General features: G+C 33.7%; 13 protein-coding genes and 1 pseudogene across 17 annotated transcripts; 12 read left to right on the forward strand and 2 right to left on the reverse strand.

Moving 5' to 3' along the window:
• The window catches only part of LOC126690966 (thaumatin-like protein 1b), a 4,744-nt pseudogene extending 1,018 nt beyond the window's left edge, over positions 1–3,726 (forward strand).
• Positions 3,727–7,539: 3,813 nt separating this feature from the next.
• Positions 7,540–13,758, forward strand: LOC126691974 (uncharacterized). 2 transcript variants are annotated; one of them, XM_050387308.1, is made up of 10 exons: positions 7,540–7,674; positions 7,759–7,994; positions 9,038–9,263; positions 9,347–9,494; positions 10,595–10,683; positions 10,796–10,847; positions 12,226–12,282; positions 12,372–12,465; positions 13,233–13,327; positions 13,563–13,758. In XM_050387308.1, the coding sequence occupies exons 2-10, from the start codon at positions 7,850–7,852 to the stop codon at positions 13,656–13,658; spliced, it is 1,002 nt and encodes a 333-aa protein (XP_050243265.1). In that variant the 5' UTR covers positions 7,540–7,674; positions 7,759–7,849; the 3' UTR covers positions 13,659–13,758. The 2 variants fall into 2 exon arrangements, with proteins under 2 accessions (XP_050243265.1, XP_050243266.1); XM_050387309.1 differs by having other exon boundaries at positions 7,560–7,994; positions 10,796–10,838.
• A 4,552-nt stretch (positions 13,759–18,310) lies between these two features.
• LOC126691975 (protein SHOOT GRAVITROPISM 6) lies at positions 18,311–49,373 on the forward strand. Of its 3 annotated transcripts, XM_050387310.1 has the most exons (51): positions 18,311–18,491; positions 18,606–18,696; positions 18,773–18,827; positions 18,939–19,070; positions 21,051–21,122; positions 22,631–22,721; positions 22,837–22,932; positions 23,894–23,972; positions 24,073–24,136; positions 24,759–24,862; positions 25,066–25,171; positions 26,587–26,676; positions 27,155–27,232; positions 27,459–27,526; positions 27,608–27,707; positions 27,812–27,988; positions 28,343–28,432; positions 28,569–28,634; positions 28,950–29,048; positions 29,147–29,221; positions 30,543–30,602; positions 31,315–31,404; positions 34,052–34,173; positions 34,457–34,586; positions 34,671–34,750; positions 36,636–36,771; positions 36,881–36,962; positions 37,471–37,625; positions 37,730–37,810; positions 37,912–38,012; positions 38,570–38,808; positions 38,897–39,006; positions 39,167–39,295; positions 39,421–39,495; positions 39,710–39,843; positions 40,033–40,105; positions 40,263–40,394; positions 40,706–40,887; positions 40,970–41,092; positions 41,371–41,431; positions 41,544–41,639; positions 42,666–42,766; positions 43,931–44,036; positions 44,751–44,864; positions 44,984–45,061; positions 46,652–46,750; positions 47,332–47,403; positions 47,501–47,586; positions 47,697–47,790; positions 48,595–48,702; positions 48,779–49,373. In XM_050387310.1, exons 1-51 carry the CDS (start codon positions 18,452–18,454, stop codon positions 48,941–48,943), a joined length of 5,187 nt encoding a protein of 1,728 aa, XP_050243267.1. In that variant the 5' UTR covers positions 18,311–18,451; the 3' UTR covers positions 48,944–49,373. The 3 variants fall into 3 exon arrangements, with proteins under 3 accessions (XP_050243267.1, XP_050243268.1, XP_050243269.1); XM_050387311.1 differs by lacking the exons at positions 18,311–18,491; positions 18,606–18,696; positions 18,773–18,827; positions 18,939–19,070 and having other exon boundaries at positions 21,108–21,122; positions 22,845–22,932; XM_050387312.1 differs by lacking the exons at positions 18,311–18,491; positions 18,606–18,696; positions 18,773–18,827; ... (2 more) ...; positions 22,631–22,721; positions 22,837–22,932 and having other exon boundaries at positions 24,068–24,136.
• A 2,018-nt stretch (positions 49,374–51,391) lies between these two features.
• On the forward strand, positions 51,392–52,637 carry LOC126691976 (uncharacterized). The gene is made up of 2 exons (XM_050387313.1): positions 51,392–51,853; positions 52,235–52,637. The coding sequence occupies exons 1-2, from the start codon at positions 51,437–51,439 to the stop codon at positions 52,403–52,405; spliced, it is 588 nt and encodes a 195-aa protein (XP_050243270.1). The 5' UTR covers positions 51,392–51,436; the 3' UTR covers positions 52,406–52,637.
• A 3,281-nt stretch (positions 52,638–55,918) lies between these two features.
• LOC126691977 (UDP-glycosyltransferase 73C25-like) lies at positions 55,919–58,242 on the forward strand. The gene has a single exon (XM_050387314.1). It carries the CDS (start codon positions 56,412–56,414, stop codon positions 57,888–57,890), a length of 1,479 nt encoding a protein of 492 aa, XP_050243271.1. The 5' UTR covers positions 55,919–56,411; the 3' UTR covers positions 57,891–58,242.
• Positions 58,243–60,366: 2,124 nt separating this feature from the next.
• On the forward strand, positions 60,367–62,091 carry LOC126691978 (UDP-glycosyltransferase 73C11-like). Its single transcript, XM_050387316.1, has one exon. The coding sequence runs from the start codon at positions 60,375–60,377 to the stop codon at positions 61,902–61,904; it is 1,530 nt and encodes a 509-aa protein (XP_050243273.1). The 5' UTR covers positions 60,367–60,374; the 3' UTR covers positions 61,905–62,091.
• LOC126690967 (anthocyanidin 3-O-glucosyltransferase 4-like) lies at positions 61,982–63,489 on the forward strand. The gene is made up of 2 exons (XM_050386060.1): positions 61,982–62,047; positions 62,419–63,489. Exons 1-2 carry the CDS (start codon positions 61,982–61,984, stop codon positions 63,322–63,324), a joined length of 972 nt encoding a protein of 323 aa, XP_050242017.1. The 3' UTR covers positions 63,325–63,489.
• Positions 63,490–66,398: 2,909 nt separating this feature from the next.
• LOC126691979 (UDP-glycosyltransferase 73C11-like) lies at positions 66,399–68,394 on the forward strand. The gene has a single exon (XM_050387317.1). It carries the CDS (start codon positions 66,731–66,733, stop codon positions 68,195–68,197), a length of 1,467 nt encoding a protein of 488 aa, XP_050243274.1. The 5' UTR covers positions 66,399–66,730; the 3' UTR covers positions 68,198–68,394.
• A 2,440-nt stretch (positions 68,395–70,834) lies between these two features.
• Positions 70,835–75,606, forward strand: LOC126691980 (UDP-glycosyltransferase 73C1-like). Of its 2 annotated transcripts, none has more exons than XM_050387318.1 (3): positions 70,835–71,050; positions 72,456–72,753; positions 73,854–75,606. In XM_050387318.1, exon 3 carries the CDS (start codon positions 73,929–73,931, stop codon positions 75,402–75,404), a length of 1,476 nt encoding a protein of 491 aa, XP_050243275.1. In that variant the 5' UTR covers positions 70,835–71,050; positions 72,456–72,753; positions 73,854–73,928; the 3' UTR covers positions 75,405–75,606. The 2 variants fall into 2 exon arrangements, with proteins under 2 accessions (XP_050243275.1, XP_050243276.1); XM_050387319.1 differs by lacking the exon at positions 70,835–71,050 and adding an exon at positions 71,829–72,136.
• Positions 75,607–85,194: 9,588 nt separating this feature from the next.
• Positions 85,195–86,905, reverse strand: LOC126691981 (UDP-glycosyltransferase 73C6-like). The gene has a single exon (XM_050387320.1). The coding sequence runs from the start codon at positions 86,841–86,843 to the stop codon at positions 85,356–85,358; it is 1,488 nt and encodes a 495-aa protein (XP_050243277.1). The 5' UTR covers positions 86,844–86,905; the 3' UTR covers positions 85,195–85,355.
• Positions 86,906–93,502: 6,597 nt separating this feature from the next.
• LOC126691982 (UDP-glycosyltransferase 73C6-like) lies at positions 93,503–95,309 on the forward strand. Its single transcript, XM_050387321.1, has one exon. It carries the CDS (start codon positions 93,604–93,606, stop codon positions 95,077–95,079), a length of 1,476 nt encoding a protein of 491 aa, XP_050243278.1. The 5' UTR covers positions 93,503–93,603; the 3' UTR covers positions 95,080–95,309.
• A 2,543-nt stretch (positions 95,310–97,852) lies between these two features.
• Positions 97,853–99,645, forward strand: LOC126691983 (UDP-glycosyltransferase 73E1-like). Its single transcript, XM_050387322.1, has one exon. It carries the CDS (start codon positions 98,059–98,061, stop codon positions 99,526–99,528), a length of 1,470 nt encoding a protein of 489 aa, XP_050243279.1. The 5' UTR covers positions 97,853–98,058; the 3' UTR covers positions 99,529–99,645.
• Positions 99,646–126,658: 27,013 nt separating this feature from the next.
• LOC126691984 (UDP-glycosyltransferase 73D1-like) lies at positions 126,659–128,469 on the forward strand. The gene has a single exon (XM_050387324.1). The coding sequence runs from the start codon at positions 126,820–126,822 to the stop codon at positions 128,278–128,280; it is 1,461 nt and encodes a 486-aa protein (XP_050243281.1). The 5' UTR covers positions 126,659–126,819; the 3' UTR covers positions 128,281–128,469.
• Positions 128,470–138,317: 9,848 nt separating this feature from the next.
• LOC126690968 (uncharacterized) lies at positions 138,318–139,032 on the reverse strand. The gene is made up of 2 exons (XM_050386061.1): positions 138,958–139,032; positions 138,318–138,851 (listed from the first exon to the last, which is right to left on the reverse strand). Exons 1-2 carry the CDS (start codon positions 139,030–139,032, stop codon positions 138,318–138,320), a joined length of 609 nt encoding a protein of 202 aa, XP_050242018.1.
• Positions 139,033–144,179: the final 5,147 nt, after the last annotated feature.

The following is a 144,179-nucleotide window of genomic DNA, read 5'->3' on the forward strand; positions in this document are numbered from 1 at the left end:
GCTAGCTATCCATCGAGCTTAAGAAGCTGTTCCAGCCCCGAGGCTCCATAGTTACTCGACAGCACCTCGACAAACAGCTATCTGTCGAGCTTTATGAAAAACAGAATTCCAGTTCTGTTTTGACTATAATCCGTGATTATGTGTTTGGGCCTTCTTTTCTTCTAACCCTAGACATATAAAATGATTATTTTAATGGCCGTCAAAGTGTACACAAGTTGCACAAGTGTTGATCAAAGTTTGTTCAAGCAATTTGTAATCGGAGACAAAATTTTGCCCTAGTTCATCATTCTTGTGAAGAAGTTGCTGTGTATGTGCACCGTAGGGTTTTGTAAGCATTTTCTTGATCTTCATCATTGGGATGAATTGAAGAGTTTTGCAGCCAACAACCTTCTTTAGTTGGTAATTGAAGTCATGTATTGGGATCCGCGCATTGGTTAGTCACGTACTTGAGAGCCATGCATCAAAAGAGGAAATTGTCACTAAAGAACAAGTCCAATTGGGTATTGGGGTAACGGTTCAACTGTAAATTGGTATAAAGTACTGGGATTCCTTTACTTGTAAATGCTTGTTTTGATAATAGTGGAATTTCGGTAGTGGTGACCTGAAAATCACCCGATAGGGTTTTTGCCGTTAGGTTTTCCCCATTTGTAAACAAATTACCGTGTTATTTTTTTTGCGTTGCATAATTAGTTTTTTTGGTGATTTGTTTGTGCTACCACGTGCTTTGCATGTTAATTTGATTAATTAATAAACTTGGTTAATTAACCAATTAATTTATCACAAGGGGTCAATTCGTTTTTGGCCTATCAGGGCATATGACTAAATAGTTTCAGACCATGGGTATTTTGCTACTTGTTTTGGGCGAAAGGGGTAAATTCCCATTTTGGCCACAGGAATTGATTTGTATCAAATCAAGGGTATATTTGGTATACTGAATGGGAATTATAATAGAAATTGTAATCTTTATTACTAAAAATAAATTATGTTGTAATGGAATAATTAAACATATTCATAAGTTTGGATGTGAGTTGTAACATTAGAATAAAACTTAAAATTTATTTTAAGAAATATCTTACTTATACTATAGGTACCCGAGGACCAAGGATGAAGTTGAAGAGTTGCAGTATTAGTGTGGGGATGCCACGGGCCCGAGGAGGGAGGCTACCTAAGGAAAGGAAGGGATGAGTCAAAAGGACTTTGAAGCGTTCCAAGTGGGAAGAGGGATCTGATGAGAGAGAATTAGTGATCATAGGGGAAGTTTCTAATTTGGAATAGCCTGTTGCCTCCGCATTAAATGGTGGGCAACAGCTTTATCAGCTGCATTGATAAAGAAGTCACTTGAATAGTGTAAATCACAACTAAGCAAACTCTTTCCACCACCTTCTTCAGATGTAAAAAGAGACAAGTGTCAGGAGAGGAGGTTTGTTAGGTAAATATGGAAGGTTGAGATGCGAGGGAGGAAAAGATATATAAGAGAAAGAGGGTTTATAGAGAAGGGGGATCTAGACACAAGTATGAAGATATAGAAAAGAAACAAGAAGAACACTGAGAGAAGAGAGTGAATAGTAACATTTCTTGTATAATTGTGGCATCCTCGGGCCAGCTTGTATTGAGAAATCAGCTCATCCATTTATTTATATTTTTTTTTCTTCCTTATTTTATCCTGGGGCAGAGCCTCCTTCTTGTTGTTTGTTTTCCTTTCTTACAAATTCATTGTTTTGGGCCGCAGTTGAACTGATCTAGCCACTATTATAAGTGGGCCTGGGCCTCGAGTTTTCCTGGTCCTTACACATACAATTATATTTCCTTAAAAATAATATTTTTAAATTTGAGAGAGAGGTGAGTTATTTTTTACGATTTTTTATTTTTATAATTGTTATGTATAAATGGAAAAATTGTTTATTTGGTATTAATTTTAGAAATTATTGCACCTATTAATGAATAGCTATAACAACCCTTTTAGAGATGAATAATTATTCCTCATTTTGAAGAATAACTATTCCCTGTGATAAAAATATGACCAAACTAAAGAATGACTAAACTATAAAAAATTAAGAATAACTATTACATTACATTGCCTTTTACAATCTACCAAGCATGCTCCAACCTTTTAAAAGAATCAATAAATTTTTAACTTGCCAAGCTTTCCTTCAAAATACAAACCCTACCTTTCATATAAATTCTCCCTTGCTTAACTTATTTGGTTAATCCAACTTATATTTTTAACTCAAAAGCAAAGGTTCAATGGCTGGCGAAGCTCTCAGCATCCTTCTTCTCTTGTTCATTAGAGGTAAATGATTGATAAGCCATTCTCTTTTCTTTCACAAAAATATCACAGATATGTGCAAATTTTGATGCACCTTAATATTGATATATATATATATATATATATATATATATATATATTTTGCTGAATTAATATTGATATTTATTAGGAGAAGCAAAGAAGCTATATGTATAAGTTAACATGTGAATTATTGTTCCCATCATGAAAAAAAGGTGAGAATGACGATATATTGACTTTTATTGAGATCTTCATGAACGTATCAAGTTCAATAATCCTTAAGTCTATGTCTTATATAATGAGAAATACAATGTTCATAATATTTTCATAACAAATTTTAAGTAACAGGTTGTTACTGGTGGGACAAAAAAGTAATTTAAATAGTAGGTTCAAATTAGAACTAATAACAACTGACCACTTATAATTTTTTGTAAAAATATTGTAGATGTAACACTTCTCTTTATTTGATAAACTATTAGTGTAGCAGTTAAAGTATGGGGTGAGGTTTTAATGCTTTAAAATATATATATATATATATATATATATATATATAAAAGTTTGGGGTGATCAAGTAGTAATTTTCATGCTCACAAAAATGTGGATATCACTAAAGGATGTGTACATCATACATGAAATTAAATTATGGTTGTTTTTGTTTCGTGTACAGAATGTATAACCACGAGTTTGAAGCAATATTTTTCAAAAGTAATATATCTAAGTATTTTTTGTTTATATATTTTTCAGGTGGACAGTCTATCAGTTTTCAACTACGAGAACCGATGCAATTGAGTCCATATGGCTTGGTTCTACCCCAGCAATCCGTGATGTTCTTGATCCTGAGTTCACTTCAAGAACTTCAAATACACTCCAAATGCCTGATCAATGGAATGGTTTCATTTGGGGGAGAACGAAGTGCAGCTTCAATGACTCAAATAATTTTTCATGTGAAGCTGGAGATTGTGGCAACGAAGTTTGCCAATGACCAGTAGCCAATTCCCCAGTGACCATACTCAATTTCACCGTTAACCAACAAGTACAAACCAATCCCCATATTGTCTCCTATGAACTGAACTTGAACCGCGGGCATAACGTGCCGGTCCAGATCCAACCGGTTGGTGGGTCTCTAGTTGGTGGTGGTACTGGACCATGCTATGTGGTAGATTGTGCTCAAGATTTTAGCAATGTGTGCCCACCTAACTTAGTGGTCAAGGGCAAGGATGGAAGCTATGTTGGTTGTCTTGGTGCTTGTGATGCTTTAAAGGATGCAAAACATTGTTGCTTTGGAGATTTTGCTAGTCCTCAGACTTGCCCAGCCTAATGGGTACTCAAGTATCTTCAAGAAAGTATGTGGTCTAGCCCACACTTATCCTGGTGATAATCAACCTCCAATTTATAGTTGCTGTGGCGCAACAAGTTTCAATATCACCTTTTGTCCCGCATAATTTTTGTCAGGCCTTTTACCCAAAAAAAAAAAAATGTCTCTTTTGATAGAATAATAAACACTCATACAAAAGATTATAAACAGTTCAAATTTCTAAATTGGAGAGAACTTGATGATGAATTGGCTTCAAGAATGGGTGCTACTCCACATGTGAGGATGCTGCTCCTACCCCTTGTCAATGCATTGATGTCTTTCGTACCCCACATATGATAATGCTCCCCCAACTATCAAATTATTAAAAAAAAATTGATAAATAATTAAAACGCTCAATTATCCACTTGATTCCTCCCATGCATTATCAAAAGGTAGAGCTAAGTATTCAAAACTCATAGATGTCATGACCATATGAGCAATGTTTACTTGTATTCCTTCATTAGTATGTGTCAAGCATAAGAGCTAGCTCATAGAGTCCAAGAGTTCAGGTATTTATAATAAGTGATAACTACAATACGAAATACAAACTCGACCAAATTTGTAGATTGTGATAAGATAAGAAGAGTAATTTGTATCTCAAACGCGTTTGTATTTCAAACTTATTATATCCCAAATACGTTGTATTTGACCATCTGTATATTTATATATAAATGAAGAGTCTTCACCGTATTATGGTTGGCTGAAAACACAAATCAATTCTTACTTTTTTTCTTTTCTTTTTTTTTTTTTTTTTTTTTATGGCTTCGTTGTCTCTCTCAGCCTCAACCACTAACACCACTATTGCTTCTCTCACCACTCTTACTACTATTCATCATCTAATTACAATCAAATTAACCCGTGACAATTATTTGCTATGGAAGGCTCAAATTGTTCCCTACTTGGAAGGGCAACATCTCTATGGCTTTCCTGATGGGACAACAGCTCCTCCATCACAAACTATCACCGTTGAATCCAATGGTGAAACTCAAGTTCTTCTAAATCTAGAGTTCCAGCACGGGCATCTCCAAAATCAGATGATCCTCAGTGCAATTATCTCATCTTTCTCTGAAAAGATTCTCACTCATGTGGTTAAGTGTACCACTTCCCGTAGTGTTTGGCAAGCTTTGGAGCGCATGTTCACCTCTCAGTCTTGGGCAAGAACAATGCAGATTCATTACCAGCTTGCCACATTATAAAAAGGCAACTCTTCCATTGCTGACTACTTTCATCAGTTTACCAGTTTAGCTGATACTCTTGCCGCCATTGACCAACCTCTCAATGATTTTAAGTTGGTCTCCTTCCTTTTGGTTGGCCTTGGCTCTAAGTTTGACTCCTTTGTTAAAACTGTCATTACTCGTATTGATCCCCTCTCTCTTGACTTATATGGACACCTATTGGCCCATGAGATTTTCCTTGAGCAACAATAGCCCACTGATGATCTTTCTCTTACTGGTGCCACTTTGCTAACAAAGGGAACTCTGCTCGTGGTGAATGAGAGGTGGTAGAGTGGCGACCATCACGTCCACCACGAGCGGAGTTCCCTCTGTTAGCAAAATTGGCACTAGCAAGAGAAAGATCAATAGTGGGCTGTTGTTGCTCAAGGCGAATCTCATGGGCCAACGGGTGTCCATATAAGTCCTCAAGAGAGAAGGGATCAACACAAGTAGTGACAGAAGAAACAAAGGAGTCAAACTCAGAGCCAAAGCCTTCCAAAAGGAAGGAGACCAACTCAAAACCACTGAGAGGTGGTCAATGGTGGCTAGAGTATCAACTAAACTAATAAACTGATGAAAGTAGTCAGCAATGGAAGAGTTGCCTTTTTTTAATGTGGCGAGCTGTTAATGAATCTGCATTGTTCATGCTAGAAACTGAGAGGTGAACATGCGCTCCAAAGCTTGCCAAACATCACGGGAAGTGGCACACTTAACCACATGGGTGATAATCTTATTTCATAGGGCTGTAAAAAGCAAGTTACTGTGGCTCGTTCAAGTATTGAAGCTGAGTACAAAGCTCTTGCCAATGCTGTCGTAGAGGTTAAGTGGTTACCAGCTCTTTTATCCGAACTTGGTGCTTCTGTGTCCAAATCACCCATTTTGTGGTGTGACAACATTGGGGCTACCTATCTCTCGATAAATCCAATTTTCCATGCTTGCACCAAGCAAGTGGAAATTGATTTTCACTTTGTTCGGGATATGGTTGTTGGTGGCTCACTTATAATCCACTTTCGGTCTAGCCGGGATCAAGTAGCTAATATCTTTACAAAGCCATAATCCTTATCTAGATTTGCTCTCCTTCGGTCCAACCTCAATGTAATTCCCATACAGTTGAGCTTACGGAACGTGTTAAGGATAAGAGTCAGCTCATAGAGTCCGAGAGTTCAAGTATTTGTGAGAAGTGATATCTACAATACGAAATACAAACTCAACCAAATCTGTAGATTGTGATAAGATAAGAAAAAAAGTTGTATTTCAAACTTCTTTGTATTTCAAACTCATTGCATCTCAAGTACTTGTATCTGACAATCTGTATATTCATATATAAATGAAGAGCCTTCACCGTGATATGGTCCGGCTGAAAACACAAATCAATTCTTATTTGTATCTTTACAGTATGAGAGCCATAGGACTCATACCCAAGATTTCCAAGCTTACGACTAGATAAAAATTTCCAAACTTCTGCCATTAATTGTAGCACTTCTGGGAGCTTCGCAATGGCAACTTTCTAGTGACTTTAAGGCAACACTACCACTATCAATAAACTCCCCTAATTAAATTCCAGGAATCCATAGGAACAAAAGGCATGTTATTTGGATATGCCTATCGAAATTCTTGCAATCAAACTTCTTGTAGTTTGAATATTGTCTCTTAGATCAACACAGTTTCAGTGTTTCTTGATTCTAAAATGTATTTCTCAGAATTAAGGTTTCCATCACTACGCCCAAGTGTTTGCTCGAGTGGTTGGACATTTGATAGCATTTAAAATTGAAGGCGAAAACCAAGTGTTCCCTAGCACTTTGGTAACAACTACCTGTTAAACTTTGGACCACGTTTGCCAAAGTTTCTTCTATCGTAGTCGATACGTTTGTACATTGGAGCTAGAAGTACGTATTACAACTCCTATTTATGAAATAGGATCTAATCCTATGTTTTTCCATCTAATTTATTATTTTAGCATACATTTACACCTAGAACATATTTATTATGGATTTTAACCAGTAAAATGTTTGAATCATGAGTTATTGAAGAAAACATTTCACATACATAAAGATTTTCCTATTTAAATAAACATTATATATATATATATTAATATATATAAAGATGACTTTTTTTTAGGAAATATATAAAAGATGACTTGAATATATAATGTCCACTACATATGATTGTTTTTATTTATTATATATATATATATATATATTTATAAATTTTATCATCAAGTGTCTATACCAATTAGTTTATTGGACCAGAAGTAATTTTATTAGTTGAACAAAAAAGGTCTAGAACATGGCAACTACATATCCTAACTCATAACCTTTGCATGAAAAAATTCATCCACCTTCAAAGCTAGCTCAACAATCTTTTCAACTTAAATTATCATATGAATTGTTAATCCAAATTCTACTAATTTTCTTCATAGTTCACATATGGCTCATGTTACATCATCCGTAATGAATCAACTACCAACTTATTAGACGGAAAGGTCCCTCCTCAAGTCTTAGATCTCCGGTTTAAACAAAGGTGGAGAACTGTTCAAGTACTCGTATAATTTCTAACCATTGTTTAAAAAAATTACACAATAAAAAACATGTAACATGCACCAACAAAATTACAAACTCTCTTTTTAAAATTAAAAAAAAAAAAAAAAAAAATTTGTAACTTTCTTGGCCTACTACATTTTATGACGAGATCACTTATTTTGTGCATTGGTGTGAATGTCCAACATCCGATAGTTCTGTTGAAACACACAGCCGTTAAGACTTTAGGATTGTCCAATAGCGTCGCAGAGTACAGAGAGAGAGAACAGAGAAAGAACATCAAAGGTGTCCATATTGTAATTTGCAAGGTCTCAAAAGTGTTTCTTTTCGTCAATGCCTGATTCCACTCTCTGTTTTCATCAATTTCAGAGACTTCCTCTTAGGGTTCCTATCATCTCCTTCTCTTCTTCTTCTTCTCTGAATTTCAATTCAACTCAGCCTCTGATTTCAATTACAAGCAATGGCGAAGAAGAAGAAGATAAAGAACTCAGAGAAAGCAGAGCAAGTTGACAACATATCGAAGTATTCTCAAAAGCCCAGAAGCTCAAAACCCAGACGCCGTTTTGATTTTTCTTTCTTCTATTCCTTTCCTATCTCCAATTCAGGTCCTTCTCTTTCTCTCTCTTATGGCATTAACGTTTTTTATATTAGAAACTAAAGTTGGTAGTTTGATTTTTTCTAAGATGGGAGTTATCGTAGTTTTTTTAGGAATTGATTAAGTTGTTAATGTTTCATTGCTTTTTATCACTTTGAGTTAAGCTGAATTATTAATTGAGTAAATCCCATTTCTCTGATATAACTTTTATTATGAATTTGAATTGAATTTTGTCAATTTCTGCTTTCTTAGTTGCAAAAATGGACTTAAATCTTCTGAGGGTATGTTTAGGATTTGTTGCAAACTAAGTAGCTTAGTGGGTTTTTCGTGGATTTCTATTTGTGGCATTGTTATAAGCTGTGTCCCCATGAAGAATTAGGAGTTGCCTTATATAGCTCTAAAGATGTCAACTTGGGAATTAATGAATTATCTGTTCCTTTTGAAGATACTTATAAGGCTGATTGAGGGGTTTATGTTATTTTTTTCCTCCCGAAAGATCGCTGATCCATAGTGTGATTTTGTAGATGTTTATGTACCTTATTCGATTACTTGCTGCCTATCAGAATTCAGAAGTATTATGAGTTATGACTGTGTATGGGTTTGGATATTGTAATTTATGATATTACCTATAATGAATCAAATATATTCTTCGTGGGTTCCAGTTAGCTCAACTGGTAAAGTTTTTGATTGTTGAATAAGAGATCCAGGGTTGATTTTGTCTTTCTTATAGGCATTAATGGTCCAGTGAAATTATGCTCTTTTTGCTAATTGGGTGGTAGAAGAAGGGGATTTCAAAAAAAGAAAAAGAAAGATCATCTCTGTTACTAGAGCACGTGAGAGGATGATCCTTAGGATAATGCTTTGAGTACTCAAAGGGCTATTTAAGTTTGGAAAAATACTTCTTAAGTTTTTTTTAACTGTGTGTGGGCAATGGTCATTATAGTCTCATCTGTTCAACTTTACTGTGTCTCAGGAATGAATTATTATGTAATGAGTTTTTCAAAAAGCTTATTCTTTTATCAACTTTTTCTTTCAAACAATATTTGTTCACAGGTTCCTCTCTGGGGTCATCCTGTGGTGAAGTTGGATTGTTCAATATCACCACAAATAGTTTGCATGACAGGAATGCTGAGGGAAGGAAATTGCCTGAGCATTCTCTGGTTTGGTGCAGCAAGTCCCAGAATAAGGGACCACAAATTGCTTCCAATTTCTCTGAAACTACAGTTGTAGAAGTTGAAACAATAGTCCAAAATGAAAATTTTGGCTCCTGCAGTGATAGGTTTGTTCAGCACATTTTCATACCATGCAAAATATTTGAATCCAGTTACATTGCAATGATTATCTTTTTCCTTTTTTATACAGAAATGTTGGTGAACAATCAAGTGATACTGCAAGGTCACTGGAATTTACCCCCAAAAAATCACAAGTTACAGAAAGCAACAGTTTTTGCATTACACCAGGGAGTGTTGTGTGGGCTAAAACTGCTTACAAGACATGGTGGCCTGCTGAGGTATGTTATGCTACCATCTTCTATCGCGCTTTCTTGTTATCATTTTTTCCCCTCTTAGATATAAGTTATATTTTCTTTCTGTAACTTGATTTAAGGAACCATGTACAGCCTTTTAATGTAACTTAGGTGATATTTATGAAGGAGATTACGGGCTATCTCATCTAATGTGACACATGAAACATCCTTTTTCCCCTGGTACTTTCTTGTACACATCCTGTTCACTAGATTGTCCCATATTAGTAATAAAAGTCACATGATTTCTGAAATCTTATATTACATGTTTCAAACTTCCAATTTTTGAATCCTTCATTTTCCTCAGATCTGGAAAACAAAGTGTTTATTTCCTCTTCTAGAAACTTTGGAGGTTGGAGGTTTGGCGACAACTTATTTATGGGCTGGAAGAAAACTTGTTATACAATTGGGTTATGCTGGATCTAAGCAGATGATAGCTTGAACTATATACATGATAACTATCACTTTTCTATTCTAAAGCAGAAGTCTTGTGTTAAATTCTGTTTGAGAGTCTGTTTAGGCTTCAATTTCATTCTATACTTCAAACTTTGTAGAGTTCCTGGATCATAGGAATTTTAGGTAATGTATATAGTTAAGTTGTAAAATATGAAAATTTAGAGTTGAGTGAGAATAATGAGGAAGAGAAGAGAAGAGAGATAAAGAGAAAAGAAAGAAAAGGTTGAGGGCATCAACCGATCAAGCCCACACCTTAGCATATATTTATATTAGGGTTCATAACATGATTACAAAAATACCCTTACTAATATTTTAGAATAAATGACAACTAGAAGTAACTCTAACATATATTATATTGTATCTTTCCCTTTTTCCAGCACTTCCTTTGTATCCTGTGTACTAGGGTTGCACCCCTTCTACGCAACCTCAATGAGTTTTTTACTTATCAAAACCAAGTGAAGATAAGAATTTTTTATTGGTAATTACATATGCACACAGTGGGTCTTGAACCCATGAACTCATCCTCGACCTTATACTTAAAAGGACACAAGTGAGGATACAAAATTTATATACTAGTTTCAATTAAAAAGTCAGTACTTCTGGATTGACAAAAAGTTAAGTGACATCTTCAGATCATGGATGAAAGATCCACTTCAGCTGACTCAAAGAACCAAGATACTGGCAGACATGTTTTAGTTGAGTTTTACGGTAGTCGTGACAAGTAATATTTCTAACCTTCTATGCTGATATTGATGTAGATCTTTTGACGGAAATTTTTTGGGACTCTGCATGGTCTTTGTCTTATGAGCTGACAATAAGCCTTTACTTTACAGTGCTTGGCTTGATCCTGCCAGAGATCTTTCCCTGCTTGAGGATGTGAGTAAGGTTACTCTAATAATTCATGTATAAGCTCAATAGTTCTGTGTTCATAAGTTTCTATGTTGATTTTGATTCTTGTAAACACCATTGCGCCACTATTAAATAGATTTGTTTGTCTGCCTTTCTTTTTCCTCTCTTATTCACCTTCCTGTGTTAATGATGGCAATTTCCAGTCTGTCCTTAGATATGTTGTTCACTGACCAAGCGGCTGTTATAATGCAACCTGAACAGAGGTTTTTTATTTGGGGGAAGGGTGGGGTGGGAGGGATGCTAGAAGTTTTTTTCCATGGTCTAGACTGTGATATGTAATGTGCAATTGATATATGCTATGCTTGCAACAAATTTTACATGAATTTATTGTAGTGGAGCAAAAATTTCAATTTGTAGAGCTGTGGAAAATCTCATCACATATAAACTCATTTTAGATTATTGAGGTCGGATCTTGGTGTGATGGCAAGTTCCTTCCACCAAAAGCAGCCAATCGCAAGTTTGAGTCGAGGAATTAGCCTCTCTAAAGAGAGGAAAAAAAAAATGGGGGGGGGGGGGGGGGGGGTGTGGTTAAGGCTACTTACCATGACCTCTCCCAGATCTTGCAAAAGTGAGAGTTTTGTGCACTGTATATGACCTTTATATAAACTTATTTTAGTTATGCTTATTCCTAGACCACCACTTGTCCCAAAAGTTCAAGTTAATGAGAAAGGGTGAATTTAATCACTTAATCATTATTCTTACACTTCCTTCATGTGTGGGATTATAGTCCCCCTTAATAAGATGAGCAAATTGAATATAGTATGTTCTTTATTTGGGGTTCATTGGGTCATGCCCCGTGGTGTTGTGGAGCTTCTAGCTAGTTGGTCAAGCAAGTCCAACAGACACAGAACTAAGGTGATTTGGAGTATGGTTCCTCATTGCCTAATGTGGGGTATTTGAAGGGAACAAAATGCGTGTACTTTTGATGGGAATGAAAGATTGATTCACAACTTGAAGCTCACAGCTTGAAGTTTTCTTTCTTTTAGACTCTGTTTGAGTGGGCAAATGCTACGGGTGTTTTAACCTTTAATTCTTTGCATAATTTAATTGATTTTTGTTCTTTCACTGCTAGTTAGTTTATATTTTTTACTGTTGCTATTGCACACTGCCTGTGTGCCTTGTATTCTTTCATCTATTTTTCAATGAAGTTAAGTACTTATCAAAAAAAAAAAAAAGTGGTGTACAACGTGTGGAATTTGTAACTTTCAAATGAGAGGTATGTGGAGACATGACCCAAACTTAAAACCACTTGCTCTAATAGCATAATAAACTACCACTTGCCTCAAAATTCTAAGTTGATAAGAACTGGTGAATTCAAATCTTTGCCTAATATCCTGCATGTTTATGGCTCCAGTGCTTCGAAGAAAGGAGCTGTAACCCTATGGAAGATTTTCAAGATGCTTTAAAACAAGTAAACTGATTCTAAGTCTGTAGTTATTGCATTCTCTGCCTAGTCAATGTTGTGTTCATATGTTCTCTCGTATTCTATCCTAATTGCAGGCCTTACAAAGGAAAGAATATCTAAGTTCATGTGGACAGTTGTTTAAGAGCCTTGATGGGCTGAATCACTCTGATCAGCAAGATCAGTCATCTGGTATGTACTTGTACTCTGCCTTAAGATTTCTTATTCTCTACTATATCTGTGAAATGCCACAAAAAGAGATACAGGGAAGTCACTCTTAAGGTTAATATGGAAATAGTATCACATTCTTTTTCCTAGTGAATGAAACATAATTACAGTTATACAAATAGCCAATAATATATGCTCTCCTTTGGGATCTTATATCTGCAATACTATCAGATAGAATTGGCAGAGGGGATAGCCAATTTGTCACCCTCTATCTTCATCCATCTGATGTGTGGTATAGTCATATAAACACCTTTTTAACTTTTCAATGTTGTCTCCTCAATCTTATTGTTAAACAGGGTATCAACATCTTTCCTTTTAGAATGATGGAAGATAGTTTTGGACAACTCAATAGTTGTAATTTTTCTTGAATGACAGATTCCCACAAGGTCTGATTTTTTAGTACAAAGATAAAACTAAAAAGGAGTTTCTAATTTACTTAGGGACCTGGATGATTGAAAGATGCATAAATGTATCTTAGAGTGGCTAATTGGCGGAAATTTGGCTTTTAGATGTGCATCCTTATAAGTTTAACATGTTTAATGACATTCTATTTGTTACAGTTCTGCATCCCTCTAAGATATAACACCATTGTACTGTAATGCTTCATAGACCAGATTTTGGGTCTATAAATCAGTTGCCTTTTCACCTTCTTAGTACGACATTGCTTGGTTAGCCGTGTGCTCTCTTTAATTTTTCCTTTCCAATCTAAATTTGGCTTCTGGTTCAAACAGATAAATGGACTTCATCAATTTCAAGCAGAGCAGAGCATGATTTCCTTGTAAAAGGGAGAGGCAAAAGGGAGCGAAAGCGTAAACTACAATTCGATGTGAGTTTCCATCACCATTTTTGATATTGGTGAGGGACTTATATTTCACAATTGTTGACATGATCTTATTATGATTGGAGCAACATCACTGTCACGGTTTCATCATTGACACCATTTTATTATGTTCCAATAGCAATATATCATGCCAGTGGTTATGAAAAAAAATGATGAAAAATGTTGATTGTTAGATTCATTGACGATGTATTGTTTGCAATCTAATGACATTCTTTTTCAGGAGGTGACATTTCCACTGACATCAACTAAGAGGGTTCGACGGTTTAGGATAATGCGGTACCTTGGCCTTAGTGCTCCTATTGGTTCTCCTTTTTGATCAATTCATCATTAGTAATTGTAGAACTCGCCCTCACTCCATCTGTAAACAAGACACTATCATTTGAATTAAATAATAAATATATCTAATTTTACTACAAGCATCTATAGCAATTTGGGTAATTACACAATACAACAATCAAGCATTGATTCTCAAAATAATAAATAAATAAATAATATAAAAAAATTCAAGCATTTTTCTCAAAACTGTTGGAGCCAACACCGAATCCTCACAAACTAATCAGGATTGATTATGTGTTAGTTTGGATACAAACGCGTTTGTGTTTGTGCTGGCGCTGCATTTTTTGTGTGGAGTCTCGTGCACTGTTCATGGGACCCGCAAGTACGGATTTCAGCAAATTTTTCTTTAAAACTAGATCTCACGGCACTATTTACACATTTAAAAATTTTTCTTGCTACAATGTTTTCAGTTTTCAATTTTCAACAATAAGTGGTATCCAAATAGACCATATATGTATTATTTTGCATTATTATTATTATTTTTTAAATTTGGTTTTAGCTTCAAATTGAGCCCTAAAGTTTCAATAGCATTAATTTTAATCCTGTAATTTCAAAAACGTCAAAGTCTAGAAATTTAGCAAAACATTTCTATACTGACGGTTTTTTTTTTTTTTTTTTTTTTTTGTGTGTGTGTGTTCAGTATATACTCATAAAATGTTAAAATTGTAATCATTTGAAGCTATACTATAACATTTATATATTTGAAACTTCTCAGTTTAGCTTCAAAAAAATATTAGACATTTGGAGTAGTATTTTTTATTCACAAATTTTTATGAAGGTGAAAAAATTATCACAACAAAAATTTTAGATCCTAATATCATTTTTTTTTTTTTATATATAACTTTTGAAAGCTAACAATGGCGTTCTTTCATATTTTTTTTCTCTCATTGTTTAGAACTCTTGTTTTTATTTTATTCTATTTTTTTTAATTAACCTAATATTGTTTTTCTTTAATATATTCTTAAATCTTAACCATAAGAGGCATTGATAAAATATATTTCTTTCTACTTTTTAAAATGAAATTTGACACATGATGGTGTATTAATCACATCAACAAGAAAATCTAAGGAATAAAAAAAAAATTATAGGTTCAGTGGGGGAGAGAGGGAGAAAAAGAGAAAGGGGGGGGGGGGGGGGGGGGTGTTTAATGGTAATTACCATTTAGCATATATATGCTTGTCCTCTTGTGTGCTTTTGTCCATTTCCTCACAACTTTTCCAATAATTAATTATATTTGGGGGACAGGGTTTCTGTAAGACAGCACATTGATTTAACAATCCTGAATATTTCTAATTGTTTCTTAGTGTGTTGTATTTTTTTCAATCAATTAAAATCAAATCAACCACCCTTTCTTGCCTATGGTCCTTGAGGATTTTCTGCTTGTGGGATCTGTACTTTTTAATTTTGGTTTGTTTATTTGGTTGTTTATTGGCTTTGCAATTCGTTACTGTTGCATTTGTGAGTTGTGAGTTGTGAGTTGTGAGTTATAGCAGTAAAGCCAGCTAGTAATGTAAAACCATTTTCTGTCTTTAACAATTTGTCTTTGTTGCAAACTTGCAATACTTGGCTCTGTTATTGTTGTTTCTTTATGGAATTTTCTTTTTAATTGTATGACACACATACCAGTAGGTTTTGAACGTAGGTGCATTTATGGCAAGCTCATTGGCATTGTTTCTTTCTACATTATTTGAATGTTCTGTGCATTGTCGGATTTCACATCATAATCCTTTCCCCTTGTTTGCTTTCATTTGGCAATTTATGAATTTCATTGATCAATATTATTGCTGTATGTGGTTTCAAATTTTCAATCAGTGGCAATCTCTTTGTCTGAATGAACAGTAGAAAAATGTAGATGTTGTTAATTAATGTAAAGCATTAAGGTATACTGGCCTCTTACTGGTTGGACCGGTAGGCTTTGTGCTTTAAACAAGCTTTAACTGAACAACCTAATCTCATACTTGTGCAAAGAGCCATCCATCCATAGTTTTAGTGTATTACCGATAAGCATGTTTCTATATGAAACGCACACATTTGTGTAATTCAATAATTCAAGAAGGTTTTTAAATTAGGATAAAACTTTAGATACAAAACCTATTATGTCTTAAGTTTTCTAATTGAATTCAATCACATGATTGTATTAACTAATACAATATATATATATATATATATATATATATATAGTATTATCTTTTGTAATGATAATTAAATTCAATTATGTAGCTCATTAGTCAATGCAACTATATTGTTTTTTTTTTTTTTTTTTGAAATGCAACCACATTGTTAATTTAATTGATAAAGTTAAGCTATAATACAAGCAGCACTATAAGTCTATAACTAAATTTTATTATTTAAACAAATGCGTGTGATTACAACTCACAACCAATGTTTTTACTCGATTTCCAAGCCAATTGATTCTGTTAAGTGTACTTGAAAATTTGTCAAGAATCTTGAAGCTCAACGATATTATTTGTGCCTTTTACAAGGAGGACCAAAATATTTCTCTTGATTATTGTAAACAGAATTACAGTGATGCAGAATCATATGAAGATTGATGCTGGTAATATTATTCATTTCTTCTAGGGTTTTGCTTCTGTGCCGTTTTACCAAGAATCTCCTATTGGGATATAATGGTTTTTCTCTTTTAAATGAGAATAATTGAGATAATATTCCTGCCAGAGAGATCAACAGAATTTCAGTCCGGAAATGTTATAGGTGCGTTTGTGATTATTGGACAAAGAAAAAAAATAATACACCATAGCACTTATCTATGTGAGTTTTGGATAACTTTTGAGTGTTTATATTCCAAGTGACGCAATGGACGTTTGGCACAGTCTATTTCATTTCATTTTCTTCGAATTTGAATGGTAGGTACATGTACAGTTAGACTAATAACATGATTGGTTTGTGCCAAACCATAATTTCTTTCTAAATTCTAATGTCTCTAAGACTGTGACCTTCTAGTTCTAGATTATTGTAAACGAAAAAATAAAAAATAAAATTGTGACCTTCTAATTGGAGCTGTCTTCAAAGAGTCTAATGAGGCCGGTCTAGGAGCTGTAATCAGAGATAGAAGGCCATATTATCGCTTCCTTATTGGAGAAAGTTGTTCTTCCCCAAACCGTGGGTGAAGTGGAGGCCTTGGCAGCAAGGAGAGCTATTATTTTTGCCAAGAAAATTGATCTTATGTCCATCATTCTTGAGGGAGATTGCAAGGTACTCGTTTCAGCCTTACAGAGTGAAGAACAACCATTTGCATCAGACGACCATCTCATTGCAGAAGCCAGAACTCATGCAGAATCCTTCCATAGTTTTAGAGTTTCCCATATCTTAATGATGTTTTGATAGCCGATTATGACTAAGTTTATTTTTCAATGAAAGTTCACAAGTTTTCTTCTCAAAAAAAAAAAAAAAAAAAAAACAGAGTTTCTTCTTCTATTTTGACATTGCCCAAAAACATTGTATTATATAAGAATAAGCAATAATCTTGTTACACATTCTTTAACACGCACACTATATGCATTGTCCATAAATTTGTGAGATAATATTAAATTTTAACTTGAGTTTTAAAAACACAATCTATTTTGAAAACATAATTTCAATGCACGCTGAAGTGTGCTTGTGTGTGTGTATATATATATATATATAGTTAGGTTTAAGTTACAGTTAGTGTAATTTTAAGCAATGTTTCATAATTCAATAACTTATTATTAAATTCATATTTTGATAATCCAACAGTTAAATTACATGTTTTATATGTTCTTAACATGCATGCCAATTTACCATTCGATCCATAAACTCATCTTTTATGTATTATTTTAAACTACAAAAACTTGAATTTAAAAAATTGAGTGATGACATGACTATTGATAAATCCAGTAATAAATTTATCAAAATTCACATTTAATTAAAAAATATTAAATAGTATAATATCAAAATCTAATAATTAAGTTCAAGTTACATCTAATATAAGTAATATTACAATAAGTGTAACTTCAACTCAATTCATTATTCTTTTCCCTCGTAATGATAATCCAACCGACAGCGACAGTACTCAAGCTGTGGCTATGTAGTGGGCCTCTATTAGTATTGGTGAGCTGGGGCTTAAGTTCCACAGACAAATAAATGAGCAATGAGTCAATGACTTGGGCCGACAAACTCGAAAAATAATTCACCTCTATATATTTCCAACCAAAAAAAAAAGAAAAAGAAAAGCAGAGAATTACAAGACCCACCACAGATCCCTTGACGCTGACGGAACAAGAGGAGGACCCACCACAAAACCTAAAAACCAAAAAAAAAAAAAAAAAGGAAAAAGAAGAAAATAGAAAAATACATACGTACTGGCAGAGAATTAAATTAAAATTCTCAAATTATTTTAAAAAGAATTCGGTTAATGTATACTCTGAAGCACACATTAAGTTATCTATCTTTAAAAATATTTTATTAAAAAATAAAAAAATTATCCATATTTTTTTAATTTTTAATATTTTTTAAAAATAATTAATTATTGCGTAACCTAAAACACAGGCTAACAAAATTCTTTAAAAAAAAAACGGTTACAAAATTAAAATTTTTTTTATTTTTAAATTCCGTTGAAACTTCGTTGAGGGCACACACCTGTCAAAAAAGACGACCTTCTCACACCTTCACTGCGTTGTTACTTGTTGTTGTCTCTCAAACCCAACCCGGCTTCGTCATCTTACTTCTTTCCTACATTTCATTTTATTCACTTCCTCTCTCTCTCTTTCTCACTCTCATTCTCAATTTTTCGTTATGGCTTCTTCAAGCTCTGGAATCGCAATCCCTGCACCAGGTAACCCTTCCATTTTCGCACACACTACTTCTCAATTCGCTTAATTTTTACTTCTTTTCACTCTCTTTAATTTCAAAATTTTGATTTCTCCGGTGCTTTTATATATACACTCAGAGGCCGTTCAGGTTCTCGTCTCGTTGCTAGCTGATGAATCCGCAATCGTCAGAGCCGCCGCCTCCGCTTCTCTCAAGGATATCGCCACCTTGTACCTCTCTCTCTCTCTCTCTCTCTGTGTAGTGAATTTGGTTGATAATTGAAGCTAATGCGGGTTGCAATTGTAGGAGTCCGCTACTAGTGCTTGACTGTTGCTGGGCTGTATCTCGAGGAGGAAGACGGGTACTGTTTCTGTTTGAATTTTACTTGAATTTAGGGCTTGATTCTGTGTTAAAATGTGGAGTGTGATTAGTGTTTTTATTTTGTGTGTGTGTGTGTGTGTGAGTGATTCAGCGTTTTGGGAACATGGCTGGGATTTTTCAAGTGATGGCATTCGGAGTCCGAGCTATTGATAGTAATGATGTGGATCCTCCATTCATGACGAAGCTCGCTAAGATTGCCACGGCGGAGATGATCTCCTCCAAGGTTCTTGTTTATTGCTCAATTCTCGTTTGTGTTGGTGAAAATGCCTTACTTTTCCTACTTTGGTTGGTTTTTGATTGTTAGCATTAGCTTTTTGAGTAGGTTAATTTAGTTCAAAAACCATAATTCTCGATTAGAATTATTGTTAAATGTGTAAATTTGCCATTTTCCAAATAGATTAAGCTTTTGGGACAATTGTTCTATGTTCAAGATATTAGTGCAACTGTCTCCACTCTACTTCCAATATAAAAAACTAAAATTTCACATGTTGGGCCTCTAAAATTAAAGGGGAGTACTTCTTTGTGCTCCTTTGCATAATGAAGCTTTATTTATACAGATTTTTCTTATTTGTAAAAAAAATAAAAATAAAAGGGGAGTCTGGGCCCACACTTAAGAGTGTTAGAATTCTGGTTAAATGATTAAATTTTCTATTTCTTAATAGTTTAAACTTTTGGGACAACTACTAATTTATCAAATTTGAAGTTTGGATTGATACTTGGGTTAATTGTTAAACCTTGAGTAGCTTGTTGATTAGAATTACTATGCGAAGAACTTCATCTTGTTCAAGCTAAGTAAATTTTTGCCTTTAGAATTGAAAAACTTGAAGCTTAATAGAAAGGTAGGAATGAGTCTGAATAATATTGATTTGTCCCAATTTCTGGATGGGTTTTACAAGCTTGTTGTGCAATTAGTACTATTTGACGGGGTTTCGTCTGTTGCTTCTATGCAAAAAAAAAAAAAAAAAAAAAAAAAAAAAAAGACAAAGAAGGGTGTCGAGTGCTCTAACTTGAAAGATTTGACTATAGTAATATGTTATGTTGAAGGCAAAACAAGTTAGTCCTCTTTCCCTTTTAGAACATAGTAGCTTGATATTCATGATTGAGATATCTTATGGTTTTTTAAGTTGGAAAAAATGAGCTGATGAGGGAAATCGGGTTCTTTTCACTGCTTCATGCTTGATAATGGGTCTTCTCAATATTTTTTTGGACTTTTTTTTTTTTTTTTTTTTTTTTTTTTTTTTTTTTTATGATTGATAAGTAAGATTGTGCTTAGACTTATGTCTGGGAAATTATATTATTATTATTTTTAAAATATGAGATTCTTATTTAATGTTGAGATTGCGTGTACCATTTATTTTCTTGCAATTTACACATTAAAAATTTTATGAAAAAGTTTGACATTGAACGAGAGAAATAGATTTTCAGGTTGAATTTTGCTTGACAGGTGCAGACAATATAACTATCTCAAACAGTTGGTAACTACTATTTGTGTTTAACATGGACATGAGCTTATATGCTTGAGGGTAAAGTAGTGCTATATGCCAAGAGCCTTGTAGCTTAATTGGTTGGCACTTCTTGGCGTTTCCAAGGCACATTTAAAAAAAAAAAAAAAAAAAAAAGCTCTTAGTGTTTCCAAGACATCTAGGATTCGAATCCCCCCTACCCAATTGTAACTAATGAATTATTTTTAAAAAAAATGTTATAGTTAAGGATTTCTTTTCTAGTACTTTTGCATACTACATGAGTATTGAGTTGAACTAGCTCTTTTGTTTCCTCATTATAAATTTAGAATTGTATTTTATAATCAGTTTTACTCAAATGGTACTGAGAAAATTTTTTTTTTTACAAAAATGGCACCTTTGCCATTATAAAAAAATGGGTAGAGGGTGAGGTTGTGGGTTCAAGATATATTAAGTGAGTGTGTAGCTTATCAATAAAAAAAGGGGGGAATGGCTTTTTGAAATCTGTAACTTTTGAGGATGTCATTCCTTCAAATTTGGTTTATAGTTATCTTATCTCACGTGCAACTATATGGCCCCCATAGCCAACATCCTATGCAATAATGCAAATACATAATTTTTGTCAAAGGTGTTACTTTTGGAGATTATGTTGCTTGGTGCTTCACAGGCTTCTTTTACATGCTCAAATGTTTTATTCCTGGAACAGCTTTTATAACTCTCTTTGGCCATTCTCTTTTATGTAGGAGATAAATGCAGACTGGCAAAGAGCTGCATCGGGCCTGCTTGTTTCAATAGGATCACATTTGCCTGACTTAGTAAGTCTCTTGACTTGTTGCTTATTCTGAACAATTTGAACAGTAGGTAATGTGAAGCCAACACGTTGAAATATATTTGGTAAAACTGATAATACATTTTTCTTTCTATATTATAGATAGAAAACTTGCCAATGCGCTTAGCTCAAATGGCACCTCCTCTCCTTGTAAGAGCAAGGTAGAGGGTGAGGTCAGGGGTTCAAGATCCACCTAGTGCATGTGTAACTTTCCTATAATAAAAAAATATAGGTTGAAAACTCTGTTGAATTAAAAATTCCTTGATACAAGCTAATGTCATATGGAATGGTCTTGCCCTTCTACATTATGTATAGAAAACATTGTTTAATTAGAAATTCCATTTACAAGATGAATGTGTTATGGAATCTTTATTACAAGAGAAGGAAGCTACACATGAGACATTAAAAGAAAAGGGACCAATTGGCATATCATAAGAAACTTGAGCAACATATTTTTCAAAAGTCGTGGATGAAATTACAGATGTGGCTGTTTTGGTGATGAGTGAGCTGGAAAACATTATAATGGATTCTGCAAGGTTTTAAGATTTCATCCAAGATGCTGATGGGTTTATTCAATTTGTTTTTACTTTGAAAAATGTTGCCAAATTTTTTTCATGGGTAACCATTTGGTATCATCTGTGATGATTTGCACTTGAGAGTTAGGCAGACAATTAAGGTGGTGGTGATAATTGTGAGTTTGGAAACCTACCAGATGATAATGATTAAATGCATTTAGGATCTTCTTTTTCTTCTTAAAAACCACATTTTCATAGGAGTACTACAAATCAGCAATTGCTCTTTGCAATCAAAATCTTTTACAATGTTGAAATCCTTCCTTTCTTGATTATCATTTATTTACTTTTTTTTTTTTTTTTTACCTGATGTCCTAGTATTTTCATTTTCTGCATTGTTATTTTGTATAGTTCCTCCTTATTTTTCTGTAAACTTTTATACATTTGGAATGAAGATTTGCTTGTATCAGAGTTAAGGGGCAGTAACTTGGAATAATTTAAAGGAAAATTTATTGAATTTCTTATAGTTAAACAATTGAAAATGTAAAATGATGCAAATTTTTTTTTTCAGTAATTATTTAAAATAGATGAAGCATCTCAGAGAGGGAACTGTTAGTCAACATTTTAGAAATGCCGGTAGTTTGATTAATAGAATGGTTTGGATCAGCATTCAGTAGTTTTAACATTGCATATGTGTACTAAGACTATTTACCAACTAACTTAGTGATACTTTGGTGGGGCTAACCCTACTTTACATTTATAGCTTCCACACACTGTGAATATTATCTCCTAATATGCAATCAACTTAGCTTTTCCAAACATTTCTTTTTCATTGTATATGGATGATTCATAAGATATTCCTGATGTACAAATTAATATGTCCTCATTTAGTCCCTGTCTCTCTTCCCTAGCTTTTCACAAGTTCTGTCATTGAGCTTTTTTATTTTCAATTATATGACTATTGATTTTATTGGTTTGGCAGATGATGGAAGAAATATTTCTTCATTTGTCCGGGCCAAGTCCAGCTCTACCAGTAATGGTTCAGATTCTTGCAGACTTTGCTTCTGCCGATGGTTAATTATCACACTTCTCTGTTCTTTGTGCTTTAGACCAGCTTTGGATGTTTCTCAGTTATTACAATTTCTGCTTAAACTAAAGTGTCTGTTATACTTTTTAATTCTATTGAAGCATTGCAGTTCACTCCACGACTGAAAGGTGTACTTTCACGGGTTCTGCCTATTCTTGGAAATGTGCGAGATGCCCACAGGCCAATTTTTGCAAATGGTGTGGTGAATTTCTCTGACCTCATGAGTGGGACAGTTGATATCTGATGCAAGTTCTTGATTTATTTTTTGTAATTTGTTGCTATATTTAGGGTCTGTGTCTTCTGTTGTATTTAATAAGGATTGGAGTGAATGGCTTGTGAGGCTTATCTTTGGCAAAATGCGTGATGTATTCTGTGTTCTGGAACTGGTCAAACTTACATAACATGTGCATCGTGCAGACTGCACTGGCTAGGTTCTCTGCATTATATAAAATGGTTATTTAACTTTGTATCAAGTGAAAAGGGAAAAAAGAAGAAGGTAGATTTCATATTGGCTTTCAGTGTTAGTCGCCAAAATAAACTTTCAAAAAAAATATTATATATTTTATTTAAATCTAAAAATAAGTTTGACCTTTATGTGATTGACTTAAATTGTCTTTTTCTATTTTGGAGAAGACTTACGCTACTTAAGGAAAAGATAATATATTAATAGGCTTGAATTTGTAGATATGTTTAGCATCAAACTAGACTTATAAAATACGTTGGAGGTTTTATCATAACCTGTGTTCGGTTTTCCCTATCCTAAACTTAAAACACTTTCATCTCCAAACCTATAAGTTAAAAATTAGTATTCATATCTAGTGATCTCATGGTTTTCTGGATCCACTACATTTCTTTTATTTCCAAAGTAAATCTAGGTCAAGTTTGAGCTTAAGTAATTCAGTGCAAGCAACAATTTCATATTCCTAGCAAGATTAAAATTCTGTACATACAGAAATTACAAACAGATTCATTGGATGAATGTCCAACATTTTTCCATTCATGATATGTTCTTTTGGTTGTGTTACAACTTACAATATGCGAGTAAAATATTCTGAATCCTTTTCTTTTTGTTGTCTGATTTTGCTTTATGTATTTCTTTTTTATCCTTTTTGACTCATATTAGCCTTGCAACTAGTAATATATGTTATTCTCTTTCAGCATTCAAGTGTTGGTGCCAGGCAGTATGGCAATATAGTGTGGACTTTCCATCGCATTCACCTCTTGATGGTGGCGTCATGTGAGATCAATTTGTAGTTTTACTAGTTTTTTTTCCCCTATTCCCCATATCATATTTTCAGGTTGTTCTGTCTGAAGTAAATATATGTGTTTTAGTGCAGGTCTTTTTTAAATTCTGTTTTTGAGCTTTTATTGAGAGTATGGGCAGTTTCACGGGATCTAAAGGTTTGCATTTTTATTTTTTTGGTTCTTTTGCTGGTATTCTCTCACTCTATACTCTTTTTGAACCTTCATTGTGTAATTACAACTATACCTTGGTATTAGTCATGTTTCCATTTGTATTCGTTACTATATCTTACCTTGACAAATTTTTTCTCCCTGCTTCAAAACTGGTCTGGTGCCAAATTATTCTTACTCTGTTGTATTTTTTTGGATGGATCATCTTTCTCTGCTTAATGTTGAGTCGTGCATCCACATTTGGTAGAGTTGAAATAATGTCTTCCTCTTTCCTATCGCGTCGTTTTAAAACTTTTCTTTTATTTAAATTTTTTGTTTTATTGATTTTGCAGTTTGATGTTGAAAGAATATTTGTCTGAAAAGTTGAATTGTCATAGAAAAAATGCCTTATGTACATGAAATTTTAGGTGTGTTTTATGCTTTTTCTTTTTTATTTTTTTATTTTTTATTTTTTTTTGCTTTAAATTTTCTAGCAATCTTTAGTGTTTTTGCCTGGTTGATTGGTTGAATTTTCTATACATGTCTTCCATTATTTTTATTTACTTGGATTTTTTAGCAATTTACAGAAGTGATTGGTTTTGTTATTTCACTTAATTTTTGTTTGAAATAGGTTCGCATATCTTCTGTGGAAGCCTTAGGTCAGATGGTTGGCCTTATCACCCGGACACAATTAAAGTCAGCTTTACCCAGACTTGTCCCTACAATTTTGGAATTGTAAGATTTGATATATTAATAATGCTTCAAGTTATATGTTTATGAGGCTGCACTGTGTATATGTTGTGTTCCTATCTTTGGTAGAATAGTTACCTGAATTGCAGTTGTACATAGACATTCTCAAAAACTTGTACATAGAAAACCCATTAATCATATGAAGTCAAAAGGGATGACATTAATATTTTCTGTTTTCTGTGCATCAGGTATAAAAAAGATCACGATATTGCCTTTGTGGCAACATGTAGTCTCCACAACCTCTTAAATGCCTCCTTGCTGTCAGAAAGTGGACCCCCTTTGCTTGATTTTGAGGTAATGGAATGCTCATTCTGCTTGTTTGTCCTCCCTAGTAATAGTTTTGTCGATGTTGGGCTTCTTTAACACCTTTCACATCCTGATGTAAGTGTACTGCATTCCTGTCCCTGCCTTGTACTATAGCAATATGAGTTTAAGCCTTTTAGGTAATTGGCCTTGTAACATAATTCCTTTTCAGGTGGGATTTATTTTGTCGGTTTAGTTTAATTTGGGAGAAGTGGAAGACTTTTGACAGAACTGTAGAGAATGTCCCTAGAAACATGATTCCTTGCAGCAAGTCCAATTATTACTTAAAATGTAATTGGATTGTTACTATCTCACTAAGATTTTCTGATCTTGTGACATTGTTTAGCAACCTTTCTCTTCACGTAGGAGCTTTTACTGTATTTGCCACCCCTTACCAAAAAAAAAAAAAAAGGAATAAAAATTTCTCATGAGCTCCTTTCATTCTTACTAATGGGTGCTACATAGGGCCTTATAATCTCGTTTATGATTTTATTTTATGATGAAATGATGGTCTTTTCTGTTTAAACTTTGTCATGTTGACACATCTGGAGGGAGAAAAACTTTGGATTACAGTAAATATAGGTAGGGGTAGTAAAATTGGACACGAACTCGACACGACACGACATGAAATTAACAGGTTATGCGTTGAGGCTTAATGAGTTCATGTCATATTCGGGTTGACACAACTAATCTGTTTAATAAACGGGTTGGGTTAGTGTTCAACCCATGGAACTCGTCTGACTCGTTTAATTAAATGACATTTTATTAATATAACCTTCAAACCCTAGGTATATAAACTTATTAGTTGTTGTGGTTTATTATTTTTGACATATTGTGATTGATTATTTGTGATATTGAGATATGCTTTAATTTTGAATGATTATTTATGATGTAATTACTTGTTAATTCTGAATTTTATATTAAAAATATTTATTTGTTTGTTTTTTCATAATTTTTTTTTTTCATTTTGATAAAATCTAATAAATGAGTCGTGTTAGGGTTAAAGAATCTTGACCCGTTTAATAAATATGTCGGGTTAATATTGACCCATATAGTCGGATATTCATGAGTTGACACGACACAAACCTGACATGCGGAGACGAATTGCCACCTCTATATAGGTGTTTTCTTAGGACTAGGGAGGATGTGGAATTCACATTGTGGGTTTTTGAGAATTTAGAGGATGCTCTATGTGCAAATACTTGATATAAGCTATTCTTCTATGTCTTTCTTGGCTTTAACTAGTTTCTGTAACAATTTTGTTTTTAAACAGAAACCGTTACTAGTTTGTAGACTTTGTAAATATTATATGACATTAAACAGCTATTCAGTCTCTGAACTCTCTGCAAATATTACATACTGAAATAATTGTTTTGGTACTGGTTTATTCTTCTGATGGGTTGCAGGAGCTCACGGTTATTCTATCAAGTCTTCTCCCAGTGGTTTGCATTAGTAGTGACAGCAAAGAGCATTCAGATTTCTCAGTGGCATTGAAGGTGTAATTACCAATTCTGTTTTGTGTAAATTCTTTCAATATAAGAACTTCCATTTCTTCTAGTTAGTGTTGAAGTCCACTACTTTTTCAAGCTTTCAAATTTGTTGAATTTATGAGGGTTTTTTTTTTTTTTTTCCTTTAAATTAGTTTTAGCCAGTGGTTTGACTTTGTTTCTTCTTCATAGGACTGGCAGCAAGTTATTATTCGGTTCATGTTCTGAAATTTTTGTTTCTGACATTTCCTTTTTTCAATTGGAAGGATTAACATCTCATTTTCTTCTCCTGGTTTCTGTGCTACCCCCCTTCTTGGCATTGTTATTACTAAGCAGTTGTAGCAATGCTGATGGATGTTATTTCTTGCCTTAAGCCGTGTTTATCATATCAGTATGCTGTGTCTCATATTTTGATGATGATAGCTATTCTAATTTGGCACTGGACATCTAGATTTTTATGTTTGAATGCATGTTTGCTTTGTGACAGACATATAATGAAGTTCAGCGCTGCTTTCTGACAGTTGGTTTAGTATACCCTGAGGATTTATTCATGTTCCTTCTGAATGTGAGTCCCATTTTCAGTTTTCTTTGTTTTATGCCTTTAATGTATTAACTTGTTCTGTAAAGATTATAATCTTATCAGTTACTTTTTTGGTGGATAGTGCAATTCTTTCTTTTTCTTTTTAAAATAAGACAAGTTTTAAGTTGGCATCTTTTCCTGTAGGAGTTCTAAGATATAAATAAAATTTTAATGTACTGCCTTTTCTATTTCTACATATTTCTGCTACCAGAAATGCAAGTTGAAGGAAGAACCTTTGACTTTTGGTGCACTTAGTGTTTTGAAGCATCTCCTACCCAGGTTTCTTCTCTTTCTGTTATTTGCGATGGTTATTCTTGATTCTCTTAAAGGATCTGTCTTTCTTATGACCTCTATTTTCAGGTTGTCTGAAGCATTGCACAATAAAAGGCCTTTGCTTGTCGAAGCAGTGAAGTTGTTGCTAGATGAGCAAGATTTGGGGGTGCGAAAGGCGCTCTCAGAGGTAGTTAGTTATGAGCTAATAGTCTTAAGAGTCTTTCTTTCATTTTCTAATACTGTAGTAAAATATTCCTGTTTCTTATTAGATTCTGATTTCTTTGGTGGTAGTTGATTGTGGTTATGGCCTCTCACTGTTACTTGGTTGGTCCATCTGGGGAGTCATTTGTTGAATATCTTGTACGGAATTGTGCTCTACCAGATCAGGACAGAAATGAGCTTGGGACCTCCAAGGAAGTCTTTGGGTCTAGCGGCACAAATGTTCCTTCCCAATACAAGAGATTGGAGGTTTACATCTGACTTCTATAGATATGAAACTTCAAATTCATTGATTGATTTGATTTATTTGTCAAAAAGAGAACTTCATATTCACAATTTCAGATGGCCCAAGTGATGGGATGGTATACTTAAAAAAATGGTAATTTTTTTTGTTGACAAAATTGGTAAATCCAACACTAGTTAGTGTCACATTGTTTCCAGTTTTCCAGTTATAGTACTGTGAGTCCTAGTGGATGGATAGCACTTTAAGGGTTAGGTTTGTGGGTTGGAAGCTAGATGTTACCTTACAATATCAAAATTTGGCATATATCTAGTCATTTCTGCCTGTTATGGCCATTTAGTACTAGCTTGTGTTCTTCTCAGGTCAAAATTGGGGCGGTTTGTCCAACAGAGTTGAGAGCAATCTGTGAAAAAGGACTCCTTTTGTTGACTATTACAATTCCTGAAATGGAGGTATGTCAGATAGCTAAATCTTTAGTGGTGACTTTACCTTTAGTGGGTTTTCTTGGTTTCTTCATGACTGGTAATTTTGAACCAACTATAACATCTTCCTTCTTCATCTTTTAATATATATCCAAAAATTTTGCAGCATATTCTTTGGCCTTTTCTGTTAAAGATGATCATTCCACGGGATTATATTGGTGCAGCTGCCACAGTAAGAATTTTTCTACAACTTGTTGCATATTCCTTGTATGTGGGGAAATATTTCTATTCCCAGGCTTTCACTGTTTCTTTAAGTGTATGCTTTTGGTGTTTATGTGGCTTGTTGCATATTCCTTCTTAAATAAGATTCTGCCTAATTGTTGTTGGAAGTACAAACTGTGAATGTCTGAATTTATGATGCAATTATTATAAGAGTTGGCTGAAAGTTTTATCATTGTGACTTTTTTTTTTTTTTTAATTTAAATTTTTAAATTTTAAAAAGAACAAAAACTCTTTGCACAAATTCACACACATGTTGCTTTTACAGGTTTGCAGATGTATTTCAGAATTGTGCAGGCATAGACCATCTCATAGTGATAATATGCTTAGTGAGTGTAAAGCTCGTTCTGATATACCAAATCCTGAGGTAGGATCTTTGCTGGCATCTATAAGGTATTTAGTTTCTGATTTCTTTGTCCACTATATGACAATAACATCAGCAAAATGGTTGGTGCACATGTTTAGGAGCTTTTAGCTCGCTTGGTGGTGCTTTTGCATGATCCTTTAGCGAGGGAGCAGTTGGCAACTCAGATTTTGACAGTAAGCATCACTTGGCCATAATTAGTGTAAATTATGTATAAGTTTCTATATGTCAAAACAAATATGTAAATTGAGGGGTCCGCTATTCTCTAGTCAAATTCATATAAAAATAATTGATAGGAATGGTCTATTTCCTTATACTTGCGTAGAATATATCAATGTACTCTACTTTCTCTTGAAAATTGAAGTGTTTCAAGTTTTCTTTCTGGTGCTATCTCCTGTCTTCATACTGCAAATGGGTTGTTTTTACTTTGTTTGGGGTCCAATGGATGATGTCTAAAAGAGTTGTAGTGACACAGGACAATCAGAACAAAACTGAAATAACGGAAAAATAAAAAATATGATCTAGGAGTCAGCACCTAGGCCTTGCTTGGAGTCAGCACCAAGCGGGGAAACCACTAGGAGTCAGCACCTAGGCCTTGCTTGGAGTCAGCACCAAGCGGGGAAACCACTAGGAGTCAGCATCTAGGGTAGACCTGGAGATAGCACCAGACTAAAGAAAGACCAAACGGCCATTGTTTTCATTCATCAAAATGTCAACTATCTCTTCAAAGAATACAATAGATTGCTTATAAAGGATTACTAAACCCTAGTTCTAATTGGCTAGGAAACCCTAATTGTCTTATTACAAAAATAACCTTGCTTCCCAAAGTAAAATACTAATAGCCCAATAAATTACTAGAACCTAAAACATAAAAATACAATTGACTTGTGAATATAAATAATATTAAATAATAATTTTCTTGCATCTCCCGCATCATGTAGACTTACTTTTTGGATGGAGGAAAGGGTTTGGTAACCATAGAGCTCCTTTTGCTAGGAATCTGGCTCCTTTATGTTTAATGCGGACACTTAGGAGACTTTATAGATTTTATTTTTTATTATAATTCTTTAGTAGGGTTTGCATCCACAACCTATGCATTCAAAGTCTTTTCTCTTTTCTCTTTTCTCTCTGATCAATAAAAAATATTGCAAGACAATAACACATACACTTTGTAATTCTGAATCAAACTTGAAAAGGGATGTGGGAGAAGAAGGGGATTGGGGGGGGGCGGGGGGATGTGTTTAAAACCTAAAGACAAAATTGGAGGTTTTTGTATTTAATGAGGGATGAGTCTTTGTCTCTGTATTATATGGTTAGTATTCAAAGACTTGAAATTTTGGTTAGAACTTTGACATTTTTCATGAAATTGTGTGCGTGCCTGTGATGTGATGTTTTTAAAAATTATTTCTATGATGCTCCTTACATTGATTTTATTTGGTTTCAATTACAATACTTGAGTGGAAAAATATGTGTTTATTTGTTTTCATTGACTTGCAGGTCCTTTGTTGTCTAGCACCTCTCTTTCCGAAAAATATCAACTTGTTTTGGCAAGATGAGGTATATCGCTATGTGCACAAAACTGATTTGGAGTCTGTTTGGGATCCACTATTTTTGCTAAAACTGAAAACTTTTTGCTGAAAGTACTGTAGATAAAGGTAAAAGTTAGCTAAAATAATACAGTGGAACTCATGAATAATACCAAAAAGCGCATTGAGACCCATGAATAGTAGCAAAAATAATCTGAATAGTAAAATAAGTTGGCAAAAATAATCTTTGCCAAATGGACACTTGGAATTGAAAGTTCATATTCAATTGAAGTTTTGAAGCTTTCTAATGAGTACACATTGTTGTGTGGGAGTGGAAAACAAATGAAATGGTTTGGCCAGTAAACTTAAATAGAAATCTATTCTTTTGTTTTTGGCTCAAAAAATGATAAGAATTAATATATATATATATATATATATTCTATAGATATATGAAAGTGGTAATTGTAAATTAAACATTGGCTGATCTCTTTACAATTATATTGGGTAAAAGTGGGTTAAGTTCAGTTCATTAGTTGACGAACATTGTGGGATCAGGTAGATCTTTGTCAATGTGAGAAGATTTTACATACATTTTAGATCTCTCATCCAGCCATTCATAAAAAAAGTTGGCAAAATTGTTTGGGGTTAAGTTTCTTCTTTTGTATAACTTATATCGTTTACAAAAGTATACAAAATGGTTTTTCATTAGAATCTAATTAATTGTAGTCTTTGCTAAGCTCTAGATTCCAAAAATGAAGGCATATGTTAGTGACACAGAAGACTTGAAGCAGGATCCATCCTATCAAGAGACTTGGGATGACATGATAATAGATGTAAGTCTCTTTGAGTTTATATTCATTCAGATGATATATGTTCCTCTTTCCATCGTTATATTTTGATTAAGTAGTTAAACACTAACAATAAACCCCATGTGTATATTTTTCTCCTTTTATAAGTCTGTTGTAGTTTTTTTTTTATATGCAATAAAGATTTATTTATATAAAAAAATTGTCACCCAAGTATATAGGAAGTGTACGATTAGAGACCATACAATTAATTGCACAAATTACATAAGTCTATTAAATCAATAATCAAACATAGAGAGTGACTACATAAAATAGATATCCAATCCAACAAAGTTTTAAAGAAAAAAAACTTTAGCTCAGGCATAGTTCTCTTTGTATCTTCAAAGCACCAGTTATTCCTCTCCCTCCAAAGACACCACATCAAGCAATGGGGGGTAGCCATCCATATAGAATCATGTCCTATGACGCCTAAAACAACCTTGCCAACAAGCCAATAAATCAACCATAGACTTTGGCATCACCCAGCAAACTCCAAACAAATCCAATACCATAGACCATAACTTCGAAGTAATAATGATCTACTGATTCCTCGTTACATTTGCACATATAACACCAATCCAGAGGCCACACGTCTTCTTCTAAGATTTTTGCTGGTCAAGATTTTCCCTAGGGCTGCAGTCCAAACAAAGAAAGCAACTCTAGAGGGGATCTTCGGTTTTCATATGCTTTTCCAAGGAAAAGATTGGATATTAGTATGTAGCAGGGCATGATAGAAACCACTAACCTGGAAACCTTCTTTCTTATCTAGTACCCAACACATCTTATCTTCCCTACTCCCCCTCACTAAGGCACCATAAATAGTAGCCATGAAGTTTGACAATGGCTCCAATTCCCAATCTTGCATTTCCCTTATAAAATTGACATCCTAGTGGAGAACCCCATAGGTAAACATTAATAAATTAGCTACACTCCCCTCCTTTGCATGACTAATTGTCAATAATTCTGGAATACATATTGCAAGAGAGTTCTCCCCACACCACTGATCATGCCATTTCACCTTAGTCCATCCCCAGTTTCAAATTGAATGTAACATGAGAAAGTGGACCAAAGAGGAGCCCAAACTTGATTTCAATTAACCAAACAAAATTTCAACTCATCCCCCAAACAACTCCATAAGAAATTTCATTGAAGTTGTTTAATTCGGTTAGTCACCTCAGCGAGAATGAGAAATAAAGATAGGAAATATGTTAGTTAGTTAGATAGAGTACTTTTAACTAAAGTGACTCTACCTCCTTGGATAAGTAAATTCATTTCCATCCTGCCAGTCTCCTTTCTATCTTCTCTAAAATAGGATTCCATAATGTCTTCTCCTTAAATTTGGCACCTAGAGGAAGTCCTAAATATTTCATTGGGAGCAAACCTTGCTTGCAACCTAGAACATCCACCAACATCTCAATTTTAGGAACTGCTCCCACAGGCACCAATTCCGACTTGCCCAAATTTATTTTTAGGCCCGATACTCCTGAAACCAGAGAAGAATCAGCCGGACAAACAAAAGCTGATTAAGATCAGCATCGCTGAATATCAGGGTATCATCGGCAAAGTGGAGATGAGATACCTTAATAATATTCCCACCGTATCTCCCACATTGAAACCAGATATGCAACCATCGTCTACTGCCTGATCCAGCATTCTACTTAGTGCATCCAAAACAATAGCAAATAACAAAGGAGATAGGATCTCCCTGTCTCAGACCCTAGAACTCCCAAAAAGTCCACAAGGGTTGATACTTAAAAAAAAAATAAAGGTTTACATGAGGAATGTTGAAAACATGGCATTCACATTCTTTGAGTTTGATTTGCCAATGAGCTTTAGTTCATTGGGCACCTCTTGCAAGAGCTAGGTGTAGGGTGAGATTGTGTGTTCAAGACCCACTGGGTGCATGTGTTACTTGCCAATAAAAGGAAAAACGTTCTTTGAGTTTGATTTACTTGGTATATGACTTGAAACTAATTTTTCTAAATAAGCAACAAAGAGGAACAACAAATTTATTTGTGAAAGTTGCACAATTTGTTTACTTGCATTAGGTGCATGAAAAAACAATATAACTATTGTTAAACTATCGATTCTCCCAAAAACTTAAGCTGTTAGGAAATGGTGAATTTAATCACTTAACCATAAATCTAACACTCCTCCTCACTTGTGGGCCTAAATTTCCCCTTAATAAGTGTGGACACAACAAGTGGGAATTTAATATTTTAAAAGGGAGGTAAAGTAAAGTCAGGGATTGAACTCTGATCTCCTGCTCTGATACCATGTTAAACTACTGATTCTCCCAAAAGGTTAAGCTGTTAGAAAATGGTGAATTTAATCACTTAACCATAAATCTAACAACTATAATTAAAAAAAAGTCTTTATCCTTACAAAAGAATTAGAGTAAACAAAAAATTGGTCTAAATTATTTCTAAAAGTTGCACAATTTGTTTACTTGTATTAGGTGCCTGAAAAACAATATAACTCTAATTAAAATTTTTTTTTTTTAAAATCTTTATCTTTACAAAATAATTAGAGGACATTTCTAAGTACCTTAAAAGTAGACAAGATGTGCTGGGAAACTATGGCATCCTGATTCTTACAATTATGTATAATATGTCTCTTTATTATTGGATGACAGTTTCTTGCGGAATCTTTGGATGTGATTCAAGACACCAATTGGGTGATATCTCTTGGAAATGCTTTCACCAAACAATATGAGCTTTATACTTCTATTGATGAACATTCTGCACTCCTTCACCGGTATTAAAAATTTTTAATTTAATATTGCTCCATTAGATTCAGGAAGCATTATTTAATCAATATTGCTTTCTTTTGCACTGGAAGTGGTTTGATTTCTTATTTTCTTCAAGTTGTGAGTGTTTTTGAATACATGATGTATATGTATCAGGGTATTTCCCTGCACATAGATCTTTGGTTCTAGATTTACTAGCACTTTTATGAAACTTGTTTTGGCCATTGTCAATGGAAAGTGAGGTTACACAACCTCTTAACTTTGGGAGGGTATATGTTTTTGTTTTTTCAGGTGCTTGGGTATTCTTCTTCAAAAGGTCAATGACAGGGTTTATGTTCGTGATAGGATAGATTGGATGTATAAACAAGCTGACATTTCAATTCCAACAAACAGGCTCGGATTGGCGAAAGCCATGGGACTGGTATCTTAAGAGTTTGGTGCGTGTTGTTTACTGTTTCCATTTGGTTATGTGTTTATAATATATATTGCTTTTGACTATTTTTAGGTTGCAGCATCCCACTTGGATACTGTATTGGACAAGCTGAAAGATATTCTGGATAATGTTGGGCAAAGCATGTTTCAAAGGTTTGTTACTATCTTGTAAGATAAATGTATTCTCTCTTTTTTCTTTTTGTATTTGCATATATACACACATGAGTATGTGCAAATGTACAAATATATAAATATACATGCAAGCTATATATATGTAAGATGGGTTCAAAGTGACACTCTCTTCTCTATGCCCTTGGTTAGTTGCTTTTTGTTATGGCTTTCTTGATAGCATGACATGCAATATAATTTTTGGCTTTTCCATTATTGTTAATATGATTGAACTTAGAGCATCCGCATCAATGCATGTGAAACTTTGCAAAATACAAAAAGCAACAAATTTTACACATTTTGCCCCAAAAATCTTCTACATCAGTCCTAAAATTGTGTATATTTACATATTTGCTACAGTAACCGTGCATATGCACGGTTACTGTAGCTATGTATCCTATTATTTTATTAATTTCACATTTCGCTCATTTTTTTCTCTCTCTTCTCCATCTGCAAAACCAACTCAGACTTCTTCTCTCCCTCATCATCTTCTTCTTCCTCTGATACACACAAACACACCCACACAGATGAACCAACACAGAGATGCACAAAAACACACGGACCGTTTGATGCTTGTGGATCGGTGCTGCAGCAAAGATCGATGCTTGCTAGTGGCAGGGATCCGTTAAACAAAACGTAGAATCCACCATCTCTCACTGTCTCACAGAACCTGCAAGAGCACCACCACCACCAAAACATAGATCCCACCATCCACCCAACACCATCCAACCATCACCACCCAACCACCACCACCATCACCCATTAAAAAACCACCACCACCAAAACCCGTTAAAACAACAGAAACCCAAAATACAACAAAAATCAAACCTGATCAACCCAAAATCCATAGAAAATCAACTCAAAATTAAACCATCAACTGAAAACCCATAAACCAAACCCAAAATCAAAATCAAAATCAAATACAAACCCAATGGTGGCACAACGCTTGAAATCAGATGAGAGAGATCCAACAATGCAAGCTTCGGTGACAGAGTGAGAGCAAGCTCAAAGAAAATCTGTGAGTGTGTGGGTATTGGATGAGAGAAAACTGAGAAAAGAAAGAGGTGAGAGAGTTAAGGGATCTGAGAAGGAGAGAGATGAGGGATTTGAGATGCAGAGACTTTGAGGGATGAGAGAGAGGCAGATATTGAGGGGTGAGTTTGTGGGTGAGGGAAAAGAGAGAGGCGGAGAGTTTGAGGCTTAGGGAAAAGTAGAATAAAAAAATATTATTTATATAAAATAGAGTGTATGATAGATAAACTGATGAGGGTGTTTTGTAAAAATAGGTGTGTAAAATAGAAAAAATATGTTTTTTTTTGTGTGCAAAATAGACAGAAATTATGCACCATCTGATGTGGTTGCTCTTAGTACCTAAGGAATTAATTGATAACAAACATTGCTAAAATGCCTTTTAGACACCGAGTTTATGTTTAATTTCAATACTTATGTTTGGTAGATTCTAACAGTTACTGCAGGTTTCTTATCAAAATTTGGGGCTGAAATTAGATTATATAGAAGTGCCTATGCTTTTGTTTCAAACAACTATGTTTTCCCTTTTTATTAATGCAGGCTGGATGCTTTAATTGTGCCTTAATTGATTCATTAGAAGGATCTAGAACTCCCCCTGCCCCAATAGAAAAGAAAAATATTGTCACATTTTTTTTTTTCTTTTATTTTTTAGTGGTAATTTTTATTGGGTATATAATATCTTCTAGGACAGTGTAATACTTTTTTGGTATTTTAATTTTTTTAACTAGGTCAGTGTTAGTCCCCACTGGCTCCCTTTTTCGTGTGTTTGTAATTTTATATGAGAAACGTGTATCAATTAAGGATATTCATGTGAACAAGCTTTTTATTTCATCTATTGCAGATTCCTATCCTTTTTCTCTGACAGTTTTAGAGCAGAAGAGTCTGATGATATACATGCTGCTTTGGCTCTAATGTATGGCTATGCTGCGAAATATGCTCCATCAACAGTTATTGAAGCCAGAATAGATGCACTTATTGTATGAGATGTTGTCTTTTCTCCTAATGCTTCTCCACGGAGATCTCAGTATATACTATAATTAATATATTCAGTTTCTGATGTCTTGTATTTGTTTATTCCTTTTGCAGGGGACTAATATGCTTTCACGGCTTCTTCATGTGCGCCACCCTACAGCAAAGCAGGCGGTTATCACTGCCATTGATTTACTAGGTCTGTATAATTATGTGAAATATGGTGTCTTAATTTCCTCCGCTGCAGTTTTACATTTTTTTTTTTTTTTTTGGAAGGATTTTGAGTCTAGGAGTTCAGAGTTTGAGTGAAATTGTTCACTAAAAGTGAATAAGGTCTAGAATCCTTGAGAACCAAAAAGAAATGGAAAGAGAACCTCCAGAGGCTTTTATTGTTCTTGCTTTGTCTTTGAAACCTATTGGATTTTCTTTTTGTGAATGTAAAAATTGTCCATTTCTTTACTTAACCAAAAAAAAAAAAATAAATAACAATTGTCCAAAAATTTCTTTAAAAAGCTGCCAAAGCTGTCAAATTACACTCCACATGACATTTACGTTATATATGCTATGCTGCACTCTTTGCAATTGAAATTTGTTCCTTAATAACTAATTGTAATTTGTCACATGTTTTATCAGAAGGGTTTGAACTTATTGAAAAGATAAACATATCTTTCTTTATGATTATCAGCCTTGTGATGGTGGTAATGCAGGTTGTGCTGTCATTAATGCTGCGGAGAATGGTGCATCATTTCCTTTGAAAAGAAGGGACATAATGCTTGACTATATTTTGACCTTAATGGGCCGAGAGGCCCGAGATGACAATGAAGACTTTGTTGATTCTAATCTTGAACTTCTCCATACTCAAGTATATTACTTATCAAATTATTATGTCTTGTTCTAAAGCTATCAGTTATGGTTTACTTTTGTTGGAACTGTTTTAACTTTTCCTCTTTATTGATGCTTTTGTAGGCCCTTGCTTTAAGTGCCTGTACTACCTTGGTTTCTGTGGAGCCAAAACTAACAGTTGAAACACGAAATCATGTGATGAAGGTACAAAATTTTGATAAATTGGATTATGTGTCATTAACAATGAGAATTTTACTCTATAATATTTGTTTCGAATTCATAATTTTTTTTGACAAATTCGGCAGGCAACGCTTGGGTTCTTTGCTTTGCCTAATGATCCGGTAGATGTTGTCAATCCCCTTATTGACAACCTTATCACTCTCTTATGTGCAATTCTTCTTACAAGGTATTCTAATCAAAAGGTTTTTGCCTTTCCTGACTTGCTTATTCCTTTGAAAACATTAATGTTTCTTTGTCTCTAGTAGTTTTGGTTAAATGTATTATATTAATTGATGACATAATTTGCTTTTGCTGTTACTTTTTTCTAATATCTGAATGGAGCATTTTCATAGAGATAATATTAGGTTCCATTTTTTGAATTCTATATTTTGAACTAGACTTTAAAAAATTAAGCGGAAGTATGTTATTGAATTTTTCATGGTTTCTTTTTCTTCAATAAGGAGTACTAATTCTATGGAAGCACTCCCAGTGGCTGAAGTTTCTAAACCATACCCGTGTAATATGTTACTTCTTGCATGCACTCCGTAGCTTTTATGTATGTATAAGTGATCCCTTAATACTGATCTATTTTTTTTACTGAGAGTGAAGAACAGTGGGGCTTATAATACAATCCATTTGCATAGAGCTGTATGTATAACTCTATCTGTATGTGTATGTGCTAATTGATCTGTCATGTAAGATTTTACATTTATCTCTTCTAATTTTCAAAATTATAAAACTCAGTGGAGAGGATGGGAGAAGTCGGGCAGAGCAGCTATTGCATATGTTGAGACAAATTGATCAGTATGTTTCTTCACACGTGGAGTATCAAAGGAGAAGAGGTTGTCGGGCAGTATATGAGATGCTTCTCAAGTTCAGGACGGTTTGCATCAGTGGATATTGTGCGCTGGGCTGCCAGGGAAGTTGCATACATAGCAAGCAAGTTGACCGTACTGTGCATGGGAATTTTTCCAACTTACCATGTAAAATTGTTTACCAAGACAGCTTCCTAATCACTTGTTTCTTTCACTGTCTTATGCCAGTTTTTTAAAAATTTTGTTCAACTTTCAGCGGCATTTGTACTACCAAATCGTGAAGCATTGTGTTTAGGAGATAGGGTTGTCATGTATCTCCCACGTTGTGCAGATACTAATTCTGAAGTTAGAAAAGTTTCTGCTCAGGTAAGTGATTGGCAGCAGCTTTAATAGTGTCAAATAAGTTGATTCTCTATGCTGCATTACGAACCATCATTTATAGGTTCAAGTGTGTAGGCTGTATAAGTATACTTTCCAATTTTCTCTTACATCTGGTAGAAAAATCTCATAACCTTTGTTTGGGTAGATCCTTGATCAACTCTTCAGCATCTCTCTTTCACTTCCAAGGCCTGCAGCTTCCAAGTTTTCTGTGGACATAGAATTGTCCTATGGTGCTTTGTCCTCCCTTGAGGATGTTATAGCCATCTTGAGGAGTGTAAGTTTGTCCAGAAACTCTTTCTATTATTTTCATTTTTTATTCATTTTATTCTCTTTTGAAGCTGTGGAAGGGGAATTGTGAAACTAGGATGACATTTTTGGTTTTTCTATATGTATAATCAGGATGCATCTATTGATCCTTCAGAAGTATTCAACAGAATTATTTCCTCTGTCTGTATTTTGTTGACAAAGGATGAGGTAATTTTTTATTGAGAAATTCAGTTGCTTGTGTTCCCAGATTATTGTACTTTTTAGTCGTTATATTTGCCTTTGAGTACATTACCCGTATACTTGCCTGTAGTCTTTGATTTATTACAAAAGAAATTTACTTATCAAAAACAAAAGAAGAAAATTGAAAATTCAGAATCAATGCTGCAATTGCTTCTTCTTACATATCAAGAGCTTCTTGCAGCTTGTTACTACCCTCCATGGTTGCTCATCAGCTATATGTGATAAAATCAAGCAGTCAGCTGAAGGGGCCATACAAGCTGTCGTTGAGTTTGTTACGAAGAGGGGGCATGAGCTGGTCGAAAATGATGTTTCAAGGTTTTCCTATTTAAAAATTTCTTTAGTATTAAAAAATTTCAGAATTTTGGAAGTGTGTATATCTTCTTCTTTTTCTTTTTCTTTTTTTTTTCTTTTCTTAATAAAAAAATTATGAATGAGTTGTGTGTATATCTTCTGATAAGTAGATTGCTGTATTTTTTAGTAAGACTGATGATTTATTGCCAACAGAACAACCCAAGCTTTGCTCTCTGCTACGGTTCATATAACTGAGAAGCATTTACGTTTGGAAACTCTTGGTGCCGTATCCTTCTTTCATTTGGATTCATTAACCTGCCTGATGCTATAGTTAGCACCTATTTTTTGCTTAACTGTCTGTGGCTTTGTTGGATCAACTATGCAGTAATCCTTTTTCTTTTTGGTGGTTCCTTTGTCTTAAGCGTATCCTTAACTTCCAAAAGATTTCTTCGTTAGCTGAGAACACGAGTTCAAAAATTGTTTTCAATGAAGTATTGGCTACTGCTGGAAGGGATGTAGTCACAAAAGATATATCTAGACTACGTGGTGGTTGGTCAATGCAGGATGCGTTTTATGTAAGTTATATTTGTTTAACAGTAAGAAAATTGTTGTTCTTAGACATTTATTTTATATTGTCTGTGACATTACCAGTAACCATAAGTGAGTGTTAAGTTCACTAATAAGCAGACAATATAAAATAAATGCTCAAGTGACTTGCCTCTAGCCAGAGTACACTTAGGATTATGAATTGTGTTTGTATGTCTTTTTTTTTTTCTTTATTATCATAATCTTTGTTTTCTGCCCCTCAATTAAATAATCCATTTTGGTGATTTATATACTAAATCAACTGTTTATTTAGTTATCTATTCTATACTTTTTGTAATAGGCATTTTCCCAGCATACGGTGCTTTCATCTTTGTTCCTGGAGCATGTGATATTTGTCTTTAGCCAGCCTCCAATTCTGAGAGGTGATTCCCGGAAAGGAGAGAACTCTAGTCATCTTGTTGACGGTCAGATGGAAGATGACGTTCTGCAAGCTGCTATTTTTGCTCTCACAGCATTTTTCAGGTCAGTACAATTGGATGCATTCATCAAGTCTCTACTGTATTATACAGTTGAAAAAATTTTGCAATGTTTTATGTTGTTGCAGAGGTGGTGGTAAAGTCGGAAAGAAATCCGTTGAACAAAGCTATGCTTCTGTTCTTGCAGAACTTACTCTCCAGTTGGGTAGTTGTCATGGTCTCGTGAGCACTGGTCAGTATGAACCACTACGGTGAGGACCTAGCTTATACTACCTGGTAGACCTATCATCATTTAATTTTCTGGTTATAAAGTTCACTGCTTTTCTTTCTTTCTCATTTTTTATTTATTTATTTATTTTATTTAAGAAAAAGAGTCTTGTAAACTGTAGCTCGGCAGCATTACTGGATCTCTTTTATTAAGAGAACCAGGGTTCAAATCCCCCCACCATCACTTGTAACAATGAATTTTCAAAAAGAAAAAGTTCTCAAAAAAAAAAAAATTCCCTTATTTGCTTTTCTTTTTTGGCAGGGCTCTTCTAATTGCATTTCAGGCATTCTGTGATTGCGTTGGAGATCTTGAAATGGGAAAGGTAAACAAGCGTATGGGCATCGTATTCTATTACAGTGAAGGGAATTTCTAGTATTGTGATTTGTAATATTTAGGGAAAGAAAGATAATATCAGCTCTTATTTTTGTTTATAGATTTTGGCCAGAGATGGAGAGCTAACTGACAATGAGAGGTGGATCAATCTTATTGGAGACATAGCCTCCTGCGTTTCAATAAAGAGACCGAAAGAGGTAATATTCCACTTGGGATATTATATAATAATGTTATATATATGTGTGTGTGTGTGTGTGTGTCTACATTTATTTTTAGTATGACAAATGAAAAATTCTAACAAGCGGTGGAAAATGAAGTATGAGAACAAGGACACTAGGTATAGGGAATAAAACAATTCAATCATGTTCTATTATACTCATGGTCAATTTCATGTGAAATTGGTGACTTGGCAATGAAAACAGATAGGACATATGATTTATTATCTTTCCATTACATCTATTAAAGCATCAATTTTCTTCTTTGGGGCTATAGAGAGTCAGGATTTTGCACTTATCGACTCCAGCCTAGAAGTGGTTTATATGATGGAGATGGGAACTAAAATTAGAAATGAAGTTGATACTCATGGTTAATTTCATGCGAAAATGGTGACTTGGCAATGAAAAATGATAGGAAAGATGACTCCTTCTCTTTCCTTTTCTTTGGTTATATAAAGAGTCAAGGTTTTGCACTTTTGATCACTCCAGCCTAGAAGTGATTTACATGATGGAGATGGGAATTGAAATATGAAATGAAGGGTTTGCAAGAAAGATGCTATAAATTCTAATTTCTTTACATCTTTGAGAATATGTTATTTTGCTTGAATTTACCTTCAAAATGATAGTAACTGCAGTTCAATTATTATTATTATTTAAAAATATATATTTATATTTATATTTAAAGTAACTTCAGTTCTTCTGTTTAAGCAGGCTAAGTTCGTAGTTAAAACCTTATATTCCTTTATTGAGTTCCATAACCTTTATTGAAAGGTTTTAAGTTAATGCCTGAAGCTTTAATGGGGTAACAGTATTCCCATTTTTAAATGATTGGACTTGAGCGGTGTAGCTCATTGGTGAATTTACATTTGAGATCTACACCAAATTTCAACTTAATATTGTTTTTTATAAAAAAAATTCTGTTGCCAGTTTGTAACAGCTAGTATTTTACTGATTTTGGATTTATCTGGAATATTATTGATGTTTGTTATCTTGTGGTAAATTTTATAGGTTCAAAGTATTTGTATAATTTTGAGCAAATCCCTAAGTCGACCGCAAAAATACCAAAGGGAAGCTGCAGCTGCTGCATTGTCAGAATTTGTTCGTTATAGGTATGTATAGAAGAGTTAACATTCACACTGGTGGGGGGGAAGACCCCTAATTCTGTCTAATTTTTGGTTAGGAGTGAGACATGTGGCATATATTTGATTTCATGCAGTTTACATGAAATTTCTAAGACCATTGGATTTTTTAAATGCCATGTATCTCACATCCAGCTAAAAATTGGAGCAAATTGGAGGATTTAAATTGGAGGGGGAGCCTCTCCCAAACCAGTGCTCTCTTTTTTGCACTGTTTTGTTTTGTTGTATTTTATGTAATTTTGTATGGAATGTTGCTGCTATTAGTATTTTAATTGTTCCATTGATGGTGTGATGGTTACTATTTACCTTGCAGTTGCAGCTGTCTTTTCCCTTGTTTTTATTTATTTATTTATTTATAAGTATGTAAAGAACCAATTGTGTGTAAAGAATATAAGGATGGAGATGATAACAGACACCGGACAGGGTTGGAATCATATTTGTCCCAATATGATGTGTAGTATAGCATCCCTTCCCTTTTTTTCTTTCCAAAAAAGGGTGGAAACAGTGGAGACCCTCTGTGTTTGAAATGGTCTAATTGATGAAGGTGAATAAATTTACTGCCTTAGGTAACTGAAGAAACAAAAAGGGAGAAGGGAGAGGGGATAAAAAGGGGGGGGAGGAGTTCCTTATGGTAAAGGGCTTCATTAATAAGTGAATCTCTTGTTGGCATGTTTCTGATTCAATTGTTTTGGGCCAGATAAGGATAATGTTCTCCAATGTTATTCATTTTTATATTGATAAATTGCGTTCCATGTAGATAGCTGTCTAGCCCCATGTGTTTGATTCAAGTATTTTGGCCCAACTATTATCTTGATTTTGTCAATGTACCATTTGGAATCCTTTCCTATAAAGTGGGGCCCCACTAAATGTTTGGAACCTGAAGAGCAAGTTTAAGTTATTGAGTACTTTCAATTACTTGTGATTTTTTTTTTTTTTTAGATTTATAAGAGAGGTTTGCTCTTTTTGTTTCTATCATTTTTTTTTTTTTTGAGAATCATTCTGTTTCTATCACTTAATTGTTGTTAGTTTAATGTCTTTTTTTTTTTTTTTTTTCCTTTCATTAATGTGTTTAATTGATTTTAGCTTATCGATGATTTCAAGTTCTTATAAACCTTAATGTTCTCAATAATGCAGTGGTGGGCTTGGTTCCCTATTAGAGCAAATGGTAGAGGTGTTGTGTCAGCACGTATCAGATGAGTCTCCAACTGTTAGACGGCTATGTTTGAGAGGACTAGTACAGGTTTTATATTTTATACAAACTTTAAAATTGTCATGTGGCATTGATTTTCTCACAAGTAGATAACTGTCAAACTATTTGTATTGTTCTTTTCCTTTTTTTTTTTTTAAAAAAAAAAAAAATTAAAATTGGTTCCTATCAATTTTTTTTTTTTTTTTTTTAGTGTTGAAAACTTTTCATGCATTGTTGTCTGATCCCAGTTCTGAAATAGGAACCTATAGTGTTGAGACTAGTATGATAACCAACTACACCATCCAGACATTGCTATCTTTATTTTTAATAAATTTTCAATGATCAAATTATTTCTTTTTGCTGAATAGTTGAACTCTGCATATACACTTGCTTGCAAATTTTCTGGCAGGCCCCACAGAATCATGGACGGCCAAGTACACTCACATGCCTTTTCTAGGCTCCATTTGTTTTGGCTCTGTTTTATATGAAAATGGGCTTATGCATATAACTTTTTATGATGTAAACTGTTTTGTATTGAGAGAAACAGAACCTTAAGAGAACTGTTGTGTTAATTTGGTATCTAAATTTGGAAGATGCATTGTACAAGCTGAGTTCCATACTAAAAATTTGATGCATAAACAACAGCATATTGTTGGGTTTAGTCCATTATATTTTATAAAAATGGATTTGCATTTGTGTATATGTTTCTCATTTTCTTTCTTCTTAACTGTTAAGAAGTGACTTTTGCAAATTTTGCATTTCCAGATACCATCTATTGATATTCTACAGTATACAAGTCAAGTCTTAGGGGTAATATTAGCTTTACTCGAAGATCCAGATGAATCCGTTCAATTGACTGCAGTGTCATGCTTACTCATGGTGAATTCCCTTCATTGTGTTTGTGTTTCATAAAATAATCTCAGTGATTACATGTTTATTTATCTTGTACACTGCTATCTTGATTAATTTGTTTTGCACTCTCTTTTGACATGTCTTAGATACTTGAGTCATCACCCAATGAAGCAGCAGTGGAACCCATTTTGCTTAACCTTTCCGTACGGCTGCGCAATCTTCAAGTGCGTTCCTCTACTCTTTGGCATGTTTACTGAAATAAATTGTTATTTTGGTTCTTGGTATCTCCATTGTTATTGTCATATTGTGATTATCTGATGATATGTTCATATAGACATGCAATTGAATAAAAACATTCTATTGTAATTCTAGTTGAGAAACAAAGCAGCAAAGATGTCATCTTATATTGCAGATTTGCTTACTTTCACTGCTATAATCTGCTGGTTAATTGATAGGATGTAAATGTGCCTTTACTACTATTTAATATTGGGGTGCAGGGTAGGAGTAGGGATGGCAATGGGCCACGTATTTCTTGTTCCCACCCTGCCTAGAAAAATCATTTCCCCTTGTAAGAGTAAGGTGGAGGAGAGGTCATGGGTCCAATTTGTGTAACTAACCAATAACAAAGAAAGTAAATTCTTGGTGGATGTAGCTTTCCCACAATGCCATTGTTGAAAGAGCTATGTGAGGACTGATTAAGATTGCACTTGCCTGAAGCTGTCCATCCCACCTGAGTGACGTTTTTTTCCTTCAAAAGAATATCCTTCATATACAATGTATTGAACTAACCCTTGCTAACCCTTGGTTAGTTTCTAACATTTTATCATCCTTGCTAATAGTCATGAACTTCCTTTTTATATAGGTTTTTGGTGTCTTATGTTTTGATGTGTATACTCTGCACTGTTTGGAGTAAGTCAGAAGTTAATTACTTTTTTTCAAGAATAATTAAAAATAAATGCAAATACTGATAGTTAACTAAAATGTGATTATAAATAACAGTAGATCATTAGAGTTACATAATGGCAATATGTCCCTATAAGTCTTTTTCACTTGTAAGTGGAAATTTAAATGGAATTAATCTTGAATTGGAAAATGTGGCGGTTCATGGAAATTTCCTAGATAAGGTTCATACACAGGCAAAATGGCAGCTGCGTTTATATGCAAAATGATAGGTAACAACCAGCGTGTTTATCTATATTCAAATTCTGAAAGAATATCCCATGAGCACCTATTGCTCATTTATAAAGTGATTGTGCAACAGGAGCTAGCAGCTTTTAGTTTATTTCTTTTATACAATGTTGGGCAAGTATGCAAATTGAGGCTATTGATGGTTTCAATGGTTTGTAGCATCTGTATGTTGGTAATTTTCACCTAGTGGACTAGAACATAGAAACCTTGTGTCATCATTGGATACTCTAGGAAATTGGAATGTTTGCCTTTTCTTTTCTTTTTCTCTTTTTTTATTTATTTAATTGTTAGTTAAAAACTAACTATAAATCTTCTTTAGGAGAAGAGGAAAATCTCCAAAATATTTAAAATTCTGGGACATATAGTTTTACATTTATAGAACTAGTAGAAATGAATCAATTCATAGCTTTTTTTTTCCTCATCCTGTCATCCAGATCAGGAAATGAGGGTATCAACGTCAGAAGTTCAGAACATGAGTAGATCTAAACCAGTGAATCATATTGCATTTTCTATATGCAGTTCAATGTTAAAGTAATTTTGATTTTGATACAAGATTGCATCTTGCTTGGAATATGCTTATTACCATACAAAGATAAATAGAATCCTAATCTATATGTTGGGTACAGATGTGCATGAACATGAAGATGCGAGCCAATGCTTTTGCAGCATTTGGAGCATTGAGCAACTATGGATTTGGGGCACAACATGAGGCATTTGTTGAACAGGTCTTTTATTGAGTTTGATTTTACCAGCTAATTTCTTTTATGTGTGCGTGTTGTTGGAGCTGGATATTGTAAATCCTAGTGGAATGTGTGTTTTCAGTGTTTTGTCTCATTGAACCCTTGATCCATATTGTCCTTTTGTAATTGGCAATGACATATTTCCAATGATTGTAATTCATTTTTCTTTCCCTTTTTTTTTTTTAATTTTTAATTTTTAAAAGTTAAAAAAAAATGGTAAGTTAAATGTGAACTCATGTTTGGTCTTGATTCTTAAGACTTCTCCCGTCACCCTGTTCTTATATAGATAGGAAAGGCCATTTGAACTAGAGCTTAACGATTGGTTTGAGCATAAAACATGTCTGCACAGGCTATTGTAAAAAATCACTATTATGAGTTTCTATTATTATTACCTTTACTTGTTGAACATATTTTTGACATTTTCCTCGTTGATCATATTTTGAATTACAAAGAACATGCTACGTTTTTATTTTTCTACACTTACTTACCTTGATGTCAATCATTTGTAATGCATGGTGGATATAAACTTCAGATTTGGCATTTTTTTTCACCTTCACCATTCTCAGGTACATGCTACCATCCCTCGATTGGTTCTACATCTTCATGATGATGATATTAATGTTCGCCAGGCATGCCGGGTATTTATTTATTTTTACTATTCTTCCTCTTTTCTCTTGGCCTGAGGCCTGTTGGAGATTATTTAACATAACCTACCTCTCTTTATCTCATTAACAGAGTACTCTTAAACGAATGTTCAATTTGATGGAAATGGAAAGATTGTCTGCTCTGTTCAATACACATTGTTTCAATTCTGATCACCGGTACACAATACCTGATCCTAAAATGGTTGAGTTTTAAATAAAATATGAATACATCATTTAATGCTTCATTGTGATGGAAACATAACATTATAGTTCCTCATCTATTTCAGAAGTGACTATGAGGACTTTGTCAGAGATCTATCAAAGCAACTTACTCAACATCTTCCCTCAAGAGTTGATACTTACATGGCATCAACAATACAGGTTCACAGCTGAAATACCTCATATTAAATAGGATGTAATACTGCCTTCAATTGTATAGTATTTGATTGTAACGTGATGTTAGCTCAAATTCAGAAGACCTCAGTCTTAGCTCGGGTTGGAAACAATTAAATCCTCCCTCTCTCTTCTGGCTTCTCCCATATCTTATTAAAACACTTGACTCATTTTCTTTTCAGTTGGTTAAACTTGAATTTCACCACTCTTTAGTGCAATCATTGTTCTATATGCAGAGCACCCACGATCTTAGCTCACTCATCTTCGATTGATGTCACCTCTAGCTTTTCATGAATGTACATGTTTCAGATATTTTCTTTTTTTTTTTCTTTTTCTTTTTCTTTTTTTCATAAGATTTGGCATCTTAACATTTAGCCCTCCCATGTTATGGATTTTAAATGCTTAGGATAAACATGACCAAAGAATATTTAATATTTAATATCTCACCTGTAGCATACTCACACAAATATTCATTGATTGAACTTCATAATTCAGTCATGATTGCTAGCCTATAGCCTTCTTGTAATTTTTTTCCTTTTGGTTTAAGAAAATTGTGCTTTTTTTTTTTTTTTAGTTGCTTTCCTATTCTTTTTCTTCATTCCAATCATTTCGGTATATTTATATATTTAAGAAAAAAAAATCTGAAATCTAAGTTCATCAACTTTGAGATACAAGTTTATGCCACTCGAACCAGGGAATGTGCGAAACTAATTAAGTGGTTTTTAAGGGATGTCTTACCTTTTGTTTATGAAGCATATGCATATCTGAGTTGTTCACATTTTGATGTGGCAGGCTTTTGATGCACCTTGGCCAATAATTCAGGCAAATGCTATTTACTTCTCCAGTAGCATGCTATCTTTATCAGATGATCAGCACATTTTAGCTCGATATTATACCCAGGTATTCTCAGATGTAGGTACTAGCTGTTAGGTGTTATGATTGAACATATTTACAGAAATCGATTCCTTTCTTTCAGGTGTTCACAATATTGGTAGGCAAGTTGAGTCGCTCAACGGATGCAATTGTTAGAGCAACATGCTCTTCAGCTTTGGGTTTGCTACTAAAATTCTCCAATCCACTCTCATGGAGAGTAGATAGCCTTGATCGCGTGGACTCAAGTCGAAGAGGTCATGATTTGTAGTCTACTAAGAAGTAGCAATGTACGATGGAAGTGAAAATGATAGGCTTGACTTGCGATTTCTGAGACCTGCACCATTTAGATAAATGCGTAGTGATTAATTTGTCTAATTCTCTATTGACCACAAGCCAAGCTCTGTAGTAATGTTCATAAAATGTACAATTGTATGCGATTTAAATTCATAGTGAGCTTAAGTCGGGCGTGGGCGTATTTAGGTTTGTTGTATGAGTAACTATAGTGTTGTTATAAAATTGCATAAGGTGTACACTGGGTGCTCCAAAATAATTTCACCTGCCTGTGATTGTGGGTTGTGATGTTTTGTTTTATTTTTCATCTGTTGTATTTCTTTAATTTGATTAAATAAATTATTATTCATTGAAAAAGAAAAAAGAAAAAAAAGAATGGACTGCAGTTTCTCAGGAATTTTAGATCACTTGATTATACTTTTTTATAGGACGTGTATTGGATTATTCAATTGTCCTCTTTGCAATCTTAGAAAGCTTTGCTTTCTTTCTTTCTTTACTCCTTTGTTTTGTCTTACAACAAGATCCTCTCTAATTCTTCCTTCTTTCTTCATTCAATAGTTGAGAGATTTGAATTAAGAATATCTTCATTTTAAACGCTAAGTGGTGTCACTTAGTTAAGCTACAAGGCTCTTGACAGATATTTTTTCTATTTTAAATTTTCTTTATTTTGTATATTTCACAATAAAATATATATAATAAATCTATTTCAAATGAGGAGGGCCCATATAAAACATATTATGTACCCTTTACTACTTATAATAATAATAATAAACTTGACAGGTTTTTCTCTTTAAAGAAATTAAAGAGGATAATTTCACAAACATAAATGAACAAAATATTCTGAAATAGTAAACTTGACAGTTTTCCTACAACAGATATAATAGTGACAGATCCCCCTTTAAAAAAAGAAATTTCACATGATAAAGAAATTGATCATAGTAAACATAACATTTTGACTTTAATTGACAGGGTTATTTTTCAAAAATGGCATACAGAAGTCACTCTAGTAATTAATAAAGAATTCTCTTTGACAAAAATTGCTTTGATAGATTCTAGAGTTGACATGAATTGTTTACAAGAATGATTAATACCTTTAAAATATTATGAAAAATCATCTAAAAGATTAACTCAGGCCAATAAAGAAGAGCTGATAATTAATTATAAATTACTTAATGTTCACATTTGTAATGACAGATTTTGTTTTGAAATTATTTTTAAAGACCTTTCTTCTAAAGTTATTTTAAAAAATCTCTTTATGGCTTTACTTTACTCATTTTTTATGACAGATGAAGGAATTAAAATTAATGTGCTAATTTTAAGATTCACCTCACCCCTAATCTCAAAAGAAATTCATTCTCTTAATAAAGTCACTATCCTAAAAGATATTAATAAAGAAAGAATCTGTAGAACAGAAAGACATCTGTTATTTCTAAAGTCAGAAAAATCACTTGTTAACCAATTGATAGATAATATCATAAAGAAGTTTAAACCGGATATAGAGATAGAGATTTATTCTTATTCTCCCACTGCTTTTTTGCATAGGCACCGACATATAGTCCAAACACCTTGTGAAAAAGAATTTAGTGGAAAAGATATAAAAGATGAAACTATGCTTACTTTTAGACAATATGAATGGATTGACAGTTTGACAGATATACCAAGCAAGATTGTGATAAATAACATACTCATACTTTTTACAATAGTTTCAAATATTCATACAAAAGATGTTTTAATAACTAAAATCAACCAAACCATTTAAAGTCAATAATAAAAAGAGAAAACAAAGAGACATAATAATGAAATTGATAGACAACCTATCTAATCATTTAAAAAGACAAAAAAGACTATTTACTAAAATTGAAAGATTCTATAGACATACCTATTGGTTGTATTAAGTGTAGAAAATATGGACATCATGTTACGAAATATGAAAAAGAAGAAAAAGCTAAGAAAGAAAAATATAAGAAAAGATAGCACATAGCCATTTACTCTTCGTTCAACCTCAATTCAACTATTAAAGTTAGTTATTTCCAATCTAAAGTTAGCTGTAAAAAAAGGTTACTTCAAATCCCTGAATTGGCTAAAGTTAGCAGCTTTAGCTATACCTTATTCCAACCTTCAATTCTCCTCTCTATGTTCATCAATATGAATCAATTGAATGAACTTCTAACCCTTCTGACACTTTTTGAAAAATTAGTAGAACTGCTCCGAAGCATTTGATTTTCATTTTTTAACGTAGTAAGTAGAGAAAAACAATTCTTTAATCATAGGTACCAAAAATAAAGCAACTAAATCCAAATAGACAGAGCTGCAATAGAGCTTTGTTAATAATAATAAGACCATTTCTTTTCTTAGAGCCCCGTAATCTTCACAATAAGCTATTGGGCTTTAGAAGTTAGAACAAGCCCAACTCAAGCTCAATAAACTGAAAAACTCTGGACTCTCTTTCTTCACTCTCTCAACGTCTACAATGGCCACTTCTCGCTCCTTGTACCGTACAACCACCCAATTCTCCCAAACCCTTCTTCGCACTTTCTCTACAACCCCCAAACCCTCGCATCACAACCACCACCAACAGAGCCACAAGTTCCTCGAGTCCCATTCCTATGTCGGTAGCTGGTGGCACTCCGATCCGCCACGGGACCCCAAGGCCGCCGAGCGCAGGCTCGCCATGCTCCGCCGCGACTACGCCAAACAGGTCAAGCTTGTCCGCAAGGAGTACATTCGCGAGGTCGAGCTCATGCGCCTCGAGCAGCAGCGCAAGGACGAGGCCAGGAGAGAGGCACTTCGATTAGCCAATGAGGAAAAGAAAAAGCTCAAAGCCGAGGCCGCTAAGCTCCGAGCTCATGAGCGCGAGCTCGCCGAGAAAGAGTTCCGCCAAACTCTAGTACGCTTTCTCTTCTCTCTCTCTCTCTCGCTGTTTTTCTCTTAAATTCTTTATTTTGTGTTTGGTTGCCAAGGAAATGTTGAGTTTTTTGTGATTTGTGATTTGTGTTTGGTTGCTGAGAAAATGTGGGAAATGAGTTTTTTGAATGGTTGATTTCATGTTTGGTTGCTAAGGAAATTTTGGAAAATGTGGGGGATGTGAGGGTCTTTAAGTTTTAATTTTGTTGTGATTTATGTTTGGTTGCTGAAAAAATGTGGGAGAAATTTTTTGAATAAGTTGAATTGTAGGTTTCTTCATAAGTTGGGACAGAAGTTTACGAAAAAATTTCAGTTACCATTTTGGACTCTGGAGTCTTTACAAGTGTTTATTGTACAAATGCAGTTGAAGGAAAGAGCTGAGAAGCTTGAAAATTGGAGGATGAAAGAAACAAAGAGGGAAGAGAAGAAGAAAGAGAAGAAAGAGTTGCTACACCGGAAGAGTTCCTTGTGGATCGATGAATCTGAATTGGAAAAGAAGATACTCGAGGCTATTGTGGATACTACACCCCTCTGATTCTTTCGCTTTCGTTTTATATTTTTTTTATGGGAATACCTTTTTATCTTTTAGTTGGAATAATCTTTAAGAAGATTTTGATGCCTCGAAGCATTTTTTGTGCTAGAATATGTAGCTTAGTCATGTTTTGTGTATTGGTGTTTGTCAATGTAGCCTTTTTAGTTTGCAGCTTTGTTTGAATGGTTACTAAAAAAAAATTAAGAGATTGAATAGATTTCATTTTGAGCTTTCAGTATGTGAGTGCATGCACTTGGTAGCTTTTATGCAAATATAACTGATCCCTTCGTACTGATTTAATTTTTACTGAAAGAGTAAGAACAGTGGGGCTTATAATACGCAATCCATTTGCATAGAACTGTATATATAATACTATCTGATTGTGCATGTGCTAATAGATTATGAGAGATTTCATATATACCTTTTCTATTTATCAAAATTATAAAATTAAGTGGAGAGGATGGGAGAAGTCAGGCAGAGCAGCTACTGCATATGTTGAGACAAATTGATCAGTATGTTTCTTCATCTGGGGAGTACAATAGGAGATGAGGTTGTCTTGCAGTGCATTAGATGCTTCTTAAGTTTTGAATGGTTTGCATCAGTGGATATTGTGCAGCGGGCTGCCATGGAAGTTGCATGCATAGCAAGCAAGTTGACTGTACTGTGCATGGGAATTTTTCCAACTTACCACGTAAAATTGTTTGCCGAGAGAGTTTCCCAATTATTTGCATGATCCTTTAGCAAGGGAGCAGTTGGCAACTCAGATTCTGACAGTAAGCATCTGATGTCCATGATTAGTGTAAATTATGTATAATTTTCTATATGTCAAAACAAATATGCAAATGAGGTGTGCACTATTCTTAAGAAGCAAAAAGAAATGGAAAGGGAGCCTCTAGAGGCCTTTTATTGTTCTTGCTTTGTCTTTGAAACCTATTGGATTTTCTTTTTGTGAATGTAAAAATTGTCCATTTCTTTACTTTTAAAAAAAAAAAATTGTCCAGTTCTTTGTAAGAGCTGCAAAGTTAGTCAAATGACTCAATTTACACAGCACATGGCATTTACATTATATACCTATCAAAAAATATGCTAAGCTGTACTCTTTGCAGTTTAAATTTGTACCTTACTGACTAATTGTATTACATCATATGTTTTATCAAAAGGGTTTAAACTTATTGAAAAGGCGAACATATTCTCTCTTTTGATAATTAACCTTGTGAAGATAATGGTATTATTGTGATGTTGATTATGCAGGTTGTCTATCATTAATGCTGCGGAGAATGGTTCATCATTTCCTTCAAAAAGAAGGGACCAAATGATGAGAGGCCCGAGATGACAATGAAGGCTTTGTTAATTCTAATCTTGAACTTCTTGATATTCACGTATGTTACTTATTTTGTCAAAAATTTTATCAAAAAAAAATATACTTATCAAATCATTATGTCTTGGTCTAAAGCTACCAGTTATGGATTACTTTGTTCAAACTCATTTGACTTTTCCTCTCTAAGTATGCTTCTGTTGGCCCTTGCTTTAAGCACCTGCACTACCTTGGTTTCTGTGGAGCCAAAGGTAATGGTTGAAGCATGAAATCATGTGATGAAGGTATAATTTTTTGTTAAATTGGATTATGCATCACTAACAATGGGAATTTTATTCTAAAAATTTTGTTTTTTAATTCATAAATCTTTTGACAAATTCGACCGGCAATCCTTGGGTTCTTTGCTTTACCAAATGATCTGGTGGATGTTGTCAATCTCTTTAATGACAACCTTGTCACTCTCTTATTTGCAATTCTTCTGTCTTCTCACCTGGTATTCTATAATCAAAGGTCTTTGCTTTTCTGACTTGCTTATTACCTTGAAGCATTAATGTTTCTTCGTCCCTAGAAGTTTTGGTAAAAAAATGCATTCTATTAAGTGATGACATATTTTGCTTTCGCTGTCACATTCGTCTAATATCTGAATAGAGTATTTTCATAGAAATAATATTTGGTTCCATTTTTTGAATTCTATATTTTTAATGAATTATAAAATTTTAATTGAAGTGTATTATTGAATTGTTCAAGGTTGCTTTTCTTGAATAAGGAGTACTAATTCTGTGGAAGCACTCCCAGTTGCTGAAGTTTCTTAACCATAAGTGTGTAATGTGTCACTTCTTGCATACTATTTTTTTTTTTTTTTTTTTTCATACTAATGCTTTTGAGCTTGAACACTATGGCTGTTTCATAGGTCTTTCAGCATGTGTATGCATGCACCTGGTAAATTTTATTAACATATAGATGGTCCCTTCGTACTGATCTAATTTTTACCGAAAGATTTTTTTTTTTGAGAAACAGTGGGGCTTATAATACGATCCATTTGCACAAAACTATGTATATACCTCGTGTAATTATCAAAATTATAAGACTTAGTGGAGAGGATGGGAAAAGTCGAGCAGAGCAGCTATTGCATATGTTGATTGTATGTTTCTTCACCTGTGGATTATCAGAGAAAAGGTTGTTTGTCATGCAGTGTATGAGACACTTCTCATGTTTTGGATGGTTTGAATCAGTGGATATCACTTCCCAATTATTTGTTTCTTTTACTATCTTCTGTTTCTTTTTCTTTTCTTTTTTTCTTTTTTAAAATTCTTTTCAACTTTTTTTTTTTTTTTTGAGAATCAATTCTTTTCAACTTTGTACTGCCTAGTCGTGAAGCATTGTCATGTATCTTCCACATTGTGCAGAAACTAATTCTGAACATAGAAACGTTTCTGCTCAGGTAAGTGATTGGCAGGCAGCTTTAAGAGTTGGTTCTCAGTATTAGTTTACTGATAGTCATTTATATGTGCAAATGTATAAGCTGTACAAGTATACTTCCTGATTTTCTCTTACATCTGGTAGAAAATGTCATAAACTTTTGTTTGGGTAGATCCTTGATTAACTCTTCAGCATATCTCATTTATTGAAAAACTCTTCAGCATCTCTCTCACTTCCAAGGCCTGCAGCTTCTAAATTTTCTGTGTAAATAGAATTTTCCTATGATGCTTTGTCCTCCTTGAGGCTGTATAGCCTTCTTGTGGAGTGTAAGTTTGTCTGGCATCTCTTTGTATTATTTTTATGAGATTAAATTCTGTAAGGTTGTGGTGTAAAATTCATGTTTTATTACTCCAATCCCAACAAGTCACATCATCTTACCACATATTTAAAAATAAGTATAAATCATACCCAATCAATTCTAATACCCATATATAAATCCAGCCAAATTGGAAATTTATTGAAATATTATTAGGTGTGTTAGGATATATTGAATTTTAAGTAAAATACTAACATGACAATCTTTTATGGAATAGTGTAAAACATGAGTTTTACACCCCTATTCTTACCAAATTCGAACTCTATTTTTATCAGCTACCCATTTTTCTCTTCTGAAGCTTTGAAAGTAAAAATGTGAAACAAGTATGATATTTTTGGTTTTTCTTTGTGCATAATTAGGATGCATCTCCATCAGAAGTATTCAACAGAGTTATTTCTTCTCTATAATTTGTTGACAATGGATGGGGTAACTTTAAAAAAATAATTTCTCAAATGATCAGAAGGAAGTGAAGGAAACTCGTGGATGAAATGCATCCGGATTAGTGTGAATAATTCATATTTTTCCTCTTCCTATTCCGCACCAAAAAATCTCTTTTCAGTATAGTGTAGGAAACATGGTACGAGTAAATGCTCTATGTTACCATTTTCTGCGGCTGAAACTTGAAATGCAGCGTGTGGAATAGCTCCAAAAGGAAAGAGGGCGATGTGAAGAGAAAGACAGCTTGCAGAAGTAAACTGTATCCACAGAATGACAACCCGCAGAAGTAAACTGTATCCACAGAATTGTAAGTTCTATCTCTAACCTTATCATCTCCGAATGAGCCAGAATGCTTATGTAGGCTCTTACACCATAAGCAGGTGCCATGTCTTTTGTCATATTTCAAAGAAACTAGGAGCCTACTTTATGGAACAAACTCTCAGTCTATCCCCCCAATTGCCATGGCTTCCCAAGCCCACCAGATTCACTTTGTCTTGTTTCCTTTAATGGCCCAAGGCCACATGATCCCCATGATGGATATTGCTAGACTGTTAGCTCAACAAGGTGTGATAATCACTGTAATCACAACCCCACATAACGCAACCCGTTACAAAACGATTCTTGCTCGTGCTGTCGACTTTGGGCTCCAAATCCATGTAATTCAACTCGAGTTTCCAAGTGAAGAAGCAGGATTACCAAAAGGGTGTGAGAATATCGACATGCTACCTTCGCCAGACTTGATCTTTAATTTCTTCACTGCAACTAGCATGCTACAACGGCCAGTGGAGAAATTGTTCGAAAAGCTGACACCCCGGCCTAGATGCATCATCTCTGACATGACTTTGCCATGGACAGTGAATCTTGCTAGCAAGTTTCATATTCCAAGGATTTCTTTCCATGGAACATGTTGCTTCTGTCTCTTTTGCTTGCGTAGTTTGCACATTTCCAAGCTTCTTGAGAGTATATCCTCTGAAACTGAGTACTTTGTTGTGCCTGGCTTGCCTGACCAGATTGAAATTAAGGTAACAAAAGCCCAATTACCGGGAGCCCTCACTACAAGTCTGAAAGATTTTAACGTACAAATGATGGAAGCTGAAATGGCATCCTATGGGATAATTATGAATACATTTGAAGAGTTGGAGCCTTGGTATATCAAAGAGTACAAGAAGGCAAGAATGGACAAAGTTTGGTGTGTTGGCCCTGTCTCACTATGCAACAAAAACAACTTGGATAAGGCTCAAAGAGGGAACAAGGCCTCAATTGATGAGCACCAGTGCTTGAAATGGCTTGATTCAAGGGAACCAAACTCTGTAGTCTATGCTTGCCTTGGAAGCCTTTGCAATCTAATATCTTCCCAATTGATAGAGCTTGGGTTGGCGTTAGAAGCATCAAAAATACCATTCATTTGGGTTATAAAGGGGGGAGATAAGTTGCAAGAATTGGAAAATTGGATTGCAGAAGACCAATTTGAGGAAAGGATCAAAGGAAGAGGCCTTATAATTCGAGGTTGGGCTCCGCAAGTACTGATATTGTCACACCCTGCTATTGGAGGGTTCCTAACACATTGTGGTTGGAATTCAAATTTAGAGGGGATATGTGCAGGCATTCAAATGCTTACTTGGCCCTTATTTGCAGACCAATTTTTGAATGAGAAACTTGTTGTACAAGTACTAAAAATTGGTCTTAGGATTGGGGTTGAGGATCCTTTGAAGTGGGGGGAGGAGGAGAAGATTGGTGTGTTAGCGAAAAAGGAAGACATTAAGATGGCCATAAATAGGCTAATGGATGAAGGAGAGGAAAGAGAAGCAAGACAAAAAAGAGCCAAAGAGCTCAGTCAGATGGCAAAGGGAGCCGTGGAAGAAGGGGGGTCTTCTAACCTCAACATAAAACTTCTAATCCAAGATATCATGGAACAAGCAAGTGGTGGAAATCCAAACTAATGTATCAATGTAAAAGTCAAGGAGGGATTTTCTTCATTTCATTTTAAACTGCTTTTTGTTGTTCGTTATATTACCAAGTTTTGTGACTTAGGTATCACAACTAGCATATCCTAGCCTCAGAGGATATTCCTAGTAGTCTATCACTGACATCATAGTTGGTATTTGCTATGAGGTTGGAAAGAAGCTCTTTTATGCATATCTGAAATATACATTATAAGCGTCAAGAGTCATGTAATTTTCTGACATTGCTTAATTCTCCCATATGAGAAAACTTGAATTCAAATCCACTCTCCCATTTGTTGTAAACAAAAAAAAGGGGGAAATATACACATTCTTTTATGGTTTTTTTTAACCATTACTTGATCTCCTACTTTGTCCATGAATGTCCTCCTTTTTTTTTTTTTTTTTCTTTTTTCTTTTTTTAAACTTCAATGTGTGTGTAGAGGGGGGGGGGGGGGGAGGTCAAGTGCATTTTAAATATAGCATGCAGCTATGCAACAGCTTGATAGGACATCTTTGTTGCATAATGGTTAGTATTTATCACTGATACAAATTTTTTGTACCACTTTCTCCATCTTCTCATCCAAAAAAAAAAAAAAAACTATTTTGTCATTATGGTAACTAAATTTATGGTTTGCAATTTTTATTATTAAACACTCCACTATTTTTGCTTTCTATTAAGGACAAATTTTTGCTACCAAATTAGTTGTAGCTTAAGGTTACAACTTTACTCAATATCTTTTTATTGGAGGTGAATTTTTGACAAATCTACCATTAAATTACATTTTCTTTTTATATTCTTCATGCTTGCAAAATTTCTAGAAAATTATAGATCAGTAGTTATGTCATCAATGAATTGTTTAAATTGCAAATTTTTGTAGTTTAAAATTGTGCAAAATAATATTTAATTGACACAAAATTTGACATGTGTATTAAGAGCATAAAGAATATACAATCCAACGGTTAGATTATCAAAATATGTAATAATGTTAATTTTTTTAAAGGAAGTTGTAACCTTAAATTACAACCAATTTTGTAGCTAAAAACTCTGTCTTTCTATTAATGGTATATTCATTTCTTATATATTCTAAACTTTTTTAGTGTGTATTTGTTAATAAATCGAGATATACACAGTTAATTTAGTCCTTGAAAATTTTAAAATGTACCAACCGCGTCATATATATACTTAGAAAAGTATTATAGGTTTTATGTCAATGAATTGGTATACTACGAAAACGATACTTCATAAGTTCAATATGGGAATTGATAAAGCATTTACAATTTTTATTGTTTAACGTTTTGATGTACTTTTTAAGTTATACTAGTCACATATGGAAATTTTGAATATTTGTTTTTTTGTTAAGTGAAAAATGAAATTAGTAGATGAGATTTATGTGTTAGTCCCAAACTTTTCTTAAAATGGACCTAAGTGGACTGAATAGACCAAAGTAGACTGAATTAGACCAAAATGGACCGAATTAACCCTAATGGACAGAAATAGACTGAATTGGACCAAAATAAACCAAAGTGGACCTAAATGGACCAAATAGACCTAAATGGACTACAGTTAACCGAAATGAAATGAATTGACCAAAGTGGACTAAATTGGACCAAATAGACCGAAATTGACCAAAATGGACGGAATGGACCGAAGTGCTATGTTGATGTTGCTCAATAGGAGTATATCAAAAATTAATGCTATGCTTTAGTTTTTAGATATTATATAAATATAGATGTTATGTGGGGAATTTTCTTTTGAGAATTTTTTATTGTTTAAAACATTTTGATGCAATTTTTCAATTATACAAGGAATTGATAAAACATGAAATTTGGCAATCTTTAATGTCAAAATCAACCGTGTCACCCCCATAGTGGTTTGTATATGTTTATAGTTATGAGTGATTCGGAGTTAGAGATGATAAATTAGTACAATAATGCGATAGTTAGAATGGAAAGAGAGATTTAAATCCAAAATGTTTTGAAAATAAGATGCCAACCAGTTGTCACGTTAATTTGGCACTAAAGAGTTCCAAATTTCTCTCTTAAAGCAGCCCACCATTTTGGCTTTGTTTTTCTTGATAAAATTAAATGGGTGTCCACTGTCCCGTGCCCACTGGCCACGCCTAAAAAGTAAATAAATAGACAACCCCAAAAAAAAGTAAATAAATAAAATGGTTGTCGTTTTCTCAAAAACGGTTTGTCTTATTTTCCAAAAACCGTTTCGTTTTGTCATTTTGCTCCCCTCTTTAACTCGGTGGTCCGTTCTCTACTTTCTTTAGCATTGTTCCTTTCAAGCTACTGCCTTCGGTATTCAATGAAGATGGCAAAGGGTTATTATTATTATTATTATCCACAAGAAACTACTTCTAAGTTCTACCTATGAGGTCCTCATCGAATAAACCAATTAATATGCTTATGTATTCTCTTGCATCACAAGCAAAACTTAATAAAGAGAAGCTTATCTAGTATTATATATATGTATGTATGTGTCGGTCACTTAATTTGTCTACCTCTAGATACATGCCCATGGCTTCTCAATCCCAACCGCTTCACTTTATTTTGTTTCCTCTCATGGCTCAAGGCCACATGATTCCTATGATAGACATTGCCAAATTGTTGGCACAAAGAGGTGTGGTTGTCACCGTGATCACCACAACACATAACGAAGCCCGTTTTGAAACATGTTTAGCTCGTGCTATTGAATCTGGGCTCCAAATCCGAGTGATCCCACTTCAATTTCCATGTGAAGAGGCAGGAATACCAGAAGGGTGTGACAATCTTGACAAGCTGCCTTCATTAGAGTTGGGCACGAATTTCTTCACTTCAACATGCATGCTACATCAGCCAGTGGAAGATTTGTTTGAGAGGCTGACACCACAGCCAAGCTGCATAATCTCCGACATGTGCTTGCCGTGGACAAGTGATATTGCTCTCAAATTTCACATTCCAAGGATTTCTTTCCTCGGAGGAAGTTGCTTTTGTCTCTTGTGCTTTCACAATTTACGTGTTCACAAGGCTCAAGAGAAGGTATCCTCCGAGTCAGAGTATTTTGTCGTGCCTGGCTTGCCTGACCAGGTTGAATTTACTAAATCCCAACTACCTTTTCCTAGAGATTCAAGAATGAAGAAACTTAGTGAGCAAATAGCAGCAGCTGACTCAGCCTCATATGGGGTCATTGTAAATACTTTCGAAGAGTTGGAATCAGCATATGTCAAAGAATACAAGAAAGCATGGGAAGATAAAGTCTGGTGTGTTGGCCCTGTTTCGCTTTGCAATAAGGATCGCTTAGATATGACTGAGAGAGGTAACAAGGCCTCTATTGAAGTGTATCAATGCATGAAGTGGCTTGATTCTCAGGAGCCCAGTTCTGTAGTCTATGTCTCCCTTGGAAGCCTATGTAATCTAACACCTTCGCAATTGATAGAGCTTGGGTTGGGTTTAGAAGCGTCAAACAGACCATTCATTTGGGTTATAAGGGAAGGAAATGAGTCAAAAGAATTGGAAAAATGGGTTTTAGAAGAGAGGTTTGAAGAAAGGATCAAAGGGAGAGGCCTTTTGATTTGGGGTTGGGCTCCACAGTTACTCATATTATCAAATCCTTCAGTTGGAGGGTTCTTAACGCATTGTGGTTGGAATTCAACCATAGAAGCAATATGTGCTGGGGTGCCAATGCTAACTTGGCCACTATATGGAGACCAGTTTATCAATGAGAAATTAATAGTGCAAGTACTAAAAATTGGTGTGAGGGTTGGGGTGGAGGATCCTTTACAGTGGGGTGAGGAGGACAAGATTGGGGTGTTGATGAAGAAGGAAGATGTTAAGGGGGCCATAGACAGGCTAATGGATGAAGGAGAGGAAAGAGAAGAGAGGAGGAAAAGGACTAGAGAGCTTGGGGAGATTGCGAAGAGAGCTGTTGAATTTGGGGGATCTTCTTACTTCAACTTGATACTGCTAATTCAAGATATATGCAACAAGCAGAATATGGCAAATCAGCCTAACACACTTCTATTATAAGTGATGGCCATCTAATGTAAAGTGCACAATTTGTTATAGGTAATTTGTTTACATTATAGCTGCTGCTTATCTTAGATATGAAAGAAGATTACAGTGCAATAATCTTTCACTTCCCATTGTTTCACCAACAACTTAGTGCCATAGTCATCTACTCAAATTATTAAAAAGAACTGTCCTTTTTTTTTTTTTTTTTGGTTTGAAATCTGGGTTTTTTGTTTTTTTTGCTAGGTGACAATTGGCATAGCAATTGGCATAATCTTCGTTCAGTCTGTTCACATCTATCAATTATAAAACATACTTGTTGTAAATCTTGGTCAATTCAACATTAAGTTTGCTCCACGTAATGTTAGTTGGGTCCCCTTAAAAATGAGTCATGATAAGATTGAAATTTATTATAGAATCAATTGACTTTTTATAGGAACTTGAACCATTTTTAGTCATGAATACATATATTCATTTAAATTTTTACGTGGCATTTAAAAAATGTAAAATATTTTTTTAATGGTCGAGTCAGTATTTAAAAAACACTATTTGTGCATTGTTTACAAACTGTTCACGTACTGTTCATGGGTCCCACGACACTATTCACACATTTAAAAATTATTTTGCTACAGTGTTTTCAGTTTTCAGTTTCAGCAACAATAAGCTCAATCCAAACGGACCCAAAGTTTGGTGTATCGGGCCGGTGTCACTTTCCAACAAGGCAGACTTAGACAAGGCTCAGAGAGGTAACAAGTCCTCAATTGATGAAAACCAGTGCCTCAAGTGGTTTGACTTGTGGCCTCAGAACTATGTTGTTTATGCTTGTCTTGGAAATCTTTCTCGCCTTACATTGTTACAACTGATAGAGCTTGGGTTAGGCTTAGAAGCGTGTGACCGGCCATTCATCTGGGTGATTAGAGAAGATAAAAATGGGGAGATTGAGAAGTGGATAATTGAGGATGGCTTTGAAGAGAGGACAAAAGGGACGGGCCTCTTGATCCGGGGTTGGGCTCCACAAGTACTAATCTTGTCACACCCTGCAATTGGAGGATTTTTGACACATTGTGGTTGGAATTCAATGCTAGAAGTGGTTTGTGCTGGTGTGCCAATGGTAACATGGCCTATGTTTGCTGACCAATTTTTTAATGAGAAGTTAGTTGTTCAAGTACTGAAGATTGGTGAGAGAATGGGGGCTGAAATTGGTATTCCATTAGGGGATGAAGAGAAGTTTGGGGTATTGGTGAAGAGGGAGGAAGTTAGGGATGCTTTAGGAAAGATAATGACTGAAGGGAAAGAAAGGGAAGATAGACGAGAGAGAGCAAGAAAGCTTGCAGAGATGGCAAAGATAGCAATAGAACGAGGGTCTTCTTACCTTGACATTGCATTGTTAATTGAAGATATTAGGAAACTATCCATGGGACTTAAGCCTAAGTCATGAGACATTTGTGGCTGCACTATCTAAAATATAAGTAGCTTGTGAACTTTCCTTTTCTTTTTATTTTTGTTTTTGGTTGTGATCATAACTCATTATCAACTTGTTGCCTTCATTTGTTGGTGTAATATTATAACTTATTAGATAGAACATATGTACAATTCTGAAGGTGCAGTGACTTATAATTTTGAATTAAATTTAAATATATGTGTATTGAATTTAAAATTTTTATTGGGAAAGATAAAATTGTTTGGTTTGCATTGTCAATGTAGTCATGAATTTGAAATTAATTGGAAACTAAATGTACTATACCTAAAAGTTGTATCTAAGTTTTATCCTATATTAACTTTTACTAGGCCTATTGGCTAATATTGGAGGGTACACCACTAACATCCCAAATATGTAAGTGTCACCATTTATGATAAGGTACAAATATGATCCTTTTCCATTAATTATAATCATCTAAAACAAAAAAAAAAAAAAAAAAAAAAAAAAAAAAAAAAACTCTATCTTCTTATTTATCTTAAAAAAATTATCCTCTCAATCTGTTATAAAATGGAGGGATCATCTTATGGATAGAATTTTCATTTAAATCTTATAAGTGAAGACCAAAATCTTTCTAATCTAGATTGACAAGTTTTCACTCCAAAATTTGATTCATATAATCTCATATGTAAACATGGGTGAATATAAAAAATAATAATTAGAAACATATTAAACTTCGTATTGAAGTCCTTGAAAAAAAAAAAAAAAAAAAAACTTCGTATTGAAGTTGAATACCATACAAATGTTCATTTTTTATATTTTTGTCTACTCTTAAAAGAACTTTGTAACAATATTATTTGATAGAGTATGGCAAATTATTCATTTTTGAATACTTAAAGGGGAAAAAAGAAGAATACTATATTTTCTTACTTATTTAATGTAATTTATGCTATTGTGATAAAATGAATTTATATAATGTTTACATTTTTCAAATAAGTCATGAAAATTTCGTTGTTATGAAAATATATTGAAAATGAACAATTAATTTTTTAGAATACGATAAAATGATCCATTGAAATTTGTATATGATTTTTTTTTTTTTATTTATTGCGAATCATAATTTTTACAAGAATTAATAACGAGTTTGGTAAGAAATTTTGTATTAATAGTTTACGATGGGCAAGAGTCAGTTTTATATGGTTTAAGAGTAATTTAATTAAAAACAAGACTTGCTATAAAATTAAATTAGAGTATATAAAATCTAACTAGAATTTTGGATATTCTTTTCTCAAAAAAAAAAAAAGAATTTTGGATATTTTATTTTTCCTTCACTTTGATGTATTATATAGATTTATAAGAACCTAAGAAGCACCTTTTACTCTGCAAGTAATCCGCCAGTAATAATTATTATACGTGACCACCTGGTACCCTGGCCCATAGCCTTAAATCTATAAATGATTATTGTCATTTTTCAATGAGAATTCAGCTCTTTACCTCTATTTTGAGACATTAGGTAGTCAAAGAATTCTTTACCCAAAGATATTCACACCCCTTTTCTTTTTCTCTGTTGCGGTGTGTCCAAGTGAGATGCCATATGAGTGAAAGATGTTTTTCTTCTTGAGAAGTTTGAAAGAAGTTGATATACTTTTCTCATATTTTTTAAGTCATCATCTTTTTTTTTTTTCTTTTTTTTTTTTATATATCTATATAATATTATTATCAATGCACTCCATTTAAATTACATCAGCAACAGTGTAACATTTCAGTCTATTTTAATTTAATTCGGTCCATTCAATTAATTTCAGTCTAGTTTGATCAATTTTGGATTAATTGGGCCGTAAATTGATTCTTTTTTGTAGATTTCATTTTCAATTATGGCTTAAAGATTCTTTATTTTTCTTAATTTTTAGGTTGAAATATATGAATTTTTGTTCTATTCTGGCCAAAGTACTCTTTAGTTTTGGGCTAAAAAAAAAAAAAAAAAAATAGACATTGAAATTAGAGATATGGCCCCCCAAAAAAGCAATAAAATGATAAAAATTCACAAGATTACCTTAAAATTCAAGTTTCAATAATATAGATATTATATTTATATTTGGAGAAAAAAAATGCTACAACTATAAACTTATATAATATTTTAAACTTAATGTACCATGATACATGTGTTTCAGGGAATGGGAGTGTACAATTTTTTTAAAAATATTTTTAGATATGTTCAAATTAGTCAACATATTATGGTATGTTTGAAAAAAGTCTTTTTAATAACATCTACTCCATTTATATTACTACGAATTTTTGTTGAATGCAAAATATATTATATGTTCAATTACCTAAAACTTATAAAAATAGAACACAATTTTAAATACAAAGTTTACATTTCTTATAAAATAATAATATATTACGTTTTTTCACGCATCCTATGAGTTTGCAACTAACTTATTTAAAATTTAAGATATACTTTTCCTATATAAAATTTGGTTTAGGCTTGACTTTTTTTTTCCTCAAATTTAAAAGGTTTTAATTTCATCTTTGAAAACTTTAAAAAGTATCAATATTAGATCCTTGAAATTTTAAAAATATATAAATTATTTTTTTCAATTTATCTGTTAGTATATTTATTCTAAGCATCCTACATTTTTAACTTGTAGCTTCACCACTTCATCCATGGGATATATAATATTCTTTTAACAACAAACGGACAAAATGATAAAATTGATATCTTTAAAATATTTAAAACTAAATTACAACATTTTAAATTTTGGTGACAAAAAAATACAATTCAACCTTGTGCAAAAAAAAACATTTACCATTATTATTATTATTATTATTATTGAGAAAGTATATTTACCATTATTAGAAATGGCATGTCGACTAGCTATATTCATAATTAGCCCACCACTTTGGTAGTACCCTAATTTTATTTTATTTTTTATAAAATAATTGTGTTAATACATAAAACTGGCTGTCATTCCTCCACAAACGATCCATCTTTTGTCGTTGTCATTTTTTGTCTATTAGTTTTGGCTCTTTTTCCTTAAAATCATGGACAGCAAGCACCCAAGTCTCTCTCAATATTCACGAACACTCTGGCCTATTCTCTACTTTCAGTTGCTTGATTCCTATTCCTTTCTACTATGATCTTTTCTTTGCTCAATCTACATGTGAGAGACGTACACTACTTCAGTTTTCGATCGAGGTGATGGTTTAATATTATCCACAAGAAACTATGCTACCTTTGAACCACATAATCTCTCAGAATAAACCAATATGCTTATCAGCTTATGTAAGCTCTTGCATCACCAGTAAGGCGCCAATGTGGTGTCTCTCTAGTTTAAATCTCACTATTATGTACAAGAAAGAGAAGCTAGCTTATATAGTAAATGACTGTATTTCAGCCTCTTTATTCGTCTACCCCTAGTTGCAAGCCATGGCTTCTCAATCCCAGCCACTTCACTTTATCTTGTTTCCTCTCATGGCCCAAGGCCACATGATTCCTATGATAGACATTGCCAAATTGTTGGCACAAAGAGGTGTATCTGTCACTGTAATCACCACAACACATAACGCAGCCCGTTTTGAAACAAGTTTAGCTCGTGCTGTTGAATCTGGGCTCCAAATCCAAGTAATCCCGCTTCAATTTCCATGTGAAGAGGCAGGAATACCAGAAGGGTGTGACAATCTTGACAAGCTACCTTCACTAGAATTGGGCACAAAGTTTTTCGGTTCAACTAGCATGCTACAACAGCCAGTGGAAGAGTTATTTGAGAAGCTGGCTCCTCGACCAAGCTGCATAATCGCAGACATGACCTTGGCGTGGACAGCTGATATTGCTCTCAAGTTTCACATTCCAAGGATTTCTTTCATCGGAATAAGTTGCTTCACTCTCTTGTGCTGGCACAACTTAAGAGTTCACAAGGTTCTCGAGAGGATATCCTCCAAGTCAGAATACATAGTCGTTCCTGGCTTGCCTGACCATGTTGAAGTTACTAAATCCCAATTATCTTTTTCCAGAGATTCAAGAATGGAAGAACTTTGTGAGCAAATGGTAGCAACTGACTTAGCCTCATCATATGGGGTCATTGTAAATTCCTTTGAGGAGTTGGAGCCAGCATATGTCAAAGAATATAAGAAAGCAAGAGAAGATAAAGTCTGGTGTATTGGCCCTGTTTCACTTTGCAATAAGGACCACTTAGATAAGGCTGAGAGAGGTAACAAGGCCTCCATTGAAGAGCATCAATGCATGAAGTGGCTTGATTCTCAGGAACCCTGCTCAGTAGTCTATGTGTGCCTTGGAAGCCTGTGTAATCTAATACCTTCCCAATTGGTAGAGCTAGGATTGGGGTTAGAAGCATCAAACAGACCATTCATTTGGGTTATAAGGGAAGAAAATAAGTCAGAAGAGTTGGAAAAGTGGATTTTAGAAGAGAGGTTTGAAGAAAGGATCAAAGGGAGAGGCCTTTTGATTTGGGGTTGGGCTCCACAGTTGCTCATATTATCACATTCTTCAATTGGAGGGTTCTTAACGCATTGCGGTTGGAATTCAACCATAGAAGCAATATGTGCTGGGGTGCCAATGCTTACTTGGCCTCTATTTGGGGACCAGTTTCTCAATGAGAAATTAGTAGTACATGTACTAAAAATTGCTGTGAGTGTTGGGGTGGAGGATCCTGTACAGTGGGGTGAGGAAGAGAAGATTGGGGTGTTGGTGAAGAAAGAAGATGTCAAGGGGGCGATAGATAGGCTAATGGCTGAAGGAAAGGAAAGAGAAGAGAGGAGGAAACGAGCTAGAGAGCTTGGCGAGATGGCAAAAAGTTCTGTTGAAGATGGGGGATCTTCTCAACTGAACTTGACATTGCTAATTCAAGATATTTGCAACAATGGTGAATCAGCCTAACACACTTCTATGAGTCGTCACTGAGTTTTTTTTTTTTTTTTTTTTTTTTGTTCCCCTTCATCTCATATCAAAGTGCATAAGTTTTTGTCCTATGGTTGTTTTTACATCATAGCTAGTACTTATCCTCTTTTTCTTTTTTTTTTGGTTGTGTAGCTAGTATTTATCCAAGATATGAAAGAAGATTCATTAAGCATGCATTTACAGTGTAAAAATCTTTCACTTTACATTGTTTCATCAACATATATAGCGTCATACATAGTCTTATAAACATATCATCTATATAATATTTAAAAGTTTGAGTGTAATATTTATTATCACTACAAACTTATTGAGCAATATCAGTGTAGGATTTTAGTTCATTCGGTTAGCTCAGTCCATTTAATCCATTTCGGTCTGATTCTATTGAGTAATATCAGTGTAGCATTTCAATTTATTCTGTCAGCTTAGTCCATTTGATCCATTTAGGTCCGTTAAGTCCATTGGGTCCACTCGAGTCCATTCTCTCTCTCTCTCTAAGTAGAAGAGAGTGCCTCTATAAATTATTAAGTCCTATCTATAAGATCAAATGTGTAAAGTTAAAATTGCATGCTCTTAAAGTCCTTAACAAAAGAATGCTATAATGTAGAAGGAATTTACTACTAAATAACTTTAACAATATTATCCAACAACAAAAAATACTTTAACAGTATTGATACTCTGGGAGGAGAGGGTTGTGTAAAAAAAAGAGTTACTTCATTGATAATTATGACACATTCTATGAGTAATGCTAGTAGGTTCATGATAAAATTACATTTTTCTTATATAATATTAAAGTATTGTATTTTTTTTATTTTCAAATATAAGTTATAAATTTACTTATATGTGCTTCCTTTTTTTAGGGGAATATCTGCCTCATTTTTAAGTCATTCAAGGCGAACAGAGGATGGTCCATTTATAAGGAACATTATAAACAAATTCCAATTATAAATTACATTATTTAAAAAATATTTCATCTTATATAATAATTTAATATAAAATGCATTATGTTTCCTTGTGAGGAAAAACATCCTACAAAATTTTAAACACTTTCAAATAACAAATATAGATAGCTTAATTTAGAAAATCTAATATATTATATCAACTACACTTTATTAGAAAATAATTACTTCATTTTAAGAAGTATTTGAGACTAACACTTATAAATCTAATTTAGTATTTTCATTTTTCACTTAACAAAAAAAACAATTGTCAAATTTATCCGCGCATCAAGTGACTCTATGACTATTTAACGTGAACTTCATTGATTTCTTTTTCCTTGTTAGGTGAAGACAAAAAGGTAGGGGATCGAATCCTTATGATGACCATAATATGGGTTTGAAGTGCCACTTGAAAAGAGATTACATACATACATACATATATATATATATATATATATAATATCAATTCAGAAAATAAAATGTCACTTATGTTAATATTTTTAATGCTACAAGTTAGATTTTTAGTGTTGACCCTCCAATAAAAATTTTCATATAATTTGGATTTTATTTGCATTGTATTACTAAGTATTGAAGGCTATAGTTGAAACTGAAATGATTGCTGATAAGCTATTTTGGTCATGAGAAATTTATTAGAATCTCAATCGAGCAAAGCATATTTTTAGTCATGCGAGATTCATACCGAAACTATCCTTAGATTGTTGTTAGACGCTTGGTCAACTAAGATCCAAATACGGAAAATTTTCAAATTTACTTTAAAGAGGCTGTTGTATGCCAAACTCTAGCCCAAACTCTACTTCTATTGTAACCCTATATTAACCCTACCTAATCAACCCTAAATCCCCCTTGACTCAATCCTTGAGAGGGAGGATACTTAAAGCAAAGCTTAAAGCAATTGAATTATGAAAGAAATTGAAGAACAGAGAGTGAAAGAAGGGGGAAAACTCAGAGAAAAAGAGATGTAAGAGAGACTATATATAGATCTTACAGAATTACTAACTTATTACATTGATATGTAACTAATTACAAAATTCTATTATATACATGTTTACTATAAGAGCACTAACATTGAAGAGTACATACACCCCCGTTGTTATTTTAGCAACTAACAACTAAAAAGGACAAGATATATATATATATATATATATATATAAAAGTGAATTTTTTGTTTTAATTATCTCTCTTAATGCAAATTATGGACACAATATTTTTACAAAAATTTCACAATAAAGTCTATATGACAAGTTGTTAATGGTAGATAAGAAAAATAATAATGTCATTAGTAGGTTCAAATGAGAACCAATAACAAATTACTGTGTAAAATTTATTATTAGAAGTGTTATGTTTACAACATTTTTCGCAATATTTTCACAATAAAATTTATGTGGAAAGTTGTTACTAGTTCTAATTTGAACCCACAACTGAAATTATTTTTTTACTAACCAATATTAACTAATAACAATCTATTACTTAAAATTTATTGTGAAAATATTGTGAAAATATTACTGTAGTATTTCTCAATTTGAATTTTTTTATTTTTTATATTATTTTTTCTTTTTCCATTTCACGTTCAACTACCAACCATACGTTTAGTTTTATTTTTTTTTCTTTTTTTCTCTTCCACACGTTCTCCACTATCTCTACCCCTCTTTTTAACTCTCCTTTTCTCCCTCATTCTCCCTCATTCATCAGACAGAACATTCCAGGAGGTCCTTTCTCCAGCTCCGTCTCTCTTGTTTTTTTTTTTTTTTTTTCTTTTTTAACTTGATTCCAAAACTCTGATAAGAAAATTTTCCTTTTCTCCGTCATTTAAGAACATTCCAAGGAGCTCTCATCTTCGTGCTATTGCTCATCTTCGTCCCCAACCCAGTCCAGATGGGTCAGCAAGCTTCTGTCCTTTGTCTTTTTTTTTTTTTTTTTTTTTGCTTTTATTGTTATGATTTGATTAATTTTAAAACTGTGTTTTTGAGTTTGTATTCTGGTAATCTGATTATGTTTGAGAGAAAGATTGTTTATTGTTATGATTTGTAGTGTTTGTTCTGTGTTTGTTCATGGGTATTTCTGGAATTTCATCATTAGCAACGGTAACTATCAAAACGCGCAGTGCGCGTTTTCATTTATGGACCGTTGCCTCACCATTTTCCTTCCGCGTTTTGCCTTCAGTTTTTTCTAAAAGTTCAAAACGCAACTTTTATAAAAAAGTTGCGTTTTGAGCTTACCAAACGCAAAACTGGGTTGAGCTTTTTTGAAAAAGCACTTTTTGAGTTTCAAATGCTGAACCAAACGGGCACTTAAACAAGAGAAAATATCCCACATACGGATGTGGGAATGTAAATACGAGAACCAACGGTTAACAGGATGTAAAATATATATATATATATATATATATATATATATATATAGGCCTTTCTCTCTCTTCAAAGACTGGCAATTGCAAGTTGCGGTCCTAGTGGCTACAGTCCTACCAGCAACCAAAACAGAGTCCAAGAGACAAATGAAGGCCAAATGGCCAGCATGCATCGCACATGATTTTTGTATTTGTATGTTATTATTAACTAAAGGAATCACAAGGTTCAAGAAATAAGCACGACTATCAAGTTAAAATAAGTTAGAAACAACCACACTTCGTACCAATCATCAACCCTGCCACTGAATCTGGGCTCCCTATCCGACTTTTTTGAAAAGGAAACAAATTCATTAAACCAACCAGGAAGAATCATACAGAGAGCCTGCAAAGCAGGACAGAGCAACATTAACTACACATATCAGATTGCAGAAAAGACAGATCTCGAACTAAACAATCCATGATTGTAAAATCCAAATTGTTGTAGTAACATTGGGCAGATTGCTCAAGTAAATACCGATCCATTAGAGCACTCGCATTGACCTAAAAATGTTAAATATAAGGAAAATTTGGCATTCAGTCCGAAAGGAGCTCAGCATCCGGAAGTGGGAACTTAAAAATGTAAATTTTTTTGCCAGATTGCTACAGTAACATCATACATATATATATGGATAACGGTACTGTAGCAGTAATCTTAAATATTATTATTTAATTATCTATCTCTTACTTTTTATTAAACAATTCGAACACTTTTTCTCCTCTCTCTCTCTCCCGTTATTTTTCTTCTCTTCCTTCTCTCTTCAGACCCAAAACCCATAGTCACCGCACCACGGCGAGCCACCACCCATGCCTGCCCGTCTGTCTCTTTTATGACTTTTGAAAGTTTGCTCAGCGATAATTTAATATATCTTCTCTCTATTCCCCCCACATATATCTGCAGGAAATTAAGCCTCAGGTAAAGGAAGATGAAAAGGTTGTGAAAACAATAGGCAAGAAAGAGACAGTCAATGTTGAAAGCGAGAAGCCTAAAATTGTAGCAGTAGAAGAAGCTGAATCACACAAGCCAGTTGTTGCTCCTAAGGAGAGAAACATCGATCTTCAGCTTGACTTGGAAAAGACTGATAGAGATAGCGGCACCGCTAGTGTAAGCGGCAACAAGAAGTCACACTTTCACCATAATGTTCAGAAGCTGCAGCTGCAGCTGCAGCAGTCACAGCACACTCACAATGAAAAAATTGGTAAATTCAACTTTTTTAGTATTTATTTATTTATTTTTGGGTTGGTTTCTTATGGAGAACAACCTGTTTTTTGGGTTGGCTGATGAAGCTTCACGATGGCAAATGTGACCCCAGGAGAAGCATAAGTTGGAATGAATAATTATATAGATTCCTGTTAATTGATGTTCTTATTAGAAGAATAGCTAATAAACTATTTTAAATAAAATTTAACACTATTTTTATGAAAAATATTAAAATATATATTTTTTTAAAAAAATTAATTACTTTTTTTTTTCTCATAAAAATTTTCTAAATCCTAAACCAATACCAGAAAACTATGACTTGCTCATATGGAAATAGTAAAATACAAAGGAGCTTGAGTCAAGTCGGTTCATATTCAAGAAAGACCACCAGTTGCCACTCCATGTGAAAATTTGGAAACAATTAGCATTAGAAAAATTATTTGAAGAGATAGAAGTGTAGAACATTAGTCCCAGCTGCATAATACTAGCTGATAAGAATCTAAGCTGAGTGAAAATATGGATCTAATATGTGATTTGAGTTTGTATTTTTACTGTGATTGTGATTTGAGTTTGTATTTTAACTGTGATTGAGTTTAAAGATGTTTGAGAGAGAAAATCTGGAATGGTTTTGTTGTTAGCCATTGTGAATATTAAGTAAAAATTAAGTATTTTAATCGGTGGTTAAATTTTTGCGTCAATTAATTCTTTTACTCATGAACAGTAAATCATCAGACCAAAAAAATTACTATTGATTAGTAAATAATTTTTTTGCTAATGAATAATAGCTTAGAGAAACTGTTGGAGCAACAAATTTTGGGTTTAGAGAATTCGTTGGAGATGCTCACATATTATATATGGCAGAGATTATGCAATAGATGCTTTCACAACATCCAAAAAGTATTCTCAAAAAAAAAAATATATCCGAAAAGTCACATGCCTTGCATCCCTGTTCTGACTGTAATTGTTTTCTCACACCTCAACAAACTCGATCTATATATACATATCCATAATTTGAATAGTTTTCATGCACAATATGTCAATATTCACATTTTTTTTTATCAATACCCTTTTCTAATCTCTATTCTCTCACCCCATCAGCTCACCATAAAAGACACCTAGAAGTAGAACTGTGCTATTTATCATCAGTCCCTCCTACAATCTCACACTGCAACAATGGCTTCCAAACCTGATCACCAGCTTCATTTTGTTCTGATACCCCTAATGGCTCCGGGCCACCTAATCCCCATGGTAGATATGGCCAGAGTATTGGCACAACGTGGTGTGACAATTACCATAGTCACCACACACCTCAATGCTGCCCGTCTCAACATGACCATTGACCGAGCCATTGAATCTGGGCTCCCAATCCAACTCCTCCCACTCCGGTTTCCATGCATTGAAGCTGGCTTGCCTGAAGGATGTGAGACCCTAGATGCTCTCCCCTCACGAGAGTTTTCCAAGAATTTCTTCCATGCAGCTAGCATGCTGCAACAACCAATTGAACAATGCTTGAAAGAACTTCAGCCTCAGCCAAGTTGCATGATATCTGATAAATATCTTCCCTGGACATCTGATATTGCTCACAAGTTTCAGATTCCTAGGCTGATTTTTGACGGAACAAGTTGTTTTTCTGTCATGTGCATGCACAACATACAAATCTCCAGGATTTACGAGAGGGTTTCTGAGTCAGAGTCCTTTGCTGTGCCTGGTTTGCCTCATCGGATAGAATTGACTAAAGCTCAGTTACCCCCAGTCTTCAATCCAGGCTCGGTATTATTGAAAGATCAACTCCAAGCAATTAAAGATGCAGAACTAACAGCGTATGGATTAATTGCTAACACTTTTGAGGAGCTGGAACCAGAATATATCAAAGAATGTAGGAAGGTGAAAAGAGGTACAGTTTGGTGTATTGGCCCAGTGTCACTTTACAACAAGAACAACTTGGATAAGTCTGAAAGAGGCAACAAAGTCTCGATAGATTCAAACCAGTGCTTAAAGTGGCTTGATTCATGGCCTGTAAGCTCTGTCCTTTATGTATGTCTTGGAACCCTCAGTTGTATTAAACCTCAACAATTGATGGAACTGGGATTAGGCTTAGAAGCTTCGAATCGTCCATTCGTATGGGTTATGAGAGAAGGGTATAAATCAGATGAGCTCAAGAAATGGATTTCAGAAGAAAGATTTGGAGAGAGAACAAAAGGAAGAAGCTTTCTGATATGGGGTTGGGCACCACAGGTACTGATTCTATCTCACCCAGCTATTGGGGGGTTCTTGACACATTGTGGTTGGAACTCTACGTTGGAGGGGGTGTGTGCAAAAGTTCCAATGATAACATGGCCATTGTTCTCTGAGCAATTCTACAATGAGAAATATATTGTGCAAGTATTGAGTATTGGTGTGAGTGTGGGGGCTAAGTGTGCCATAAAGTGGGGTGACGAAGACAATTATGGGGTTATGGTAAAGAGAGAGGATATAAAGAAGGCCATTGACGTGGTGATGGATGAAGGTGAAGAAGGAGAGAAAAGAAGAAAAAGAGCTAGAGAACTTGGAGAGGTGGCTAGTAAGGCTGTAGAAGAAGGATCTTCTTACCAAAATATTACACTGCTGATTGAAGATATCATGCAGACATGTCATCACCAACAAAGCTAAGACATAATGGGACCCTAAAAGTACAATCTCCCAAAGACAAGATTGACAGCAAAAAAAGTTCGTTCAATTAAAAAACAAGGTGGATACAGGGATGGTCCATCTTTGTATCAGATATATTAGAGTACTTAAATGTAAATGCGATTGTAAGTTTTGTAACATTTCGTTTTTATTTGCACAATGAAATAAATTTTTTTCGTTGCTATTTTTTTCCTCGATCCTTTGCCATGGAGGAAATGTAACCTAATCTACATGGCATATTCACACACACACACACACACATATATATATATATATATATATTACAAACCAACAATATCATTACTACTATATTATTCAGTCACATGCAACATATGTTTGACCCGCAAATAATCGAATTTGGTTGCTTTCATTGCTTCCATGTGTTTGTCATATTTTAACCAAACATATTTAGATTACTCTTAGGATGCATGGACAAGCCCGTTTTGGCTAAGTACCCGTATAAATTAAATACGCACCCAATAGATAGAATTTTTTTTTTTTTTTTTTTTTTTTTTTGGGGTACAGCTTGAACGCAATTAAGACAAGTCTCGAACACAGAAGATAATAATAATAATAATAATTAAAAAAATAATAATTAAAAAATAAAAAATAAATAAATAAATGAAGAAGAAGAAGAGATCAGCTCACATCTAGCAATTCCACCATTCTGGATCTCTTCTTAAGTTAGGGGCACAAACCTAATTTCACACGCGCTCTCTCTCTCTCGTCACAACTTCATTCATGCCACTAACAACCGTCCATCGTCGATTGGCGACTGGTGAGTCACATTACATCCATCTCGCCGTCAACTGTCGACTGTTGAGTATTGATATGTCTTTTTGTCTCTCTCTCGCATTAATATTTGTGTCTCAGAGTTTTTTTTTTTGAGTTGAATGTTGGTTGTTGAAGTAAATATCTTAGGTTAGGTTATGTTATTTATCTTATATTAGTTCAAACTTGTGACTCGTGTGAGTTTTTTTCTTTTTTTTTTTTTAATTGATGTGATTGATATAAGAAATTTATTTGTACATGAGTACTATTTTTTGATATTGATAGTGATGTAAATACAATGTATTATTGTGACAGCATTTACTAACATTATTTTATTTATTAATTAATGATATATTTAATTTATTATTGTTGTTATCTAATTCTAAAACCTAAAATAAACATAAATAATGTTTAAAAATATATATAAAATATATCTAAAAATAAATATATATTAATTAATTTTCATATCATGTATAGGTCATACCCTAGTTTTACAAGAAATATTGTATTCCCATACATCATATCATGACATACCTTGTATCATATTCGAACCCGTGCAATATAGGATTACTCTAATCAAACATATTTTAACCAAACCTAATGAGTGGTTTGGGTAATTCAAATATGTACATATTTTAACTGGACATCCTGGAATACAAATTATCTATATCTCTTTTTATATACCACTCTATGTTCTACTAATTATTATGTATTATGTTTTTATTTTAGTTTCTTTATAAAGTAACTAAGGTTTGAAATTGAAAGCAATTATACACATGTTAAGTAGTGATTAGTAGAATATAAAGTGTTATACAAAAAGTGATACAGATGATTTACATTAAATAACAAGTGGTTAGAGTAATCCAAATATGTTTGGTCAAAACATGACTCACAATAACAATAAAACATGTCTTTTTGATCATTAACAAAACTAATTAATTATACCCTTTTTTTAATATCAAGGACAGGCTTATTGCATTCATATACTACCTGTTTACCTTCACTAGATCATATTAGTCTATATAAGCTTTTGTATGCTCTTACGTCATGACAAGATAATAATATATATAAGGATTTTACTAACTTGTGCCTTAAAGGCACACAATAATATACTATTTTTGGAAAAAAATTTATTTGGAATTGAAAAAATTTTGACAGCTTTTTCAATTTTCGATAAATTTTTTTCAAAAACGAATTTGTTAACGTGTGCTCTTTTATTGAGAATTGAAAAAGTTTTGATAGCTTTTTCAATTTCCGATAAATTTTTTTCAAAAATAAATTTGTTAACATGTGCTCTTAGAGCACACGTTAACCGGATCCTACATATAAATCCAAACAAGAAAGAGACACTATACCACTGAGGCCATCACCTGCATATGTTCAGGAATATCGAAAGACAAAAGGAGTAAAAATTTGGTGTGTTGGTGCAGTTTCTTTATGCAACAAGGAAAGTTTGAACATGGCACATGGCTCATGGTATAGTGTTAATGGATGTCTTTTAGTGAACTATTTTAAGAAAAATTTTATGAAAAAAGAAAAGAAAAAAAAAAGAATAAGGGTCAAGTTAACGAGAACTCTTAAGATAATTGTTAATAGACTATTTTAAGAAAAATTTTAATACAAATTTTATGAAAAATATAAATGAAAAATGTTAACGAATGCCTTGTAGTTGAACTAGTACCTTCTAGTATTTCTAACAAACTTTGCTTGTAGTTTAACTAGTACTTTCTAATATTTCTAGCAAAGACATCCAAGATTAAAATCTCACTGGATTTGCATTGGTGATTTCAATGAGATTACAAGCCAGTCTGAGAAAGCGGGTGGTTGCCTACGGCCAACACGCCAAATGGATTGTTTTCGCACTGCCATTCACCATTGTAGTTTCATTGACCTTGGATATGTTGGCTCTTCATTCACATGGTCCCGAAACCACCCTGTTGAAGGTCGTATACATATCAAGCTGGACCGAGCCCTAGCCAACATGACCTGGAAGGCACTCTTCCCCAATGCCATTGTCCATCATGTTTCAATGTCATCTTCAAACCACTCCATGCTCACCATCTGAATACAACCCTCCAAACTTAGACAACCATGATCCTGACCTCTCTTCCGTTTTGAAGCCATGTGGCTTCAAGATCCACAGTGTGCCGATATCATCCAAGAAGCATGGCATGAAGGTCTCTACAAGTCGGATGGTGATCCAATCACCAACTGTCATGCTAGCTGTCATGACCGACTTACTGCTTAGAATAAACTTGATTTTGGTCACGTAGGGAATATGATTGCAAAGCTGAACCGGAAGCTTCAAGTCCTTGAGCATCATCCTATTAGCAACGATACCAAAATCCAGGAGGTACGAGCGTCTTTGAACCGATGGTTAGATGCTGAAAATACAATGTGGCACCAGTGCTCGCGAAATTTGTGGATCACTGATAGTGATAGGAACACTTCCTTCTTCCATCAGAAAGCATCAAACCGGAAAGATAGAAACTCCATTCGGGGCATTTGTGATGCAACAGGGCAATGGCAGGAGGATGATCACACTACGGAGAACATCATTCTAGATTATTTTAAGACCATATTTTGCTCCAATGGGCCTATTGATACCTCAGTCCTGGTTGATGCAGTCCAACATGTGGTCACAAACGAGATGAACACCTTCCTCACCTGGACTTTCACAGCTGAAGAAGTCCACAAAGCTCTCAAAAAGATGCATCCCAAAAAATCTCCAGATCTCGATGGTATGTCTCCTCTCTTTTATCAACACTTTTGGTCTCTTACTAGTGAATGTGTCACCAAAACTGTTCTGGATTTCTTGAACTTGGGTATTATTCCTCCAAATTTTAATGAAACACATATTCTTCTCATTCCAAAGATCAAAAATCCCACGAGAGTGACTCAATGCAGACCGATAAGTCTCTGTAATGTTATTTCTAGACTCACCTCCAAAGTCATTGCAAATCGGCTGAAGCACTTCCTACCCTATATTGTAAGTGAAAACCAAAGTGCTTTCATGTTCGATCGCCTCATCACAGACAATATTATTGTTGCCTTTAAAACTATGCACCACCTTAATCAAAAAAGGAGCGGTAAGATTGGTGAGATGGCCTTAAAGCTAGATATGAGCAAGGCCTTTGATTGTGTTGAATGGGGCTGCCTGGAGGAAATTATGCAAAAAATGGGTTTCAGTGATAAATGGGTGAAACTTATAATGCAATGTATTACCTCTGTTACATATTCTGTCAGGATTAACGGGAAACCCTGAGGTCACATAATCCCATCTAGGGGTTTGAGACAAGGGAATCCTATTTCTCCCTTCTTGTTTCTTTTCTGTGCAGAGGGCCTCTCAGCTCTTCTAAATCGATCTGCAGTTGCTAGCCAAGTTCGGGGTGTATCGGCTTGCCCACTTGGACCGAGAATATCTCATCTATTCTTTGCTGATGACAGCATTATTTTTTGCCAAGCAACACTGGAACAATGCAGCCATCTTGAGCATCTTTTAACTATATATGAGCAAGCCTCGGGCCAATAGCTAAATAAGGAGAAGACTGCTCTTTTCTTTAGCAGAAATACCCCACAGGACACACAAGAAGAGATAAAACGTCACTTTGGAGCAGAGGTGATTAGACAGCATGAGACTTATTTGGGTCTGCCATCCTTAGTGGGCAGATCAAAAAAACACACCTTCAGAGTTTTGAAGGAAAAGCTAGACAACAAACTCTCGGGCTGGAAAGAAAAGTTGTTATCCCAAGCAGGTAAAGAAGTTCTCATCAAGGCAGTTGCACAGGCCATTCCCACATACACAGTGAGTGTCTTCAAACTTCCAGACTCCCTCTGTGATGAATTGGCTGGGATGATTCGAAGATTTTGGTGGGGCCAAAAAGAAGGTAAAAATAAAATGACATGGCTGAGCTGGGACAGGATGTGTACACCAAAGGAAGAACGGGGATTGGGTTTCCGGGACCTCAATGCTTTCAACCTTGCTCTCTTAGCTAAACAAGGTTGGCGTTTACAAATGTATAGAAACTCATTGGTCCACAGAGTAGTTAAAGCCCGCTATTTTCCAAATATAGATTTCCTACATACGAAGTTAGGCACGAAACCATCGTTTGCATGGCAAAGCATTTTCGCTGCTCAGACTGTTGTGCAATCGGGCTACCGTTGGCAAGTAGGGGACGACAAGTCCATTGGAGTGTGGATGGATTGTTGGCTACCAAGACCCTCCACCTTCCATGTCCTCACACCCCCGACCTTATTGCCTGTAAATACTACAGTGGATTCTCTTATGGACCAAGAAGGTGGTGAGTGGAATCTAAACCTGATCAACCAGGTTTTCTTCCATGAAGATGCCACATCCATCCTAAGCATTCCTCTGAGCCACCACAAGCCAAAGGACCGCATGATTTGGGCCTTCACTCCTAGGGGGCATTTCACTGTCAACAGTGCATAAAAAGTTGCAAGGACCATCACCCACCTTTCTACCTCAACTAAGACATCTCAGAGTAATGAGCAAGCCTGGTTTTGGCGCCACATTTGGAATTTGCACATACCTAAAAAAATAAAAAATTTTACATGGAAAGCATGCAACAACATACTTCCCACAAAAGCCAACCTCTACCATAGACAGGTTATCGATGACCCCACCTATGAGGCTTGCACACTAGCACCAGAAACGGTTGGACATTTATTTTGGGAGTGCAATGTTGCTAAGGAACTTTGGACCCTCTCGGGCATACCACTGGAGAGAACTGGGATCATTCATAAGTCTTTCATGGACCTCATCTGGTATCTACTCTTCAAACAGCACATGGACACCAGACTTATTGAATTGGTAATCACAATATCATGGAGTGCATGGTTCAACCGAAACAAAACCCGCCTGGGTGAAGCAAGACAAACTCCGCAAGAAATTCTAAGACGAGCTCGCTCCATATTACATGACTTCTAGCTTGCACACCTATGGCCCACTCAGCTCAAAAATGCCATGGATGGCCATTGGGTCCCACCTGTGTTTCCCTGGTACAAGGTCAACGTAGATGCTGCAGTCTTCTCTCAGCTTGGCATGATCGGCGTCGGTGTGATTATTAGAGACCACCTTGGATTTGTTGTCGTAGTCTTAAGCAAACGCCTCCCTCTCCCATTGGATCCTTTGGAGGTAGAAGCAAAGGCAATAGATGAAGCCACTATTTTTGCATGGGACATAGGAGTCAGAGATGTTATTTTTTAGTCAAATTCCATGCTGGTTTGCCATGCTATGGAGAACCCCATGGACGTCCCGGTCTCTATCTCTATAGTGGTCTCAGGTTTTTGTTCAAGACTTCCTGCATTCCGTACTTTCCAATCATCCCACGTGAGGCCACAAGGAAATAGACCAGCTCATACTTTAGCTGCTTTTGCAAAGAATATTGACTCTTTTGTAACTTGGATGGAAGAGTGTCCACCTTTCCTTGCATCTTCGGTTTCGCAAGATGCTATGTACTGTTTCGCTACTTAATAAAATGAGAGTATTTCTTATCAAAAAAAAAAAAAAATCCCTTCATATCCAACTATTGATGTATAAAATAAATAAATAAAAAGGGCATGAGAGAGAGTGAGAAATGTCATGCGCTTGCCTTCATGTAAGTAGAACAAATGACAAAGTTGTCTACACGCGGTAGCATCCAAATTCTAAATGTTGGATGGATGTATTTTCTTTTTGCGTGATTTAAATGTTTAAAACTTTTAATTTTAAATTTTTTGGTTAATTACATTCAAAGTTTCAAACAATCAAATTAATAACTCCCCCACGTTATAGACAAAGATTGCATAATAGATGCACATTACATAGATGTTTCCTCTATTAGAGTTAAGGAAAATTCTATTGAACACATGTATGCATTTACATATTACCAAAATAAAATTGAAAAACGTGATTTAAGCCACATTTTCAATTCTAAATATGTGACTTAAAGCCACGATTTCAGTTGTTTTGAACAATGTGTAAATACCCACAATATGTGTAATAACTGGGAAAATTATTGAATACTTCAAAAATACCATAAATATATATTCTCCCTCTCACATAAATTGTGAGCCCCACCATAAATTTAATTACTAGATCTCACAGTTATGTGAGAGAAGAGAGTATATATTTATCGTACTCTGGGAGTACACAATAATTACCCCAAATACTGTCCATTAGGGTTAACTTCCCTTGTATAGATTCTAGCTCACAAGTTGACTACTCCTGCAAAGAAACACTAACTCAACCACTGTGTTTGAAATTAGGTGATAAATAGGATATGATAGTATAATTATATTTATATATATAGAAGAATTAAGGGTATTTTATTTACATAAGAGAAATTTACATAAGAGAAATTTACTAGGAAATTTAGTATAGAATCTATCATAAATTATTTTTAGGGTTTAAAAGAACATTGGGTTGTATTTTCACAGATTATTAAGTTAAAATGTGTTAAGAAATAATTATTGTATCTTTTCTTTTATTTATATTTTGTTTTTAACACAAAATAGATACTAGTTTTATTTTTTACCTATTAATTTAATCTTAATTCTCTGTATAAATCTCATTCTTAAATGGCAAAATTCTTTTGTTCATTCTTTGGCCCCCTTAAAATGAAATCCATTCTTCTGTCCTAGGTCGAGGTCATCGTTGAGGTTGGGTTTACAGCCATAAGCCATATTGCAGTTGCTTCGTCTCATTGATGACATTCCACCAATTCTAGCTAGCTAGTCTCTGCAATTCTTGTTCACTATTCCCCAATTAATCACACATGTAACAGAAACGTTGGTAGTTTTTCATATAATAACTTGAACCATATGGGCTCTAGCCTCAAAGTGACAAGTTTTAACAATTTTTTTGGAGAAGTGGCTTAAATCCGTAAGTTTCTCCCACCACATTCACGACTTCTCAGTTCTCCTTTTGTGTGGTTTGTGATTATTATTGCTTTTACAACAACAAAACTTTAGTCCCAAAATTTTTAAGTTGGCTATTGCTTATGGATACTCAACAAATTAGCCAATGACTAGTACTTCTCCTCCTCCTTTCTTTCTTTCTTTAAATAAAAAATAAAAAATTATTGTCATCGTCGACATTGTCATGGACAGCTTTGTCTAATTACTCTCCAAAGAGTCACTCATGTTCTCACCTATGTGAAGTCACAAATCAACAAAACTAAGGCCCACTTTGCTATTGATTGTTGAGAGCTTGTACTAGATAAATGTTTCAGGCTTCCACAATAACTCTAAAGCCGCGAGAGGGGTCTAGGATTATGGGGAATTTATTAATTCTAGATCAGTCTTGGTATTTGGCTACTTGTTACCATTGACCTATCTTTTTATGAGTTTTTTTAATATTAAAATCACATTTATTATTCATATGAGCGAGTGACATTTTATTTTTTTCACATTGTAGGCACACATGTGTATCTACATATATATGTGAACTGGCGATTGGTGTATGGAGACACGTAATTAATTCTAAATTTTAACCCTATGAAGTAATTCATCCAATAAATAGTCCATCAATCATAAAGAAAATTCACGATTTTATAATTTATGAGGAGATGAGATTCACCCATATTTTGAGGGCAAAATTCAGTTAATCCAACTTCTAGGTTCCTTTCGTACTTATTTTACTTGCATAAAAGCAAGCTGGGGGTGGTATTTATTTCACAAATTATTTTACACAATTTTAGACTCACCCCAAAACTCAACTAAAATCCTAACTTCAAATCACAATTTCGAAATTAGAAATCATGACTTCAAGCCACGAGTTGTTTTTATTTATTTATTTTCCCTATTGCATCACATCTTCAAGAAGTAGTGTAATGTTGAGGTAAAAAGATCCCCCTCTTCAATTTCCTTTTTTGCCACCTCTGCAAGCACTCTTGCTCTTTCCTCTTTTCTTTTTCTTCTCCTTCATCCATTACCATGTCTATAGCCTCCTCAACATTCTCCCTCTGCACCATCATCCCAATCCCAAACTTCTCTTCCTCCCCCAAGTGTATAACCACCTCAGATCCCACCGTCACACCAACCTCCAATACTTGTACAATAAGCTTCTCATTAAAAAATTGTTCAATAAACAAAGGCCAAGTTATCATTGGTTCTTCTTCTTCTACTTCTTGTTATTTTTTATTTTATTTTTTGGGTCATGGACAACTTTGTCCAATTATTTTCTGAAGTGTCATTCATGTTCTCACCGATGTGAATTATGAAGTCACAAATCCTCGAAACCAATGCCTACTTTTCTATGAGTTGTTGATGTTGAGATTTGAAGCTGCAGACACTTTGTCAAAATAAATTTGACACAAAAAAAAAATGTTATCAAATATCTTATGATAAATATCACTACATTCAAATGGAATATTAATAAGAGTTATCAATAAAATAAAAAAATTTATTGATACTTAATACATTAAGCACACTTTGTTACACACCACTATTTACTATTTCACAAACTACTTATATCCTCACACTCATTTGCTGTCTCACTACACTTCTTATTGGCTAGCTATATAACTTCTTTCTTATTGGATAGTCACTTCTTGGATTCAAGCCAACAATTTTACCAGTAAAAAATTACAACTAAAGTAAGAACCTTTCCTTCTCACCAAACCATGAAAAACATGCAAGGCATATCGCACATGCACGAAAGTTATCACCGGCCTAATGCTGTAGAGTTGGTGATGACTCCTACAGTTGAAGGCTTGTACTAGACAAATGTTTTAGGCTGCTACAAGAGCTCTAGAGTCTATAGCCGCTGGAGGGGTCTAGGATAATGGGAAATTTTTTAGTTCTACTTATAATAAAAAATATTGATTAGTCATGGGATTTGGCTACTTGTCTCCATTGACCCATCTTTTAATGAGTTTTCTTAATATCAAAATCACACTTAGTATTCACTGACATTTGATTTTATTTTGCACTTTGAATGCGCAAGAAATTAGTTATAAATTTTGACTCTTTGAGTGACTCCACCAAAAAACAATCAATCAGTCAGAAATAAAATACATGATTTGATAATTTATGAGAAGATTGAGATTCACCCATACTCTTGGGGGCTAAATACAATTAATCCATCGTTTAGATTTCTTTCGTACTTGTTTTATTTGCATTAAAGCAAGAACACGTCATCTCTCTCTCTCTCTCTCTCTCTCATGCCTGAATAGCTTGATTTTTTTTTGCTTGTTGCATGATGTCTTCAAGAAGCAGTGTAATGTTAAGGTAAGAAGATCCTCCCTCTTCAATTGCCTTATTTGCCATCTCTGCAAGCTTTCTTCCTCTTTCTCTTCTCTTTTCTTTTTCTTCTCCTTCACCCATCACCATGTCTATGGCCTCCTTAACATTCTCCCTCTTCACCATCACCCCAAAATTCTCTTCCTCCCCCAAGTGTATAACCACTTTAGCTCCCACCCTTACACCAATCTCCAATACCTGTACAATAAGCTTCTCATTAAAAAACTGTTCGGCAAACAAGGGCCAAGTTATCATTGGGATGCCAGCAGAAATCCCCTCCAGTGTTGAGTTCCAACCACAGTGAGTTAAGAACCCACCAATTGCTGGATGCGATAGTATTAGTACTTGTGGTGCCCAACCCCGGATCAAGAACCCTCTTCCTTTCACTCTTTCTTCAAAGCCATCTTCCAATAACCAGTTTTCCATTTCTTCTCTTTTATATCCACCTCTTATTACCCAAATGAATGGCCTTTTCGATGCTTCCAAGCCTAAACCAAGCTCTATCAATTGTGGAGGTGTAAGGCGACTAAGGCTTCCTAGACATGAATATATTACAGAACCTGGTGCCCATGAATCAAGCCACTTCAAGCACTGGTTTTCATCTGTGGAGGCCTTGTTACCCCTTTGAGCCTTGTCCAAGCTCTCCTTGTTGCATAAAGACACTGGACCAACGCACCATATCTTTTCTCCTTTCGCCTTTCTGTATTCCTGGACATATGCTGGTTCCAACTCTTCGTAACTGTTAACTAACACTCCATATGCTCCTGCTGCAGCTTCTCTCACCGTTTCACGAAAACCAATCAGATCTTTGTTTAAGCCTGGATTGAAGTTTCCTGGTAGCTGAGCTTTTGTGAATTCAATATGATCTGGCAATCCGGGTACGACAAAAGTTTGTGAATCAGAAACACTCTCGCAGACCTTGGAAACGTGTAAATTGTGAGTGCACAAGAGATGGAAACAGTTTGTCCCATCGAACAAAATCCTTGGAACATGAAACTTGTTTGCAGTCTCAGCTGTCCATGCGAAATGCTTATCAGTTATTATGCAGCACGGAGAGGGGTTGAGCTCTTCAAACAACTGTTCTAGCGGTTGCTGCAACAAGCTTATCCCTGTCAAAAAACTTTTGATAAAGCTTGGTGAAGGTAGAGAGTCTATGCTTTCACTTCCTTCTGGCAAACCAACCTCAGCATATGGAAATTGAAGTTCAGCAATTCTGATGGGTAGCCCAGATTGAACAGCTCGATCTATGGTGGTTTTAATACGGATGGCATTGAGTGGTGTGGTGATTATGGTGACAGCTACATTACGCTGTGCCAATATTTTGGCTATGTCTGACATAGGTATAAGGTGGCCCTGGGCCATTAATGGTATCAATACAAAGTGGAGCTGGTGAGGTGGTGAAGCCATTCTTAAATTTGCTACTTGGGAGAGATTAATGATGAATATGAAAGATGAAGCACTTAAAATTCTGTTGTATATAATTTTATAGTGCCTCTGATGTAGCGTCTCTTTCTTCTTTTGGTTTGGGCTGCCAGTGACGTAAGAGCATACATAGGCTTATAGAGACTAATTGCACAATGATCTAGGGAATATGGACTTATTGTCATTTTTTTTTTTTTTTTTTTTCCTTTGTTTAACCTTAGGATTAGAATGCAACACGTCTGTTCTTATAGAAAAATAAAAATAAAAGAATGCTTTCATCAAAAATAAATAAATAAATAAAAGAATGCTTTCATAAAAGTAAATAAATATATGCTTTTAGGACTCCCTCCCATAGCCAAAAGTTAACTTATGAAGGTGTGGATGTCTGTGGGAGATTTATTAGACTTTGCACTTTGGTGTTGATTTGAACTGGGTGCGAATGGAATCAGTATCAAGTAAAAAGCTAGTTTTATTTAGTATTTATCTTGGATCGAGGAGCACCCACAGTTCATAGAGAGTGCTATATATCTTATCTGATGTACTGCCTTTCTCAGATAAAGAAATGACATGCTACTTTCTCAGAAAAAGAAAGACAGCAGTGCAATTACACAGCTATTCACCTTTTGTTGCTTCCCAGAAAAATGACAATTTGAGGGACAAATTCTAGGACACCTCAGTTGGAACTTGGAATTGCTCTAGGCTTCTAGCACCAAAACTTTTGTACTAGTTCACCGGAAAAAAAAACTTTTGTACTATGATTTTGTCACATATCTTTGACAACTGTTTTATCTCCAGTCGCGTCAAGATTGTGGCACGGATTTTCTATATCACTTGAGAGAGATAAGGAGTATAAAAATTTATGTTTATTTTTAGTTTAAAATTTTACTTTTTTGTTATTCTATATGACTACTGACTATTTTTTTAAAAGAAATATTCATGTTAGAATATTTATTCTAAACTTTAGTTTATTAAAATATTAATTTTTTTTTTTCACACATAACAACTATTATTTATTCTTAAAAATAATTAATTAATTGCAAAATATATATATAGTATCAATATAAATTTATATAATTACTATAGTTGTAAATAGATTTTATAAAATTATACTTAAACTAATGTGAGAGGTTTTGTGGATTGGTTGGAGAAAATGTAGAACTTTTTCTATTGTATAAAGATTAATGTGAATGCTCTAATAGCAGCATGATCCTGTGTAGTCTTGAGTCGAAAAGTATATGATATCTTACTCAAAACTCAATAGTAGGGATTAGAAAAAAAAAAAAAACTGCTATTAATTTGTTAACTAGTGCCTTAAGTGGCATGTTGAAGATGCATTTAATGCACAATTAATTAAATGTTCTTTTTATATATTTTCAAAAATAAATCAAATTGAACCCATATATATATACACACTATATTGAATTTTGTATGAACAAACTAATGATTTTTTTTTTTTCCAAAAAATGTGTATTACATTTTTTTATGGATAAGATAGAATTTCAATATATAATGTTCACTTCTTGATGATTTATTATTAAGCTAACTAGTCAACACATCAATTAATTTTTGGTGTACACGAGGTTCAATAGTTCTCTTATTCAATAGCAAAAGACTTTAATAGTTAAAATAAAAGGAACTCATTTCATAATTAATTGTTACCTCTATCCCAACAATATTGTTGGTCTAGTTTTTAAAATCCAACTTTAAAAAGAAAATCATATAATGTACTATCTTTTTGTTAAAAAGATACAATTTTCTAAAACTACTTTCATTAATCTAATTCAAATGAAAGAATAGTGTTGAATTTTAAATGAAGTATAGGTTAAGTTAGGATATTATTTATTGGCCTTTTAAAGAGGATTACATATGGGGACATTCTAAAATTGAATAGATTGCCAATAATTTGAGATGGAGGGAGTATTTACTATTCCTTACACTCCATTTGGTTGTGGTTAAAAGGGGAGAGGAAAATATTGTTTTCCTTTGTCTAGTTCAAGAGAAAAACGGAGATGAAAATAAATCACTTAGGCCCACAAATTTACATCCGTCCTATTCAAGATGAAAACAAAGGAGAAAAAAAATATTCCAAATCTTAAATTACACATGTACCCCTCAAAGTGACCATTTGAGTCAAGCAAATTAACTTCGAATTGCAACCGAGTCACCGTTGTCCTTCATCTAGATCATCTTAAGAATAGTTGTTGTCTTTCGCTATTCATGATATCTCACATCGATTGACTTCCTTATCCACGAAATCCCACATTGTCACCGCCCGGCCACAAAATCCAAAGTCATTTGCCACCCGGCCACCCTATTAGCCTTACGATATATATGTTTAAACAAGACTTGCCATGCATGTTGACTTATGCAATAGGTAACTACAGTCATCAATCAAATTAGTGAGAACAAAGGGGATAAGTAGATTTGGTAGATTTTAATTAGTTGTGACCGAGAAGGGTATCCGTTTCCTATTGGAAATATTTAGGTCTGTTTGGTTGGAGGGGTGGAAAAGTGGGAGGATAGAAAATTATGAAATGGTGGAAAAGTGAGATGATAGAAAATTATGTGATGATGGAAAAGTAGAAGGATGGAAAACTCTTTTGTTTGGTTGAGAGGAAAAATGAGAGGATGAAAAATGAAGTTAGTATAAATTTAGAATTATGTCCCCATTAAATAAAACAAAAAAGTAACACATTTTTTATTTAAAAAATTGTGTGTGAAGTATGAACAATTATTTATATATTTTTTTTTAAAAAAAAAGGAGTACAAGCTAAAGGAAGATAAGCACTAAAAAATAAAAAATAAATAAAAAATAAAAAGAGAGAGAGAGAGAGAAGTACAGGAAAAGACCAAAAAGACGAGAAGGAAAAAAATGGCAAAGTTAAACAAAAAGGAAGATATTTTTTGATAACCAAAAAACAAATATAGCCGTACAATGGACTGGAAAATAAAAAAAACAAAACAAAAAGACTGGGTGGAGAAACGAAAACCCATGTGCAATTGCACATTGGTATTCAGTCTTTTTAATGCACTGAGTTTCCTCTTCTAAGTTTTCTCTTTATTTTGAAGAGGAAATATTTCAATGAGTCTGGAGAGAAAATATTTGGATTCTACCATATTTTTTTTCTCTCCCCCTTTCAACTAAGCATCCATTAAAAAGTTTTCTCTCCTCAATTTTTCATTCTCTCTAAAATCTCTCCAAACAAACGTAACCCTTAAAGTCCATGTCCCATGCTGAAGAAGAACTCCTCAATCCTCTAGCACCCGGAGGACCTTGAGCCCCTATTGGCTATATAGCGTTTCTATCCGTATATAGTTTAACAAAGTTTATGAAGAAGTCCATTTTAGAGAGTTGAAAGGTTGAAACTTTATTTATTATTATTTTTTTTAAAGGTTGAAACTTAAAAGTTCATGACTTCATCAAGCACATGCCTCGATTTTCACATATGTCAACAGGTCACTTCTTTATTATTATTATTATTATTTTTAAATGATAAAGTCATCTAAATTATTTATATTTATAGGATTAGGTTAGCATAAGTTTTTAAAGCAATTGTTAATAAATTATAATAGAAAATTTTTGACACTATTTTTATAGAAAATATAAAAAGTTGTTAACAATATTTATTATTTTATTATTTTTTCAATAAAATGTTTTTAAAAATAACTCTTAAATCAATACTCTAAGGGTATTGGTTAACATTTCCATATTTATATACTTAATTTTTAGGCGAAACTACAATATTGATCCCTCAAGTTTACTTTCTATGTGCAATTGGTCCCTTAAGTTTGAAGTGAGCACAATTGGTCTCTCAAGTTTTAAAACTGAGTTGTGTTAGTTCTTTTAATAATTGTCATTAGTGGTATTATTTACATCGCTAACGAAACAATGACTTTGCATTATTTTTAATGATGTGGCATGTTTTTCATTAAAAAATTATAAAATAAATTTACACAAATAATGTTCACAACCCAGTACCAAATTTTTTTTAAAAAAAGAAAGTATTTTCTATCGATTGTACAAAGCCCTAGCCGCCATCGCCAATGGAGACACAAGCCCTAACTGCCACCTACGACAGACCAAGCCCTAGCTACTACCGATGACAGCCCAAGCCCTAATCATTGTCGGCTCCTTATTTCTTTAAGTTTGATATGCTTGGTGTTTGTGTGCCAACAATTATCGTCCCCCTTTGGATCAAGAAAGGGACTAGTAAGTTTTAGCATTGGTTTGTGAATCAATATGGTCTTTCTATATATATAGATTTGTTGTTTTTTGTGCTGCATGACCTTTGTTTATAATTTTTTTTAAAGCCTTTTTATTAGTATATTTGTGATTAAAATATAGCTTAAAAGGTGGTGGAGTCCTTTCTCATTGATCCCAATTCGGTTACAAAAATTTAACATTTTCTTTGCTGGTGGGCGGTGTAGATTGAAAGCTTTGAGAATTGAATTCTGATTTTGCTTCTTGCTGAATTTTGTTTTTTTTAGGATTTGGAGCTGGCGGCAGCTAGGGTTTGGAATTCTGTTTTTTGAAAGCTTTGAGAATTGAATTCTATTTTGAAAATTTTTAATAAAAAAATGCCACATCATTAAAAAATGCAAAATCATTGTTCTGTTAGTCACATAAGTAATACCACTATTTGCTGTTAGTAAAAGGACAAATACAGCTTAATTAGACTAATTGCACATACAGAGTAAAATTGAGGGACCAAATTTATAGTTTTGCCTAATTTTTACCATTTTCACATTCATGGATGAACATCTCTTTTAGAAATTCCATAAAATATTAACAATTGTATATATGAACAAACAGTTTTGCGTGTTTCATGAATACTGACTGGTTCACACTAATACGCATGGCGATGTGAGGTCAAAGACATGATTATATTTTTATAATAGCAAAATGTTAAAAAAGAGGTCAAAGACATGATTATGTTTTTGTAATAGCAAAATGTGACTTTCCAAATTAATATGACCACACAGCTAGTGAATTCTCAGTGGGTAGAGCCTAATCCATATTGCAAACACTACTCAAGCATGGCAGAAGAAATCTTCAAAAGACTTATGATCATCAAAGACATAATTATGTGTAACAGGACTCTTAAAAAATATTACTCAAAACCTTCGTTTCATAAATTAATTTTAACTTGACAACATTGCGTTGTAAGTTATTTCAATTTCTTAAAATTATTTGTAATGGATTTTGAGTTTATCAAGAATTACCGTCTAAGGAAGCAATATCTATTTATTTAAGTTTAAATCTTTCAACCTTTCTAAGGGTTTAACATCTAAAATTTCATTATTTGGGAGAAAAATTGAGCAATAGCTTTTAGATTTTAAACCTATTTTTTCTCTTGTGGATATTTTCCCATTACAGTAATTTGAAAACTATATAATTGAATTTTATAAACTAGTTATATAACTAATTAAAAAATAAAATTGAAAAACCCAGTGAAAACTACCATATCTAATCTAAGTACCCAATACCAAACAAAATCTCCATTTATTGTCAAATATATATATATATATATATATATATAAAAGTTCTTGGACAAAATTTAGCTACAAATTAAATTGGTTGTAACCTAATATCTTTTTATTGAAAGTGAATTTTGACGAATCCACCATTAGATTACAATTCTTCTTATATCCTTTATACTTGCAAAATTTCTAGAAAATTAAAGATCAATAACTATGTCATAAATACATTGTTTAAATTACAAATTTTGTAATTTAAAATTATGCATAAAATATAAGCTTATAGATTATATAGTAAGTAATATCCGGTTGACACAAAATTTGACATATATATTAAAAAAGTAAGGAATATACAATTTAACGGTTAGATTTTCAAAATATGTAGTAATATTTATTTTAATGGGTAAAGTTGTAATATTAGGCTACAACCAATTTTGTAACTAAACTTTATCCTAAATTCTTATCTAATTACTCAAAACTCAAACCATCATTTCCGAAATAAAATACTAAACCTATCATAAATAACGCTATAATATCTTATATTATAATAAATTATGTAATGTAAATTTTTTTTTTTTTTTTTGAGAAAGAATTATGTAATGTAAAAGATAATAGACACTCAACAAACATATATTATATTGTTATTTTGGACGGTCAAACAAGCTTGACAATTGTGTTACATCCAAACAAACATATATTAAAAAGACGTAGTACTATTTTGAGAGGAGGCCGGTAAGGAAATTGTTGTTCATGAATATATACAAATTATACTATTATAAATGGGAAGTTTGAAAATTCTAATAATAAAAAAATTTTACTTTATATAAGGATTCAGGAGTGAGAAAAAAAATGAAAGAAAAGACTATTGCTTTCATTTTTGCGCTTTTCTCGTTGACTTAAAAATCATAACATAACTACTTCCATTTTATTGGGCTATCTTTGGGCCCAAATATTGCTGGATGTTTTGGTCTGAATACCGATTGTAGAACTCGACAAAATCACGACCCAGAAAAAAAATATACATATAATTGGGCTAAAAAAATAAATGCCGAATGGACAGTTTACTATTGGTCACGTGGTACAGGAAATACGAATATTAGTTAAGCCTTGAAGAGTTAGAAGTTGAAGTTCACACGAGAATGGATGGTAGTGAAGTTAAATAGTGAAAAAAAGAAGAAGATAAAACCTTTGCATTTCAACAACATACTTTCATCCTTCAATTCATCCCAAACAATAATTTTGATCTCTCCATTCACACCCAATTCCAATGGCAATGGTTCCTCAAACCCAAACGCTTCACTTTATTTTGCTCCCTCACTTGTCCCATGGCCACCTGATCCCCATGACAGACATAGCCAAGCTACTAGCCCAGCACGGTGTGACCGTGACCATGATCACCACTCCCCTCAATGCCGCACTCAGTAAACCAATCATAGATCGGGCCATTGAATCTGGGCTTCAAATCCAGCTTCTACAAGTCCAATTTCCATGCACTGACGTTGGATTGCCTGAAGGGTGTGAAAGCATGGATGCCCTTCCCTCCAAGGACATGTTCAGAAATCTCCTTATAGGCATTAGCAAGCTACAACAACCGGTGGAACAAATTTTGGCTGAGCTAAATCCTCGTCCAAGTTGCATAATTTCTGACAAAAATTTTGCCTGGGCTGAGCGCACCGCTCTTAAGTTTCAGATTCCAAGGTTTGTTTTTGACGGTACAAGCTGTTTTTCTCTCTTGTGCACACACAATATTATCGTATCTAAGATTTGTGATAGTGTGGGTGAGTTGGAACCGTTTGTAATCCCTGGTTTGCCCGATAGGATTGAAATTACTAAAGCTCAATTACCAAATGCTGTCAATATAGTCCCATCTAACACAACGGATATTCGTAATGAAATTAGAGAGGCTGAACTAACAGCATTTGGGGTGATAGTTAACACGTTCGAGGAATTAGAACCAGCATACATTAGAGAATTTCGAAAAGTTAGAGGAGAGAAAGTTTGGTGCATTGGACCAGTGTCATTGACCAACCAAGACAACTTGGATAAGGTTGCTAGAGGCAACAAGGCCTCAATTGATGAAAGCCAATGTTTGAAGTGGCTTGATTCATGGAAACCAAGTTCTGTTGTTTATGTTTGTCTTGGAAGTCTCGGTCGCTCATCATCTGCACAATTGATAGAGCTTGGTTTAGGCTTAGAAGCATCGAACCAACCTTTCATTTGGACTATAAGAGGAGGTGACAAACTAGAAGAACTTGAGAAATGGATATTAGAAGAAAATTTTGAGGATAGGATCAGAGGGAGAGGCCTTTTGATTAGGGGTTGGGCTCCACAATTGTTAATTTTTTCACACCCGGCGATTGGAGGGTTCTTAACTCATTGTGGTTGGAATTCAACTCTAGAAGGGATATGTGCTGGCTTGCCAATGATAACTTGGCCGCTGTTTGCTGAGCAGTTTTATAACGAAAAGCTTATTGTACAAGTGTTGAAGATTGGTGTGAGTTTAGGGGCTGAGTTTGCTGTACCGTGGGCAGAGGAAGAGAAGTTTGGGGTGGCGCTGAAGAGGGAAGAATTTAAAAGGGCTATAAATCAGGTGATGGAAGAAGGAGAGGCAGCACAAGAAAGAAGAAAGAGAGCTAGAGAGCTTGGGGAGATGGCCAAGACAGCAATTGAGGGATCTTCCTATCTCAACATCAAACTCTTGATCCAAGATGTCATGCAACAAGTGGTGGGCAAATTAATATAAGATCATTTCGGCTGATGCGTGTGGAGTATCACTTACAGTTGTTTAATTAAGTTAAGAGTCTTGTAACTTTGGTCTGGTTTCTCAAAAAAAAATAAAAAAAAAAAAAGAAGAAGAAGGAGTCTTGTAACTTAACTGATAGTTTGATACATATTAATGTTTTTACAATTCAAATCCTCTCTCCTTCAATTATCGAATTATAAATAAATAAAGTCTTTTCATTGGAATCCTTACTTGTTGTGTATCACTTGAAGTATCTCTTAGCTCACAAATTGGTCTATATATCCATTGAATCTAGCCTAACTATGTTATTGGACAAAATTTAAGAATAAATATATTAGGTTCTCCAATTAAATTATAATATCTAGTTGCATTGACTAATAAGAAATAGTATACCAAGTACCAATAATATATAACAAATTTTGTAAAATCCATTTCAAAATATTTTTTTAAAACAAAAGAAAAGGAGAGAGCTCATAGATCTGGAGATTTTTTTTATTCTTGTAAGTTGTAACCCTCTGCTGAATGACATAAATCTATTGCCTCCTCTCCTTTACTTTCAAAATGCACTTTGTTTCTATTGTTCCAAATTAAAGGTACCAAGCCACAGTGCAGAACTCTTCAAATTCAGGATGAGACAATCTTTGTAGCAACTCTAATGATAATTCACAAAACGATCCAAGTCAAATAGCTCTTGAAAACCAGACCGCTTCTCTCTATGCAGTTTTGTTGTATGCCTTAAGAATTCTCAGACTTTGTTTCATCACGAACCAATTTCCTTTTACCTTATTCTTCCTTCCCTCTTGACAACCTTAATTTAGGATGCACGGAAACTTCATTTGGAATATTAATGTACACATGTCGTACCTGTATTATAATGGTGTCTTATCTATTATATCAAAAATTGCTCATATTGTCATATCGTACCTGTACCCGTAGTTGTGTCCGTATTAGTATCCATGCACCCTAGACCTTAATTCTTGTTCTTGATCTATAATTCTATTCATTTTTTAGAAGGAAAAAAAATATATTTAATTGAGATGACCAAAATGATGTCCCAGTTGAACCTTTGTGATTTTTTTCTTCTTCTTACTTTTGTGAAGTTTCTGTTGATCTTATTCGTTCTAAAAAATAAATAATGAAAAAAGATATCCAGAATGAAAAAACCCAAATTTGAGTTTTGCTTTAAGGATGGGAAGGGAATGTTATTTGGTTGGTGGAGCATCACGTACGTGTAGGCTTTATAAATTCTCTTTTTGTTTTTCTTCTACACTGTTCTATCTTTCTTGATTCATCTTCAATCCTAAGAGAAATCATATCAGTTAATGTATTTTACACATTCATTTTTACACTAAAAACCTACTTTTTTTTTATTTTACATATCAATTTTTACAAAACACCCACATCAGTTTATCTATTCTATTATCTCTTTTATTTAAATAATCAATTTTCTCAATTTTTTTATTATTTCTCTCAACTACCCCCTTTACATATGCACTCTCTCTCTCTACCCATTTTTCTGATTTGTTGCTCTCTCTCTATACCCATCTCTCTATTCATCTCTATACCTATTTCTGAACACAAATCAACTGTCCCTAGCTTGGTCAAGGACCGATCAAACTCGGTCAAGCACCGATCAAGCTTGGTCAGATTTCCCTAGCTCCAATCAGGCAAGACCCATCTTGGTCAGATCTCCCTAGCTCCGATCAGGCAGGACCCACGAGCTCTGATCGTTCCAGTCAAGCACCGATCGTTCCACAAGCACCGATCAAGCACCGATCTGTCTCTTTGTTGGTTTGTCCGTGTGGGTTTGTTTGTGTGTGGGTGTATTTGTGTATCTCTGTGTTGATTTTTCTGTGTGGATGTGTTTGTGTGTGGATGTGTTTGTGAGCATCTGAGGAAAAAGAAGATAAGGAGAGGAGAAGTTATTGAGTTCGTTGTGCATGGAGAAGAGAGAGAAAAAAAAGGTGCGAATGTGAAATTAATAAAATAATATATGGACGAGCTAACCATGTAAATATACACGGTTACTATAGCAATTGTATAAATATACACATCTTAACACATTTTTAGAAGCACTGATGTGGAGCATTTTTGAGGCAAAATATGTAAAAGTAGTGTATTTTTCTATTATACATGATTTTGCATCCACTGATGTGGATGCTCTAAGTAAAGTAGACAATGTCTCTTAGGTTGGCTGCTACATTGCTACTAAAGGTTTTTCATTTGCAAAAAGTTAACGGATACCTATAGGATTGGGTTAGAAAACATTTTAAAAACTTATAGGAAAAAAATAATTAAATTTTAATAAATTTTCATATTTCTCATAAAAGTAATATTAAAATTTTTCCTAAATAGTTTATTAACAATTTTCTTTAAAGGGTATCCCTTAACGAGATTATTTTTTTTATTTTCATAAGAAATATATAAATTAGGCTGGATGGTTAACTTGCGTACCATGTGATAAATGTAGAGATATTTAACACCCACCAACTGTAATGGTTTGTAATAGCAAAATTATCCACACTATTTTGTCGGTTCAAGTTCCTTGCAAGTTGAATAAAAGGAAAGATTCTTGTTTAATTTTTATTTAATCACCAATTTTAATTATATCATGCTACAATGCATTTTTGGTTGACTAAGATATCAGCCATCGGAAGAGCTGAAGCAAGAAAACAAATCACTTTGCTTGGCTCCCAAACATCACATACATTAAATAATTAAATACGTCTCTTACATCAGTCAAAGCCGATAACTTGGAGGAGAGGGTAAAGGAGGAGCTGCATTTGCATTGCATTGGTCATGTAGTACAGGAAATAGGAATGATAGTCAAGCTTTGAAGAGTTAAAGTTGAAGTTGAACACAGCAATGGATGGTAACTATATATGATAAAACTTTTTGCATTTGAACTTCAACTATATACTCTCATTCTTCAATCAATCCCTAAAATAATTCTGATCCCTCCATTAACACCCCATTACAATGTTTCCTCAAACCCAAATGCTTCACTTTATACTGCTCCCTCACTTGACCCAAGGCCACATGATCCCCATGATAGACATGGCCAAGCTACTAGCACAACATGGTGTGACCGTCACCATAATCACCACTCCCCTCAATGCAACACGCAATAAACCTATCATAGATCGGGCCATTGAATCAGGGCTTCATATCCAACTTCGACAAGTCCAATTTCCATGCACTGATGTTGGATTGCCTGAAGAATGTGAAACTCTGAACGCCCTACCCTCCAAAGATATGTACAAAAATCTCCTTACAGGTATTAGGATGCTACAAAAACCAGTGGAACAAATATTGGCTGAGCTAAATCCTCGTCCAAGTTGCATAATTTCAGACAAATATTTTGCCTGGACTAACCAAACCGCTCGTGGGTTGCAGATTCCAAGGTTAGTTTTTGATGGTACAAGTTGTTTTTCCCTCTCGTGCACACACAATATAATCACATCCAAGGTTTATGAGAGTGTGCCCGAAATGGAACCTTTTGTGGTCCCTGGTTTGCCCGATATGATTGAAATAACTAGAGCCCAATTACCTAATGCTGTCAATATAGACCCAACCAACACAATGGATATTCGTAAAGAATGTAGAGAGGCTGAACTAGAAGCATTTGGTGTGATAGTCAACACGTTTGAGGAATTAGAGCCAGCATATGTTAGAGAAGTTCGAAAAGTTAGAGGAGAGAGAGTTTGGTGCATTGGGCCCGTGTCATTAACCAACCAAGACAACTTAGATAAGGCTGCTAGAGGCAACAAGGCCTCAATTGATGAAAGACAATGTTTGAAGTGGCTTGACTCATGGAAACCAAGCTCTGTTGTCTACGTTTGTCTTGGAAGCCTCAGTCGCTCACCATCAGCACAATTGATAGAGCTTGGTTTAGGCTTAGAAGCATCGAACCAACCTTTCATTTGGACTATAAGAGGAGGTGACAAACTAGAAGAACTTGAGAAATGGATATTAGAAGAAAAATTTGAGGATAGAGTCAGAGGGAGAGGCCTTTTGATTAGGGGTTGGGCTCCACAATTGTTAATTTTGTCACACCCTGCGATTGGAGGATTCCTAACTCATTGTGGTTGGAATTCAACACTAGAAGGGATATGTGCTGGTTTGCCAATGATAACTTGGCCATTGTTTGCTGAGCAGTTTTATAACGAAAAGTTTATTGTACAAGTGTTGAAGATTGGTGTGAGTTTAGGGGCTGAGTTTGTTGTAAACTGGGCAGAGGAAGAGAAGTTTGGGGTGGTGATGAAGAAGGAAGAATTTAAAAGGGCTATAGATCTGTTGATGGAAGATGGAGAAGCAGGACAAGAAAGAAGAAAGAGAGCTAAAGAGCTTGGGGAGATGGCCAAGAAAGCAATTGAGGGATCTTCCAATCTCAACATGAAACTCTTGATCCAAGATGTCATGCAAGAAGTGATGGACAAATTAATATAAGATCATTTCCGTTGTGTGTGGAGTATCATTTGTAGAGTCATTTCATTGAGGCAAAGAGTGATGTAGCTTAACTGAAATATTTTGATATTTTTAATAAAAATGTTTACACTTAAATCATCTCTTTCTCTTTTCAAACTATTGAATTGTAAAAAATTAAAAGTAAATAAAAATGTCATATCATTGGCTCTCTTGCTTATTGTGTATGTTATTAATTGCACAAGAATTTGGCATAATATCTTAGGTGCTGAATATAGGTTCTTCAATTATATTCAAACACCTAGTTGCTTTGACAAATAAATAATAAATAGTGTTATCATTTTCAAGGATAATTAAATTCAATGTAACCAGATATTTTATTTATTTTTAGAAGAAAAATATCTAAATTTAATTGGGTAATTTAACGTTATGCACCTAAGTTACTATACTTAAACTTTACCCTATACTAACTTGTAATCCCATACAAGCACATAAACGAATATGCTTAAAAGATATATATTAAAATGCATAGAATAATTCTTACATATATAATTTAAATATTATTTATAGTACATTCTCAAATATATTTTTTTTAACTCTTCAAAAAGTCTTGTAATAATATTATTAGGTATAAAATATAAATTGTTAATTTTATTAATTTTTTATGTTCATTAATTCTAAACTCTTTGGTTTTTGTATGCAATAACTTACTTGGATGGATATTTATAATATGGTCCTACATTTGACTCAAAAATTAAGAAATAAAACTCTCTAAAAATAAATATTTTAAAAAATATACATGAAGATGCATAGTATAATTCTTATATATATAATTTAAATATCATTGATAGTTATTCTTATATATATATATGTGTGTGTGTGTGTGTGTGTGTGTGTGGGGTCATGGGTCTAAATCATACAATTGGGTTTTGAGCTTTGGCCAAGAGCGTGAGAAGTCCAAATCCGAGGAGGAATATCTCTTCGGATAAGCTAAACGCAGATCATGTATAGATCCTAATGATCAAAGTAACCTTCCAAGAAGCTCTAGTGATAGGGACGTGCACCATAAACGTACAAGAAAGATGGGAACCCAAAAATATCTAAGGGAAAACTGCTACCACTGCATTGAATGCTCTGTATCTAATTCCCTGGCCGCATTAATGAGGAAGTGACCTCTGAACAGTACTTTTCCAGCCTTATAACCATCCTCCAAAGACTTCTAGAGGAGGCTGATGGGACAAGTATCAGCCTAAACCATCAACTATCCACATGTAGGGTAAAGGTGAAGGAAGAGATGTAGTATAAATGAGAATAAAGACCTTAGAGGAAGGGGATCGGAAAACAGAGAAAGAACACTGTAGCAATCACAATTGCACTTGTACTATGTTTACTTGATTTATATGAGCACTTGCCTCCTCGGACAAGGAGTTCATCCATATTAGCCGTTGTCCAATTCACTAAAACTTAGTTCTTTGACCCACTCTCTACAAATTTATTGTACTAAACTCACTAGGCCAAGATCCCATACATTTTGGGCTTGGGCTGCAAATCGTGTCCCTACAATTGGCGCCGTCTGTGGGGAAAGCTTGTGTGATAGTGAGTGTAACAGTTAAGTATGGTAGGATCATAATTCTAGGGGCTTTTGACATCAAGCACAGGATCATAGTTCTAGGGGCTTTTGACATCAAGCACATGCCTTATACCTCTATCAAGGGTCAAGTCCTCGCGAATCTGGTGGCCAAGTTCACTAAACCTCCATTAGAGGAAGTGGCAGCAACAAAGAGCATGGATGAAGAATCGGTTGGCACAATTTCCCTATAAGAACCTTTATTCTGGAAGGTATATGTTGATGGTGTAGCAAATCAAAGGGGCTCCGTAGTGGGGCTAGTTCTGGAAGGTATATATTGATATCTTCTAATCTTTCTATAAGTGTTCGAACAGAACCTCAGCTATGTCGGGTCCTTCAGACCTCCTGCTTTGGGGAAATTAACACACACTGACATCTTTTGAAGTGGTTAAACAGAACATCAGCTATGTCGGGTCCTTCGAACCTTCTGCTTTGGGGAAATTAACACACACTGACATCTTTTAAAGTGGTTAAACAGAACCTCAGCTATGTCGGGTCCTTCGGACCTCCTACTTTGGGGAAATTAACACACACTGACATCTTTTGAAGTGGTTAAACAAAACCTCAGCTATGTCGGGTCCCTCGGACTCCTGCTTTGGGAAAATTAACACACACTAACATCTTTTGAAGGGGTTAAACAGAACCTTAGCTATGTCGGGTCCTTCAGACCTCCTGCTTTGGGGAGATTAACACACAATGGCATCTTCCAAGTGTTTAAACTCAAACTTAGTCATGCCTGTAGTCCTCGGACCAGATGCTAAGGGGAAGTTAACATTCAATGGCATCTTCCAAGTGTTTAAACTCAAAATCAATCATGCCTCAGTCCTTGGACCAGATGATGAGGGAAGTTAACACTCAATGGCATCTTCCAAGTGTTTAAACTCAAACTTAGTCATGCCTATAGTCCTCAGACCAGATGCTAAGGGGAAGTTAACACTCAAGGGCATCTTTACAAGTGTTTAAACGGAAACTCAATCATGCCTCGGTCCTTGGACCAGATGATGAGGGAAGTTAACACTCCATGACAACTCTACAAGTGTTTAAACAGAAACTCAATCATGCCTCGGTCCTCAGACCAGATGATGAGGGAAGTTAACACTCCATGACAACTCTACAAGTGTTTAAACTGAAACTCAATCATGCCTCAGTCCTCGAACCAGATGATGAGGGAAGTTAACATTCAATGGCATCTTCCAAGTGTTTAAACTCAAACTTAGTCATACCTGTACTCCTCAGACTAGATGCTAAGGGGATGTTAACACTCAAGGGCATCTTTACAAGTGTTTAAACGGAAACTCAATCATGCCTCGGTCCTCGGACCAGATGATGAGGGAAGTTAACACTCCATGACAACTCTACAAGTGTTTAAACTGAGCCTCAGTCATGCCTTGGTCCTCGGACCAGATGATGTGGGGAAGTTAACATTCTATGCTATGTATTTGTTTCTCACTAAAGTGTCAAGACAAATCTAAGATCATAACCAACTCCTCAGATTGGTAGCTCTGAAAGGAGCAATTTACAATACAAATATGGGGCGTGTAAAACGGCACTCCCCTGGGTGTAAATCAAGGGATCAAGTAGTATTAACTCTTAAAGAATTCAACCCCACTTTTCTCCTCGGATGAGAGGAAAAAACCGGAGTTTTGAGGGGCTATTGTGGGGTCATGGGCCTAAATCATACAATTGGGTTTTGGGCTTTGGCCGAGAGTGTGAGAAATCCGAATCCGAGGAGGAATATCTCCTCGGATAAGCTAAACATAGATCGGGTATAGATCCTAATGATCAAAGTGACCTTCCAAGAAACTCTAGTGATAGGGACGTGCACCATAAATGTACAAGAAAGATGGGAACCCAAAAATATCTAAGGGAAAACTGCTACCACAACATTGAATGCTCTGTATCTAATTCCCTGGCCGCATTAATGAGGAAGTGACCTCTGAATAGTACTTTTCCAGCCTTATAACCATCCTCCAAAGACTTCTAGAGAAGGCTGATGGGACAAGTATCAGCCTAAGCCATCAACCATCCACATGTAGGGTAAAGGTGAAGGAAGAGATGTAGTATAAATGAGAATAGAGACCTTAAAGGAAGGGAATCGGAAAATAGAGGAAGAACACTGTAGCAATCACAATTGCACTTGTACTCTGTTTATTTGATTTATATGAGCACTTGCCTCCTCGGACATGAACACTTGCCTCCTCGGACAAGGAGTTCATCCATATTAGCCGTTGTCCAATTCACTAAAACCTAGTTCTTTAACTCTTTAAAAAGTTTTGTTCATCTATACTATTTAAGGGGTTTTCCCTGTTTGGATTTCTCAATTTTGATGCCTAAAATACCCTCATCAAACCCACTTATAAGTTTTCAACTAACGGAGATAAATTTGTAAATTAAAACTCCTCCACTTTAAGACCCACAAACTCACATACATTTTGCCAGTTTCTATCTCACTTTCTATCTCTTGTTCTTCTTCAAATTGAAAACATTCAGTTTAGCTCTACATCCTCCTTTCTTTTCTTTTTCTTCTACTTTCGGATTTGGTTTCTAAACAATTTAAACAGACACTATCAAAGACTCTATCAACTTTTCAAGTTCTATCTTTTACAAGTTCCTCTTTATTTTCTTTTCTTTTCCCAGTTCTTCTTTGTTTTCTTTTCTTTCTTTTTTTCTTTTGTTTATCATTAACTTTCTCTGTTTATCATAGTTTGAGGAGTACTTACCCGTGGGTGAATGTGATTAGGGATTCAATGGTGTTTGATGGTGGGTTATTACCCGTGGATGACTTTGTGCTTGAACCAACTCCTTGAAAAAGAATATTGATAAGGGTTCTTTCTTTTTGTTTTGGCTTAGAATTAAACACAAACTCTTTTTTGCCTTTTTTTTTTAGGTTGAAATTTATGCTTTTTTTTTTAGGGGATTACGCTACTTGGTTTGCAGTGATAGATCATAAAACACAAATAGTGTTTCTTTGTTTTGTGTTTTGGATCCTTGTGATGGCTATGAATTTCTTCTTCAGTCCAAGAGCCGAAAACTCATTCCATGGACCTCCTTTGACGAATCCACCATTAGAAATCTGAATTTTGTAATTCTCGATAGATACAACTGTCATACTATCTGTCGAGATCTTGATAGATACTATCTATCGGCAGCTGTCGAGAATCTATTCAGCTTTAATGAACAGCTTTTCTTCACTTGTTTTTTGATCCAATCTTCATGACTTTAATACTAGACTTGAACTCTTATTCTTTGAAATATTAAACACATCCTAGATCTACCCAATTACAAGTAAAGTGTGTTTTGTCAAAAGATTAGCCAATTCTAATTGACATGTATTCCTAACATGATTCACATATGTCCTAACAATTAAGTCACGATTTTTTTAAGAAATTTGTTATATTTACCCTCCCACGAGGAAACATTTTCCTAACTTTGCTACTATTGAGATGGCATGCCCTTGTGCCCAGTAAAACAATAGTGATTCAGCTATGTCACCCACCAAAAGAAGGAAAAAAAATCACAATTAAAACCAATTTTGTGACTTATAAATTATAATTATCATCAATCATTTTTCCATGTCTATTGCTGCGTCTGTATTTTCGGAATAGAAGCTAAGCAAATAATCATCTGCACCTTCCTAACAGCACTTCAACAACATTATGAGTTTTTGATCCATCTGAATTAACTCGTTGATAGTTAAATACAAACTCTAGAGCATTTTGAAACTAGGACTCTACTCTCGTATTCCCAAACAGCCAAGTCTTCTCTAATTCCCACAAACAATTCAGCCATGGTTTCACAATCATAAATTCACAAGCTTCACTTCATTCTTGTCCTTGTAATGGCCCAAAGCCATCTCATCCTCCTCCATCTTGATCTCTTCAAAGCTCGTAGTAAGCCTCTGAAACTTTGAATCCTTAACAGCCTTAGTTCCTTCATAGGTTGTCTGGAGAATGGTCCATGCTTCTTTAGCAGTTTCAGTGGAGGATATCTTCTTGAATTCCTCATTAGTGACTGCACTAAATAGAGCATTCAGTGCCCTACTGTTAAAGTTTGTCACCTTGATTTTAGTATCATCCCAATCGGCTAGCGCTTCCGTAGGCTTAGTCCAGTCTATCTCCACAGCTTGCCACACTTTCTCATCTAAAGACTACACAAAAGCTCTCATGCATACTTTCCAGTATGCATAGTTAGTGCCATCAAATAAATGAGGTATAATAAGAGACTATCCTTTATCCATGACAAACAGGGGTCAATAGATCACACACAAAGATTAAAACCTAATCAGAATGTGCCTACTCTGATACCACTTAATAGGTCAATAATGTATTGAACCCTTATGATGAATTAATTGATTAATTAGCCAAGTTTATTAATTAATCAAATTAACATGCAAGATACGTGGTAGCACAAACAAATCACCAATTAAACTAAGTATGTAGCGAAAATTAAATAAATACGGTAATTTTTTTACGAGTGGAGAAAACTTACATAGCAAAAATCTCACCGAGTGATTTTAAGGTTATCACTTCTAAGAATCCACTATTATCAAAACAAGTAATTACAAGTAAAGGAATCCTAGTACCTTATACCAACTTACAGTTGAACCCTTACCCCAATACCCAATTGGACTTGTTCTGTAGTGACAATCTCTCTTTTTCAATGCACAGCTCTCAGTACGTGACTAACCAATTGTGCAGATCCCAATACGCGACTTAATCACCAACTTGAGAAGAATGTTGGCTGCAAAGTTCTTCAGTTTATCACACGATGAAGATCAAGAAACTTCTTGGTCACAAAACCCTACGGTGTACAAACACAGCAGCTTCTTCAAGAAAAAGATGAACTAGGGGAAATTCTGTCTCTGGTCACAATTTGCATGACAAGACTTTTCTTCACACTTGTGCAACTTTGCTTAACCTTTGACGGCCCTTAAATAATCTTTATATATGTTTAGCGTTGAAAGAAAAGAAAGCCTAAACACATGCTCACGAATTGGATGAAAAACAGTTCTGAAAAACTGAGTTTCATAAACCTCGATAAATAGCCATCTATCGAACTAGCTATCAAGCCACGGGCTTCAATAGCTTTTGAATCTCGATAGATGCTAGCTGTCGAGTTTTAAAATCCTGCACTTTTTCACTTGATTCTTAGACAGACTTGCATAACTTTAACACTTGAACTTGAAACCTTGTTTCTTGAAGTATTAACACATCCTAGATCTACCCAATTACAAGTAAAGTGCGTTTTGTCAAAAGATTAGTCAATTACATAAAATATTAACATATGTTCCTAACATTGAATCAATCATGTCCTAACAGAACTAAGACGAGCTAAACTGCTTACGGTCCTTGTCAAATCCTTTAGCATTGGCATTCTTCATAAACTTTTTGAATTGTCGAGTGATATAGGATTTCATCTTAGAATCTTCATCGTCTGAAGACTCATCAGTGTCACTACTCTTGGCCTTTAATGCCATGCTCTTTCCCTTACTAGATTTCCCTATCCTTGTCAAACCCAACTCATAGGTCTGTAGATTACCAACCAGCTCTGTTAAAGGAATTTTGTTAATATCCTTTGATTCCTCAATCACGATGATCTTGGCATAAAATCTCTCGAGCAGAGATCTAAGTACCTTTCTAACAATCTTGGGTTCGAGAATGGTTTCCCTAAGATTAAAGGTTGAGTTCATTATGTCCTTGAGCTTGGCATAGAACTCATCAAATGACTCATCCTCCTCTATCTTAATCTCTTTAAAGCTCGTAGTAAGCCTCTGAAGTTTTGAATCCTTAACAGGCTTGGTTCCTTCATAGGTTGTCTAGAGGATGATCCATGCTTCCTTAGCAGTTTCAGGAGAGGATATCTTCTTGAACTCCTCATTTGTGACTGCACTGAATAAAGCATTCAATGTCCTGCTGTTGAAGTTAGCCACCTTGATCTTAGCATCATCCCAATTAGCTGGCGCTTCCTTAGGCTTGGTCCAGCTTATCTCCACAGCTTGCCATACTTTCTCATCTAAAGACTGCAAAAAAACTCTCATCTGTACTTTCCAGTATGCATAGTTAGTGCCATCAAATAAAGGAAATATAATAAGAGACTGTCCTCTATCCACGACAAACAAAGGTCAACAGATCACACAGCAAAGATTAAAACCTAATTAGAGTGTGTGTACTCTGATACCACTTGATAAGCCAAGAATGCATTGACCCCTTGTAATGAATTAACCAATTAATTAGTCAAGTTAATTAATTAATTCAATTTTCATACACTAAGTGTGGTAGCACAAACAAATCACCAACTAAGGTAAAATGCAATGAAAAATAAATTGACATGATGATTTGTTTACAAATTAGGGAAATCTACACGGCAAAAACCCCACCAGGAGATTTAAAAGTCACCACTCCCTAGAATTTACTATTATCACAACAAGCGATTACAAGTAAAAGAATCTATGTACCTTATACCAACCTACAGTTGAACCCTTACCCCAATACCTAATTAGACTTGTTCTGTAGTGACAATCTCTCTTTTCAATGTACGGCTCCTAGTACGTAACTAACCAATTCGATACGCGGATCCCAGTACGCAACTTACTCATCAACTTAAGAAAGATGTTGGCTGCAAAGTTCTTTAGTTCATTAACACGATGAAGATCACAAAGCAACTTGATTACAAAACCCTACAGTGTGCAAACACAGCAACTTTTTGAAGAGAAAGATGAACTAGGGCATATGTCTCCGGTTCACAATATGCTTGTGAAAAACTTTTGCATTGAGTTGCATCAGCTGTGACGGCCCTTAAAACAATCCTTATATATGTTTAAGGTTGTGAGAAAAGAAAGCCCAAACATCTATTCACGGATTGGAGTGAAATCAGTTCTGAAAAACTGACTTTCATAAACCTTGACAAATAGACTATCTATCGAGAAGCTATCGAGTATCGAGCTAAAACAGTTTTTTAAACCTCGATAGATACTAACTGTCGAGCTTTAAAATCCAACACTTCTTTACTTGTCTTTTGGACAAACTTGCATGGTTTTAACACTTAAACTTGAAACCTTATTCCTTGAAGTATTAAACATATCTTAGATCTACCCAATTACAAGTAAAGTGTGTTTTGTCAAAACATTAGCCAATTCTATATTGACAATTGTTCTTAACAATGATTCACATATGTTCTAACAGAAGAAAATTTTGAAGAGAGAACTAAAGGGAGAGGTTTTATAATTCTAGGATGGGCACCACAAGTTCAAATACTTTCCCATTCAACAATTGGAGGGTTCTTAACACATTGTGGTTGGAATTCTACACTGGAAGTAGTTAGTGCCGGCATGCCTGTGATAACATGGCCTATGATTGTTAAGAAATTCTACAATGAGAAGTTAATTGTCCAAGTGTTGAGGATTGGTGTGAGGGTGGGAATTAACATGTCTATGGACAATGAGGAAGAGAAGGATAAGATGTTAGTGAAGAAAGAGGATGTGAAGAAAGCAATAGAGCAATTGACGGAAGAGGAAAGAGAGGAAAGAAGAGAGAGAGCTAGAAAGCTTAGAGGAATCACTAAGAAAGCAGTTGAAGAAAGGGGATCTTCTTACTTTAACGTGGAGTTGTTGATTTAACATCTCATAGGACAAGTCACTGATCATCAAGCGATGTAGAACAAGGGTTCTATAATTTTTTGATAAGCTAAATATTAAGTGCAAGTTTGGGATTGGATTATAAGCGAGTATATTACTTATTTTTTCTATTATTTATGAGTCTTACGTGAGTCACCTACTTATTTTATTTTATTTTTACTTATTTTTCCTATAACTTGTAAATCTCACGTGAGTCACCTACTTACATTTTTACTTTTTATTTACGGTACTTTTGGCAAAAAGATTATAGCAAAAAGTTAAATAAGCTGTTTCCCAATGGACAGTAAAAGTCAAGGCAAATGAACAATTAAGTCAATCATTTTTTTTCTTATGTTTAATTATTCTTTTGTTTTAGCATATTTTATTCGTTTAAGTTGATTTTCTAGCCTAGGAATTTTAAAGATATTTTCATAATTCTTATTCTTAATAACCCTAAAGAATAGAGAGCTCTTCTGAATTTCTAAAATTTATGGTGAATTCTAGATTTCTTAAATGGGTTGCATTAGTCTTTAATTAAATTCAACAATTATCAACACTTATTAACTAGAGGTTTAAAAAAAAAATTGTATGTTCAAAGAACCAGAAAGGTAGAGGTTCAAAATTGTGAGGTTGGACCAAGGTAGCAAAGAACACAAATTTATTGTTATTAGTAAATTTAGAAATACATTAGTATATGATGCAACCAAAGTAGCTATCTCAATGGTCACAATGCATGACAAAATCTTAGGAGTTAGAGGTTTGAGGTTCTATTAATTGCCAACAATATTTTCAACATTTTTACAAGACAACAGTCATTCCATTTAATCGGCCGAACCACAACCAGTTCAGTAGTAGTTCTCACAATTAATTAACAATATTTGAAATGTGTGATTTTCTAAATTATAAAAAAATAAAAATAAAAATAAAAACCTTCAAAACCATGTTATCAATCATATGATTCATATTCCCTTGTGATATATATAGATTAATAAAAATAAAAACAAAAGTCGTTCTATTTAACCGATCAAACAGGGACAGACTCAAGCGAGCCCGAGCCCTCTTTGGGTCCAATTTTTTTTTTTTTAATATATAGTTATTATATATTTCATTTTTGTAGTCGGGCCTCTCTTCCAAAGCCTTAGGCCCTCATTCTCTCCAATTAGGCTAGCTAGCCTAACTCAAATAACAACTATCCAACCCAAGTCTTAACAAAAACAATAAAACATTAACAATGGTGATTGTATTTTAGCCAAAAACTATTTTACTACCAAAGAACCAAAAAATTATGTGTTATTGGAGAAGCTAAAGCTAAATTTTTTTGCAATTACAGTAAAATGATATAGACACCAATTAACTATAGCAAGCTGTTAAAAATAAAATACAATATTTTATTAAGGTTATATCTCTTCCTTCAATTTAAAAACTCAAATTCTCTCTCTTCCTTTATTATATTAATGAGTTGTTTATATTATTTTAAATGAAGTAATAAATAAATAAATAAAAATAAAACATTTGATATTGGTGTATTGTAAAGTGAGGTAGTCAAATAAATAAAGTAGCTTTCTGAGGTGCTAAAAAAATAAAAAATTTTAGCACCACCATTGTGAATGTTCTAACTTTAAAAAAAAATATATATATATATATATATATATATATTATTTTGTTTTTGTTTTTGTTTTTGTTAGTAGATAATTGCATCTTAATGTATTTAGAAACAATGATTTTGTGTGTTTATAACTTTTTAATACTATATGGTTATCTATTTGGAGTTTTTTTTTTTTTTCCTTTATATTCTGGCTCCAACTAATTTAAAATCCTGGGTTCGTCCCTACGATCGAACCATCAGTTTTTTTATTTTTTTACAAGTAACAGATTAACTTTCAATTCACAATTATAACCCGATCATACCAGGTGATTTGGTCCAATTTTTGAAACTAGATGTCAATCATGTGCCCTTGTAAAAAAATGTGTAAATAAAATAAAATATTTTATTGATAATTTGATATCACCTGAAATTGAACACCATAATAGATAGTAAAAAGAAAAAGGAAGTCACCTTTAGATAAATGGTGGTAAGCACATTGTGTAAAACTGAGTTTTTTTTATTGAAATAACACTATGGTTGAAAATTTTTCTTGTGTGAATGTTTTCCTTATTTTAAGAAAAAATATATATTGAGAGTGCTTAGAGCTTAAGCAATTTTATTTTCAAATGATATAATTTTATTTGTGATGTATTCACAACCAATTAAATGTTTGAGAATCCTCCTCAAATTCATAAGAATCATATATATATATATATATATATATTCAAAATGTCATTCAAGCCATTTGAAATACCCCTATAATGCATGAGAATCCTTTTAATACTCTTGAGATTCTAAAAGACTAGTAATAGTTCGTGCAAAATATAGAAAAGTTCAAAAAAATTATATATAATTATTGTACTTATTAATAGGTACTAATTATGATTATATTTGCATATAAAACTGTCTATTATAATATTAAAATAAAATATGATTTGGCAAGACTCTAATGAACGGTGTAATTGTATAAAGTTTTATAGGAAATTTTTATAGATATTTAAACTCAACTAGAAAGTATAAATTAAAATAATGACGTGAAAAAATGTGAAATTTCAAAAGTTTATGTGGCAATGTTAGAAGAAATCAATCAAAAGTTAAAGATGATGGCAAGTGTGTCATTCAAGCCATATGACAATACTCTCCTATATAATTTCACTATTCAAAATGTTGTTCAAGTCTTTTGAAATGTCTTCTCAAAAAAAGTCATTTGAAATGTCTCACTAATGCTTGAGAATCTTTTAAATTTTTGGGTAAATTACATTGATACCCTTGAAGTACAGCTAAAGTAGACTTGCTAAACCCATTAAAGAAATGCCACTTTAATTGTCCCATATGATTAAAATAATTGACACTTTTGGCAAAGCAAAGTGTTAATTATTTTAAGCATTTGGAGAAGGAATATCATTTTCTTGAAAATTGTGTATAATAAGTCTAATTTCACTATAGCTTAAACATGCAAGAGTAATTTAGCCTAAATTTTTAAGAATCCTAAGATATTGTCTAAGTAGATGCTATGTTAACTCCTTCCTATGTGATTTCAATACTAATTAAGAACATCACTCACACCATTCAACAAGATTCTCCTCCTACATATTGGTCTATTCTAAATGTCGTTCAAGTCATTTGAAATGTCTCATTAATGCTTGTGAAGCTTCTAAAATTTCTAACTGACTATTGAAGTAGACGCTACGTTAACTCCTTTGGTCCTTCCTATGTGATTTTCTAGGACAATACTGAAAATGTCATTCAAATTTCCATTGACGTGTTTGAACTCCTTCCTATGGGATTTCAATGCTAACTAAGAACATCACTCAAACCATTCAACAAGATTCTCCTCCTACATATTGGTCTACTCTAAATGTCGTTCAAGTCATTTGAAATGTCTCATTAATGCTTGCAAAGCTTCTAAAAATTTCTGATTGATTATTGAAGTAGACGCTACATTAACTCCTTTAGTCCTTCCTATGTGATTTTCTAAGACAATGCTAAAAATGTCATTCAAATTTCCATTAAAGTGTTTTAACTCTCACTCAATTGACCAATACCCCCTGGGTATAGCAAAATTAAACTCACTATACCTGATTTTCAAAAAATGACACTCTGGCCTCAAATGATCAAAATAATCGAAACTTTGCCCCCTTTTGAAATTATTTTGAGAGCATAATGTCAATTATTTTGATCATTTTGGCACGAATTGTCATTTCTTGAAAATTGGGTATAATGAGTATAATTTTGCTATAGCTTAAGGGTGTAAGTATAATTTATCCTAAAAAGTATAATAATCCTAAGATATTTCCTAAGTAGACGCTACGTTAACTCCTTCCTACATGATTTTTGAGGCTAAAAATGTCGTCCAAGCAATTCAACAAGACTCTCTCACCACATATTGGTCTATTTAAAATGTCGTTCAAATCATTTGAAATGTCTCACTAATGCTTGAGAATCTTCTTCGAATTCCTAATTATTCCGAGGAATTATCGAAGTAAACACAACGTAACTCCTCCTTGTATGATTTACTAAGATAATGCCAAGAAGGTCTATTCAAATTGTAGTTGAAGTCATTCCACGTCTATTAGTGTATTCAAAATATCCTAGAAGATGTCATGACTGTTGTTGTCCTCCATTGGTATGTGATTTGTAAACTTTGTCAATAAGGCCAATCATATTATCGTGAAAGGAGAGATGATCCTTTTCTTTCATTTAATAATATTAATATACGAAGAAAAATAAATTACTACTTTATTCAAACAATCAATTTCTTATATTCGCTTATGACTCATGGGGAATAAATTTTATTTATAGACATATAATATAGAAAATAATAATGCAGAATTATTTTCTATTTTATTAGATTTAATTTTAATTTTTTGTCAGTGTTAGATTGAGATTTAAAATTATAAATTCATTGGTGTGCTTAAATGAATAGCTGAATAGGAAAAATTATTAGTGTTACATATCAATGGCAGATAGTGAAGTAATAGTAGAGATTTTTTTAAATAATACCACAAAATTATAAGAATTTTTATTTATTGAAAGGTAAATTGCAAATTACACCTTTAAAGTTTAAGAGTGTTTAGATTTTACACCCTAAAATTTCAGAATTTAGATTTTACTCCCTAAAATTTGAGAGTGTTTGAATTTTACACTCTAACGTTCCAAAATTTGGATTTTACTACCTAAAATTTGGAAGTGTTTAGATTTGACACTCTAAAGTATGGAAAATATTTGAATTTTACACCTTGAAATTTTAAAATTTGAGAGTGTAAAATCCAAAACCCTAAAATTTTATGAGGTAAATTCCACATTCTAAAACGTCAAAATATAAAATTTAAACACTCTCAAATTTCAGGAGGGTAAAAATCAAATTCCAAGATATCAAGGTGTAAAATTCAAAACTCTCAAACTTTAAAGATATAATTTACAATTTACCGAAACTAAAATCTTGAATATGATAATTTCCTTTCTTTCTTTCTTTTTTTTTCTTTTTTTTTCTTTTTTTTCGTGTATAGCTTACGATACAATGATTGTAGAAATAAAAATAATTTGCAAAAAAAAAAAAAAATTACACAAAACTTGGTCAAAAAGCTGAAAGACTGGAGTCAACTGCCGTTTAGACTTATTAGTACCGTCTCGGTGGTCGTGAGTGTGATGATGACAAAATTGACAAGGACACGCGGAGGATATTCCAAAATCCCAAAGTCAGTAACAGCTGTCCATTTGTCCTCGCTTAAATTATAAGCAGCATATTGCCTATTTTCCCTATTATTTATGGGTCTGAATTACATACTTATTATATTTAATTTTTACTTTTTTTTTTTTTTTTTTTTTTTTTACTATTTGCAAAGTTTACATCAGTCACCTCTTTGCACTTTTACTTTTTATTTATGGTTCTTTTGATAAAAAAATTTATAATAAAAAATTAAATAAATTGTTTCTAAATAAAGACTAAAAGTCAAGATAAATGAACACTTAAAGTCAATCATTTTTTTTCTTATGTTTAATTATTCTTTTGTTTTAGCATATTTTATTCAGGTAAGTTGATTTTCTAGCCTAGGAATTTTAAAGATATTTTTGTAATTTTTATTTTTAATAACCCTAAAGAATAGAGAGCAATTCCAAATTTTAGGATAATTTCTCAAATTTATGGTGAATTCTAGATTTCTTAAACGGACTGCATTACTCTTTGATTAAATTCAACAATTATCAACACTTGTCAACTAGAGGTTTAAAAACAAAACTGTATGTTCAAAGAATCATAAAGGTAGAGGTTCAAAATTGTGAGGTTGGACCAAGGTAGCAAAGAACACAAATTTATTGTTATTAGTAAATTTAGAAATATATTAGTATATGATGCAACCAAAGTAGATGTCTCAATAGTCACAATGCATGAAAAAATCACTGGAGTTAGAGTTTTGAGGTTCTATTAATTGCCAAAAATATTTTCAACATATTTACAAGACAACAGTCATTCCATTTAATCGGCCGAACGACAGCCAGTTCAGCAGTAGTTCTCACAATTCATTACCAATATTTGAAATGTGTGATTTTCTAAATATAAAAAATAAAAAACATAAAAACGGATTGACTTCAAAACCATGTTATCAATCATATGATTCATAGCACGAGCTATTACTAGTCTTTTAGAATCGCAAGAGTATTAAAAGGAATCATATGATTCATATTCCCTTGTGATATATATAGATTAATAAAAACAAAAGCAAAATTCATAGCGTGGGCTCTCCCTAGGTTCACAAAATATATATATATATATATAATCATATGATTCATAGCACGAGCTATTACTAGTCTTTTAGAATCTCAAGAGTATTAAAATGAATCATATGATTCATATTCCCTTGTGATATCTATATATATATGTAAGGACCTTGTCTGAACTTTTAGTCCAACAGATGTATGGACTTAAGCCCAAAAAACCCAAAGTAATAAATTTGTAGAGAATGGGTTGGAAAACTGGGTTTTAGTGAATTAAGTAACTGGCCTATAGATTTAAATGACATAAAAAGAAAGATAATAGATGATCACTAAAGAAAAAAGTCTCTAGCCAAGTCCGAGAAGACTGATTCTTAAATATTATTCTCAAAGTTTTGCTACAAGTCTAGTTCTAAATTACTATAGTGTTTCTTCCCTTTTTCTTCTCTCTTTCTTCTTCTGCCTCCTTTAGAAAGAGAGTCTCTCCCATTATATAGTCCCCTTTGAGTCATCTTGATCCCACACTTGTTGATCATCTGAACCCTTACTTGAATACCTATCCCATCAGACACCCACTTTGGCTTTCTGTGAGTTTTGGTTGCCAAGGCAGTACTGTTCAGGGGTCTTCTCCACATAAATGCGGCCAAAAAAATAGCTGCAGTGCATTCAATGCGGTGGTAGCAGCTTTCCCTTAAATATTTTTTGGGGTTTCCTTCTCTCTTGCACGTTTCTGGGGTACGTCCTTGTCATTGATACATCCTGGGAGGTCGCCTTGATCATTAGGTCCTATGTTTGACCTATTCTTAGCTAGTCCGAGGAGACAATCCTCCTCAGACAACCTTCCCGTCCATGTTCTGTTCGTAAAATCTGACTCAAACCAATTTGTAGTGGTTGCTTGTCTTCAGATTACTTACCTCCTCGGACAGGACCCAAGGCCCAATATGTGATTTGGGCCCTTAACCTCACAATATAAATTAATAAAAACAAAAGCAAAAGTCGTAGCGTGGGCTCTCCCTAGGTCCACAAATAAAACATATATATATATATATATATATATATATATTTCATTTTTGTAGTTGGGCCTCTCTTTCAAAGCCATATGCCCTCAAATAGTAACTATCCTAACTCAAATACTCCATCCGTCCCACTTTGTTTGTCCTCTATTCCATTTTGGGATGTCCCAAAATATTGTCCTGTTTCTAAAAATAAAAGTCATTAATTTACTAATGTTCCTATTATACCCCTATTTTATTAATAATTCAAATTTTTGATAAATTTATTTAAAGGTAATTTTGGAAACTTATATATTTTTAAAAGGTAGACAAGACAATAAATGATGTTCCCTTAAAAAGTTTGACTTTTCAAACAGGACAAACAAAGTGGGACGGAGGGAGTAGTAATTATCCAACCCAAAAACTTAACAAAAACAATAAAAATATTCACAATGGTGATTGTATTTTAGCAAAAAACTATTTTACCACCAAAGAACCAAAAAATCATGTGTTATTGGATAAGCTAAAGCTAAATTTTTTGCAATTACAGTATAATGATATAGATACTAATTGACTATAGCAAGCTGTTAAAAATAAAATACAATATTTTATTAAGGTTATATCTCTTCCTTCAATTTAAAAACTCAAATTCTCTCTCTTCCTTTATTATTTTAATGAGTTGTTTATATTATTTTAAATGAAGTGATAAAAAAAAAAAAAAAAAAACATTTGATATTTGATATTTGGTGTATTGTTAAGTGAGGTGGTCAAATAAATAAAGTAACTTTTTGAGATTCTAAAAGTTAAAATTTTTAGCACCACCATTGAGAATGTTCTAATCTTAACCAAAAAAATTAAAAATTAAAAAAAAGTCCTAGCCAACCTAGTATTAAAAGAAATATATTATTTTTTGTTTTGTTTTTGTCTTTGTTTGTAGATAGTTGCATCTTAATGTATTTAGAAACAATAATTTTGTGTGTTTATAATTTTTTAATACTATATGGATACCTATTTGGAGTTTTTTTTTTTCTTTATATTTCGGTTCCTGCTAGTTTAAAATCTTGGGTCCGTCACTGTTATCGAACCATCAGTATTTTGTTTTTTTTTTAAACAAGGAACAAATTGACTTTTAATTCACAACTATAACCCGATCATACCAGGCGATTTGGTCCAATTTTCGAAACCATGATATCAATCGTGTGCCCTTGTGAAAAAATGTGTAAATAAAATAAAATCTTTAATTATAATTTGATATCACTTGAAATTGAACACCATAATAGATAGTAAAAAGAAAAAGGAAGTTACCTTTAGTTAAATGGTGGAAAGCACATTGTGTAAAACTAAGGTTTTTTTATTGAAGTAACACTATGGTTGAAATTTTTTCTTGTGTGAATGTTTTCCTTATTTAAGGAAAAAATATATATTGAGAGTGCTTAGAGCTTAAGCAATTTTATTTTCAAATGGTATAATTTTATTTGTGATGTATTCACAACCAATTAAATGTTTGAGATTAATTTCTCCTCAAATTCATAAGAATCATATATATATATATATATATATATATATATATATTCAAAATGTCATTCAAGCCATTTGAAATACCCCTATAATGCATGAGAATCCTTTTAATACTCTTGAGATTCTAAAAGACTAGTAATAATTCATGCAATATATAGAAAAGTTCAAAAAAAATTATATATAATTATTGTACTTATTAATAGGTACTAATTATGACTATATTTGCATATAAAACTATCTATTATAATATTAAAATAAAATATGATGTGACAAGACTCTAATGAATTGTATAATTGTATAAAGTTTTATAGGAAATTTTTATAGATATTTAAACTCAATTAGAAGGTATAAATTAAAATAATGACGTGGAAAAATGTGGAATTTCAAAAGCTTATGTGGCAATTTTAGAAGTCAATCAAAAGTTAAAGATGATGGCAAGCGTGTCATTCAAGCCATACAACAATACTCTCCTATATAATTTCACTATTCAAAACATTGTTCAAGTCATTTGAAATGTCTTCTAAAAAAAAAAGTCATTTGAAATGTCTCACTAATGCTTTAGAATCTTTTAAATTTTTGGGTAAATTACATTGATACCCTTGAAGTACAGTTAAATTGGACTTGGTGAACCCAATTTCAAAGAAATGGCACTTTAATTGTCCCATATGATTAAAATAATTGACACTTTTGGCAAAGCAAAGTGTTAATTATTTTGAGCGTTTGGAGAAGTAATATCATTTTCTTGAAAATTGGGTATAATAAGTCTAATTTCACTATAGCTTAAAGGTGCAAGAGTAATTTAGCCTAAATTTTTAAGAATCCTAAGATATTTTCTAAGTAGATGCTATGTTAACTCCTTCCTATGTGATTTCAATGCTAATTAAGAACATCACTCAAACCATCCAACAAGATTCTCCTCCTACGTATTGGTCTATTCTAAATGTCATTCAAGTCACTTGAAATGTCTCATTAATGCTTGCAAAGCTTCTAAAATTTCTAACTGATTATTGAAGTAGACACTACGTTAACTCCTTTGGTCCTTCCTATGTGATTTTCTAGGATAATGCTGAAACTGTCATTCAAATTTCCATTGAAGTGTTTTAACTTCTTCCTATGGGATTTCAATGCTAATTAAGAACATCACCCAAACCATTCAACAAGATTCTCCTTCTACATATTGGTCTATTCTAAATGTCGTTCAAGTCATTTGAAATGTCTCATTAATGCTTGCGAAGCTTCTAAAAATTTCTAATTGATTATTGAAGTAGATGCTATATTAACTCCTTTGGTCCTTCCTATGTGATTTTCTAGGACAATGCTAAAAATGTCATTCAAATTTCCATTGAAGTGTTTTAAATCTCACTCAATTGACCAATACCCCCTAGGTATAGCGAAATTAAACTTGCTATACTTGATTTTCAAAGAATGACACTTTGGCGTCAAATGTTCAAAATAATTGAAGCCTCATTTTGAAATTATTTTGAGAGCATAATGTCAATTATTTTGATCATTTTGGCACGAATTGTCATTTCTTGAAAATTGGGTATAATGAGTATAATTTTGCTATAACTTAAGGGTGTAAGTATAATTTATCCTAAAAAGTATCATAATCCTAAGATATTTCCTAAGTAGATGCCACGTTAACTCCTTCCTACATGATTTCTAAGGCTAAAAATGTCGTCCAAGCAATTCAACCAGACTCTCCCACCACATATTGGTCTATTTAAAATGTCGTTCAAATCATTTGAAATGTTTCACTAATGCTTGAGAATCTTCTTCAAATTCCTAATTTTTTCAAGGGATTATCAAAGTAAACGCTACGTAACTCCTCCTTGTATGATTTTCTAAGATAATGCTAAGAAGGTCTATTCAAATTGTAGTTGAAGTCATTCCACGTCTATTATCGTATTTAAAATATCCTGGAAGATGTCAAGACTCTTGTTGTCTTCCATTTGTATGTGATTTGTAAACTTTGTCAATAAGGCCAATCATATTATCATACCTCTATTTTCCTTGCCGTTAGGCTCTTTTCGTGGAGCCCGGAGGCCATTCTCTTCCTGATGAAATTGTTTGTTCTGAAAGGAGAGATGATCCTTTTCTTTGATTTGATAATATTAATATACGAAGAAAAATAAATTACTACTTTAATCAAACAATCAATTTCTTATATTCGCTTATAACTAAGGGGGAATAAATTTGATTTATAGACATATAATATAGAAAATAATAATACAGAATTATTTTCTATTTTATTAGATTTAATTTTGTAATTGTTTCTCAGTGTTAGATTGAGATGTAAAATTATAAATTCATTGGTGTGCTTAAATGAATAGCTGAATAGGAAAAATTATTAGTGTTACATGTCAATGACAGATAGTGAAGGAATAGTAGAGATTTTTTTAGATAATACCACAAAATTATAAGAATTTTTATTTATTGAAAGGTAAATTGCAAATTACACTCCTAAAGTTGGGTAGTGTTTGGATTTTACACCTTAAAGTTTCAGAATTTAGATTTTACTCCCTAAAATTTAAGAGTGTTTAGATTTTACATCCTGACATTCCAAAATTTGGATTTTACTTTTTAAAGTTTGGGAGTATTTGGATTTGACACTTTAAAATTTGGAGAGAATTTAAATTTACATTTTGAAATTTCAAAATTTAGGAGTGTAAAATCTAAAATCTAAAACCGTAGGAGGTAAATTTTACATTCTAAAATGACAGGGTGTAAAAATCAAATACTCCCAAACTTCAAGGAGATAAAATTTAAATTCTGAATTTTTATGGTATAAAATTTAAATATCCTTAAATTTTAGGGGTGTAAATTAAACTAAAATCTTGTATATAATAATTTTTTTCCCGTGTAAAACTTACGATACGAAGATTGTAGAAATAAAAGTAATTTGCAAAAAAAATTACACAAAACTTAGTCAAAAAGATGAAAGACTGGAGTCAACTACCGTTTAGACTTACTAGTACCGTCTCGCGTGGTTTTGAGTGGAGTGATGACCGGGGTTTATTTAGACAGTGATTATTTTATTGAAATTGAAAATTTATTATTAAAAATATTATAGATAAAGATAAAAGTTAGTTAAAATAATATAGTTAGATTTATGAATAATACTAAAAAGTGCAACAAAATTTACATTTTGGAGAGAATTTGGAGAGAATTTAAATTTACATTTTGAAATTTCAAAATTTAGGAGTGTAAAATCTAAAACCTAAAACCGTAGGAGGTAAATTTTACATTCTAAAATGACAGGGTGTAAAAATCAAATACTCCCAAACTTCAAGGAGATAAAATTTAAATTCTGAATTTTTATGGTATAAAATTTAAATATCCTTAAATTTTAGGGGTGTAAATTAAACTAAAATCTTGTATATAATAATTTTTTCCCCGTGTAAAACTTACGATACGAAGATTGTAGAAATAAAAGTAATTTGCAAAAAAAATTACACAAAACTTAGTCAAAAAGATGAAAGACTGGAGTCAACTACCGTTTAGACTTACTAGTACCGTCTCGCGTGGTTTTGAGTGGAGTGATGACCGGGGTTTATTTAGACAGTGATTATTTTATTGAAATTGAAAATTTATTATTAAAAATATTATAGATAAAGATAAAAGTTAGTTAAAATAATATAGTTAGATTTATGAATAATACTAAAAAGTGCAACAAAATTTATAAATATTAGTAAAAATAAACTGAATAGTAAAATAATTTATAATTTTCATTACAATTATAAATTATAATTATTTTAATAACAATCAAAAATTGAAATTATTTTAATTCACAATGACAAGGACAGGCGGAGGATATTCCAAAATCCCAAAGTCATTTACAGCTGTCCAATAAGCCTGAATATGGCCCGCCCATTTGTCCTCGCTTAAATTATAAGGAGATTAAATAAAATAAAATAAAAGCACTTATATGTAGTTATGTATGTAGGCCTTGCAATAAATTACTACAATTTGGCAATCCTGTGAAAAAATTGAATTGAAATTGTCATATTCTAGATGCCTCAGTTCCAGAATTCCATTAACAATTAATGCTCTGTAAGTAAAACAGTAAAAAAGCCACTTATTATTGGTTACTAATTTATTATGATTCCTTTAAAAAAAAACTATGATGAGTGGTTTCAGTGTAAAGTTTTTTATTATCATCGAATAAGAAATATGATAATCACTTACACAAAAAAAAAAAAAAAAAAAAAATTATTAGTGTCTTAGTTTAATGATTATAAAAAATTATTAAAACTATAAAAAGAAAAATTTTATTAAGGTTATTGCTTATTACCAACAAAAAATTTACTATGGCTATTGGCTAGCTGGGTAATTGTAAATGTGATACTAAGAGCGTTAGCATCCGGAGATGCAAAAAAAATAAATATATTTTGCATTTTCGAACACTACTTTCTCAATTTTACTAACCCATTTTACAACTCATCCTATATCTCAGTTTTTATTTTTACATACAATCCAATAAAATAATAAAAAATATTACTCTTTTTTTTTTCCACTCACTTTTTCTCTTTACACTCAACCACATATTAAAATAATATTTTTTTTTACAGCATATGAATAGTAAGGTTGCATATATGCAACCTCAAATTTTTTTCAATTTACAAGCCCAAATGGAGTGGATTTTGGGTGGTTTAAGTTGTAAAATAGCAATAAGGGGTATTTACACTCCTAATGCTAGTGATCTAATAAGGCATGGTTTCAACCGTACGGGGTAGATAAGTGTTTTGACTTTGTGTTTTAATTTATTTTAAGAGAAGACTTTGTGTTGATTAGTGAATTAGTATCATAATTTTTTTATTGGGTAATATTAATATGATAACTCAAATATAAATTAATTGATCTAGTTCCTCCATCATAGCGAACCTCAACTAGATTCAAGCATGATACACTTTTTAGTTATTGGGAGAACCCAACAAATAAATCTATTACAAAAGAGTTCGGTTTTATAAAAAAAATCGGTAGGTTCTCTACTATAAATGGTGGATTATTAAAATACATATAATTATTAGATTGATTGGCTCTTAACAAGTGCAAAAAAAGTGCATTAATGAGCTGATTTGCCTCCCTAAAAGTATTTTAAACTTCAGACCTATGGAAATCATGCAATTATTGAGCAGGAAGCTCCGTCATAAGATTATTCAATGAATGGTCATCTAATTCCACGTAAAAGAAAATTAATTCCAAGATGTAATTTGGTCATTCAAACAAAACTTATGGCTCCTCAGTCCTCTCTATCTAAGGATTTGTTTTTCTTGACATTTACTTGTATTGTAAAATATATTATACTTTGACGAAAGCTGTACAGGAATCGCAGACGATTCCCCTACAGACCTGGTACTTCCCAAAATTGTATTTAGAATCAAACCCTTTTTTATTATTATTCTAGACGTTATTGTCTTAGTTCAACTAGGACCAAGTAAAGCAGATAGAAATTTCCCTCTCATAAGTCTGAAATAACTAGGCTTAGGTACAAATTTCCTATCTTTAGGTAATCTCATGCTAGATGTTTCTAACATAAATATATTTTATTTTCCACTTTTGAAACGTGAGAGCCCTAGAAAGCTAGAACTAGAAGAAGGAATTGTCAAACACAGGCCGTTCAACCCAGCATAACCAGACTGAACAACCTGATTTGACTGCCAACAAAGTTAATGCTAATATGTATGTGGGATCAGTTAATCATCTATTTTTGAAAAAAATTTATTGAGAATTGAAAAAATTATCAAATCAGTTAATCATTTTTTTTATTCTTTTATAAAAAAATTTCCTAAAATGATTTACTAATGTGTGCTTTAAGGGCACACGTTAGTAAAACCCTACGTATATTACCATAGTTTTTGTCAAGGGAAGGTAGGCAAGAAATCAACTAGGACCAAGTAGTAGTTCATCAAAATATAAGAATTATTTTGAAGGTAGTTTTTCCTTTTTATCGTCTATTTTATATGAACTGAATTCAAGTTATATTTGATGTAACTTTAAACTATATTACACCATTTAATATTTTTTTACATGAGTATGATTAAATTTTTTCTTAACAATACATGCTTACAAAATTTCAAAATAATCTAAAATCAATAATTATGTCACCGATTAAATGTTTAAATTGCAAGTTTTTGTATTTAAAATTTTGCATAAAAAAATGAGTTTTTATATAAGCTATACCATTACTTATAAGAGATTTCGGGAGGTGTCCGGGGTTCCCCTCCCTCCTTGCAATACAATTATTTAAACAAAGCCTATAAAGGTGAATTAAAAAATTTCAAACTTAAATTCAAAGAAAAACTAAAAGTTAGATCAATGAAAAACCATAATAAAAATTTAGCTTATTTTTAAGAGATTGTTTTTAGTTGTTATTTTCCAAAAAAACAATCTCATTCTCATAGTTGCCTTTTAATGTTTTGAATTATACAAGAAATGCTTTTTATTTTTTGCACTTACCAAACACCCAAAAATAAAAAATAAAAAATTCAACTGTTTTTCAAGGTTGTTTCCAAACACAGAATAATTAGACATTTTTTCAAAAAATATCTTATGTTGAAACAAAGAATTATAACTATTTATGGTTATAGTTTTGAAATATTATATTTTTTATTTTAAAAAAAAGCTCTAAACACGTTTAAAGAGGATAATGTAACTTTATATGAACTAATAAGAGCTAACCAATTAGTGATGGTCCAAAAGGAGAGTGTGCAAGGAATATATGAACAAGTGTTAGCTAAGTGTATAGCCACAATTAGACAAACATTATCTTTTTTTTCTTTTCTTTTTATATAGGGCGGGGGATTTGAAAATGAAACCTGAATGTCTTTGTTAAAAATATGAAAAAAAGTACTAACCAATTAAGTTATAAGGCTCTTAGCATGATAAATATTATCTCTTGGCTATGATTGGTTGGAGGAATGAAAAAGTGGGAGTATAAAAAATGTTGAAATGATAGAAAAGTAAAAGCACAAAAAATATGTGTTTTCTATCAGTTTGTTTAGTAGAGTGGATGGAAAAATTGAAGAATAAATAGTAAATTACTATTATACTCTTATTATTGAAAGTAAAAGAATGAAAAGTGGGATAGTTTTGTACTATTCTTCTTAATGACATTTTCTCTTATCTTTTCTCCCCATTTTGGGAAAAAAATAGTAGGCTCAAGTGGAAAACTCTATCCATCTCATTCTCTCCTCTCTATGCACTTAAAAAAAATCTAGTACTACACATTTTTATGCTACAACTTTGCCACAAGTGTGATATAGCAAACTGTGACTAGTTGAAAAAATAAGTGGGTTTTTGCAAAAGTAACATACAGTTACAGTTTGTCGATAATTGTGGAAAATTGTGTAGTCAAGGTAAGGGGGAAAATGGGCATTTGCCCCTAATTTGCAAAATGCCATTGTTTTGAAATTTTTTAGCAAAATGCCCCTATTTTCGAAACTCAATTTTAACAAAATCGAGTTATGTCATATTTGCAAAACTCGATATCCTCAAAATTGAGTTATATGAATATTTTTAAGTGGAACTCGATATTTGTAATGTCGAGTTTCACTTAAATTTTCAAAAAAATTTAAGTGACAAAATATGCATAGAACTCAATATTACTAATGTCGAGTTTCAACTGTAATTCAATTTTGTTAAAATCGAGTTTCAAAAATAGAGATATTTTGCTAAGGACAAAGTTTAGGTACAGTATCTTAGATATTGTTCCTTAGGTTCTCCTCTTAAAATTCAGTCATGTGGTTACTTAACTTAAAAATATAGTTTCATCACATTAAAAAAAATCTACATGGCAGAATTTTAAAAAGGGAACTTAAGGAACAACACCTAAATACTGTACCTAAGTCTTACTCTTTTACTAAATAGTTTAAAAACAGTGACATTTTGGTACATAATTTGTAAATTATGGATAAATGTACATTCCACAAGGTATAGTCCTAAAATTACGTACTTTACTACGTATATTACTGTACACGCATCTATTTCTAATTGGTTAGCTCCTAGATTAGTGGAGTGGGTTGGGATTAGTGGAGTTGGTTACAGGCGCGCGGTTATAACTATTACCAATAAATTAACTTCTTCCCCTTGTTTCTCACTATAAGTATAAGAACACACAAATTGAATAAGAATTAAGCTTCAGTCAACAATTTTTATAGCTTATGCCCCATGTTCCATACACATTAGTGGGGACAAGAAACTGGAGTGGGCAACATGTCGACTGTCGACATATTTAATGGTAGTATGAAAATGGGAAACCTTAGATTTATGTTGGGCGGGCCTCATTCAATTTATTGAATTTGCAGTTGCTATTAAAGCGGCCAGAAAAAAAAGAGGCTCGACTGTCATTTGATTTAAATAGAGACAAATCAGACAATATATACCATATAAACACAATTTTTGTGTTACAATCTTGATGTAATAGACTATAAATAATAGAAGAAAAGAAAAATGATAAACAATCTTTCATAATCTGTCATATAATATAAGTTGTAACACAAAAATTATAATTGCAACAGAATTTTAAATAATAATATCATTATATTTGACAGGCTAGTAATGAGAACGTGTATAATGGATCAAAGCCTAGCCGAGATTCCCAATCTAAGAACAACCAAAAAAAAAAAAAAAGTTGACCTGATGATAACAAATCATTGCCTCGTTTCACACGCAATTTGACTTAATCAACCCAATTGCTACGTTGAATTTTTTTTTTTTTTAATGAATAATTGCTACGTTGAATTTAACTACTCAAACTGGAGGAAAATACATAATTATTAAACATAAATCTAAGGTAGATATTTTTTTTTCTCAATTATTAAACATTTTTAAAAAACAAATACTCATTGATTTTTTTTCTCAATTATTAAACATTTTTTAAAACAAATACTCATTGATTTCTCATGTGATAATATTGTGTCCATATTACCACAATATTTTGAGTGTAACACATAATTCTTAAAGATAGATATTACCATATAATTAAAATTTCACATATAAAAAAGTTTTAGAAAAATATTTAAGTGTCACACTCAAAACCCTCAAATATTCGTGTTTTACGGAGAAGTCACTAGAGATTTTGTATACTATTTTTCTCCTATTATCGTTAGCATTTGTTTACCCACATTACCAGATAATTACCATTCAAAGTCAAGCTCACAGAATAAGAAAGGCACATGCCCCAGCAACCCATATAAAATTCATCTCGATCAGCTTAACTGCTTAAGCTTGCAACCATTGACGTTGTCGGTAACCAACCTCTTCTTCAGCAATGGCCTCCCAAACTTGCCAACCTCACTTTGTCTTGATACCACTCATGGCACAAGGCCATATGATTCCCATGATAGACATGGCCAGGCTCTTTGCAGAGCGTGGCGTTATTGTTAGCTTGGTCACAACCCCTTACAACGCCTCAAGATTTGACACAATTGTTCATCGAGCAAAAGAGTCTGGGCTCCCACTTCGCCTAGTACAAATCGAGTTCTCATGCCAAGAAGTGGGACTTCCTATTGGGTATGAGAATCTTGATATCCTACCTTCACCAAACTTGCTAAGAAAATTCTACAAAGCTCTTAGCTTGCTACAAGAACCACTAGAAAAACACCTCGAGAAACAAAATCCCCCTCCAACTTGCATTATATCTGACAAGAGCCTGTTTTGGACGTCAAAAACAGCTCAAAAGTTCAACATTCCAAGGCTTGTTTTCCATGGGATGGGCTGTTTCTCACTTCTAAGCTCGCATAATATCAAACACTACAGTGCTCATCAATCGGTCACTTCTGACTCAGAACCTTTTGTGATTCCAGGACTGCCCCAAAGAATTGAAATAACAAGAGCCCAACTGCCAGGAACATTTGTTACACTTCCCGATATTGATGATTTCCGAGACAAGATACAAGAGGCTGAATTAACAGCTTACGGGGTTGTAGTAAACAGTTTCGATGAGTTAGAGAACGAGCGCATTGAGTTGTACAGAAAGGCTATTAACAAGAAGGTGTGGTGCGTTGGGCCAGTTTCTTTATGTAACAAGGAGAATTTGGACAAGTTTGAGAGAGGCAACAAAGCACCAATTGATGCGCATCAATGCTTGGAATGGCTTAACTCGATGAAACCAAGGTCAGTTATTTATGCTTGTCTAGGTAGTTTATGCCGCCTTGTTCCTTCACAACTAATTGAACTTGGGTTGGGTCTAGAAGCATCAAATCAGCCATTCATTTGGGTAATCAAAACAGGACCAGAGTTAGAGGAGTGGTTGTTGAAGGAAAATTTTGAAGAAAGGATCAAAGGGAGAGGACTCTTAATCAGGGGATGGGCTCCACAAGTATTTATTCTATCCCATCCAGCAGTAGGAGGGTTCCTAACACACTGTGGTTGGAACTCAATAATAGAAAGCATGTGTTCTGGGTTGCCAATGATAACTTGGCCTCTGTTTGCCGAGCAATTCTTTAATGAAAAGCTAGTTGTCGAAATTTTGAGGATTGGAATTCGGGTAGGTGTGGATATCCCTGTGAGATGGGGGGATGAAGAGAGAGTTGGGGTGTTGGTGAAGAAAGATGAGGTTGAGAAGGCCATAGTTATGTTGATGGATGAGGGAGAAGAAGGTGAAAAGAGAAGAAAGAAAGCAAGAGAACTTGGAGATATGGCAAGAAGGGCAATGGAAAAAGGAGGATCTTCTCAATTGAACTTGTCAGTGTTGATTGAAGATATAAGAAGACAGTCCGCTCAAGACTAAGGAGAAGTACCGCTCGGAGAAACTGCTAGTGGTCACTAGTTCGGTCCCTACGGATGTGTAAGACTTCTAAATTTTATTTACAAATTTTCATTTTGGTAATAACAAGTACAAAAAAGCAAACGTATGTACTTTGTGCGCAACAGTTTGTATGAAATAAAAACTACTTATTTAATTTACATATTAATTTCATCGGGATCATCCTATAAATAAATGTTATATACCGCAATAAAGAGTTTAAGGTTTTAGCAAAAACAATAAGTGGATATATTATTTTATTGTAATAGATATATTATTTTATTGTGTTAAAAGTTAAAATAGATTTACTGCTGCAGCATATATGTAGGTAAAATAGATAAAGTAACTTTTGGTAGAGCTAAAAAGCTAAATTTTTAACTCCACTGCTATGGATGTTCTCATGATGCTTTTGATTTGAATTCCAGTCATATTATATTATAATTCTAATAATTTTTATACATACCTTTTTTGGATTATTTGTATGTCACTAATGCGAAAAGGCAATAATAAATATTACCGGTTGACTCGCCAATATGGTTTGTATAGTTTGTCGGATAAGTAAATGGCAATTTCTTTTCATTATTTAAATAAATAAATAAATAAAACCAAGCAATAATAAATATTACCAGTTGACTCGTCAATATGGTTTGTGTAGTTTGTGAGATAAGTAAATGGCAATTTCTTTTCATTAGTTAAATAAATAAATAAAAACCCACAATTTCTTCTTAGAGCCATTATCCAAATATTCCAATGATTTAGAAAATGCTCACGGATTTATATGGTGAACTACAAAATATACATGTCTGAGAGATGGATGGGTTACAAATCTACGATTCTAACGTGAATTTAATATAACGATTTTAAAGGACTATTTGTTAAATCCTAAATCCTAATTGAAGTTTTCTAAATAATTATGGATCTAATCATAATTAATAGACAAATAGACATCCAACCAATAAATAATATTTTAAAGAAATTCGAAGGGGGGGGGGGGGGTTTACTATATAACATGTTTAACTCCACTTAACCCAAAATGTAAGTCTATAAATATAGACCCAATTATGTTCTATCTCGGGTGAAGTTAAGATCACAACTCACAAAAAAACTTAATTTACACATGAATCATTAAAAAAAAATAAAAATTTGTGAGGGACAAGTATACGGTGATAGACAAATTGGATGTTATTGTGAATTCTTTTGTAAATTTTTGTTGTGACTCTAGCTTTCTTGTTCTAATTTCTCAAGTTATTTATTTTTCCTTCATATTGGACTTTCACTCACATTTGTACCCAATAATCTCTCAACATGAATTAAACAAAAAATTCATTTAAAAGGGATTGAAGTTTGAACCAAAATATTTTGAATGTTAATTGATTTATATTTATAAAGAATTATGTATGCAAAAAGACCTTTATTTTCTAGAAACAATCATTAAACTTATACTTTCCACTTAGTTATTAGTCCCATAAGATATGTTTAAACTTTAAACTTTTTGTTGGTCAACATTACATAAATAAAAGTACCTTTATGCAAGGTAGTTGAAGTGTAATGTGAACACGAACAATTGCACTTCAGATGTTTAGTAGAGATGAGTATGGGAAGGTAGTTAAGGCTTGGATTAAACAACTAGATTCAGTTTGGGGCATGACTTAAACAAGGCTTAAGTGCCCTAGAAGACAAACATTGAAATAATGTTGCACTTAGAAACTTAGGAAGACTAGATTCACAACGCAATTTCTTTGCCTCCTCTAGGATTATAGAGGAATTTCTTCAAAATTATAGAGGTGAAGTGGAGAGGTACTCATCTAATACCTTAAGGATTCATTTGGTTGGGAGGATAGAAAATAAGGAGGGAGTGTTAAAGTGGGTGGTTAGAAAAAATTTAGTTTTCCCTTCGTGTGTTTGGTTGAGGGAGTGAAAAAGTAAAGAGATGGAAAACTCTTTTGTTTGATAAAGTAAAAAAGTGAGAGCATAAAAAATGTAGCATGTATAAATTTACTCACATAACCCTGGAACACAAAAATCAATTTTTAAAAATATTTTATAAAAATTATTTTTTTTAATTGCCACAAACTAACCCAACTATTAAAACATATAGCATAAAAAGTTGCATTTGATATAAAAAATAAAAAGAGACAAAACTTTTTTCTTTTTTTTTTTTTTTTTTTTTTGAGAAACAAAAAGAGACAAAACTTGTGCACTACTATACCTGAAGAAAGAAAGAAAGAATGAAAAAAAGTGGGGGAAGGCGGGGAATAGTGTTGCAGGCAATAGTAGTAACATTTTGAAAAAAGAAAGAAGAACCAACATTAAATTAATAAATAAGGGGAGTGTAGATGGGTAATTTCACATCATACCCACTTCTTTCCTACCTTTCTCTTACTTTTTCCCCCAAATTGGGAGGAACACATTTTCTCTCCCTCCCACCAAACACCCTTCTCTCCCTTTTTTCTCTCTTATTTTATCTCCCCTTCTGTCATTTCACCCCAACTAAACACCCTCTATGTCTCTAAAAGACCAACATATGACACAATTGACAAGTACCCTTACTCTCTCTAGAATTATAGGGTAGTGGAGTGCTTTTGAATAAGTTTTTTCACTTTTATTTATAGTGGAGGATGAAGGCTCTAGAAAAAGGGAGCATTAAGTTAGGAGCATAAAAGGATGAAGGTTAAAATTTGAAAATTAGTGGGACCAAGTGCAAATCAACATTTTGGGTCTGTTTGGATAGAACTCATTTTGCTGAAACTGAAAATATTGTAACAAAATAATTTTTAAATGTGTGAATAGTATCGTGGGACTCATTTTTAATGAAAAAGTGGCTAAAAAGTAAAGTTTGTGGGACCTGTGAACAGTACACAAATGCATTGTTCACGAGAGAATAGTCAAAAGTTGCAGCTATTGTTCATGAACAGTAGCCGTAATTGCTCAAGTCCCACCAAAACGCGGCTTGAAAAAGATGATGGGGGTGTTGGTGAAGAAAGATGAGGTTGAGAAGGCCATAGTTATGTTGGTGGATGAGGGAGAAGAAGGTGAAAAGAGAAGAAAGAAAGCAAGAGAACTTGGAGATAAGCAAGAAGGGCAATGGAAAAAGGAGGATCTTCTCAATTGAACTTGTCAGTGTTGATTGAAGATATAAGAAGACAGTCCACTCAAGACTAAGGAGAAGTACTGCTCAGAGAAACTGCTAATGGTCACTAGTTCAGTCCCTACGGTTGTGTAAGACTTCTAAGTTTTATTTACAAACTTTCATTTTGGTAATAACAAGGCTACACACATTGTTATATACAAAGAACACACATTCACTTTTTCGTAGTGAATGTACGTACTTTGTGTGCAACAGTTTATGTGAAATAAAAACTACTCTTTTAATTTACATATTAATTTCATCGGGAACATCCTATAAATAAATGTTATGTACTGCAATAAAGAGTTTATGGTTTTAGCAAAAGCAATAAAGTGCTTAGGGATTGACAACTTTTTTCTAATGCTTTTGATTTGAATTACAGTCATATTATATCGTAGGCGGGAGCACCATTTTAGTTCCTATATTTTGGGGTTACAATTAATTTGGTCCCTACATTTTAATAGCAGTCAATTTGGTCCCTGTTATTTTTAATTTACAGTAAATTTGGTTTTTACTGTTAACTCACTAATTGAAAATACCTACATGACAAATAGTTTGCATTGTTGGCGTATCTAATATTAAAATATTAAATAAAATGCTGACATGGCTTAATTTTAGTAGCCACATCAGCGCATAGATGAAAAAAGAAGCCAGGTCAACTTTTAGAAAATAATTTTATTTTCTTTACCAAAATTTTTCCTTTCTCTATTTTTTTTTCTTTTAATTTTCTTTACCATTTCTTCAATCATTCGTTGTTCAGAAAAGATTCATTCATCATTGTTCTTGGTAAGTTAAATTAGGATTAGAACGGATCACAAAGAGAAGCCATGTCCAACGGCAAACATTTGGTAAAATCCTTTTCTTCTAGAAACGAATTATAAAAGAACATTTCAAGTGAATCCATCATCCATCTACCTGTTTTGCAGATCACTACATCTACAAAGGAATACACAACAATAAAACCCAGTTCAAGCAAATCCACCATCCCTGTACCCATTTTGCAGATCTAAACCCATTTTGTAGGTCACACGGGGTGAAGGCATCTCAGAGAATACGAGAGAGAGAAGCATCAGGCTCCCAACAAAAGTCATTGCCGCATGCGCATCTACCTCTTTCTATCCTCTAATCTCCATGGATCTCCGCCCTCGTCAATGCTCCTTTTTCATTTCTCTCTCTCTCTCTCTCTCTCTCTCTCTCTCTCTCTCTCTCTCTCTCTCTCTCTCTCTCTCTCTCTCTCTCTCTCTCTCTCTCTCTCTCTCTCTCTCTCTCTCTCTCAGCCCTCTTTGACTCTCATGACCACCATGGCTGGATCTGCATTGTGCCAGTGGCTTTTATCTCTTCCCCTCTCCTCAAATAAACCCTCAATTCTCACAATCGAACTAAAATCTAACCCTTTTCTCACTCAATCCGATTCTTTCCAAACCCAAAGCTCTTGTTCTTTGTCTCTCACACGAGTTTCCAAGAATTATGATGGAGGAGATTTTTGGGTGTTGCGGTGGACTTGGTTGCCAAAGATTGGTGGTGGTGGTGTGTGTGTTTTTTTTGTTTTTTTTTTTTTAATTTTTTATAAAAGGATTGGTGGTGTTGAATTTAAATGTGACTGGGTGTTTGGTTAAAGAAATTTTAAGAAAATTAAAAGAAAAAATAAATAAAGGAAAATAATTTGTAAAGAAAAGAAAGTTATTTTTTAAAGTTAAGGTGGCTTTTTTTTTTTTTTTTTTTTTTGCCATCTAAGCGTTGACGTGGCCACTAAAATTCAGATTTTATTTTATATTTTAATATTAAATATGTCAACAATGCAAACCGTTTGTCACATAGGCATTTTCCGTTAGTGAGTCAACAGTAGGGACCAAATTGACTGCAAATTGAAAATAACAGGAACCAAATTGACTGCTATCAAAATGTAAGGACTAAATTGTCTGTGACTTCAAAATGTAGAGACCAAAATAGTGTTTTTGCCTATATTATAATTCTAATAATTTGTATACATACCTTTTTCGGATTATTTGTATGTCACTAATGCGAAAAGGCAATAATAAATATTACCCGTTGACTCACCAATATGGTTTATGTAGTTTGTGAGATAAGTAAATGGCAATTTCTTTTCATTAGTTAAATTAATAAATAAAAACCCACAATTTCTTCTTAGAGCCATTATCCAAATATTCCAATGATTTAGAAAATGCTCACGGATCTATACGGTGAACTACAAAATATACATGTCTGACAAATGGATGGGTTACAAATCTACAATTCTAACGTGAATTTAATATAACAATTTTAAAGGACTATTTGTTAAATCCTAAATCCTAAATCCTAGTTGAAGTTTTCTATATAATTATGGATCTAATCATAATTAGTAGACAAATAGACTTCCAACCAATAAATAATATTTTGAAGAAATTTGAAGGGGCGTTTTACTATATGCTTGCTCACTCCCAAGTGCAGGAGATTGTAGCAATATATTTCTCGGAGTACCGAGGTTGAACCACAAGGAGCAGGATAAATTCAAAGACAATATAATTAAATAACAATTTGAGTGAAGAAGAAAAATACTTTTGCTTGGTGATTGTTAACAAGAATAATAATAAAAACTAATTTTAATCAATAATGTAAATACTAGGGCATCGGTGTGTTTCCCTATATCGATATGAAATTCTTTGTGATCTAAGAAAATATCTATTTCATAATTGATTGTTCTTATATAATTAAAAACTTATGATTCGGTTGAACTGAAACAATTCAAAAACGCATGATAACCTCGATTGATAATGCGGTTAGAAAAGTTTTCAGAAAAACCCATTCACTTTAAATCCTGATTTCTATTTGAAACTATTAGAAATTCATTTAAACAATAAGAAAAACATGATTGAACTTATTGCAAGCATGGAAGAACTAATACATCAAAAGAAATCTAATTGAATAATCAAATATGTCGTTGATAAAATCCTAGAAAGAATCACATTAAATATTCATACCGTATAGAAGAAACATAACCCCTAGCCCTAGCAAAGAGTTTAGTCTGCCATTAGAGAAAGGAAAATACAAGGTTTTCTCTCCAAAATTCGTTCTCCCAGCCTCCCTTCAAAACCCTAATGTCTAAGTGTCCAAAGAAAATAAAACATTTACTATTTTAATTTCCGTCCAGGTTTACAGCGGTAACTTGTGAGTTAATTTCAGCCTTCAAAAATTGAGAATTTCGAAAAACTCAAAACTGGAAAGTTGTAGATATTTAAGTCACGGTTCCAACCCATCTGGCCTTGTGTCAATTGGATTTTTGAGGAGAGAGATACGCCCAAAATACTGATTAGTGCTCAAATCAGATTATTCCTTTTCAAATTCTGCTTCTTTGATTTCTTTCCTTATTTGAAGCTTCCAATCATGGTAGATGATCCAAGCACTCCAGCTGCACCTCCTTAGACATTTAAGCATGGTCCTTTAGCTCCACTTTAATTCTAGTTTGGCTCCCATTCTCTCACAAATTCCTGTAAACTCATCTTTCTCACATAATTTCCTGAAAGTAGAAAATTACACACAATGAATAGCATTTTATTCAAGAAATTATGTAAAGATAAATAATGGGGACTAATGCAAATCATGGTTTAATTATACAAATTAAGCATAATAATAAGGAGATAATGCCCATATAAATATATAACAAGTATACATTTTAAGGCGTTATCACTATATAACATGTTTAACTCCACTTAACCCAAAATGTAAGTCTATAAATATAGACCCAATTATGTTCTATCTCGGGTGAAGTTAAGATCACAACTCACAAAAAAACTTAATTTATTTACCCCCTTACACATGAATCATTAAAAATAAATGAAAATTTGTGAGGGGCAAGTATGGGTGATAGACAAATTGGATGTTGTTGTGAATTCCTTTGTAAATTTTTGTTGTGACTCCAGCTTTCTTGTTTTTATTTCTCAAGTTATTTATTTTTCCTCCATATTGGACTTTCACTCACATTTTTACCCAATAATCTCTCTAATTCATTTAAAAGGGATTGAAGTGTGAACCAAAATATTTTGAATGTTAATCGATTTATATTTATAAAGAATTATGTATGCAAAAGACCTTTATTTTCTAATGTGGGCCTTTTTGGTTATATCGAGCTAGGCTGCCTCCTGTGGTACTAGGCCCAAATATTCTGAGTAAGAGAGTTGAGATCGGTCCAGGTACAACTCAATTTGGTCTAGCTTGTACGCAAACTATGCCTCGTTCGCAAAGAGTGCACTTACGGCAAGCAGAGCTGTTTTAGATGAGTTATGGCAAATAGATATGATAATAATAAGACAAAAGAAAATACTTTGACTTCTTAATTAAAGTGAATAGATAATCTCTAATCAAGAAACAATAATCACAGTTTAACAACAATTACTTTTATAAAGCAAGCAAGGGGAATAAGTGGGTAGTATATGGGTTAATCAAAAGAAAAAAGAAATCAGATCAAATCTGATCCGCAGGACCAAAACCAGAGAGGGAAGAACATCTCTTCTCAACGTGAATAATCTCCCAGGGAAATCCTGTCGTGGAAATTAATCATTTTGAGAGAAACGGACCTGAATGATTGGTGCACAAGAGAATTCTTTGTTTCCAGCAGAGAGGACTTTGAGAGGGAGAAAGGGAATCAACCTATTGGTGCATGCCTGCCGCTCTAACTCTCTATCTTTTTCTTTCCTTCTCTTCTAATATTTCCCTTTTTTTTTATCTTTTTTTCTTTCTTCTCTTTTTTTCAATACTTGTTTTCTATTCCCCGGTTTTTCAAGTTCTTATACCGTGGTCCTGGTCCTCTGTACACGGCAAGGGCCTCTTTTTATAGTGCTTGCCGTGACCAGGTTTTACTATTTTAACCCTTAACCACCTTTGTCTGGTTTGGGTGTACTTGCCGACCACCACTGGTCCATCTGTGTGCCACTCCCCATCACCAGACAAAAGAAAATTATTTTGTTTGTTTGTCTACCGTGGCACCCTTCCATGCTATAGTGTGGGTGTCTTCTCTCTCCCTATCCCTCATGGCATGCACCTAGTGGTTTCAACTAAATTTTACTTCTTTTGAGTGGTATGCCATCCCAGTAGGACACTTCCCCCAAAAGAGCCCGAGCAAGAACCTTAGAATAGGTTTTTCCCCTCTCCCCACCGTCAAACCATGCCCTCTTACCTTTGACCCATGACCTCACCGTGTCCTATATTGATTGGGTACTGGTTGGTGATGTCTGGGCCTTACGCATGCCTCTCTTCCATGTATGTCCAAAATCTGCCTGCTGCTCATGTGTTCGCCGTAGTTGGCCTACACAGTCTACCGTCTGTTTTTTAACTATTTTCTGGTTTCCCTTTCTTTTATTGCTTGCCCCACTTAGGGGCTGGGTCATACTTGATGGTGGGCTTTGCCTTTCTTTAGCCCACCCTTTTTTTTGTTACCATCTCCTGCCATACCACTCTATCATTCCTGCTGCGAAATTGTTTGCCCCAATCCTTCTAGGCCTCTTTGGGCCTGCCGTTTATTCTTCTCACAATGGCCTAGTACGGCCATTGGTTCTTTTATTACATCACTGGCGGGCTCCTATGTCCCATTTGTTTTCTCTTGGGCGTCCTTGGCCCATTTCTTAACTTTGCATTCTCATGGACTTTTACTGAATTCTTTGGGCTTTCCTGACCCAATTACATTATCCCTCATCCTTAGGGCTCATGAGCTTGCCATCAACCCCTTACTTTCTTTACTTTCATTACTTTGGGCCTACAATGACCCATTCTCACTTTTCCACATCATATACTGCCTATGGTTTTTTCTCTCTTTCCGGGCTCCTTTAAGCCCATTTACCTCCTCAAGGCCCATTTGTTTATCTCATGGACCTGTGATCCATTATTCCTGCCGTTTAGGCTTAATGAGTTTTCTATCCATTTACCAACTCTTTTTTGTCTGCATTGCTAGGCTTCTCCTTTCTATTTGGATTTCCAAAATGGCCATCAACAACTAGAAACAAGCATTAAACTTATACTTTCCACTTAGTTATTAGTCTTATAAGATATGTTTAAACTATTTGTTGGTCAACATTACATAAATAAAAGTACCTTTATGCAAGGTAGTTGAAGTGTAATGTGAACACGAACAATTGCACTTCAGATGTGTTTAGTAGAGATGAGTATGGGAAGGTAGTTAAGGCTTGGATTAAACAACTAGATTCAATTTGGGGCATGACTTAAACAAGGCTTAAGTGTCCCTAGAAGACAAACATTGAAATAATGTTGCACTTAGAAACTTAGGAAGACTAGATTGACAATGCAATTTCTTTGCCTCCTCTAGGATTATAGAGGAATTTCTTCAAAATTATAGAGGTGAAGTGGAGAGGTACTCACCCAATACCTTAAGGATTCGTTTGGTTGGGGGGATAGAAAATAAGGAGGGAGAGTAAAAGTGGGTGGATAGAAAAAATTTAGTTTTCCCTCCGTGTTTTTGGTTGAGGGAGTGAAAAAGTAAAGAGGTGAAAAACTTTTTTGTTTGGTAGAGTAAAAAAGTGAGAGCATAAAAAATGTAGCATGTATAAATTTACTCACATTGCCCTGGTACACAAAAAACAATTTTAAAAAATAGTTTATAAAAATTAATTTTTTTAATTGCCACAAAGTAACCCAACTATTAAAACATATAGCATAAAAAAGTTGCATTTGATATAAAAAATAAAAAGAGACAACTTTTTTTTTCTTTTTTTAGAAACAAAAAGAGACAAAACTTGTGCACTACTATACCTGAAAAAAAAAAAAAAAAAAAAAAAAAAAAAAAAAAAAAAAAAAAAAAAAAAAAAAAAAGTTGGGGGAAGGCGGGGAATAGTGTAGCAGGCAATAGCAGTAACATTTTTTTTTTATGGGAAATACTTCAAAAACTTTATTAATCAATAGAGGTAGCAACTACATCCTGGTTGAGAGCTTGTTCAAGGAAACAAAGAGTTTCTTCAACCCAAACAGATAATTCAGCAATGCCTAATGCATGTCTTGCAAGTAAATGGGCTGGCCTATTGCCATTACGACCTACATATGAGAAATCTACACATCTAAAAGAATGGGACATGGCAACTGAACTATAGACTAGCGCTGCTAATGATGATGGAGGAGGAGACATGTCTTGAAGCGCATTAATCAATGTTAACAAGTCACTCTCAAGAGTGAAATCTTGAATGGACAAATCCCTTGCAAACAGAAGACCCAACTCCATGGCCTTGGCTTCAGCTTCGACGACACCCAAAGGAGCTTCAAACTTCCTGCTACATGCACCGATTAGATGACCCTCAACGTCCCTAATCAAGATCCCCACATCGGCCATACGTTGCTCCTTGAACACAACACCGTCCACGTTAATTTTGTATCGATCCAGAGAGGGAGGCTTCCATTTTGCAGGTTTAGCAGGTTGCTTCGGGTTTCCCAACTCCACCACACATACTTGATAAGCATCCAAGTACTCCAACGCCCCTTATAGCAATGCTTGACATGATTTCTTTGCCCCTCCATTCCTGCACTCATTTCTATTTTACCAGAGCGCCCAAGCCACCACGATAAGCTTTTCCACGTCGCTGTGCTCCCACTGGGCCACCATAACCACGTACCATAACATGTCCATAAATGACCTAAAGAGCTGGACCCGAGACTCCTGAAACAGAGAAGACAAACTCTAGATTTCACGGGCTCTTTGGCAATTCCAAAAAAGGTGGCCCGAGGTTTCTTCAGCCAATTTACACTCATCACAGCAGCTGTTTGAGAGTACTTTCCACTTGACTAGGTTCTCTTTTATGGGCAGCACATCTCTGCAGGCTCTCCAAGCAAAGTGACGGATCTTGTATGGGATATTGAAGCTCCAAATAAACCGCCAGAATCTCTTAAAATGACTTCCATCAGACCCGGATCACACCTATACATCTGATCTCAGCTCCATAACTAGTTTATAAGCACTACGGACGCTAAAGAGACCATTGTTTGTCAACGCCCATACTTGCTTATCTTCTGGCAGATTGGTACACAACGCAATACCACAGATCAAATCCGCTTCATGAGGAAGGAAGACATTACACACCAGATCAGTTTTCCAAGCACCTTTCTCTTCATCAATCAGCTCTACAACTCTAGAATCCTCAGGTATGTTGTTTACCGGAGAGACAACTTCATAAGTAGAGGGAAAGGGCAACCATTTATCCTTCCAAATCATTATGCTACGTCCATTACCAACTTGCCACCTTCTGCCTTTTTGTACTATATCTTGGGATGCCATTATACTCCTCCAAGCGAAGGAAGGATTTCTAACAAGACTAGCATCAACAAATTCACAATTAGGAAAATATTTGGACTTAAACACCCTATACAATAGAGAATTAGTCCTAGTCTGGAGCCTCCAGCCTTGTTTTGCCAGCATAGACAAATTAAATTATTTTAGTTGCTTGAAACCCATACCCCCACAGGCCTTAGGAGCACAAAGTTTCTCCCAACTGATCCATGCCATTTTCTGTTCCTCCCTGTACTGCCCCCACCAAAAATTCATGATTAGGCTAGTCACCTCATCACAAAGAGAGTCAGGAATTTTGAAACAACTCATAGTGTACGTAGGAATAGCTTGGGCTACAGCTTTAATTAGGACTTCTTTACCAACTTTACCAACTTTGGACAAAAGTTTTTTCTTCCAACCTACCAATTTCTTAGCCAATTTTTCCTTCACTTCCTTGAAAGTATTCTTCTTATTCCTTCCCACCAAAGATGGAAGACCCAGATACTTCTCATGTTGATGGATCACTTGAGCACCAAACTGAATTCTTATCTCATCCTGGATCTCCTTAACTGTGTTAGGGCTAAAAAACAGAGAAGTTTTGGATCGGTTCAGCTGTTGGTCAGAAGCTTTCTCATACGTGCTCAGCACCCTTTGTAAGACTTCACACTCCTCCATTGTAGCTTTGCAAAAAATTAAACTGTCATCTACAAAAAATAAATGAGACAGGCAAGGACCTCCCCTACTCACAAATATGCCTTCAAACAAACCATCAGCTGTGGCTTTTTTGATTAGTGCAGAAAGACCCTCAGCACATAGCAGAAATAAGTAAGGAGAAAGCGGATCACCTTGACGAAGCCCTCTGGTGGGAATGATGTGACCGCTAGGTTTACCATTAATACAGACAGCATAAGTGACAGAAGAAATGCATTGCATCATTAAGTTTCTCCATTTTGAGTGAAACCCCAATTTCTCCATAATTTTGTCTAGGCATGCCCACTCCACTTTCTCTCACTTTTTCTCTCCCTCCAACCAAACACCCTTCTCTCCCTTTTTTCTCTCTTATTTTATCTCCCCTTCTATCATTTCACCCCAACTAAACACTCTCTCTAACTTTCTCAAAAAAAAAAAAAAAAAAACACTCTCTCTAAGTCTCTAAAAGACCAACATATGACACAATTGACAAGTACCCTTACTCTCTCTAGAATTATAGGGGAGTGGAGTGCTTTTGAATAAGTTTTTTCACTTTTATTTATAATGAAGGATGAAGGTTCTAGAAAAAGGGGGCATTAAGTTAAGAGCATAAAAGGATGAAGGTTGAAATTTGAAAATTAGTGGGACCAAGTGCAAATCAACATTTAGTCTAGCTGTATGTTTGCCGATTGGCAAATGGTTGGCAAGTGATTGACACTTGGACCTAGTGCCTTTCTATTTGCCAAGGCACTTGGACCTTGAGCCAGCCCATATACCACCTTCTTCTTCCTTCAATCAATTCTTTGATCTTTTTTTTTTTTTTTTTTTTTTCAACAACCCAATCAGCCTCAAATCAGATATCAATAACCCTTAATTTCATCAAATTTATTATAATTACAAATCAATTATAGCCAAAATCAAGAAATTATTAATGTTTGATCATTAGATTTATCAAGTGATTGACACTTGGACCCGGTGCCTTTCTATTTGCCAAGGCACTTGGACCTTGAGCCAGCCCATATACCACCTCTTCTTCCTTCAATCAATTCTTCTTCCTTCTTTTTTTTTTTTTTTTCAACAACCCAAATCAGATATCAATAACCCTTAATTTCATCAAATATATTATAATTACAAATCAATTATAGCCAAAATAAAAAAATTATTAATGTTTGATCATTAGATTAATTAATCAAGTGTGTGCAACTTTAACTTTTTAATGTTTACCCAAACTAATATGATCATGACACATCATCATTTTCAAATTAATTATAAATAAGTTCATTAATGTGAATGCATTTTTACTGTTGAAATTTGTTTTATGAGGAATAATTGAGGATTCAATAGTCAGAATTAAGATGCTACATTCAGGGTGTGAAATTACCCTTTTGCCCTTTATGTGAGGTTAAATGCATTTTGTAAAATGGGGTGTTTATATTCACCATATATCTCAATTTTTCTTCTCAATCAAACAAATGAAATTTATATGAATTTTCCATCTTTCCACTTCTTTATTATTCCAACCATATACACATGGTAAAAAATAAATAATTTATATACTTCTAATAAATTTTCATCTATTCTAATAAAATGAGTTTTTTTATTAAAAAAAAAAAAAAAAACACGAGAATAATCAAATGGAGTATAAATTACGTGCCAGTATACTCAGGCCAGTCAACAGAAATGGATTCGGGCCCGAAAGGGCCGAAACCCAATTGACAAGTATTTTGGGCAATAAAAATTAAAAACCCAAAAAACCCAAGTATCTGGAAGGAAATTTAAATAAATAAATAAATCCATATTACAAATTTACAAGTACCGTAAATGATATGATTTAACAATTTACAAGAGAAAAATAGATTGTCTCAGGATACAAAAGTAGTCAATTTGGTAATTTGATACAAGTGCCGGGCGTTTCTCAAAAAAAATCTATATAGGAGTATATAAGTACTGGGCAGATAGAATCAGTCTGTCATTGGAAGTGGCCACGTGGGTTAATAATTCAAGATAAATAAATTTATAAAAATAAATAAATAGAAATAAACAACAACAGCGGTCTTCTAAAGTGGTAACAAGAGAGTTACTGAATTACTGTACTTTTGTGCAAGAAAACTAATAAGTTTAGAATAGGCGAGACCTTCATTGACTTGGTAGGAGATAGGAGTTTTTTTTTGAGAATCTGGTAGGAGATAGGAGTAGGACAGCGTTGCAACATTTTTTTTTTTTATTTAATTTTTAAAATGCATGTTGGAATGGATGCAATTGCTACGGAACTGTCTAGGAAGTATAATCAATGCAAAAAACAAATCATGTGATCCTTTATTATTTAATGCAGTTACAATCATATTAAATTTTTGTTGGTATAACGATATTTTCATATAAACCATTAATACACATTTTTTACACCATATTATTTTAAAAAATGAGAAAGAAATTGTAAAATTTTTTACCTAAGCTTGATTCGTTGATTACAAAAACCACATGTTTAAATAAGGTACAAAGTTTATATCAGCTTGATTTTTTTTTTTTTTTTTTTTTTGAGAAACAAACACACACACACATAAGGGAAAGAAAAACAGGTTGTAAAACAAAGATACACCACAACTATTAAATGTGACTTGTGAGTAGAATTAGTGCCAAAGTAACAACAAAAGTAAATTTACAAATTTAAAAAACCAAAAAAAAAAAAAAAAGGAAAAAGTAAAATAAGGCTTATGGGTAAGATAATAATAATGATATAATGACCCAACAAATTTTTATGTGACCTTTTTCAATTCTTAAAATATTAAGGGTAAAACATTATCTTGGTTTCCAAATTTTACCAAAAGTTTGTTTTTCATCCCTAAGTTGGTGAAAAGTTCATTTTTAGTCCCTAAACTAGTTAAAAGTTCATATTTCGTCCCTAAACTATTGAAAATATTTTATTTATGTCCTTAAATTTTACTAAAAATTTGTTTTTCATCACTAAATTATTGAAAAAGTTATTTTTTTCATCTTTATTTTTATCTCTATACTATTCAAAAAACTCTTTACAAAGTTTAGGGATGAAAAAAAGAACTTTTTAAAGTTTAAGGATGAAAAAACGAACTTTTTAAAGTTTAAGGATGAAAAAACAAACTTTTAGTAAATTTAGGAACCAAAATAATATTTTACCCAAATATTAATGATAAGAGGATTACAGTTTACTTGGAAGTTGACGCTTTCTAATTTAATAAACAAAATATAAAAAGGAAAAGAAAGCTTTTGGGTAAAATAATAATAATAATAATATAATGCCCAACAGATTTGTATGGTACCTTTCTAAGTTCTTAAAAATAAAATGCTAAAATTATAAACTACTTTATAAAATTTTTTTTAGAGAGTTACAACCTATGACGTTCACTCCTTATCTTCAAACCAAGACACCAATCAGTTTTTGATGTAGACGGGGATTGAATCCCAGATCTTTTATACAACCATCAAAGATTTTACCAGTTGAGCTAATTAGAACCCACTATTTTTTTATATAAAATATTGATGATGTGAGTAGTTATTGATAAGTAAAAAAGTAATGTTATTGGTGAGTTTAGATGAGAATTAATAAAAATTTGCCACATTAATAATCTTATGAGGGAGCCTTCCCAATGACTACAAGATCCTATTGAAAAAATACCACAAATCAATAGTCCAACACATCTTAAGGGGGAGGTGAACATTGAATGTGGTGGTGAATTTGCTAAGCTTAGAGTCACCCAATCTTTTGAATATGTTAATTTTGATAGCCCATTGTATATGGTGGTGAATCTGCTAGCTTTTAACAAAGCTGAGATTTAT

This window comes from Quercus robur, chromosome 7 (assembly GCF_932294415.1).
Source record: "Quercus robur chromosome 7, dhQueRobu3.1, whole genome shotgun sequence".
In the NCBI taxonomy this organism is placed as follows: Eukaryota; Viridiplantae; Streptophyta; class Magnoliopsida; order Fagales; family Fagaceae; genus Quercus; species Quercus robur.

What these genes read in the sequence shown, in the direction of transcription:
- LOC126691974 (XM_050387308.1), top strand. Translation starts at nt 7,850, where the DNA reads ATGGCGAAGAAGAAGAAGATAAAGAACTCAGAGAAAGCAGAGCAAGTT. An exon ending in AGACATGGTGGCCTGCTGAG is followed by an intron (nt 9,495 to 10,594) that starts GTATGTTATGCT and finishes TGACATCTTCAG; the next exon opens with ATCATGGATGAAAGATCCAC. An exon ending in TGCTTGAGGATGTGAGTAAG is followed by an intron (nt 10,848 to 12,225) that starts GTTACTCTAATA and finishes TTATGGCTCCAG; the next exon opens with TGCTTCGAAGAAAGGAGCTG.
- LOC126691975 (XM_050387310.1), top strand. Translation starts at nt 18,452, where the DNA reads ATGGCTTCTTCAAGCTCTGGAATCGCAATCCCTGCACCAG. An exon ending in GGGATGACATGATAATAGAT is followed by an intron (nt 31,405 to 34,051) that starts GTAAGTCTCTTT and finishes ATTGGATGACAG; the next exon opens with TTTCTTGCGGAATCTTTGGA. An exon ending in TGTGCAATTCTTCTTACAAG is followed by an intron (nt 38,013 to 38,569) that starts GTATTCTAATCA and finishes TATAAAACTCAG; the next exon opens with TGGAGAGGATGGGAGAAGTC.
- LOC126691976 (XM_050387313.1), top strand. Translation starts at nt 51,437, where the DNA reads ATGGCCACTTCTCGCTCCTTGTACCGTACAACCACCCAATTCTCCCAA. An exon ending in AAGAGTTCCGCCAAACTCTA is followed by an intron (nt 51,854 to 52,234) that starts GTACGCTTTCTC and finishes GTACAAATGCAG; the next exon opens with TTGAAGGAAAGAGCTGAGAA.
- LOC126691977 (XM_050387314.1), top strand. Translation starts at nt 56,412, where the DNA reads ATGGCTTCCCAAGCCCACCAGATTCACTTTGTCTTGTTTCCTTTAATG.
- LOC126691978 (XM_050387316.1), top strand. Translation starts at nt 60,375, where the DNA reads ATGTGTCGGTCACTTAATTTGTCTACCTCTAGATACATGCCCATGGCT.
- LOC126690967 (XM_050386060.1), top strand. Translation starts at nt 61,982, where the DNA reads ATGAAAGAAGATTACAGTGCAATAATCTTTCACTTCCCATTGTTTCAC. An exon ending in ACCAACAACTTAGTGCCATA is followed by an intron (nt 62,048 to 62,418) that starts GTCATCTACTCA and finishes TGGTCGAGTCAG; the next exon opens with TATTTAAAAAACACTATTTG.
- LOC126691979 (XM_050387317.1), top strand. Translation starts at nt 66,731, where the DNA reads ATGGCTTCTCAATCCCAGCCACTTCACTTTATCTTGTTTCCTCTCATG.
- LOC126691980 (XM_050387318.1), top strand. Translation starts at nt 73,929, where the DNA reads ATGGCTTCCAAACCTGATCACCAGCTTCATTTTGTTCTGATACCCCTA.
- LOC126691981 (XM_050387320.1), bottom strand. Translation starts at nt 86,843, where the DNA reads ATGGCTTCACCACCTCACCAGCTCCACTTTGTATTGATACCATTAATG.
- LOC126691982 (XM_050387321.1), top strand. Translation starts at nt 93,604, where the DNA reads ATGGCAATGGTTCCTCAAACCCAAACGCTTCACTTTATTTTGCTCCCT.
- LOC126691983 (XM_050387322.1), top strand. Translation starts at nt 98,059, where the DNA reads ATGTTTCCTCAAACCCAAATGCTTCACTTTATACTGCTCCCTCACTTG.
- LOC126691984 (XM_050387324.1), top strand. Translation starts at nt 126,820, where the DNA reads ATGGCCTCCCAAACTTGCCAACCTCACTTTGTCTTGATACCACTCATG.
- LOC126690968 (XM_050386061.1), bottom strand. Translation starts at nt 139,032, where the DNA reads ATGGTACGTGGTTATGGTGGCCCAGTGGGAGCACAGCGACGTGGAAAA. An exon ending in GTGGTGGCTTGGGCGCTCTG is followed by an intron (nt 138,852 to 138,957) that starts GTAAAATAGAAA and finishes TGTGTGGTGGAG; the next exon opens with TTGGGAAACCCGAAGCAACC.